Source organism: Hyaena hyaena, unplaced genomic scaffold, assembly GCF_003009895.1.
Source record: "Hyaena hyaena isolate Hyena2069 unplaced genomic scaffold, ASM300989v1 scaffold_74, whole genome shotgun sequence".
Lineage (NCBI taxonomy): Eukaryota > Metazoa > Chordata > Mammalia > Carnivora > Hyaenidae > Hyaena > Hyaena hyaena.
The window spans coordinates 2,940,985-3,082,018 of NW_024080706.1; the positions used below are offsets into that span (position 1 = coordinate 2,940,985).

Consider the following 141,034-nt stretch of genomic DNA (forward strand, 5'->3'; position numbering starts at 1 on the left):
ACGATTACATTCACGTCTGTCATAAATCATGAGATCTTTAATGTTTGTATACAAGACAGAAAAATACCAACAGCATATTGAGCACCTTCACTATTTGAAGAGCTCTGTCATTCTCTGGAAACTCAAAAATAAACAAGACATGACTCCTACTCTCAGGATGCCATCACAGGAAACAAGAATTCGCATTTAAAATGCAAAGTGACAAGTGACATAGTAAAAGAGGACAGAAAACGGAGCCGCCTGGATGGCTCACTCGGTTAGTGTAGGACTCTTGATTTTGGCTCAGATCATGCTCTCATGGCTGTGGGATAGAGCCCCATGTTGGGCTCAATGCTTGGGATGGAGCCTGCTTAAGATAATCACTCTCGGGGCGCCTGAGTGGCTCAGTCGGCTAAGCGTCGGACTTCGGCTCAGGTCATGATGTCATGGTTCGTGGGTTCGAGCCTCATGTCGGGCTCTGTGCTGACTGCCAGCTCAGAGCCTGGAGCCTGTTTCAGTCTGTGACTCCCTCTCTCTCTGACCCTCCCCTGTTCATGCTGTTTCTCTCTCTCTCTCTCTCTCCTAGAAATAAAAAAAAAAAATTTAAAAAAAAATTTCATTTTAGAGGTCTATCACTTTTTGTAAAAAAGAAAACCCACAAAAGACTCAACAAAATTAGATGGCAAAATTTTCATTGTTCATTGTAGCACTATCGGTAATAAAAGAACAAATGTTTGTGTCTCTTTATTGGAAGATCCTTCTCGTATTTTATTTGGAAAGATGAGCAAGGTCTCCTTCCTTCATTTTACTTCCCCTTCTGGTTTTGAAAGGCAGTTTCGCCAAGCCTAATGCAAGAATGTCTGCCTGATTAGCAGAAAACTATCGTCACAATCTCTGGATGGTTTCCAGGGATGTGTTATTATTGAGCTTCATCTTTCCAGAAAGAGCGAAACACTGTCCAGTCTTTGTTATGACTTTATAATAACTGTGTGCTTTTTAAAATTTTTTGGACATACATAAAGGTATGTATGTACATGTCATATATATGACCTCTCTTTTGGAAAACATTGCCCTGCTTGACCCCACTTTTAGGAGGTGTGCCTGGATGCAATACATGAAAATAGGACTTCCTGGCACTGCTGGTCACAAGACTTTGTTGCCCTGTGCACTAAAGGGCCAGATTTTCGGGAGCCAAGGACATCCATGCCAAGTAAATACGACAGGACATAAAGAAGTGAATGGAGACAATTCACTCTGGCTGTTGGAGCAGCAGCAATTCATAGGAAGAGAAAAAAGGATCAATCTTTTATTTTCTGATCACATAAAACTTCTTTTTGTAATAAAAAAGGAAGGTCTCCTCAAAAAAAAATAATTAAAAATAAAGGTCTATCATTTTTGAAAGGTCTGTAAGAAATGTAATATAAACATCACATTCTATCATAGATTTAGCCCACTGGCAATAAATGCCAACCCTCCCAGCCAATGAAGGATCCTTTTTGTTTGATAAAAACAACTTTATTCTATTATGAAGTCCAATCAGATGCATCTTTAGACTAGATAAAACCATATTCCTTTAGAGGCAACATCTGCCATGATAAAAATGTCTTCCATTCTTAAGTACCTGTTATATGCCTGACAGCAGACTCTTTCTTTCTTTTCTTCCTTCCTTCCTTCCTTCCATCCTTCCTTCCTTCCTTCCTTCCTTCCTTCCTTCCTTCCTTCCTTCCTTCCTTCTTTTCCTTCCTTCCTTCCTTTTTTCTTTCTCTCTCTCTCTTTCTTTCTTTCTTTCTTTCTTTCTTTCTTTCTTTCTTTCTTTCTCTTTCTTTCTTTCTTTTTTTCTTTCTTTCTTTCATATTAACCCAATCTGATCTATCATTTCTTCACAATGTCTGGTTTAATCCATTTTAATCTTTACTGTATTCATTCATCATAAACCTCTACTAAGCACCTACTACGTGCCAAAACTGTGGTCACTGAGGCTATGGAGATGAGTAAGACAAAACCCATGTCCTCAAGGCCCTTAGGTTCTAGCAGTTGAGAAATAAAATTATAAAACAATTACTTATGCCATAGGTAAAAATGACATAAGGAAAGAGAGATGAATCTCTTCCTGAGTCCAGGGAGGTTGACAGAGGAGGTGACACTTGAGGTTTGACAGAACAAGCAGATAAGAGGGGGGCAAGAGACAGGGCATTTGAGCCATGCAATAGTGTGGAGTTATAAATCAATAGGTACCTTCTGTAAAGACCAAGTAGTTGATATGGCTGTTTAGCATGAGGAGAAAAGCAATGAGACTACTGGTAAGTCAGAAAACGAATATAGAAAGAATTTAACAATCTCTTGGGAGATTTAGACATTATCCTGAAAGTGATAGTCAAGATTTTAAAGCAGGCAAGCGTCCATTGGCAATTCCAGGGTTTCCACATGAGGAGCTTTGGGGAAACTGGTCAAAGACTTGCCTTGAAACCGAATTTTCTAGGCAGAACTCTATTTTCACTTAGATTATGTGTTTAATTGCCCCAGGCATCTCCTTGTCATCTCCTCTGCTACCATCTTAATTGGAATTGAATTCTGGTAAGACCATCTGGCAAGTAATAAGAAGGTTGGTTGGAGTTGGGAGTGGGGGTGGATGGGAGGCAAGGAAGTCAGACCAGAGCACTAGTTTAGACAAATTCCTAAGCTGAACCAAGACAGCACAGTGGGGCTGGTGAAGAGGAGACAAGAATGACGTTGAAGTGGGTCTGACTGGGGTCACGTGATAGGAGGAGGAAGAATTGAGGACAACTTGCAGTTTGGGGCTTGGGGTGAATGAGGATGCCATTCTCCAAGATCTGGGAATAGAGAAAAGGGGGTTTGAGGGATAAGGCAAACAAAAGCTAGAAAGGGCATCTGGGTAGAGACGTCTATGAGGCCCAAGCTTCGCATAGTATAACGTGTATGTGGATATGTAGTCCTCGTCAAAATGAAGATTCTGATGAAGCCTGAGGTCACCTGACTCTGCTTTTCTAAAAAGCTCCTAAGTGATGCTGATCCTGATGGATAGGCCATACTTGAAGTAACAAGACATTAGGCCAATAAATATAGGGCTTTTTCCTGGGTTTTTCTCATCTCAAGAACTGAATTTTTTAAAAAATCAAATATCTGAGCTTTGGTAGTTTTTGAGAAGCTATTCCTGTCTCCTCACAAGGAGAGACAAAAACTAGGTTTGTGTCTCTTCTTCAGTCCTCTTCAGATTATACCTCCCCACCCATTGCTGTGTGACTTCCAGTATCTTTTTGTCTTGGTTCTTTTTCCCTCGCCATTGATATTGGACATGCCCATGTGACCTTTTGGGCTAATGGAATATGACAGTAGTGACAGGGTACCAGTTCCATTAGTGAACTTTGAGAACCACTGCAAGGTCTAACTCTGCATCTTTCCCTCCTCCATTAGGACATTATGTCCAATATTTATTACCCCTTCAGACCAGATACAAAAATGAAGAAAACCCATGGGCTGTACGTGGGTCATAGCCAGGAGCAAAGCTGCCACCAACCTGGGACCAATATACAATGAGAGCAAGAGATAAGTCTGTGTTGTTTTTAGCTACTGAGATTTGGGGGTCATTTGTTACTGCAGAATAACCTACCAAAAACTCACTAACAGATTATAACCTACCAAAAACTCACTAATAGATTCTCTCAGCTATTAATGAAAGAAAGAAGGCTAGGAAGGAATTAGAAGAACTAAATGTTGCATTCTTTTAAAATTATTAAATACTCTAATGTATCCTCTTTCTGGATATGAAGAAGACGTAGAATGAGGCTGTAGGCTTATAGTAACTCTTGAGATTATTAGAATGAAAGTTATCAGAAGAGTTTAAAGCATATCAGCCCTGGAATGATAGCTCTGGCTATGCCATTCTGCCTGTGAGTTTGAACAAGTCACAGCCCTCTGGTGTTAAGCATACATGAGGGAAGTGGAAGTACTGAATGCCTTCTGGAATTCTGTAGTGATGCGCAGGAGCTGGCTTGCACCAGCTTATTAGAATCAACTGTTAGTGGCACCTGGGTGGCTCAGATGCTTAAGTGTTCAACTTCAGCTCAAGTCATGATCTCAAGGTTTGTGAGTTCAAGCCCCACGTCGGACTCTGTGCTGACAGCTCAGAGCCTGGAGCCTGCTTCTGATTCTGTGTCTCCCTCTCTCTACCCCTCCCCTGCTCACTCTCGCTTTCTCTTTCTCTCTCTCTCCAAAATAAATAAACGTTAAAAAAAATTTTTTTAAAGAACCAATTGTTAAATTTGCAAGAATTTTGTAAACCAGTTGTCTAAACACACTCATTATTAGGGGCGCCTGTGTGGCTCAGTTGGTTAAACGTCTTACTTCAGCTCAGGTCATGATCTCGCGGTTCACGAGTTCGAGCCCTGCGTCAGGCTCTATGCTGACAGCTCAGAGTCTGGAGCCTGCTTCGGATTCTGTGTCTCCCTCTCTCTGCCCTTCCCCCCCCACACACATTTCTCTGCCCCCTCACACACGTGTGTGTCTATCTCTCCCAGGAATAAGTAAGTTAAACACACTCATTATTAAAAATTGAATTGCACATAGCTACAGTTAAACTGTATTAAAAACAAAAGTAATAAATACAAGCAGCCCTTACTTTACATGATTCCAATATGCATGAATTTCAGTTACCACACTTTAGTTAAATAACACCAGTCTGCCACCAACATGGTTCAGATTTTACTAACCACAGTATATTTGCTATGAGTGATTATATAGAGTTTGCACTTTGCTGTTGGCTCTCCAGTCCATAAATCAGCATGTAAATAATGGATGTGCTTCATGATCAGTGACCGGTCACATCATGTCTTTCAAAGACTGTTGGTGATTGATCACTGCTCATCTGTTCATCAGTTCATGCAGCCAACAAAGCGTGTAGTTGTGTGATCTACTTGTCTTCTAGTGACAAACCCATGAGGCCTTTTACAAACATGGATAGTGAAAAGCGGGAACTGCCCAACAAAGATGTTAGTGCAGCAAAGAAATAAAAACTGATAGTGCTGGAAGTCAAGTTTGAATCAAAGGTGAAGGGACTCATAGAAGAAATGGCTGGTTGTGGGAATACAGACAGGCTGCTATTTGAAAGACTGTACAGATAAAGCCAGAGGAAATTAATGAAGGCAAACTCATCGACATAAATGAGCAAAGTGTTCATGACAAAAAGGATGAAGAGGTCCACAGAAGAAGGGATATTGGCGGGGCGCCTGGGTGGCTCAGTCGGTTAAGCGTCCGACTTCAGCTCAGGTCATGATCTCACGGTTCATGGGTTCGAGCCCCGCGTCGGGCTCTGTGCTGACAGCTAGCTCAGAGCCTGGAGCCTGTTTCAGATTCTGTATCTCCCTCTCTCTCTGGCCCTCCCCTGCTCATGCTCTCTCTCTCTCTCTCAGAAATAAATAAAACATTAAAAATAAATACATAAAATTAAAAAAAAAGAAGGGATATTGGCAAAAATAATAAATAAATAAAAATAAAATAATTCACATTAGAAGAATTCTCAGGGATATTTCTTCATGACACTCGGAGCACAAAGGATGAAATGTCAGAAGCTGGTCCAAAGTTAGAAAGGAGCATGACAATTCATCACAGTGTAGAAAAGATGCATTGTGGGGCGCCTGGGTGGCTCAGTCGGTTAAGCGTCCGACTTCGGCTCAGGTCATGATCTCACTGCTCGTGGGCTCCAGCCCTGCGTCGGGCTCTGTGCTGACAGCCAGCTCAGAGCCTGGAGCCTGTTTCGGATTCTGTGTCTCCCTCTCTCTCTGACCCTCCCCTGTTCACGCTGTCTCTCTCTCTCTCAGAAATAAATAAAAAACGTTAAAAAGATAAAGATATACAATGAGAAGAATACAAGCACCATTAAGCCTTAATTCTCAATGTTTCTAATGTCTTAAATTAATGTGCCATATAAATATTAATCTATTTTTTTCATTTCCCCATATACATTTATAACCAATAGTACAAAAGTTTACTTTTATACTATTGAAGTAATTATTGAAGAAAAGATTGAAGGTCATGGAACAATTGTAGTTTTTTCCTATTGATTATTAAGATCAATTAGCAAGGTTTCAGCTTTCACAGTAATCTTTATGGTCCCACACTACTGTGAAGACTGCTTGTTTGCAAAGCTTACCACTTCCTATTTTAATACATTTTATTATTATCTGTGCTCCTAAAGTTGTTTCTGTCTATTGCATCTATATAGTGGAAATACTGCATAATGGTACACAGCTCTTCCCAACTTTATATTCAGTGACATCATGTAAGTAGCTTCAAACTGTCTATGGTGGGAGCATTCACACCATGGGAATTGGAAATACTACAAACCAGAGTTTGGTTTATTGCTTTATTGATTTTCTAGACTTCAGTGATGGAGAAAATGTTAATGCAAGTTAAAAGTGTATCATGTCTGCAGCTGTCCACTGTAAAGAGCACAAAAAATTGAAAAGAGGCATGTTTTCCAATATTTGAAAACTATCATTAAATTGAGCAAAGAATTCACTCATGTCATCGGCAGCAAGTTCCAAGGTCTGTCTTTGCTCTTTCACTTTGGTCTTAAGTGTAACAGAAAATAACAATCAACATTCAGCTCAGAACTACCTTTGTTCACCAATAACATAAGCAACTTCTTTGCTAATTGACATAGTAATCAAGTATTTATTCATAGCCTGATTTTGTCAAGTTGTGATTTAACTAGAACCATAGGTTAGCTATAGATATAAGAACTTGGCAAGAGTCAACGAATGCATTCTGTGAGACTTAATTAGCTATCACTCATAAAATATATTTTATTATCACTTGTGTGCTACATTCTTTATATTAATGTATTATATAAGAAACAAAATTAATGTATTCTTTATAACAAACTTACAAACTTATGTGGGTACATATGCACGCAGCACTCATCTCCTGCCTCCTACCTCAGCTAGTTGTTGAACATTTACCAGTGCTGGGTTTAGAGAATGTGGTCAGGTGGAATTTCCACAATCCTTGGAGTCAACTGGGACCTTGCCTTTCAGCAATGTTTCTTTCTGTGTTACCTGGAGTAAATTATTAAGGCTCACTAAGTCTTTTCTCTCTTCCACAAAAAAAAAAAATAATAATAATTTTGGCACAGGAAGGGGTTATTGTGAGGAAGATGCCATTTCCCTCCCCTACCAATGGTCAAATTCTCTTAAATTTGATCTCCTTTGCTGGAAATGAAAAGAGCCACACATTTTTGGACTACATGGCAGGTCCAAATGGCAGCAAAGGAATGGATGGATGAATGAATGATTCCTTTGATTCCATGATAAACCAACTAGTTTGAGGAATTTAAGGATTCACTAAGGCTTGGAATCCTCTCTCACTTTTTCAAAATCTATCTACAAAAGTTAGAAACTTCTCATATTGTATTATCAATGTTCACAGGACATAGCCAACCCTGCCCCTATTTCTGCTTTGTTATTTTCATTATAGTTATGGGACCAAACTGGAGAGGAAAATTAGAGAACATTTTCTCCCCCTGCTGGCCATACCACAATATAGCAACATTGTAATGGATAGAATTACTCCATAACAGAAAGGAAACTCAAGGAATATTCCAGCAGACTAGTTACACACAAACCTACCTGGCCTACAGACCATTTGTATTTAAAATTTTTTAACTTTTAATTCGTTGCCAGTATTTCATCGACATTCATCCATTTTCTCAAAAAAACGAAGTTGGTACACGTTGGGTCTGCCATCTTGCATGTATTTCCCACTCCCTCTGGACAGAGCTTGACTCACCACTGTGCCACAGTCCCCTCTCTGTCTAATTCACATACTTGGGTCATCCGCCCAACTCTTGCTGTTTTAGTTTACACCCTTGCAACTGGCACAGGAACGGGTTACACTTCACACTCCTGCCCTTTCAGTTTAAACTCATGCAATTTACCAGTGAATAAAATGACGCCCAAGCTTGTTCAAATTCATACCACCTAATGAGTACCAAGGCATATGATAAAATTTGAGCCTCCTAAATTCTATTCAACAAATATTTGTTGATTTCATTCATTCATTTTGCAAATGCTTTAGTGCTTACTATGGCCAGGCACATCATAAGTACCAAAGATACAGAGTATACAAGATAAAAATGGTCTTTGGCATTCAGAGTTTTGTTACAGGGAATAGCAGACAAGAAATTATAAGAAATATGATGACAAAAGCCAAGTATAAGGGACTGTGGTGATGAGGCAGCATCATTCCTGCTTTTGCTTCACCTCCTGGTTCAAGTCAGTCAGCATGGTGAGCACAAGGCAAATATTACTAAGATTTACTAATAATGCCCTCAAACCCTAGGGTCCACACTTATTCCACCTTCATTGGTGCAGGTGCTAACTATTGGGGAAACCCCTATAAACACGGCATTTATTAGATGAATTCTTCTTTCATGCATGCCCTCTAAAATTGTCACTCATTCTTCTCATTCATCCTGGCTCTGAATTACCATCTGCAATCACGGCACAAGGCCAGAAGGAAGTTGCGATCAGGAATAGTCACAAGACAGCTAAAGGAGGTGGGCATCTCTCTGCAGAAAGAAGAGTGTGAAAGCTAAACTACGAATAGAAACTAATCTTGGTCAGCAATACCCATGGTACCATATATGGACAGCACTCCAAAACAGAAAGGAATTACCTATGTGTAGGACATAAACATTATTCAGGCTGGGTCATTTGAAACCCAGGCTTTTTCGAGAAATGGCCAATTCCAGATTCAAGGTAGGAAAAATATAAAGTGACCCTAAGATACCTTATTGGGCCAGAGAACAAAGAAACGTGGAGACTGGTGCAGTGATGTCAAAGGGATTCAGTAAATTAAAGCTTAATTTACTGAATTAAGCAAAATCCATGAATCCATAATGATGGGAGGGGGGCAGGGAGAGTGCAAACAAGCTCATGGAGAAAGCCAGAAAGCCTTTCTTTACAGAATGATGAATAAGGCCAGATAATGAATGTGGAAGGAATGACAGAATTAAAAATCACCATTTGCAACCCTCAATACAATAACTGATTCAGACAACAAACATCAATGGATGCTAAAGCCACTCAGGAAAATGTTGCTATACTGCCACAGTACCACCCCATAGATGACAGTGGAGAGATGTGATACCAACCTCTTGATCCCAGTGTCATTACTGATAGTGGACAAACTGAAATTATGTGCTTCCTGACAAGATGCAATAGGACATATCTCCTATAATTCTTGCAAATGAACAAACATTGAAACTAATCAAGCCATTAGACCGAACTTGTACCTTACAGAAAATATAGAGAGAGGAACCAGTCAGCATGAAGAAACAGTCAGACAAATTTAGAACGTGGGACATTCTAGCCTAAATTCTTCAAAGATGTCATTTAAAACGGGTAAGGGACTGTTCTGAATTAAAAGTAGTCAAAGATACATGTCATAACCAAATGCAACGGGTGAATCTTGATTGGTTCCTGGAGTTGAGGGGAGAGGGGAATAGCTATAAAAGACATTCTTGAAATAAATGGGCAAATCTGAATATGGAATAGAATTAGATGCTATAGAGGTGCCTGGGTGGCTCAGTTGGTTAAGCATCTGACTTCAGCTCAGGTCATGATCTCACAGTTCGCAGGTCTGAGCCCCGCATTGGGCTCTGTGCTGACATCTCAGAGCCTGGAGCCTACTTTGGATTCTGTGTCGTCTTCTCTCTCTGCCCCTCTCCTGCTCATGATCTGTCTCTCAAAAATAAATATTCAAAAAAAATTTTTAAAGAAATTAGATGCTATAAAGTTGTTAATTTTGCTGGATGTTATAAAGCTTGTGATTAGTTGAAAACCTGTTTCTCTGCATTTACCAAGTATAATAATGTATTGATTATTCTTATGATGGAAAAATATGAAACATAACATCTTATTTTTTCTATCTGAAATGACCATACTTCTAATTAGAGAAATACATAGGTTCTCAATAGGATAAAATAAGGCCAATGAAAATAAAAAATCACAAAAATTAACATGAAATGAATTACAGACCTAACAAAACAAAACAATAAAACTTTGGGCAGAAACAAAGAAGAAGAAAGGTCTTTGCAACTTTAGGATAGGTAAAAGTTTCTTAAGACACAAAAGCACAAACCGTGAAAGAATATACTGGTTAAGTGTCACTTTATCAACAGTCGAAAGCTTTGCTCTTTCAAACACCCTGTGAAGAAATTAAAAGACAAGTCACAACATGGGAGAAAACATTTGTAATACAAAGGTCTTGATAAAGGACTGGTATCTATCATCTTTCATCTGAACTATTTCAACAGCCTCCTGCCTGGTCTTCCAGCTTCTACTCTGTCCCTGCAGGTCTGCCTGCTGAAAATCCCTCCAGGGCATCCCATAATGTATGACATTAAATCTAGACTCCTTTGTTTGGCAAAGGCCTTCATGCCCACTCCTCTAGTTAGATCTTTTAGCTTCTGTTCCCAGCCACATACTTATTCTCTAGCCCTGCAGGTCACTGTTTTGTTTTGCCCATAGTAAAAGCTCATTTCTGATTTAGGGCCTTTGCACTTGCCGCTCCCTCCACCAGGTACTTACTCTTCCCCTTCGCAGCTGACTAGCATCCTCCCTTTCACAACCCAAATGTCATCTTCTCACTGAGGCGTTCCGACATTCCCCCTCCACAGTACACCCTGTTTTCTTTATCCCTCTTACCCTATCTGAACTTACTTTAAATCTTTCCCTCGCACAAAAAGGAAAGATTGGGAAGAGCAAAAGAACCTTCTGTCCACGGATATATGCCTAGTACAGTGCTTGAAACATGGTAGATGCTTCATAAATATTATTGAAGGACTCTGATCTGCTACATGTGAAGCACTGACTGTTTTATTCATGTCGCTCAAAGATCTTTTCTCATCTCTTCAGAAAACAATTTTTACATCACTTGATCCATTTTAAATGGCTGAGTACTCCTTACTTCAGGTATCCCCCATTTTTTAAACGTTTACATTATGCCACTGCACTTTTAAGGCTAACCAAATGTGAAGAGGATTTCAATTTTCAGAGGCAAAAAGCAAAAACAGCGTTCAGCAGGGTTTGTTTTGCCGCAAACCATTATAGAGGGCAGGCAGCACACGCCCAGCAAGGAGTGGCCCCACAAAGCTCCTTCCTGCAGAACTACACTCAGCATCTCAGCATCAAGCAGCCAAAGCCTTGGACTAGGTCTGGAATCATTTGTGCTTTAGCTCCATTCATTTTGTATATGTGTGTCCTAAGGTATCAGAAAAAACCTGAGAGGTTATTTTTTGGATCTGGGTAAGCTCAAATTTTTGCATAAAAATGAATGGCAATTGCTTCTTCACACCATTTTGGCTTATGAAAGGTTTCATAGGAATGCTCTACTTTCAGACAGTGGGGAAACTTGTGTTCTCAAGAAGCCCATTTACTCTACTTTCACATTAATTGCAAAATCTGTATCTCAGGATACAGGATCAGTGCTTTGGGCTAAGTGAAAATCTTCACATTACTCTGAACAACTCATACTCACAAGCATGACTAAAATGAAAGAAAAAATGTATGAGGACATAATGTAACTGGACCTCTCATATTACTGCTATTGAGTGTAAATTAACCACTTTGGAATATTGTTTGCAGTATCTAATAATGTGGAACATACATACACCCCATGACTCAGCTCCACACCCACATATATACCAATGAAAATGCAATCATGTGTTTTCCAAAAGACATGAACAAAAACATCAAATTGCTGTATATGCATACAAAAGCATATTATACAGCAATGAGAATACAGGAGCCACTGCTGCCCATATAATATGGATGTATCTTTACAAATAAAATGTTGCACAGGGGCGCCTGGGTGGCTCAATTGGTTAAGTATCTGACTCTTTGGTTCGGCTCAGGTCATGATCTCACAGTTTGTGAGTTTGCATTGGGCTCCACACCATCAGCTTGGGATGCTCTTCCTCCCTCCCCTGCTCGCTTTCTCTCTCAAAATAAATAAACTTAAAAACAATTTTCATTAATGTCAAGACAAAAACAAACAAAAAACCCAGACACCAAATCCATACATGTTCTACTTCAATTAAAAGTTTGTTGAAAGACTGAGAATATGTATTCTCAGAGTGTTCTGGTAGAATGCTCCCCACAAACCTCTCCTACTCATGTTCTTCTGAAGTTTAATCCTTACAGTATAAGACAGTATTTGAGGACATAATGTAAAGTGGCCTACTACAACTATGTTCTTCTGAAGTCTCATGTTCTCCATCTTAGAAATATATGTGAATTCCCTGTTCTTCACCCACACATATTAAACAGAAATATTTACCTCAGAAAATATTCAAAGAAACACTATTCAAGGGAAATGGGTCACGGTTATACTTGTCGGTGCAGTAATTCTGGCACACTGCCTCCGACATCAGTTTAAAAAGAGCTGACAGAAAATAGATTAGTTACGGTTAGACAGCCTGGTTCATGTATCAGCTTCATCACTCAGCAGTGGGGCTCTGGACAACTTACCTAGATATTTTGAACCTATTTCTTCATTTATATAATAGTGAAGATAATAATACCTATCTCACGGTGGTTCTGAGAATTGAAATGAGATGATGTAGGTTAGGTACTAAGCACTACTAACCTTATCCTTACCTCCCCCTGTAAAGCAGTACTGGGGTGGAAAAAAAAAAGTCAACAAGCTGTTTGCTGCAATATATATATTTTAATTCAAAGTGAATCGACAGTAATACACCATAAATTCTTATTTTGACACTCACCAAAATAGTCACCTGGAAAACCCGCTTTTTGTGACAAAGTACAGAAGGCTTGGTCACATTTAAATCACTGAGAACTAGAGAGAAATACTAGCGCAAACCGTAATAGACATTACATCCATAAAAATTTTCCCAGTCCTTATTGTAATATTGCACAGTGCAATTGCTACATGGCAAACTAGTGTAGCATAGAAGTAAAAGCCAAAACAAAACCAAAGAAAGAAAGCCACAAGTCTAAAATTGTTAAACAGTTAACAGTTCAAACTTCGTAATTAAATCTGTATCATTGGATTCATTAAAACAAATCTTCCTACACCTTGCAGTGTATGATTTAACTTTTACTTAAGAAAAACCAAGATAAAAATTAGTAGTAGAGATTAAAGTGAAAAGGCTTTGCTACTACAGTAAAATATTTAAACACCCTGAAGGAAAAGAAAACTAAATTATCAGGGTATTTGGTAAAAAAATAATAATAATTAGCAAATTAAAATAGTATGCAAATATGCAACTTGGAAGTCATGCAGTGTTTTATTTAAGAAAGCAGTAAAACCAAAGAAAACTGGTAAAATGGTTTTAAAGAGGGCATAAATCCAAATTCTTTTGTCGGTTTGTTGAATTTAGACATTGGCAGGATTTTGAAATTTTTAATCTTAAACACTTTAAAAAACCCATGATTAGATTCAGTTAAGAACTGGGGGGTATGCCGTTACCAAACCTTACTATTACATTATGAAAATATTTACTGTTTATTTAACAAGACCATCGGAGTCTTGGAACTGAAAATACAGAAAATCCGACGCTTCAGAGTAGTAAACGTGGCCCTGAATGAAACTAAAACTGCGCCAGTTTTGTACCTATGGTACAAACATAAATTGATCCTTTGCACTCGGGGTTTCTGAAACATACGCTGCCAGCACGGATTCTTTTCCAAGAAGTGAGCAGATACCAGTGACCTGCCGGACCGTATAAATAAAATTAATAAGCTGTGGAGGGCAGCAAGTTTACTTAAATAGTGACTCCATAAATTTGCCATCTGTAAATAATCTTTTAAATTAATCTTAGGCTACTCCTTTTTTTATGCGTAATATATATATGTATATATATTTCTATTTATATAAAATGCATAGAATTGATTACTAAAAACACTGAAACTTGTGGGGAAAATTAAGTCCTTCATTTTCAGTGTGACTAAAAATGTACTGCTGGTTTTTATTTTATGATCTAATACTGTAATTATTAAAATCAATTTTAGGCACATTTACTTCATTGATGATTATTAAATAAAACACTGCTTGTGTTAATGGAGTAAAGAAAAGTTTATCCATTATTAGCTTATTGTCAATGCTGTATTAGAGCTGTACTAGTGGTATGCAATTCATTCATCAAAGAAATGCTGTAAATCCAAAACATTTGGAGAGTTTTACACTCAAATGCTTTGTACTGTTTATTCCAGTAAATGCTGTAAGATTATATTCCAGATTTTTAAGGAAAAAAAGTTAAGTCAAGCCTGCAAGATACAGCTTTCTCAAGTGTCTACAATGCCAGTATGAAAATAAAAAATTAAGTTACACTGATACATCCAAGTTTTTATATGCAGTGATGAGCACAAACATTAATAGAGATAAAATACTGATGCAAATAACACACCCCAAAATAACATATGCAATTATTTTCCATCATTTACAATACAGTAGTTACAATGACACTCCAAACAGAAAAGCAAAGTAAAAAATCAAAACCCCAACTTCTATTTCATGTAATTAGACTTATACAGAAATTAGAAGACTAAGTAACAACTAGTTAATCACCTAATTTCACAGCTATCTGAAGTGGCAATCGTTATATAGCAGCTTATCTATGATACATTCAAGATAAATGATACAATTTATTACTTGCCCATAAGCTAAAACACAGCCTGTTTAATACCTTTCCTTAAATTCCACCTCTATACTACAATATACTTGAGGTCTATGCAAAAAAGTAGCTACCTTTTATATAGGAAATGGATGATTAAGTCTTTGGTGCTGTAAAAGCAACTTCATTTTAACATAACCACCACCACCACCAAAAAAGAAGGAAAAAAAAAAGTAAAGAAAATAATAAGGGAAAAACCCAAGACACACTTCCTAGGGGGGGAAAAAAGCATGTAATTTCTGTCCCTGACGGAATGTATTAAATAAGCAAACACCACCAACAAGCAAAACAAGTACTACAATGTAAAAAAAAAAAAAAAAAAAAACAACCCTCTCACATGCATAAATGAAAGATTGCACACAAAGAACTCACATCTTTTCAAGCTTCAATAGTAAATATTCTGCTACTATGTATTAAATACTGCATGGTTTGCCCAAGCTAAGATGAAACCACATCATGAATCAATAAGCATTTTGCATTTTCTTTCATTATCTACTCAAAGTCATGCCTACTGCACCTCTAAACATTTCATTAAATCCAATTATACAGCAAACACTTCCAAAATAAACTTAGATTGTATTGCAGTTTCACTTAACAGTATATAAAATGCTGTGTTGTGACAGATATCAACTATCCATTAGATACTGAATCAATTTTTCTTAAGCACTACTAACTGCTTGCTTTTCTTGAAGCTAGATCATTCTGAAAAATCAGACAGCAGAATTCAACTATAGCAAACATGCTGCCTTCTTGGTAAGGAAAAAACAGCTACGACCTGAAATCATACCACACAAAACCAAAAATGAACATTACTCTATCAAAAGGAAACTAAAGAGTAGATCTGAATTTAAGTGCTGCAGTCCTCAACATTTATATATAGGTAATAACATCAACAACCTCAAATATTTAAGGCACTATGTGTGGGAACGGTTTACAATGCAGCTGAGATTATTAGAACAACATTTAAGAGCAAAGTCTAGGCAACATTTTGCCCATGCAAAGACACATGCAAATGTAAAGAACAATAGCTCAATTTCTTAGGTAAGTGACCCAACATTTATACACTAAGACACAGATAATACAATTCACTTGTATGCTGTAATTCTGACATATGTGCATCTGTTGCTCTAAGTCTGTACACAGAATGGCTTCCCAAATGTGGATGTGTCTTGCACTAGTTAGAAGGCAATTTTATAAAAAATAGCAGGAGCAAAACTGGACTTCTGCTCCCATAAGTCACCTGTCTAGAGTTACTACATAAGAAGATAACATGACCAAAGACAAGTTATACCAAATGTGCAAAACACATTAAAAGTGAGTTTTTTTTTAAAGCTCAAAGTTGTTTAAATTGCACCCAAGTCTACATGATTCAAAAATAATTTTCTTGTGCCATGGCTAATATTTATTAAATACCATGTTTTTATTTTTAATCAAATGTTTATATCATTGAGCTTCCTCAATATACTCTTTTGGAGTTTTCACATATATGGATACTGGCTGAGTTTTGTTGGACTCAATGGAAATCCAGTATATGCAGGTGATGCTGCAATGTAAGAATGTGGTGGGAAGATTGGTTTGTACTGAGTCTGATGAATGGTTGGGGATGGTAACAGACGGGGATTTATGCCCACTGGGACTTGGTGAACTATGCCACTGGGATGAGAGATATTGTAAGTTGGATGCTGTAACATAGGTCTTGAGGTACATGGAGAGGCTAAAAGGTGGGCCACCGGTGCAGCACTACTGAGGGTTGCTGATGATGGGTATGGAAGTAGAGTAGGCTGTCCTCCAAGATGCGCACTTCCAGCCAGATGGGCATGCACGGCTGTGTGATTGGGACTTCCATGAGAAAGAGTGAATGGATTACTGGTAACGCTAGTAGGGATATAAGCTTGCTGCCTTCGATGTCCAAAGTTTCCATTCCACTCCTGATGCCCAGATCCAAAGTGCTGAACCTATTCAAAAACACAACAAAAAAATACTGAACATGTATTTTTTAAGTTAAAAAGGAAGGAATAAAGGGAAATTACAATATACTCTGTAGCTGATAATCCAGAGGATCCTGCAGATCTCCACTTCTACTAAGCATAGGGAAAGGTAAAATATCAATTTTATATATATTAATATTAAACGTTTTAATATTTGTTACTGCATATTATGATAACATTACAGTGCTATTACCAGTGCAAGCAGCGTCACTATCCCCCCGCATCGCTACTAAGAGCTACCATCTGTGGAGCACTTATTTTATGTAAAGCTAACATCTTGCATACATGACAGTATTTCATTCCAAAACAACCCTACAATATAGCTATTGTGCCCATTAACTCTGTGGTCCAGATTTGTTGAAGAGACCTGGCCAAGGTAATATATGTAGATATTTGGCAAAGCCAGGATTTGAATGCAGGTCTGACTCCAATACCTGTAATGTTATCTTTTCTTTCCAAAAGTGAAACATGACTGCCGAGCACAGTACTGAACAGATGGAAAGGCATCACTATTCCTCAACGACTAACACAACAAATGCAGCCATCAATCCATTAGTGTGCATTCTGAGTTAAAAGGTCTAAGACAACAAATACACTAAAAAATTATTTAAGAGAACCTAAAAGCCTAATCTTTCTGAAAATTCAGGTTCTATGGATAATCTGGTTCATTACCCTATTACTAGGCCTTAGTCACTTGGGATAATGAAAAGGGATACATTTTTCAAGACTGAGAAAGAAAGAATTTTTCTTCTCTCCAAATGAAAAACTGCTGAATTTGAATCCTAAAGACTCTTACAAATTCATAAACATACCTGACTGAAATTCAAATGCTGTTGCTGGAATGCGGATGTCAGTTTCTGCTGGCGATTACCCATTGTGGAAGGCTGGTTCAATCTTCCAGGAGCCGATCGTCCCTTTACTAATGGCTGGCATGTAGAATCTGGCAACGAGCAAAATATTAGACAGTTGATGCTTTTTTCTGCTCATATAAAAATGAGAAAGGTCTTTAGATATTTTACACAGTAGTGATTTCTAAGGTCTGACAACCTTAGAGAAGAGAGAAGTCATCTCAGGATTTCTAGTATTGAATGATATCAGGAAAGATTTCCTTCCTACAAGGATCAAGTTGGAAATTCAGAGATAATTTTTGGCAATGTCGTTCTCTGATGTTCCCAAATTAAGGCTTTTTAAAGGGATAATCAGAGAAATAGGGAAGACTCAGTTTACCTGTGTTTGCCATATGCTCATCAGCATTTAATCCATTCTCTAGTCCCACTGGAGGCACCACAACAGTACAAACAGCTGGTTTGGTTTCTGTGCTGGCAGAGGTTACCAGTTCTGGGTTTTGATGAGCGTCCTCCACAAAGCTCCTCTCTGCAAATGGACTGTCATGTCCCGAAGAGTCTGATGTTGGAGAGCCATCCACAGTATCACAACCACTTTCCTGTTCTTCATCTGACATACTACAAGAAAGTCTTTTTATGAATAATATGTTTTCAACATTAAATCTTAAGTTAAATACTATCCAGGCTCCAGGAAATTGATGGAATCTTATTATTTCATATCTAATTAAACTTTCTTCTTTGTCCAATACCAATTTTTTAAGATTATCTAGACCCTAACATTAATTCTCTCCTCAGACTGTTAACCCTAATTCTATCCATTTTAGGTACATCCTCTCCTTTCCCTTCCCAATTGATTCTTAGTAGTAGTTCAAAAAATTCCACTTTATAAACTCCAGGAAATCTCATCAAAACACTACAAAAGAAGCAATATTCTGGATAATTTAAACGAAATGTAAAAAACATATAATAATATAATCATGTGACCTGGATAGTTCAGAGTAAATTCTGTTAGGAGTCATACCTGTAGTGGTAATCTGGGTCCTTTTAACTAACCAGTATCTGAGAGATCTTCTCCACCTCTCCAAAAGCCTAGCCAGAATCCCATATTTCTCTTCCTGGCCCTGCTGAGCCATGACAATCTCTCTCCCTTTGGAATTACTACAGTATTTATGGTCTATTTTAATCATTCATTTCATATGTAGCAATTTGAAGCATCTTTTTTATACATGCATTTTTAGTTATATATCTTATTTGTACATTGACACATACAATTTTTATATGGATGTATTTACAGATATATATGTATGTATCAACTGCCAAATCATATTATAAGCAATCCATAAGAAGATGTGTTCAAATTACTTTACATCTTCTAAAGTATTCACTATCATACTTCCTGACAAAGGAAAAAAGAGAAAACAGGTGTATAAAATTAAGACCTAAAGAGTTTTCAGAGTTTATTTCCACTAAAAAAAGAATTTCTGCAAGTTGAAATCAAATGTATTTCACTGAGATTTTTATGGTTTCTCTCTTAATGTGTTAGTGTACCATGCTGGCTAGGAGAACCTCACCACTTTAGTGGCAATGCATGTCCCTGGCCAAAAAAAGACTAGGAAAGCAAATATGGGTAAAGCCACACAGATCGATCACCAATGAGCACCGCCCCCCAAAAAAAATCATAATGGATACTCTACTGACAGTGGGTTATTACTTTATTATGCAAAAAATTCCTTTTTCATTTTGCTAAAATGTTTATTTTGCTATATGTTCTTACTCTGAATTTAAGTAATAACTGTTACCAATGGAGCTGAAGTTGAGGACATGGCTTTTTGCTCTTTCAAAAACAAATGATTCTTTAAAAATCACTTACTAGAACTTCAATTTTTCATTTAGATGTGTTCTACAACAATAAAGAAAATTATCACTTAAAACCCAAGTGATCTGGTTAAAAAATTATGTCCAAGAGAGAAGCCACTGTGGTAAATCAATAGGTACGTTATTAACATAAACAACAAAAGAAATCACAGGCGTTTTGGTAGACCCAATATCTATGGTATACGCACCCCCCCGAATTCCTTTACCTGTTCGGTCTCTTGCACGGGGATGGGCTGGACTGCCCCGAGGAGCTGGTGCTCAGAGTACTATCAGGGCTACTTAGTGAACACATCCGATCGATATTCAAAGTGCTCTGGCAAGCTTCACAATCTACACTATCTTTACATCTAGTGAAGAGGGACAGAAAACACATGGGTCAAAAGTGAGAAGTAGCCAAAATTTACATGAATTAAGGATATAAATCAGTCAAGTGTGACCTACATCAACAAAAATCTAAAGCCATAAATACGAGAGAAATGCTATAATAATCCTGTTAGTTACTATTAAGGATGTACACTCCCAAGGACACTGACAGAGAGGGGTGAGGTCCCAGAATGTTTTTTTCTTCCACCACACCAGAGGGCGCCACCGCTATGTAAGGTTGCAGCATAAACACAAGAGACTGCTTTTGGCACTTACTCTCTGAGTGAGTGTCTCTGCGATGTCTCCTCCTCGTCAGTGTCACTGCTAATAGTAATCACACTCACTGCAGGGCTTGGAGAGTCAGCAATGATGATGGTTTGCCGCTGCCTGTCTGAAGCCGATGAATCAGAGTCTTGCCTGACGGATGTGTCACAACAATCTCTTGCCTCTCCTTCTGAGTTATGATTGTCCTGTGTTTCTATACAACGTACTTCCTCAACGTCTTTCCCACTTACTATCTTTGGAGAAATAAATGTTGAATGTGGGACATTCGTATTCTGCAATGAATTACTCCTGCAATCAAAGGAATAATGTGTCATTTCTAGAATCAAAATACGTACATGCCATTTTTCTAGGATATCTTGTTAAACAACATTCAAGATCATGTATATAACATACTAACATATAGACTGTTTTGTAAATATAAAGTATTATCTCTAGAAATATCAGCATAGATTGCATTTACATGTTAAAATGGTCATTTTTTGGTAAATGTGATATCTGAGTGTCTAAAATTGTCTAAAATTATATGCAGGTAATAAATCAAAAGGGCAATAAAGACAATCTTACCAACTGAAAGCATTTATTTCCTCTCTTCCTGGCTCCCATTCCATTAGTTTTACCAAAATACCTCTGAGAAATTGAGAAGGGAGCTGGCTTAGTGTTTGTAACAAAGCTATCAAAGAGGTCATTTTGAATAAAACAGAGTGACCCTTTAGTGTACATGCAAAATTTATTTTAAAGCTTAATTTTCAAAATGCAGAGGAAAGTTAAATATCAGTACCAACCTGTTCTGGCACAGTTTATTTTTCTTTGCAGTGGCAGGCTGAGGCCAGACAACATGTGCAATGCCCACACTAATTGGCTGCGGGGCCGATAAAGTTATCTGATTGGTTAGAAGAGGCTGTGGCATCACTGAGTTATAATGATTACTGTGTGAAATCATTTTCCTAGGGAGAAAGTTTAGAAAACTTGAATCCCTTCTATACCATTACCTATTTTACAAACTTCACAAGAAAAGTATTTTTGTTTTAACTTACCCCCAGTCTCCAAGCCGCTGTGAGCCAGCCACACCCTCAGAAGTTAATGCAGTAGTAGCCGCAGCCATGGGTGTTACCTGCTGCCAGGCAGGTACCAGCATCTGCTGTGTTCTGCCAGACCACGTCTGCTGTGTCGGAAAGTAAGTTACAAGTAATTCATCATTACTACATCTTAAAATCAAAAATATATTAAGGCAACAATTATTAATAATATGTAAAAGCCAGTAACTACAAAAGATCAAATTCCCGTCCGGATCATCTTTAATGTTTCTCAACAGCACAGGCTGACATACTGCAAGTGGATCACTGCCCTTATTTGTGCATAATGAGGACAGCACATATGCAAAAATAATAAATTATTACCGACCTGAGAAAGAACTCCTGGTCGGATCTGTAGTGGCTGTACAGCTGGGGCCTGAGTTACAAGTGGAACTGTATTATCTACTCTTATTGAGTAACTAGTGGGTTTACCATGTGTTGCAGGAATACCTGTGAAATGGAAGGAAAAAAAAAAAAAAAACATTTCTCAAATCAAAAACGGTATCCCTTTAGTTAACTTACAAAACTCTTTTAAATTCAAAGAACTGCTAAAATTCTGATTAGCGTTATAAAATCATCCCTTACATAAAATATTCATAACACTAAACAAAACCATCTATTGGGAAAGTGATAACAAAACCATCTACATTGTGGTACATCATTCCAAAAATTGATATAAAGCTACTCCTTCTACTGCTTTAAAATGCATACAACCAAGTTGAATCATTTTTTTCTTGAAACTTCCCATTCCTTTTAAAGTTTGCTATTATAGCTTTATTTCCTTTTCAAATAGTTCTGCCGCTATGACAAAGGACATGAATTTAACTCAACATCCTGAACCTCTAGCAGGTAAACGTTCATCTTTTCATACAAACTTAGCTCTGCCGAGAATTCTCTTCTTTAAAACCTGTAAAGGATCTCTTTTAGCACCAAAGGGGGAATGTATCACAACCTCACACTGCAAAGGCCATGATGGTTTACACGATTCAAGAAAATTCAGGGATGACACACTCATTCCAACGTCCAAAGGAAAAGCAAAAATAGCCTTTCATGCCTAATATGATGATATAGCTAAGCTTTGACCAATACGGCTTCATCAACTAGTAGCTGCTGGAACTCCAGGACAAACATGTTCGTTCCACTTTGCTTACCCACTAGGAAAATTAGAAAGCAAGATCACCAGCCATGTTAATCCTGTTATGTTAATGTTTGTGTCATATATTGCAAAAGGACCATGCAGATAAATACTGTCTTATATTAAACTTTTAGACAGTGAAGTATTTTATCCCCAATTGAGAGCTTTGACTAAAAAGGTTTTAGGGACATCCCCCAAGCTCAAAAAGCGTGGTTATGATGACGAATTCAGTACTTCACAATTTCCAGCCTCTTGCAGCCATTACTTTCAGTACAGGCTGGCAGAAAAAGCAGCCATCTTGAAGGTGTAAGAGAAAAATACTATAACTGTTTTCTTTTACTACTGAAAAATAACCTCATAATTTTATTGCACAAATGCACTGTAGGTGTTAATACTGTTAATTCTGTTGTGCTTAATTTTTCTTCAAAGGGGCTTTTACCCTCCTCCCACGGTGTTCTAGACCCTGAGCTCCACTGAAAAAACTAGGTAGGGATTAAGTTTAACAAAGATCTACAGGGTTTTGTTTTGTTTTTTTTTTAAACTGACCTTCTTAGCCCTTCCAAAAAGCATGTCTTGATGGCAAATGCTCCAAGAAATGGAATCTAAGCGCACCCAGGCAGTGTAGATGTGTGGCAGCAATAGACAGTCTCATCAGAGAAAAGAGCAGAATTCACTTTGACAAGGGGTAAAGGACAGAGCGAATTCTCATATCCCAACAAAAATCATGTTGCCCTTAAATTCTCCTCATAATTAATTAATGCCTTATGATGAAAGAATTCTATTATCTTCTCTCCTCACGAAATCTGATTCATTTTTTATCAAATTCAACAGTGATTAAGATGCCAATTTTCTACACAGTTCTTAGGTTAGCTAAAACTTTATCTTTGAGTAGATTTCCTTTCACAGCTGCACAGCAAAGCACAAAAGCTTAAAAGATTGTGCTAGTACAGCAAGAGAATTCTGCTGGAATGCATTTGATTCTAAAATAACAGTTCTAGCTTTTCAGATTGCCAAATAATGTTAAATGCTTGTTTAATATATACTAAAATTTGTTAAATAAAAGCTTGGCTAAGTCTTTGTTAACTTGAAAAATGTAATAATAATATTTTGGATATAGTACTTATATATCTCTAACCTACATATATATCTATAACATGGAGAATATATGACAAACCTAGACACTACAGTCCCAAGGTACACAATGTAAAATGAATTGGAACAGACATAAAATGTATTTAAAAATACAAACTACAATGGTGCCAGAACTCCTACCCAACAGCTGCCCAAAAACCATTTAAAACATTCTCCAAAATGGATTGGTGGCACATTATGAGGGAAAGTGGTAAGAAGACCAGTACTGGGATTTTCTACAGAGATACTCAAGTGGATTGGATGGGAAGCTTTCATTTCTAAGTAGCCAATACTCTAAGACAAAAAACAATGAAACAATGTATTTATAGAGCCTGCTTGTCCTGCTACAAATGCACCCATTACATAAGCTAACAAGTATTTTGCTCTCTTACTGGTAATTCTAATTCAAAAATATTGTTCTTGACATTTAAAGGGTTTATGAGTCTGAGGGTATCTCCTTTTCTTTTTATCCTTATTATGAACCATTCATATAGCTGTTAGCATATGTACAGAAAGGTCACTAGTCTTTCATCAATCATAAGGCACATTCAAAATAAAAGATTTATCAGACCTCACTGATTGTTTTAAAAATGACACTCAACTGTGTTTAGAAATGTGTCTCACAAGCTTCTCAAATGTTTGCTACAAACAGAAGGTAGGCTCTGAAAAAAAAAAGCTATTCTAAATCTTGATGAAGTATGACTTTGGTACATGGGGGACGATTGTTAGAACTTAAAAACTTATTTGTTAGTACAGAGTAAAAACTCATCCAGCTGAAAATGCATTTATGGAGATACCACTTACATGATAACTGATTAAAAAACAAAGCGTCAATCTTCCATGCTCGAGTACTTAGAAGGAAAATGTCTACCCACCACTTACTATCAAACGGTATGTGTATGCTGACATAGACTGACGGCAAATATGGCAAAACGTTAACACTTGTTGAATCTAGGGTAAAAGGCATTGTATTATTCTTGGAATTTTTCTGTAGGTTTGAAACTTTAATTAACAATTGAGGAAAAACAAAAGAAATAAACACAACAGCATCTTTAAGAACACTGACATCACGACGATATGGGTATTTTACTACCCTTAGCCATGGGTTGGGTCACTGTCACAGATATTTACAGACCATGTTGGTCCACAATTTCACCTTAAAAAAAATCAACCATCTAAGTAGTTGTTTTTTATCTTTAGTGCTACAAATCTTTCTCTCAATGAAACCTTATATGAAAACCCTATACACATAAAAGATGAAAATAAAGTTCCCCTGGAAGAACAAAAATGGCTAATGAATTGAGATGTTTTCACATCTCTTATTACCAGTCAGTCAAGTCAACAAACATATCTCAGAGCTTTATTAGGCACTGTAGGAGATATTACAACTTCAGAAATATGTTCAAGTCTTTGAATCAAATAAAAAATTCAAATAACCTTCAGAATCCAGAAATATTAGAGCTAGAAGTGACCAAGATAGTATCTGCTCAGTCTGTTTCCTTTGACTAAGGCTGAAAACAGGTTAAACAGACTCATCTAGAATGACAGCAAACAGAACAGGCCTCTAGCCCAGGTGCCTTGACTGAGTACCAACTGCTTTCACAGACACTGTACAGTACTCCCACCACGATTCAAAAGAGTCATTTAGGCCCTCATTTGTAATTAACCTCTTCCTTTAAGACAGAACTAGATGTTAAAGCCTAGCAAGGACAACGTGCTAGCAAAGGACCTAGAAAGTCCTATTTTATTCTGGTTACTCCAGCTGTAACGTTTGCTGCTATTGCCCTCTAAGAACCACAAATTCCCAGTGTGAGAATTTATGGCCTCTTCAAAGGTAATCTGCCACTCATCTCACCTGAGGTTTCATTCTGCTTTTTATCTGAATATGGGGCATAATGTAATTGAGTAAAACCAATCTCTCTTTAAAACAAACAAACAAACAAACAAACAGAAACCTATGGTATGGATAGCAAACAAGACTATAACATTTTGGGATAGAATTCTTTTGAACAAAATTTGAAGAACTGAGTTCTCAGTTACTTTAATGTCTAGTAATGACAGACAGATAAAAGGTACTTACCTAAATATCTGGAGCTGTGATAACCAGTAAAGGGCAACAGAGGGCTTTCCAAGCCCATTAATTTCTCCTAAGGTATTTTATCGTGCTAGACTCTACAGGAAATATAATTATCAGATGACCCATTCTTTCAGCGATGATTACAATGGAGCTCCAGTCAAGAGAGCAGTGGTAGAAAGGCTAAAGTGGTCTAAAGGCTACTGACCAGCTTAAATTAAATTCAAATGTAGCAACGTGGCAAAAACGATGCAATATATTTAATTAACAGATACCTAAATTCGTGAAAAATAACATATGCCTAAATTCAAAGTGTAATATAAATCAGAGTACCTTGAATAGCTGGAGGACAGATAATCAGCGTCTGCTGAAAAGCATCACCACAACCGAAATGAGCAGTTCCGGCCTGCAGAGCAACTCCATGGTGCACAACGGAGTGAGCGGACGTGGTTAACGCCTGAAAGGTCAGCACAGGTGGCGTTGTGAGTAGTCTGCATGCACGCTTTACCAATACAATTCAAATGCACTTCTTAAAGCCATAACTCTATGATAAAAATGGGCCCAGAAACTGATTTTATCCAACTCAACTTTTCATGGAGTTGCTGCACAGAAAGGCGGGTAGGGGGTATGAAGGGGGTGAAAGGTGAAAGGAAATAAAAGAGTTTAGGTAGACAGGTTCTAATTGTTGCCCCAAAATACTAGAGACCTTACAGAATAACCATAGCAAGAGCCTCCCCAGCACTGTGACTTCTAACTGCTGATGTGAGACTTCTATATATACTTCAAAAGCAAAATGAGCAATCATTTAAAAAGGAGTACAAATTATTAAATATTATAAGTTCTTACCTGATTTCTTAACGTGCCAATTTTAGTAAAATTTGCTGTCAGGTTAGCAGTACTGCCTGAAGCAACTGGTCTTAAAAGTGAAGTTTTATTGTGATTATTTGTGTCACACAAATTTGGGTGGGACTTACAAATATCCATAATATGAAAACAGGACTTTACACTGCAAAAAAAAAGGGGGGGGGGAAGTAACTGTAATAGTATTTTAAATGTTAAGGGTAGTTTAACATTTATAAATTATTTCTAAAAGAAAAAAATTATATGGCTTGCGCTTAATCTGCTTATTTCCGTGGCTCAGTCGGTTAAGCGTCCAACTTCGGCTCAGGTCATGATCAGTTTGTGGGTTCAAGCCCCGCGTCGGGCTCTGTGCTGACAACTAGCTCAGAGCCTGGAGACTGTTTCAGATTCTGTCTCCCTCTCTCTCTGACCCTCCCCTGCTCATGCTGTCTCTCTCTCTTTCTATCTCACAGAAATAAATAAAACATTAAATTTTTTAATCTGCTTATTTCCAATACTATTTCTACCAGAAAAACCTACAAAAGATTGAACTTTAAAGCAAGTGAAAATATATCTTATATCTGCAATGTTTTCTAAGACGTCAAAGCAACAGTAAGCATTTTTTGACTAGCACACTAATTTTACGACCCCTGCCCTAATTTTTCTAAAATTTCTAGATCTCTACATCCCTAAACTACTGATAAAAAGTACGTAGTTATGTTATTTTCAACATACTTATATGTGGAAATCATTAGATATTTTTAACTGTTGCAGAGAGTAGATGGGCTTTCTAAAAATACCAATTTTAGGGGGAAACCACAATAATGGATACTGGTTCATCCCTATAACTTCTTCATTTTTTTTTAATGCTTGTTTATTTTTCAGAGAGAGTGCATGTGCCTGTGAGCAGGGGAGGAGCAAAGGGGTGGGACAGAGGCTCCCAAGCCGGCTCCCCACTAACAGCAGAGAGCTTGGTGAGGGGCTCAAATTGCAAGCTGTGAGATCATGACCTGAGCCTAAGTTGGACACTTAACTAACCAAGCCACCCAGACTCTCCCATTCAGTCATTTTAAAAAACAAAAAGTTGTTTTCAGTAGTCATTTACTTTACTCCCTGCAGTCTTATAAAGAAGAGGTGTGGGGTTCAAAGAATTCATAAGCTTTACCTAAGGTAACTCTAATAAGACCTTCTCAATTTGAGCATACGTATATTCTTCTCCACTAACCCATAAAAACCCCCTTTTCCTTCCACAACACAGAAGAGAAGGAGTGCACGAGGAAAGCAAACAATGTGAAAGGAAACTAAGGATGGGGTCTGCAGGACTCAAAAGTGGGAGGAAAACTGTTAATACTTCCTTTTATTACATATACCTGGCTATCAAGTTAAGAATGTCATGTAAAAAAACCACTCAGTCATTTGCAGTATGGTGTTTTGGAAAAAGAACACTGGAATGCAACTCAGATTCATATTCCAGGACTGTGCTGCCACTTACTAGTCTATATGAATTTGGCCAAGTTAGCTTAACCTCTTTTGACTCAGATTATTTACAATTAATAAATCTATTGAATCATTTCTCTAAAACACTAATTTTCTAAGACTTAGTATTATTTCTCCATATCATTTTAACAAGACTTTAAAGTGGGGTGCCGAGACGGCTCAGTCGGTTAGGCATCTGACTCTTGATTTTGGCTCAGGTCATGATCTCATAGTTTGTGGGATCAAGCTCCACCATGGACTCCATGCTAACAGCACAGAGCCTACTTGAGATTCTCTCTTTCCCTCTCTCTTTGTCCCCCCCACCCCTCCCCGGCTCATGCTCAATCAATCAATAAGGGGGAAAAAAGATAAGTGTACTCTTAAAAAATAAAAAATAATAAAAGATTTTAAAGTAACATACTGGTTGCTATGAGGGAAATCTAGAAGATGTTTCATATTAACAAAAGAATGGTTCAAAGTCTCAACTGGAGTAATTCTTAAATCTGCATCAATCAGCAACATTTTCTTCAACAGACTAACAAATTCTCTTCTATCAGCTTTCTCAGCCAAAAGATCACTTCCTTCCAAATCCATCACTGTGTTCACCTACAATAGCAAAATTTCAAGTCATCAAATACAAATAAGCCATAGAAGGTAATATATGTTAAATTTGCAGTTGTAAAAAAATACCACAACAAAAGAAGGAACAGAGAACTACAACTGTTTTTCAAACAAGAATAATTGAGCTTAATAAATTCATAAAATGTTTCAAAGCACCAAATAGTATTCAAAGGAAAAAAATGTTTTTAAGAAATACCCATTTCTAACAAAATACAAAGACAAAAAATTTGTAGAGCTAGGACTTTCCCTTTTAAAGAAATTAATAAAGAACAGGATGGTATTAATAATATTTGATAAAGACAAATGTAATTTAAGTTCCTATAAGGCTGAAACCTTAGAATCAGTTTTGTTGAAAAGTTTAAAATTAGCAGCACTCTTTAATTATTGGAAGATGATTAACATGTGGTGGTATATCCTTGGCATTCAGGTCCTTCATCGTAAGCACAGAAGACTAACAAATGTGACTGTGGTACTCACATGCACTATATCATCCAGACTGTTGAATATGTACTTTCTGGCTTCTTTAGACTTCATTCCTGTCTCTGCCTCATGCTCTTCTAGTGTCTTATTGGATATACAAAAAAGTGAAATAATGTATTATTATCCACCATTTGGAAATTATTTCTTTATTTCTTTATTTCTGGCACATTTAGTCTAAAACACTGAATATTCTAAGGCAAGGAGTTTTATTTATTTTTTTTTTAATTTTTTTTTATGTTTTATTTATTTCTAGGAGAGAGAGAGAGAGAGAGCGCGTGAGCAGGGGAGGGTCAGAGAGAGAGGGAGTCACAGACCGAAACAGGCTCCAGGCTCTGAGCTGGCAGTCAGCACAGAGCCCGACGCGGGGCTAGAAACCACGAACCACGAGATCATGACCAAAGCGAAAGTCGGACGCTTAACCGACTAAGCCACCCAGGTGCCCCAAGGCAAGGAGTTTTAAAGAGTAACTATCAAAAATGTACTTTTTAAAAGTACCAAAAAAAAAAAAATGAGAAGAGCTTGGTTCAGGTCAAAATATATATATATATACATACATACACACACATATATACACACACACACACACACACACACACACACACACACACATAAAGGTAACTGGTTATAAACTTAATCACTGAGGATTTACTAATCCCCCAAAAAGCCTAGGAATAAATTAGGTATTTGGGTTATGGAGTAAATGTTGAAATTCAGTCCCTGTGCTATAAGCTATAAAGCTTAATAACGGGAAACTGAGGAGAGAAGATGAAACACACAACACAAAAGTAATTACATACACAAAATTTTAAAATCCATTTAGAGGAGTTAATAATTATGTTGCCAGGTTAGAAAATGAGCTAAGTTATTCAGGGAAGGCTTCCGCCCCACCCACCCACCAAAAAGGGTGAGTTTGTCAAAAATAAAAATTCAAATGGAGGCAGAAATGCAATAAAATAAAAATAGGAATGTAGGGTATTACCCACATGAAGCACTTTAGAAAAAATTTTTTCCGAGGTGCCTGGGTGGCTCAGTCAGTTAAGCATTCGACTTCGGCTCAGGCCATGATCTCACGGTTCATGGGTTCAAGCTCCGCATCGGGCTCTGTGCTGACAGCTAGCTAAGAGCCTAGAGCCTGTGCTTCAGATTCTGTGCCTCCCTCCCTCTCTGACCCTCCCCTGCTCACGCTGTCTCTCTCTCTCTCTTTCAGAAATAAATAAAACATTAAAAAATTTGTTTTAATTTTTTTTTCCAAATTGTTTTTTAATGAATTACCTTTAATCTCCAACCAGAATGAGAAATATCTGTTTCTCGGCAAAAAAATCTTGTGGATTTCGTGCCCACATTTAACAGCTGCTCTCCTGGTAAACCTTGAGTCTGAGAAATATATCGAATCTGAAAAATAATTTATAAAACAGAAGAGTTTTTCTTTCATGTAACAGATATTAATTGAACATGTATCCTGTATCAGACATTAAACTAGATATTAGGTCAAGAATTAAATGACATAGTCTATTCCCTCAAGAAATTCAGTCTAGTGGGGAACATACAATTAAACAATTATAATACAGGGTTGTAAGTACCACAGTAAATACATGCTTATGGAAAGACAAAGAAGCGACACCTAAAATAACTGAAGTCACATAAAGTTCCAAAAGAGGTGATGCCTGAGTCTTAGAGGACAAATAAGAGTTCTTTAGGAAACCTATGATTTTTGCTAAGGTTATAACATGAATAAATATGGACAATTAGGAGTAAGTACCCACACACTCAGATACTGGAAGTGCAGAGGTTCACTATGTGGAAAATGGCAAGGGGTGAAAGTGAACTAGCAGGCTGAGGGCTTTATCAGTAGGATACAAAGTTTTATCTGTCCTCTTTCCCTCTACAAGCCCCAGTTTTATCTCTAAATCTGTATTTAAATATTTATCTCTAGCTCTGGAGCTGTAGATCCAACTGCTTATGGAAACTCTCTACCTGGCTGGACTTTAAGCACCTCAAAATGAACATATCCTCAAACTGATTTTCCCCCTAAATCTGTTAATCTTTGTGTATTTCCCAGCAACACCAATACCAACCACTCAAATCAGAAATCTGAAATTTATACCAGGCACATCTCTTCTTCATCACTCTCCCACATAACTGTCCCTTCTCTCCATTATTTTAGGCCTTCAATTCTGAGTTATACAATTTCATAATCCTCCTAAGTAGTTTATCTGCTTCCTTAATGATGCCATCCATTCACCCCCCAACTCAGTATTCACACTGCTAACAGCCATTTTGGTAAAATACAAATCTGACTGTTACCCCTTGTATAAAATTACTTTACTGCCTACAAGATCGATCCCAAACTTCCAATCATGGCATTCAGGCTTTGAGCTTGATCTCTTCCCTGCTCTTTACATGGTCCTATAAAAAAGCAGCCCATCTAGCACCACACTAAACTTTGCATGGGCTTGTTTTGTTTCTCCTTCCTAAACTGCTCTCTAATTCCTACTTATCAATGTCCCTATAGCCCTCCACACCCAACTTCACCAAATCTCATGACAAACTTTACCATTCCTTCTTCAAGACCCAGTTCAAGAACTTATCCTCTGTAAAGCTATACATAAACTTCTCAAACAGAAGTACTCCCTTTCCTCTGTATTCCCATCAACCTAAAATATAACCCTTTTAATACATTTATAATACTATAATACAACTATTTTTTCACATGTCTGTTTTTCCTACCAGACTGTTGAGTCTCCGGACAACAAAGATGTTTATCCATATCTGTATCCTCAATTTACCTGGAATGACAACTAAAATATCCACTTTACAAGTGTGGTGCCTTCTCCTCACCCCATATCCCTTGAGTATCTGAGTTCCTTGTTATATGAAAACAGAAAGTGAAAAGTACTAAGAGTCCAGTACCTAGATGTTACATCAAAGTCTCTCAGATGGTGGGAAAGGCTTTCCACAATTCAAAAACATACACAGAACTATATGTCAGATGCTAAAGATATACCGATGAATAAAACATGGTGCCAATCTTCAAAAGCATATAATTCAGTAGAAAAGAGAAATTTTTAAGCACGTAATCTGCAATTAAGCTAGGAAGTGCCATTATGAAGAAGAAAATAAAGTGTTAAAAGAACACAGAGAATAGGGCAATTAAGATGGCACTGAAAAAAAAAATGGCAAGTGATCTTGTGAGTTTATTTTTGGTCATAATGCCTGCTCTGTCTTCTGAAGAAAAAAAAAAGCAAAAAACAAAAAACTGTTCCATCTGTAACTACTAATATATGAAAAGACTCAGACTTTGCCTCCTCTGTCCCCAGTAAATGAAGGGTGAAAACCTGACTCAGAAGCAATTCATTCAGAAATTCATGCTGTGAACTCAACTAGAAATAAGCTAATAAGCAAACTAGACTTATAACGTTAGGAATGTAAACTAAGAAATATCAATCACTGTTGAGGGATGAGCTGAATGGAGCTGGAGTTTGATGGCCATGTTAATCTAACCAAAATTAAGTATGAGCAGAAATTCAGAGTAGCAAATTAAAATCAGAATAGATAAAAGTACTTGAAGAGCACCTAGTTCACACTTATCAAGCCCCAGAGTGAAGGTCTAATGATGGCTATTAATCCCATTAAATGTCACGTTGAATCCAAAAGCACCTCCAACTCCAGACTTCACAAAGTCCAGACATATTATAGCTCCACTCTTGGATTTTTGTGATAGTCTACACACAAATAAAGAGTCAGCTACTTGAGGTCTCTATGCAAACCACACAGCTGGATAAAACAGAATTTTTTTTTTAATTTTTTTAATGTTTTATTTATTTCTTTGAGATAGACAGCATGAGCAGGGGAGGGTCAGAGAGAGAGGGAAATACAGAATCTGAAAGAGGCTCCAGGCTCTGAGCTGGCAGTCAGCACAGAGCCTAACGCGGGGCTCGAACCCACGAACTGTGAGATCATGACCTCAGCCGAAGTCGGACGCCCAACCGACTGAGCCACCCAGGTGCCCCATAAAATAGAATTCGTCAAAGATTCCTACTCCCCCTCAACACTCAGGAGTTGAAAAAGAGAACTTTATTTTTCTTACATAGGATATGACTTGAAATTACCTAGTAAGATAATTTGAATATAAATTCAGACTTTTAGCTGTTCTGGATGAGATTCTATCTAAACAACAAACATTTTCTAAGAAAGCCAACATTTACCAAGCTAGTAATGTCCACCCATCCCTAAAATTTATTTCATTCCCTGGAATGTTTTTGATATTTCCCTGGTAAGTACAGGTTAAAACCAATATACAGAATAGTAATAAGACAGTATACCTACAATTAATACAGGAGGGGATTCAAGCACTAATTCACAGGGCAGCCTTCTCTAAACACACACACCAAAAACAGTGTACAAATAGAAATGAAATGCAGAGATGAGAAAATATGACATGTGAGGCATTCTCAACATGGTCAATGCCCAGCTGTAGAATTCAAAGAGGAAATTGCCTTGGAAAAGCTTTAAGAAATAGATGATAAAGATGATTAAAGAGGTAGAACACAAACCCCATGATGCAGAATTAAAATACCTACGAATTTTTTCTTGGTGACCCAAATATGGCTTTTAAGTATATAATAATTATAGGTCTACTGTTAATTCTTTTTCGCCTCTTTTGGGGGAAAAATTGTTATTGCATTAGAAGATTAATAAGGTTAGACAGAAGTAAGACTGAAGAGTTAAGAGATAACTTTTATCTCATAAAAGTCTTTATTTTTGTAAATGTTCCATGTGCACTTGAAAAGTATGTATTCTGCAGTTTTGTGTGTAGTTTTGGATGTAGTACTCTGTGCCTGTGTCATTAAATCAACTTAGTTGGGCTCAAATCCTCTATATACTTACTATTTTTTTTCTATTTTTGCTCTATCAATTACTAAAAGAAATGTGCTAAAAATGTCTAATTATGACTGTGGGTTTATCTATTTCCTTTTTTAGTTCTGTCAATTTTAGGTTAAAGTTATTACTAGATGTATAAAATATAAAACATGAAAATCTATGCTCATGTTGAATTGAATTTTCCAAACTCACTGGCCAAACTGCCCTTTCTTATAAATAATACTTATGGTTTTGTAATGCAAGAACACTTCTGATATTAAAAGCCATCCTATTATTAAAAGAAAAACACTAAAAAAAGAGTATCTTGTACAACATACATTCTGAGAGATAAACATTTATACAAAATGTTATCAAAGAACAAAATGATAAACTAAGCTCCTGGCTCCATCACTAAAACTCAGTCTGGAGACAGAATGTCAGTGGGGGCTGATGGGTTTGAGAAGCTAACATAAAGACCATGAAAACCCTCTTCAAGTAATAGCAGAGAGACAACTGAGAAGGTGAAAGTGGAGTCTAGACTGGAGCAGGGTTTGGCTGGGTCCTTTAACTCTCCCCCATATGGTCTTGAAGGTATCATTATCCATAAGGTAGTATACTGGTGGTCCACTGCTAACAGTAAAGACTGTGGATTCTGATCGTCTGTCAGGCAAGTTATTTAACTTCCCCACACCTTGGTTTCTTCATCTATAAAACAGAGGCAATAGCAGAATGTACCTCACAGGGTGAGCATTAAATGAATTAATGAAAACTGTTAGAAAAGTTTCTGGCACATACAAGAATTCAATAAATATTAATTAGTAACATTACTATTATCCATTACACTGCCACTGTAAGCAAAAAAATAAGTTAAAAAATGAAACATCAACAACACCCCAATTATGTTCCCAAGTTTATCAGGGCAGCAGATGACTAGAACAGGGAACAGATAACAGACAAAGGCATCACATTCTAATTGATGATTATAATCTAGGAAGCTGGGGAAAACCTACAAAATTCAACCACATTAATAAACAGACTAAAGTAAAATACAACCCCAAAAATATTTATGTGAACATTTTAACAGATGCATAAAAGCACCTGAGGGGCACCTGGGTGGCTCAGTCAGTTGAATGTCTGACTCTGAATTTCGGCTCAAGCCATGATCCCAGGGTCATAGGATCAAGCCCCGTGTTGGGCTCCACGCTGAGTGTTGAGCTTGCTTAAGATTCTCTTTCTTCCTCTACCCCTGTCCTCTGCTTGCATTCTGAATAAATGAATGAATAAATAAATGAAAAATAAAATAAGACAGGCATATGAAAGTCCAAACCAATTTAGGATAAAAGAAAAAAAAATTTTTTTAAATTAGGACTAGAGGCAGCTCTATTTGACATCTGACCTTTATCAAAATCTATACAGCATACACCATATTTGGAAATGCATGTAAAGTCTAAGACTGAAACCAAACAAGAATGCTTATATCATCACTCCTATTCACTTGCATTCATATGTTTTGGAAAATAACTTTTAAAACACCAAAATGATTAATATGCAACTATTGATACTATATGCTAATTGGTTTTTAAATTATTACACTGTTTTGGAATTAAAGTAATATACATTCTGAAAATATTATTAATCTGAATCAGATTAACATCTATTCTTCAGTTTTAAGAGATATCTATTATGAAATTTAGAAAAACCGAGGTTTGATCAGAGCTTTGTTTTAAATTACCACTGTGACTTTTGACAAGTCATTTCATTTTTCTGGACCTCAGTTATCTTCTTTATAAAAGAGGAAAGAGTAAAAGTAGAAAATCTGTAGGGTCCTTCTCAGTACTAACATCAGGTGTCCCAAGACTAGAACTGTACAAGTCCCAATACAAAGTACAGCAGAAAATGGATTTGAAGTTGCCACTAGATGGTGTTCTGCTCCAGAATAACATAAATATTGTAACTCACAAAACCAGAGGTATATTTCTAGCATTTGATTTGTACCTTCGGTCCTTCAGCAGCTAACAGATTACTGGATTTTGCAACCAGATCACCAGCTCTTTCAAAACTAGCCACAATCTAGCATCTACATCAAAGTTAGTGGCTAGGTAAAAAGATAAAGGAAGCCAGGATATATGTATGGAAATGGTTATAGAAACTACCTTCTAAGAGGAATGCTGAACACAGAGGGGGAAAAGCAGAGAATATAAGAAGCCTACCCTAAAAGAGGAGGTAGTAAGTCAAAGGAAGAAGAGATTAAAGTTAATGATAACATCGGATCTCATTATTACTATTAAATGACTTGTAGAAGCACCTCAGCAAGAGTTAAGTCACCATATTCACAACCTCTCAGATCCTTTTTTTTTTTTTAACAATTAGTTTATTGTCAAATTAGTTTCCACATAACACCCAGTACTCATCCCCACAAGTGCCCTCTTCCATGCCCATCCCTCTTCCCCCCCACATCCATCAGTCCTCAGTTTTTGTCAGCATTCAAGAGTCTCTCATGGTTTGCCTCTCTCCCTTTCCCCCATCATTTCCCCCCTTCTTCTCCCCCTTGTTCCTCCGTAAAGTTCCTCCTAAACCTCCTATACGTGCAAACATATGATATTTGTCCTTCTCTGCCTGACTTATTTCACTCAGCATAACACCCTCAAGGTCCATCCAAATTGCTACACATGGCCAGATTTCATTGTTTCTCATTGACATGAAGTATTCCATGGTATAGATAACCACATCTTCTTGATCCATTCATCTGTTGATGGACACTTAGGCCCTTTCCATGTTTTAGCTATTGTGGAGAGTGCTGCTATGAACATTGGGGTACATGTGCTCCTATGCATTTCTGTATCCCTTGGGTAAATGCCTAGCAGTGCTATTGCTGGGTCATCGGGGAGTTCTATTGTTAGTTTCCTTAGGAACCTCCACACTGTTTTCCAGAGGGGCTGTACCAGTTTACATTCCCACCAACAGTGTAGGAACTCAGATCCTTTTTGATATAGAAAGCTAAGCCGTGAAAGTCAGAAATAAGATACCTTTCCTTGTTACAATTAGATTATGTGTGCATTAAAATGTTCTATTATTTCATTAAAAGTTAAACACTATATCGATTAAATAAAAATTACATTGGGGCGCCTGGGTGGCTCAGGCAGTTAAGCGTCCGACTTCAGCTCAGGTCATGATCTCACGGTTCATGGGTTCGAGCCCTGTGTCGAGCTCTGTGCTGATGGCTAGCTCAGAGCCTGGAGCCTGTTTCGGATTTTGTCTGTCTGTCTGTCTCTCTCTCTCTCAGAAATAAATAAAAACATTAAAAAAATAAATTTATAAAAATAAAAAAAAATAAAAACTATATTTATCCCCTATAAACCAATTAAAGACAAATTTGATGTAATCATTTTGTTAGTTTTGACTAATGTTTTCCACTAATATATGAGTTGAGTATATATCTATCTAATAAGGGGGAGCTACAAAACTTTCAAAAAATACTGATTAGGATTATAATTACTCCAAAAATAACCTTGGTATTAAAAACAAATACAAAAAATTAAATAGCAAACAATATGATCTAATAGCTTAGAGAGGTTAATGCACATAACTGAAACTATTATGAAAAGTGTTTCATCAAGTAATTTGCTGAATTCTACTGAGAATCATTTAAATAATGTTAAACCAGATTTTCAGCACCATTCAAAAACAGCTTAAAATACTAAAACGGGTTTAAGTAACTGAAGTTCTTAAACCCAATAATGGTTGTTGATTTAAGACCAATTGTTATGCCTTTTATTCCTTGGAAGTGGCTGACATTTCATCCACCATTGAAGTTTGTCACCCAAGCATAATTCTATTATTTAAATGTATACAGTCCAGCCCTTTATAGGTCTGTAGCATAAAAATGATACAAAAAATTCTCTCACGTGTTTTTGTAGAACTGGTTTTGGGACCTGTGGATTCTAACTTTATGAAAGCTTACTTGAATTGTTATAAAAGAGTTTTTAAAAACAAAATACAGTTTTGAGATCTTGAATTTAAATTCCCTAATAAGGTCTCAGATTTTGTTAAATTTTGTTATTTTTTAAAGATTTTGACAGGTATTATATACCTGGGAAATGCATTCGTATAAGTCTATCATTTTTCTTTACATTCTACCAATTCTACCTAGATGGTCATGACAACTTTGTTACCTGATCATACTCCAAGGCTCCTGGGTAGAGTGGCCATCCAAGGAATAATTCTGCAATCACACATCCCAATGACCACATGTCTATGGCTTCACAAAATGGCAACCCCAATATAATCTCTGGAGCTCTGAAATGGAAAAGAAAAGAAAAAGAGTGATTTCCCTCTAAAATTATCTTCATTCATCTGACATTCTAAGAAAAGATAATAAAATGACAGAGAAATCACCTATTTATAGTAACTCTTCACTTTTCAGAACTCTTTGAAGCCTAGCCATTAAGCTTAAAAGGATACAATGAGTACAACCATTGCTAGTATAAAATCTCTATACTTAACCTCATAGAGAATTTTATTAACATATTAAAAGGAGGAAAAAAGCATATCTTGTCTTTGCAACTGTAACAGATTAGAAATAATATACTAGAAAGAGAACTGGAAAACTATGAAATACATGCACTGTGACATCAACAGAATTGAAAACCAGACACTGAAAGATAAGAGCAAAATAACCCCAAAGGCTAAAAGTGGATCTAGACCTAGATATTACTTCAGAACACAATAATAAATATTCACAAAACCATGACCATTAGTCATCCAAATGAGACAAGACCAAGTGCAATTTTAAGAGGCAGAAAATAAAGGACATCAAAACAGGTAGAAAGCATTTTAGCAGTTGACCAAACTATGATTACTTGGAAAATGTATTCCATGAAAGATATCATGCCCAGAATAAATTATGTGCTACTTCACATGACTTGCCATGATAAAATTAACATTCTGAGAGGCTTCACATACAGTTATGTAATTCCCAAGTAAGTCATAGTTATCCTAAACAGTCTCAAACTTAGAGAGAAGTTGTAAGAACAATATAATGAGTCGGATTTTTCCTGAACCCCTTGAGAGTAATTTGCCAAATAACTCTATACTTTGTATTTCCTACAAACAAGGATATTTTCCCACAGAACCACAATACAATCATCAAAATCAGGAAATGCACACTGATACATCTCTACTATCTAAGCCCCATACTCCCAAGTTTGGCCAATCATACTAATAATGAATGTCTTTCGTGGCAAAAGGATCCAATACAGACCCATGCATTGCATTTAGTTGTAGTATCTCTATTTTAGAATAGTTCAGGTCTTTTTTTTGGTTTCTATGACCTTGGCATAAGACATTATAGGCCAGGTATTTATAGAATGTCTCTCAGGTTTGCCTGATGTCTCCTCATAATTAGATCCAGGTTATAAATCTTTAAGAGGAGTATTACAGAAGTGATGTTTTTTTCTCATTATGTGCTGTCTGGTAGCAATACAATTTTGATTTGTTCCAGTACTAATAATGTTCGCTTTGTTCCACCTTTTTTCTTTGTAATTAAGTATTTTGCAGGATTTCAGTTTGAGACTGTGTTTATAATCCTTTCCTTATCAAAACTGCAATTTATTCACTTATTTGCCTATGGGAGTCTAAATTAATGGAACCCTATTTTATTCAGTAGATTATAATCCATTACAGTAACTGTCTATTTTGATACTCTCATTTTCCCAGACTTCACCAGTCAGAACTCTGTTAATGAAATATGGGTCCTCATTAGTACCAGGATGGCACTGTTCTTAGGTCCTCTCAGCATACATTATATACAGTTAAGCAAAATAAGGTTTCTGCTAATTTCTTTAACTGAGACTGATTGTCATTATCTCCTAAGGCAATGGTTCTCTATCTTGGCTGCACATTACAGTCACTTGGTCCTGGCCACACTCCATATCAATTAAATCAGAAACTCAAGGAGGGGAGGGGAGGAGAGTGGGGGAGACTTAGGAATCAGTATTTTTTTAAAGCTTCCAGGTGATTCCAATACAGTGCCAAAACTGAGAACCAAATTATCAAGTAGATAAACCAATGGGAAGACTGTTCCATCTTCTCCCTACAGCTCTTCTGATCAGAATAAATTGAAGGAATAATATGCAACCTGCCTTCTCCATTGATTTAGAATCTGTCCAATGACTCTCCTGCTCCTGGACACCTCTGCTGTAATTAATACTTAAGGTTCAATAGACTCTTAATCCACAAGCATTTATTAAAATCCGACGCAAAAAGGTCTTTAGAACATAGTTATAAAATACTTTCATTCTTTTGACAAAATGCTTAGTCAATCAGGGTTTGTACAGATGTATACATGTGACCTTATTCAGATATAACCAAATGCTAAATTGTTTAGAAAGAAGGGAAAAAACAAGTTACACTAAGTTATCAATCTTACATATTCACAGTATTGTACAAAATAAGACAGAGAAGATCTTACCCTTTTTTGTTCATTATGATATACACAAAACCTAGCAGAGAATATGCACTCAGTAAACATTTCTCAAATAAATCATTCCTATACAGATTGGGTCACACAAAGGAAAGGATCAGACTGAAATGTGAGTTTGAACTGAGAGCCTTGAGGAATAGAAGCCTAGGCAGAAAGAAAGAGAAATGGCCGGAAGAGTTAATAAAGAGTATGTACTAACCCATACTAAAAAAGATTAAAAGCAAAAAGATAGTTTCAAAAGTATAGAATAAAAAGGGATTCACTAGTGATGCTTAATCATGTACTAATTTGAATTCTGAAGAATTATTAAGACTAACAGAGCTATAGCCATGTAAGACTTTTATAATTATTTTGAAATACTTACTACGAAAAAGTAATGGGATTTGAAATTGGCTATTGGATAGGGGCGCCTGGATGGCTCAGTTGGTTAAGTGAAATTGGCTATTGGAAACTTCAACATCGCTTTTGGCAATGAAAGAAAAGTTAACAGAATGATAGTGCTTAGGATATATAACTTAAAAGAGACTGAAATTATTTGATACCTGGTTAACAATAAGAAAGGAATTTCTGTCAATTAGACAAAGAGCAATGAATTCCTTCTGCTGTGTGCTACCATTTAACGAATGAACCAAATTTGTGATTGATGGTGACAAGAAATGTGGAGGTATCTTTTCAAAATCTTGACCAGGAACTGCATAAAGCCACTTTAAGGATAAAACTTGAGATACAAAAGTTATACTCATGGAAGCAAACTCAAATTTCTCATTTTAAAATATGAAAGAGGGGCACCTGGGTGGCTCAGTAGGTTGAGCATCTGACTCTTGGTTTCAGCTCAGGTCATGATCCCAGGGTCATGGGATAGAGCCCATGTTGGGCTCTGCACTGGCCATGCAGTCTGCTTGGGTTTTCTCCCTCACCCTCTCTCCCCCTCCTTCTCCCTCTGCCTCTCTAAAAAAATAAAGACTTTTAACTGCAAGTTTTATACAAATTGTGTATTTACAGTCTTCTGAAAGCAGATTGGATGTACAAGAAATTTCTTGGGGGAAGGGAGAGAGAGAAGGCAGGAGTAGGTGAAGAGCCCCGGACCTTGAGCAGTCCTGACACCTGTGAAAGGAGAGAGGAAAGAGAGAGTTGATGGAGAGAACCTACCACTGCAGCGCTGTTAAGAGAAAGTCTTGGCTGGGACAATGCAGAGTTCCTAAGCAAAAAATTACCTGCGAGAAAAGCTCCCTACCAAGCAAGAAGAGTCCAGCTCTAGTACCCCTACTATGTTTGGTCACTGGCTAGGAACAACCCAGACAAATATCTGAAAACACAACAGCTGGAGACTTCCAGTCAACTGTGCTCCCCATAGGAGGTTCTCTTAACGTGGAATCTGAGTGACACAATTCCATGGCTGCCAGAATTATCTTCCCAAAAACTTTAGTTATTTTATTTTCTAATACATATATATCATAAAGAACACACAACCAATTTCCTCACCAAGTCCCATTCAAATATGCCCAAATTCTCTCCAGTCTACCCTAGCATGCCATAAAATATTATCACTTTCTATGTGGATCAATGTAAAAGGCTCGGAAGTAATCCCTTAAAAGCCTTTACAATCTAGATGAAATTGCAGAGTTCCATCACCCAGTCTTATAATACATTAAACTTTAAAAAATAAATTATGCAGGGTGCCAGGGTGGCTCAGTCAGTTAAGTATCCGACTTCAGCTTAGGTCATGATCTCGCAGTTAGTAAGTTCAAGCCCCATGTCAGGCTCTGCGTTGACAGCTTGAAGCCTGGAGCCTGGTTTGGACTCTGTGTCTCCCTCTCTCTCTCTCTGCCCCTCCCTCTCCTCTAAAATAAATAAATATTTAAAAAAATTTTAAATTAAATTATGCATGAAAGAACCATATATCCATCTGTCAGTAATGAATAAAGCTTAGTTTTCTGGTTATTTCTTAATTGGCTCTCAAATTCTTCCTCTAGGCTAACTATACTTTTGTATAAAAATAATTATAACAGGGATTCTAATTTGTGGACCACTCTTAAACTTTCTATTCTCCTCCTGCAGGAAATTCTTCCACTCCTTTTTTCATTACCCTAACTCCCTTCTAAGCAGCTATAGTGTGGCAGTGCTAAGGATACAACAGGGAATAGACATCATTTGTACTTTTGGAGACCAGGCAAGGCATATATATTAAACATGTCTAGTGAATGGAGAGTATAACTAAACCTCTTGTTTACTACTCTATAAATAATAATTCACAATTAGAAATGCTGAACCCACAAACTAAAAAAATTAGGTCATATGGTAACAAAGGCAAAATATACCTAAAATGCCATGTTACCTTCTTATTATTTTTTTGTCATGTGTTTTAATCCAATTTATCAACATTCATTAAGAATAAATTTCTTCTGGGGCGCCTGGGTGGCTTAGTCAGTTAAGCGTCCGACTTTCACTTAGGTCATGATCTCACAGTTCGTGGGTTTGAGCCCCGCATCGGGCTCTGTGCTGACTGCCAGCTCAGAGCCTGGAGCCTGTTTCAATCTGTGACTCCTTCTCTCTCTGACCCTCCCCTGCTCACGCTGTCTCTCTCTCTCTCTCTCTCTCTCCCAGAAATAAATAAAAATATTAAAAAAAAAAAAAAAGAATAAATTTCTTCTGGGGTGCCTGGGTGGCTCAGTCAGTTGGGCATCCGCCTTCAGCTCAGGTCATGATCTCACCATTGGGGAGTTCAAGCCCCATGTTGGGCTCTGTGCTGACAGCTCAGATCCTGGAGCCTGCTTTGGATTCTGTATCTCCCTCTTTCTCTGTCCCTCCCCTGCTCATGCTCGCTTGCTCGCTCTCTCTCTCTCTCCTAAAAATAACATTATAAAAATTTTTAAGAAAATAATAAATTCTTTCTACTTTTCTAAAAGCTTGAAACACTAATATAAAATGTAGGGTGAAGTGGAGAAGTTGAAACCAGAAAAAAATTTTAACTATGTAAACCGAACTCTGGGGACTACTGCCAGAGTAGAAGAGAATGTTGGCAGCAGATGCTTCGAATAAGAACATAGTGAAATACTGTCATTCAGAAAAGAAGATGACTATTAATGGAACATTTTATTTGCTTTACTTCATCTTTATTTACTTTTGTAAGTTGAAAATTCAATTACTGGCAGAAGAAACCAGCCCTCTTAGAAAAAGGGGTATCTGAGTATACCCAGCTCTAGGAACAATTACATTCTTATAACAGAGACAGATACCCTGGGTCCTCACTGCAAACACCATTAAACTATGAACTCATATGATGAATTCATGGCCATCCAGAAAATGTTTATCATACTCCTAACATATAGAGAGTATGTTTTCTTTTCTACATTATAAAGAATGGTTAGGCAAGTTAAATATCTAGTCTGCCTAAGAGCTTCACTTCTCATTAAAATTAATAAATTAGCATAATGCTAATATACTTCAGATTCTGGTGAGTCTAATGACAGAACCATCCTGTTCTGGTCAAGTCCAGAACACTAATCAAATAATTTCTGAAATAACAAGCTAAGGGCCAGAAGCTGATGGTAACATCACTCAATGAGACTGAAAGGTACAGTCATCCAGGCTCCTCTTAATGATACTTCTACACAAGTATTTACCTACATGCTAGATAAAAAGATACTAGAGAAATGAAGCACAAACTTAGAAAAGGTAAATAAATGGTAAACTCAATAAGCATGAAAATACTAAAATGAGAACAGTCTTTTCCTGAGGTAGAAGATGCAGTAGGCATTTTTTAAGGTAACAGTTTTATTAAGATATGGTATGATTCAATGGTTTTTTATATATCCACTGAATTGTGTAACCATCACCACAATCAACTTTAGAACATTTTCATCATCCCAAAAAGAAATCCTATATCCATTATCATTTACTCCTTATTCCCCCCCAAACTTCTCCATCCCAAGGCCACCACATATCTACTTTCGGTCTCTTCAGGTCTGCCTATTTTGGACATTTCATTCAAATGGAATCATCTTACATAATCTTTTGTGACTGGCTTCTTTTACTTGCATGATTTCAAGGTCGTAGCATGTGTCAATACTTCACTTACTTTTACTGCTGAAGAGTATTCCATTGCATGGATATACCAGATTTACTTATCTACTCATCAAGTGCTGGACATTTTAATTTTTTCCACCTTTTTTGGATATTATGAAAAATAAGTTGTTAGCCAAGAGAGGCCGTATCAGCTCCCAATGCTGGAGAGCAAGAATACTACAGTGCTGAAGACGGTCAGAGCATAAAGACTACGCACCAAAGACAAGTGCTGCCTCAGAAGAACTAGCCAGTACAGGAAGAAAATGCCTTTGATGGAATAGAAATCCAAAAGGGAAAAAAGTGTTGAAGGAACTACTGATTTTTCTACTTTATTAGATGCAGCAGTCTTCATGATTAACTTAATCTTGTGCTACCCTTTTGCCAAACCTCCAGGGCACTAAAAGAACCTCTTGCCCATATACTGGCAATCCATTTTAAAAGAACATGTATCATGGTGCAATTCCCTTCAGTAAGTTTCATAAGAACTTTATGCAATGGTGGTACTAAAAAACTGAGAATCTATGCACAAAAGCTCTAGGAAGACAAATTTTGGAGCCTGGTAAAGAACCACGGACTTCAAACAATGAAAACCATCTAAAGAGAACTATATTTTAAACACTCAAGAGTAGGCACTTAGCTTTCCCTCCAATAGCAAGTAATTTACCCGAGCCTACATATTTTCATTTTTTTAAAAAACTTTCTTAATGTTTTTAGTTTATTTTTGAGAGTCAGAGATAGACCGTGCAAGCAGGGGAGGGTCAGAGAGAGATGCAGAATCTGAAGACAGGCTCCAGGCTCTGAGCTAGCTGTCAGCACAGAGCCTGACGCAGGGCTCAAACCCACAAACTATGAGATCATGACCTGAGCCGAAGTCTGACGCTTAACCAACTGAGCCACCCAGGTGCCCCCATATTTTCATTTTTAAAGATGCGGTTCTACCAACCCTATATTCTCTGAAGATTATCTAAAGGACTAATCTTATGCTTTTATCTATAAAAGCATAAGCATGTGTGTAAAATGTAAAACAGTATATACATTCCCATAAGTTATACATACTCCCACTGTCCAAATTCACACCTCCTCTCTTCTCAAGCCACCACCTCCTCCCCATCCTCATTCTGGACTGTTGTCCTTGCATTCTACTTTACTGAAAGAAAAAAAAAATAGAACTTGAAAGAAAGTTCCACCTTCTCATCACCACATCAACTAGCCCACTTGCATCTGTCAGTGCTTCTATCTAAGGCATCCAGACTCACTTACTGAAGTGTATCACTCCACCAATTTCCCACTCTCTTCACCCATCCGTCTCCTCATCTCTTTTTCTCTTTCTCTCTCTCTCCCCAGAACCATCCTCTTTATATACTCTCCATCAGTCATCACCCTTTTTAACTTTCCCCTTTATACAAGTCCTTTTTAAAAGCACTGTTTAGAGAAGCTGCCTCCAATTCTGCCCCTGTATTGAACTTACTCTCATCAGGCTTTCATCACCCCACCATTCCACCAAAATAGCTCTTGTCAAGGTCACCATCAGCCACTGCACGGCCATATCCTCAACTTACTGGACTTGCTGATTATGCTCTCCTGCTTTAAACACTGTCTGCATTTGGTTTTCTAGAATACCCCTCTTTGTTCTCCCCCTTACCTCACTAGGACTTCCTTCTCAGATTCCTCTCTAGTTCCATCTCATGTCCACAATCTTTAAATTCCGGAGTATCAAAGGCTGAGTCCTTGGATGTCCATCTTCTCTATCAACATCCACTCCCCTTAGGTGATATCATCTAATCACAGAGTTTTATTTTATTTTATTTTATTTTAAATATTTTATTTATTTCTAGCAGAGAGAGAGATACAGCGTGAGCAGGGGAGGGTCAGAGAGAGGGAGTCACAGACTGAAACAGGCTCCAGGCTCTGAGCTGGCAGTCAGCACAGAGCCCGACGCGGGGCTCGAACCCACGAACCGCGAGATCATGACCTAAGCGAAAGTCGGACGCTTAACCGACTAAGCCACTCAGGCGCCCCCTAATCACAGAGTTTTAAATACCACCTCTACTTTTAACCCTCTCAAATCTCTCCAACCCAGACCTCTCTTCTCTCTACCTCGACGTATGTATCCAACCCACTTCACATCTCTTCTCGAGTGTCTATTAGAGATCTCAAACTAAACATGTTCAAAAAGAACTCCTAATTCCTCCCAAACCTCTCCTTCCCCAACTTTCCCCATCTCAGGAAATGACAACTCTATCCTACTTTCTCAGGTTCATAATCTGGAAGAATCAAATTTGACCTTTCTCCTTCTCTTACTTTCCACATCTATCGTCAGATCCCAGACTCCATCTTCAAAACAGATACAGAATTTGACCGTTTTGCTCCACCTTTACTACCACCACCCTAATCTAAGCCATAATCATCTCTCATCTGGATTATTGCAAAAGCTTCTTAATTGTTCTTCTTACTTCTGCCCCTGTCTTCTACCACCTATTCTCAACTTAGCAGCTCCATTTAAAACATAAGTCAGACCACATCATTCTTCTCTTCAAAACTCCCCAGGAGCTTCCCATCTCGGAGTAAAGTCAATGCCTTACAATGGCCATACGAAGTCATACATGATTCAGCCCTTGGCTACATCTAATATTTCCCATCACTATACCACTTGCTTACTCTGATCCACACTGGCCTCCTTACCTTTTCTAATCAGAGTTCCTGGCTGAAAATCTTACACTTATCAAGGACAAAGGTTCCAGGCAGGGGGAATAGTAGAACGTAATCTCTTTAACTTTGTTTTGTGATTCTGCTCAAAGATCACTTATTATAAAGCCCTTCCCTGGGGCGCCTGGGTGGCTCAGTCAGCTAAGTGTCTGACTTCAGCTCAGGTCATGATCTCATGGTTCGTGGGTTTGAGCCCCACGCTGGGCTCTGTGCTGACAGCTAGCTCAGAGCCTGGAGCCTTTTGATTCTGTTGTATCTTCCTCTCTCTCTCTGATCCTCCCCTGCTCATGCTGTCTCTATCTCTCTCTCAATAATAAGTAAAACATTAAAAAAAAAATTTTTTAAGCCCTTCCCTGACCACTTTAAATATAGAAGGGGAAGCCCCTGCCAACACATAAACTTACCTTTCCTCCTTTATACTGCTTTATAGTTCTCTATAGCACTTCCAACCAACTAATAAATATACTTGTGTACTATCTATTTTTCCCTTCCCCACTAATATATAAATTCCATGAGTACAGGAACTTTTTTTTTTTTTTTAAAGTAATCTCTATACCCAACATGGGGCTCAAACTCATGACCCTGAGATCAAGAGTCACATGCTCTACCATCTCAGCTAGCCAAGCAACCCATGGGCAGGAACTTTAATTTTCTCAATGCTATTCCCAGCATTGAGAAAACTGTGTGGCACATAGTAGGCACTCAGTCATTATTTGTTCAATGAACTGACAATCAAAGTGAGCTTTGTTAGCATATATTCGCTAAATCAAAAATACTAAGAATATTTTTGTTAAATCAAATACATAAACCAAACGGGTATCAACCAAGAGACTTTGACATGCCAGCCACTCTGCATCTGGACAGCTAAACTGTTTTTGACTACATAAAAAACAAAAACTACAACAAAACACCATTTACTGAGCTTTAACAATGGGTCAAGCATCATGGAAATAACTCTTAATGCATTACCTCATTTAAAGAAGTATTCTAAAAAGACAGATTTCTCCACTGTTCTGCTCCAAGATAAAAAATGCTGGTAAACAAAATGTTCCACGTAAAACAGAAGAAGTCCTCAGTTGAGTACAGCCAGCCCACAGAATCATGAGAAATAATATATCATTGTTTTTGAAGCAACTAAGTTTGCAGTTGCTACACAGCAACAGATAACGGATACAATACCCCAAGTTAACCAGAAAGTGATAGTCTTTGAATCAGGCGTTTAGTTCTTTACAACCTCAAATTATTAAATCTTATGACTGAAAGAAACACAAGAAAGTAAAAAAGAAGACCTGGAAATTAACACAAAGGTCATTTTAGCAATGCATTTTAGCAATGCTCCAGTTTTATTTTCCACAGAATAGGAAAATACTAACTGATATGTTCTCTAACAATTCCATAACATGAGAAAACATCTGTAATGTGCCTTTTTTGATTCAATGGTCCTTAATTTCCTAAAATAATTTTTTTTTTAAAGTAAGCTCTATACCCAATGTGGGGCTCAAACTCACAACCCCAAGATTAAGAGTCACATGCTCCACTGGCTGACTCAGCCAGGCGCCCCAGAAGAATTTTTTTTTAATTTATTTATTTGAGAGAGATAGCATGAGCTGGGGAAGAGGAAGAGAGAGGGAGAGAGAGAATCCCAAGCAGGCTCTGCAACACCAGTGCAGAGCCGGACAGGGGGCCTGGACCCATGAACCATGAGATCATGACCTAAGCTGAAGTCAGGACTCTTTACTTACTGAGCGATCAGGTATTCCCTAGGACAATTTTGTTAAAAAAAGATTTTCCTGCCATTTTTTAAACCAACTGTTCATTATGTATAAATCCTTTAGGAAATATATAATAATAGCAATAACATCAGTTACATAATGCTATCAACCAGGCAATGCTCTAAGTGCTTTTTAAGTATCAACCAATTTGATAGCTACACTAATCCTTTTAATAGGTAAAGAAACAGATACAAGGGTAAGTATCTTGCCTAAGGGTCATCTGGGATTCAAAGCCAGGTTTTATGACTTCAAAATCCACACTTTTAACTCCTATACTTTAAAATAAATAATTCCTAGGACTACTGAAACTATCACACTTTTGTCTTACTGAAGTTCTCCCACTCGGATGCTATACTTATCATTAAAAGTGTTCTTCTTTTCTCTTTATAAACATTATCATCTTTGATTTTAAGACTAACGAGAAAATGTGAAACATAAACACACTTATGTAAAAGAACTTAGTTGACATTTTACTCCTTTCTCTGATCTTTAAGCATTTACTCATCATAACCATAAATAATCTTTCACATTAAATACATAGTCATCTGCTAGATACATCTTAGTTAAAATAAGGCTCTTATTTTGGCAGATACCCTGTTCCCAAAGATGACGGTAATATCCTTTTACAGAAACAATTAGGAAATGAGCTCAACAGTGGATCTGACCATTTATACTTATAAGTACCAATTTAACATCACACTCTCAATAAATTCTTACATGTCAAACCCCTGTACCTAGCAAAAGACAACAAAGACCTAAAGTGTTTATAAAACGCAGGCACCAGGAAACGTGCATTTGTACAAGGACAGCCAACCTAGGAAAGGATACACACTCAAGCTTTATCAGTAATTAACTCTACCGAATCAACCTGGCAAAGAGGAAGGGAAAAGTATACATTTCCACAATATTTGTTTCTACAACAAGCATCCTATAATATACCAAAAAATAATGTTAAAAAAATTGTCAGTCACCTGACTTTATAGAAATTTCATGTTTTCTTCTAATATTATCACCATCAAATTAGACCACATAATCAGTGTTAAGTGAATTTTATTTCCTTTTGCTATAAGGAATAGTCTTCCAGTGAGTTTCGGAAGTTATGGAATACACTGCCTCTGAAGAGAAAGGACACTGAAGGTGCATCGTAGCGCCTCTCTCACTACAGAAAGACCGTGAAGGAGACTCTTCTAAGCACAACAGGGAACTAACACTGGAGGACCTCTAACAATCCTGCCAAATCAAAAATGCTACTAAAATTTACGAGGAGATCAAAGACTATTTCTACGGGGCGCCTGGGTGGCTTAGTCAGTTAAGCGTCCGACTTTCGCTTAGGTCATGATCTTGCGGTTCGTGGGTTCGAGCCCCGCGTCAGGCTCTGTGCTGACTGCCAGCTCAGAGCCTGAAGCCTGCTTCAGATTCTGCATCTTCTTCTCTCTCTCTGACCCTCCCTGCTCACGCTGTCTCTCTCTCTCTCCTAGAAATAAATTTAAAAAAAAAAAAAGAATATTTCTACAATGGGAACTTTAACAGAAGGATGACTGTTAAAATGTACAAGTGAGTTAATTTCCAGTTTGATCTCACCCGTTTCAATACTCTACAGTATGGAGACTTAAAAAAAAAGTTTATTTTGAGAGATAGCACACATGCACACAGGTGTAAGTGAGTGTGGCAGAAAGAGAAAGAGGGAAACAAAGAGAATCCCAAGCGTTCTCAGCAGAGTTCAACACAGGGCTCGATCTCACAATTGTGAGATCGTGACCTGAGCTGATATTGAGAGCCAGACACTTAGCCAGCTGAGCCACCCAGGTGCCCCGGTATGGAGCTTTTTAAAAATAACCAACACAATCTCAACATTCTGAGAAAGGCAAATAAGTTTCAAAAGAGACAATCAACCACTTTTATAAATATTTTTCTAAGTTACAAATGTTTTTAATATGGTAAGAAATGTGTTACCAGAGGCAATAATATCCCTACAGAATACTGGATATTCACAAAGACCGTCTGTATGACTATAATTGCAGCTATTCAATAACATGTTGAAATGCAATCAAAGTGCACACACTCTTAGAATAGACACTCATTCAAATGTAGCTTAAGTCGTAGGCTAAAAATATCACAATTAAAAATATCCTTATTGCGAGACCACTTAATCTTTTAAGTATTCAGGACAATGATCCAGATCAAAGCACCAAGTACAAAGAACAGCAATAATGATAAATTAATTCCAAAACCTATAAAACGTTAAACCTGTGAGGTAGAAAAGAGGAGTTGGCAAAGATTTAATATTCAGCACCACCATGCCAAATGTAAGGCTTAGAGCCCAAAGTCCAAAAAGATGGATATATCAATAATCTGAACATCTATGATCAACAGCAAATATTTTGTAGAGACAGGGTCAGAAACACATTTCACTTATAGACAGCACTACTACTTTCATGTTTTATCTACCAAGAACAGTTGCAAGATCACCAAAAATTCTCATATGAAAGAGAAGACTGAGAAAAATTGTTAGTAACATATCAAGAGAGAGAAGCAAATGGGCTGAATTGGTAAAGGAATATAAAAGTATCTGTAAATAATAAAGGAAAAACTGAGTTGAATGTGTCTGTTCTTTATAAGTTTGATTATATACTACTGAATGTAAAAAAAATCAATGTGTAACTAACATATATACAAATTATATTATTAATATCTTACATTTCTATTGCATTTGTATTTTACAACCTGCTCAAATATTTTATTCTATGAGGTAATAAGATAAATGTTGTTATCCCCATTCTACAAGTGATTAGGAGAAAAGAACCAAACAATCCAGAATTTCCTAAATTTAACTATGAGATCTATTCACAATTATAATGTATCAACAGTAGCTCATAATCTATAAGTTGCATTTAAACTTACTTAGTAAGACAACAAAAAACATTTAATTGCAATAAATGATTCAATTTTATAACTTCATAATATACTGAAAATAACAAAAAAAAATGTTTATGAACTCTGAATAAGAGTCAAATTCTGACCTAAATGTTTTACACTCATTATCTCATTAAATCCTATCAAAATCCTCTGGGGGAAGGCACTATACTATCCCATTCTAGAGATAAAGAAACTGAAGCACAGAAGCAACTTTTCAAGGTCTCTGTGGATGGCAGAGCTTGTAAACTCTGCAGTCTGAGCTGACAGTCTAAGCTCAACACCACACAGATAAATCATCTTTATTTTATGAACTATTACAAATGAATTATTTAATCACAGGACCACATACCTATGCATAAAAAGCAGGTAGAAGATTAGGCACTGATTCATCAAGTAATTTTACATAATCTGGTGGTGCTCTGGAGCATACCATTTCTTTTTTTTTTTTTTTTTAATGTTTTATTTATTTCTAGGAGAGAGAGAGAGAGAGACAGCGTGAGCAGGGGAGGGTCAGAGAGAGAGGGAGTCACAGACCGAAACAGGCTGCAGGCTCTGAGCTGGCAGTCAGCACAGAGCCTGATGCGGGGCTCGAACCCACGAACCGCGAGATCATGACCTGAGCCAAAGTTGGACACTTAACCACCTGAGCCACCCAGGCGCTCCATGTAGCATATCAATTCTTTTTTTTTTTTTTTAATGTTTTATTTATTTCTGAGAGAGAGACAGCATGAGCAGGGGAGGGTCAGAGAGAGAGGGAGATACAGAATCTCAAACAGGCTGCAGGCTCTGAGCTGGCAGTCAGCACAGAGCCTGATGCGGGGCTCGAACCCACGAACCGCGAGATCATGACCTAAGCGAAAGTCGGACACTCAACCGACTAAGCCACCCAGGCGCCCCAAATTCTTATAGGCCAATGATCTTAATAGGGAAATAAAGTAGCTCCCCCTTACCCAGGGGGGTTATGTTCTAAGATCCTCAGTGGATGCCTGAAACTATGGATAGTACCAAAACCACACACACACACACACACACACACACACACACGAGTCAACTGCTTAAACCAAAGAAAAAACCTTAAATGCAGCCACATAGGGGGAAAAAAAAAGGATACATCATTCTCAAAAGAGCCAATTTTCTATGGAAATAACAGAAGCCAAAATGTAGAAGAATTAACATCTTTAAAGTGCTTTAAGAAAATAATTCCCAAACATACCTGGGAAAAATATACTTCAAAAATTAAAATATTTGTTGCATAACTCACATATTCTTAAAATTCATCTAGAAATGCAAAGGACAGAAACAGGCCTATGAAGAACAAAGAGGAGGCCTATCAGCTATGGTAATGACACTGTGGTGCTGGTGTGAGAACAGACAAAATAAGGACAGGACAGAATACAGAGTCCAAAAACAGACCCACACATATAAACCCACACCTGGTTTATGACAAAGTTGTCACTACTATGCAATCAAATAATTAATGGTGCTCCATTTAAGGGATATTCATGTGGGAGAAAATGTACCTTAATCACCACCTCACACCATACACAAAAATCAATTCCAGATGGGTGGCAGATCTAACTAAATGTGAAGGTAAACCAATAAAATTTTTAAAAGAAAACATAGAAGGGGCACCTGAGTTACTCAGTCGGTTAAGCGTCCAACTCTGGCTCAGGTCATTATCTCGTGGTTCCCAAGTTCAAGTTCGAGCCCCATATGGGCTCTGTGCTGACAGCTCTGGGGTCTGGAGCCTGCTTCAAACTCTGTGTCTCCCTCTCTCTCTGCCTTTCCACCACTCATGCTATCTCTCCCTCTCTCTCAAAAATAAACACTAAAAAAATTTTTTTAAAGAAAGAAAACACATGAAAACAAATTCCTTAGTGACCCTAGAGTAGATGAAGATTTCTTAAATAGGACAAAAATAGTATTAATCTAAAAGAGAATTTTGAAAAATAAAATAATACAGAGAAGTTTGGGGCACCAACCCCCATGCAGTCAAAATAACTTTTGATTTCCTAAGAACTTAACAACTAATAGTCTGCTGCTCACCAAAAGCCTTAATGATAATATGGCTCATAAATACATATTTTGTATTATATATATATATACATATGTATATATATATATATATACACACATACATACATACACATACATACACACACACACACACACACACACACACACACATTCTCCTAATAAAATAAGCTAGAGAAAAATAAAATGTTATTAAGAAAATCATAAGGAAGATGGGGTGCCTGGCTGGCTCAGTTGGTAGAGCATGCAACTCTTGATCTCAAGACCGTAAATTCAAGCCCCACATTGGGTGTAGAGATTATTTAAAAATAAAATATTTTTAAAAAATCATAAGGAAGAGAAAATACATTTACAGTACTGTACCGTGTTCATAAAAAAAAAAAAATCCACATACGTGGACCCATACACTTCAAACCCCTAGTTGTTCAAGGGCCAACCATATATTAAAATAAGATCGTATGTTAAATTAACTCATGTATTCACCTAAGTCGGCTCTAAGAAAGTGAAAAAGATAGCCACAGAATGGAAGATATTTCTCCAAAAGATTTCATACTGAGAATATATACTTTAAAAACCATGAATGAGGGGTGCCTGGGTGGATCAGCTGGGTAAGCCTACAACTCTTAATTTCAGCTCAGATCATGATCTCACAGTTCGTAGGATCCAGTCCCACTTTGGGCTCTACATGGAACCTGCTTGGGATTCTCTCTCTTGCTCTCTCCCTTCTCCTCCCCCACTCTCTCTCTCAAAATAAATAAACATTTTGAGATGAGACAGTCAAGCAAATAGAAAATCAAGCAAAAGAAACTTCACAAAAATAGAACATCCAAATAGTCAATAATCTTGGCTTGGGTAGTGGTTATAAGGGTTAGTTCACATTGCAATTACAAAACTGTAAGTATAAAATTTATACACTTTATACCATCTTCTACTTTAATAAGTAGACAGATTAGCCATTATTAGCACAAATATAATTACTTCATGTAAGCGTTCAAGGATTCTGCTCTGAAGAGTAACAGCAGGACATATATTCAAAGCAGGCCTCCATGGAACAACGGCCGTACCATCTTGTTACCATTGCATAAGTTTCCTTTAAACCACACACTCTTTTATTTTTAATGGCTTCTACCTATAGGGTGTATACAATCTCCCAAGACTATATAAAGTGCTTTAAGCGCATTGTGGAGTTTACCCTTCACAAGAAGCTTTGAGGTAGCTATTAGCATCATTATTTTACAGATGAGTAAACTGAGGCTCAGAAAAGTTAGACAATTTGCTCTAGTTGACATATTAAGCTGCAGAACTGGAATTATGAACCTGTGAATAAATACAGTAGCATAATTTGTTACTTGGCATTATTTACCACCAACAGACATTAAGTATACTGTTGTTTTAAAATTTCTATACTTTTTGGAAAATACTTTATATTCAGTGCCTGAAATGAACCACAGAAAAGTCTAAGGTTTTCTTGTAAGACCTGAAAAGGAACACCATCATATCAAAATACTATAGTACATAAAGGCTTGTTACTAATTCAATGACATTCTCCTGGAGGAGTCACATGTTAATGAGAAACAATTCAGAGCAAACAAAACCTTTACAAAATTCACACACATACTTCTTTCATGTTACATAGTTCCTCGTCATATTACTCAAAAATTCTCTGAACGAGTTTTTTCCTTCTAAGTACTTCTGAAAGTATCTTGTTTTTAAAAGGTTTTCCTGTTTTCACGTGACTTTTACCAACTGATTGGATTGATTTCACTGCTTGCCAAATTCTACCATTACGTTTTACCATTTACAAAGAAGCTATATCCATAAAGTTTTTTTTAATTTTAATTTTAGAGAGAGTGAGCGAGCAGGAAAGAGGGGGAAGGAACCTCAAACAAGCTCCACACTCACTGCAGAACCCAACATGTGGATTGACCCCACGAGCCTGGGATCATGACCCGCGCCCAAATTAAGAGTTGGTCACTCAACTGACTAAACCACCTAAGTGCCCCAAAGAATAGTTTTATTATTACTTTGCTATTACTAAAAATCAAATATATCCATATTAATACATGTAAAAATTAAGAGTTACTTATAAATGCTGATATACCAATTCTCATTTAGGTATACTGGATTTTAGTTGCCTCTTCTGTAAGTTAGACTAAATGTCTATGTAAATGTTTCCAGCTCTAAAATTATTTGCTCCCATATCACAGTATCTTTAATATAACTATTTTATCTTTAGAGCTGGTGATGATTAATTTAGCTCTGAGGAAGGAAAAAGGGAAAACATACATATTTACAATGCCAAGGAGCATTCTGCTACAATGCGAAACAGTTCCATACCACAGAAATGAGGTGTACAGAGGCTCCTGATACAAGAAAAGAGATAAAGGGCTTGTGTTATCAAGGTGTGTACTACAAAATCTACTGAAAAGTTATCAAATGCTTCCTAAGCATACATTTTTAAAGTATTTGAATCATTGTTTTGATTACTGTCAGCTTTTTCCAGTTGTACAGGACTATTTCAAGGCCAAAGGCAAACCATAATCTTAATACCACTGCAATTAGTTTTCCAAGAGGTTATTAGTTTGTGACATTTGCTCACCAGTACACACTTACGTTAGGAACTAGGGGATAAGAAAGAGCTAAGTAGTAAAAAAGCAAAATAAAAAAATCTTCAGGTACACATGTCTGTGTGCAGTTTTGTCATCTCTTAAATCAATCCATAACACAGGTCCAACAACAGAATAAACTGCAAAGGCAGAGACTATAGGCTAAAAAATTACTTTCTAATCTAGCACAGAAGTCAAGTTCAGACCAGAACAAGGCATGTGAAGTGTGGAAATTTTACATGTGAGGACACTTCAGAAGTAAAATCAATAGGATTTGGTCACACAATGACTAGATACTGAGCAGGGAACCAAAAGCAAACCAAAAAACTCAGTTTCCAACACTGAGTAACAGGGAAAATGGCTCTTATCTGGTGTTGGTAATATGAGAAGATTTTGAGACAAAGAGGAGTCTCTGAACATGAGTTAGTAACATCCAGAGTCTGACCAAGGAAACAACTAAAAACAGAAATCAGGTGTTCAAAGGGGGGTCAGGTACCTACCTGACCTGAAAGGTAGGTATTTACCTTCTACCTTCAAGAAGGTATCTAACAGCTTACCGTATTAGACAAACTGAAGTCATGGAAGAGAGTAAGATCTCCAGGAAGGGGATATATTGAATGAAAAAAAGGTGCAGGACTGAACCCAGGAGGATGTATTCATTTAAAAGGTGAGAAAAAGAACAAGAAAGTGTGTCAGATAAGGGAAAGAAGAATCTGAGGGTACAGTGTTTAGGAACCAACAAAGAAAGTTTCAGTAAAATGAAGCACTAACAACACTGAATGACAGAGGTTCAGCCAGATGTGGACTTAAAAAAAAAAAAAAAAACACTTTAAATTTGGTTATTAACAAACAAGTTACCAGTGTCCTTCAAGAGAGAAGTTTCAGGAATATGAGGAAAAGTCCCTGGAGAAGGAGTATGGTAAAGTAGAAAGGCAGAACTGAGTTCAAATCACGGCTCTGCCACTTCTTAGCTATAACATATCTGAATCTCATATCCCCTCTTTGTAAAATTTAAGTATTACCACTTTTCATGGTTGCTGTAGGGATAAGGGGTAGTTAAGAAAAGTTTCTAGCACAGTGGCTGGTACTAAAGAGCCAATAAATGTTATTATTATATGAAACCTGTTTATTTTTTATATTTCATTGTCTACATAAAAGAGTATCTACCAGTATAATATTATGACAGAAAACCTTTTTTTCTTATAGTGCAGGTGATAAAAAATTAAAACTTGATTTTGGTTTTGCCTATTTAAACCAACAATTTGAAAGACCAGAAATATCCTTGTAATGACTAGAATTTTTTTTAAAAAAGGCATTTTTCACACACTAATGGTGAGATTATAAACTAAAGTAGTATGTTTCTGGAAGAAAATTTGGCAGCACCCATCAGCAAAATGTAACATGCCCTTTGACCCATCAAATCTTCTTCTAGAAATGTGGAAATGTACCTACCAAGCACATACAAGAAAGTTTCCTGTGGCATTATCAGAAAACAAAAATGACATCATAAAGGACTGCTTAAAGGATAAAATATATTATAAAAACTGTAATACAGAAACACAGCATTAAGGAGGGAAATTTTGCTCCTGCTTTGGTTCACAGCCTTCTCGATTACTGAATTCTTTCTGATAGTAAGGATCTATTACTTTTATAATTTAAAAAAATTAAATCAAAAAATTTTTAATTTAGTACACTGGCTTTTAGATCAATATCCAAATTTTTTTTATAATTCAGTGTTTTCCCACAAAAGAAATGTTTGTTGTTTTTAATGTCACAGTTTAGCATAATTAGATCTCTCTCCTAAGTAATACAATCTCACCACACCAGCTGATCCCTAAATTATTCACTGGCTACCAAACTTGCACTCTTCTGTGACAGCAGGTACTCTGTTAATAATATCCACGGTGATGAATTCCATTCATGGGAAAATGCTGAAGACTCAGAAACAAACAAGCAGATACATTCTGAGGTGTGTAAGGTTGGCACTGATACCATTATATTATATTCTATTGGAGTACATTCATGAGACAATATGTTCCTTTAACACAAAGCTATACAGCGCAAGTGGGGAAAAAAGATGTAACCTCTGAAATTAAAGACTTTTCAATATTTAAAAAAATCACAAAAATATAACTACCACATGATCCAGCTGTCCCCACTTCTGGGTCCATAGAAAAAAGAACTGAAAGTAGTCTTGAAGAGATATTTGCACACTCGTGTTGACAGACCTTTTCATGATAGCCAAGAGATGGAGGCAACCCAAACGTCCAGTGATAAAAGAATGAACAAAATGTGGAATATACATATAATGGAATTTTTCAGCCTTAGACAGGAAGGAAATCCTGACACATTTGTTCCAGTGTTCCAGTGTCACAGTGTTCCAGGATGAACACTGAGAACATTATGCTAAGTGAAATATACTAGTCACAAAAAGGCAACTACTATATGATTCTCCTTCTAGGAGATAATTAAAGTAGGCAGTCAAATTCATATGGTGGTGACCAAGGGCTGGAGGGAGGGAGGAAAAGGGAGGTGTTTAATGAGCACAGATTTTCAAAATGTACACGATGAAGAAGTTCTAGAGATCTGTTTTACAACAAGGTGAACATACTTAGTACTAATGAAATACCTGTTTAAAAATGTTTAAGATGAAAAAAATGCTTAAGATGATAAATATTATGTGTTTTTTCACAATAAAAAATTTAAAAATTTCCATTTTAAAAGTAATTTTGGCCACCAAATTGTTAGGTCAAGATGATAGTACATTTTACTGATTGTACAGTTTACAAATTAGTTCAATTTGTTTTTTTAATATAGGGAGTCATACAGACAAATATTTTCAGAGTAAAATATGTAAAGGAAGGGATTAGCTAAGTATAAAAATACTTTATTATACAGCAATTTTTAGAAAGACAATATTCCTTTCTAAATATTAACAAAATAATATTAATATATCTAAAATTATAATTTAATGAGATACTTTCAAAACAAAATGTTAAAGAATATTTTTTTTAATTCTTATAATCAGGATTTCCATTTTTCACTTATCAGAAATAAAAGATTGCCTAAAACTATGTAAAAAACAAAAGAGTTAATTAAAATTTGGAAAGCCTTTTAGCTAGATACCTTGATCTGAAAGTATTTGAGTGACTTAAATCATTCAATCATGAAACTAAAGGAAGTCAATCATGGTTGCAAGTAGATAGTATTAACACCAAAAAGGCTTCATGAAAGCTTAATACATACAAGATCAAATTTTAATTCTACTTAAATATTTTGAATCTTACACTTTGAGGTTTATATACCAAAAAATTCCTTTTGACAAAAGCACACTCTAAAAAACTACCAGCATACTCCTTGGATTTTCAGATTTATAAACATTAAGAACTATAATAACAATTTTTGGCATTTAGTGTTTTGGTTTTTTTGTTTATTTGTTTTGTCAACACTCATCACAATAAGTATACTCTTATTAATCTCCCTCACTTATTCCACCTATCTCCCCACCCACCCTTTGGTATCTAGTTTTAAAGGATTTAAGACCTAACTGTATTTATTTACTTTTACTACAGAAAACATCAAACACAGCTGATATGTAAACCACCATCTACCAATAACCCAGCTCCAAAACTTACGAATGCGTCAACAAAAAGACTATCTAAGATTAATTAATGGTTATCCACTAGGTGGTAGTAAGCAAACCCCAGATATATAATTTCATTTATAAATACTTCAACATATAACTCTAAGGGATACTTAAAAATAATAACCATAATGCTATTATCCCACTTTAAAAAAATCAATAATTCCTTATATCATCTGACATCCAAATTTTCTCTATTACCTTGTAACTGTCTCTTCACAGTTAATCTGTTCAATTAGTATCTAAATGAGTTCACACATGAAGATTCTATTTAACAGTTTCATAGAATAATCTACAGAAACTTACACTGGGGCGGGGGGAAGACAAGTATACAGTTAAACAAAAGCAAACTGCAAAACAGAAAGTAATCTGTGAGCCTATTTTTATAAAAATGTTTATCTTAATACATGATAACAAAAAGTAGTCATTTTAGTAGTCACACTAGCCATGATATGGGGGAATTATAAAACAAATCAGCATGAAATAATTCAACCTTTTTTTTTTTTTTGAGAGAGAGAGAGCACGAGCACAAGCAGGGGAGAGAGAGAGAATCTGGATCTCCACACTTAGCACAGAGCCTGATGTGGGGCTCAATCCCACAACCCCAGGATCATGACCTAGGTCAAAAGCAAGAGTTGGAACACTTAACTGAGCCACCAAGGCACCTCTGAAATCATCCAACTTTAAAGAAAAAATGTGATTTAGCTTAAAAAATTTTCAAAGGCTGTATTTCACTTCCTCTGATTCAGGTAGTCATGTCTAAAATACTTCTAATGGAGAGTTTTCCAGGTTCCACTGCTTTTCTTACTTGTTTTTTGTTTGTTTTTAATGAGGAGGTTTAACATATAGTGTTAAATATACGTGTATATATAGATATCCATAGGAGTCAGGTGCATGTCTAAATTCACACACAAACTCAGTCAACAAATATCATCAACCATAACAAAGCATTTTTCCCCAGATAGGTAGGGGAAGTACCCTACTAAAAGGCAAAATAGCCACACTAATACCAAAAGGCATCTTAAATCTATCCATTTCTTTGCACTGCCACCACATCCTCTCTATAGATTACCTTCGTGCCTCTTTCCTAATGGTTTTCCTACTCCTACTCTCATTCTGGTCCTCTTCTTCCTCCAAATAAAGTTAAAGTAATTACAACATAAACTATAGTGGCTACCCTCCTTCCTCAAATCACCCCCACTTTATCCACTCTACTACACCTAAGTCTCACTGGCAAGCTTTCAGATTCTTTATCAAACTCTTAACAACTCCAAGAGTTTCACACAGGCTCTTTCTTTGCCCACAGCTCTCAATTCCACTCACTTTAGTTGCAGGTCTCTCTTCAGGCCTCAGTTTAATACATCATGTCCTTAGAAATTTTTCCTTGTCCATCCAATCTAAAATCCTTACAACTAATTAGCTGTTTGAAACAAAAACAAAAAACATTAGATCCATACCTCAACAAATTACAAGAATAAACTCAATAGATTAGAGAACTAAATATTTAAAATGTAATTCAGTAAAGACTAGAAGAAAATAGGGTAAATGCCTCTTTTGTTTTTTTTTTTTAAATGTTTGTTTATTTTTGAGAGAGAAAGAGAGATAGCATGAGTGGGGGAAGGGCAGAAAGAGAGGGAGACACAGAATCCAAAGCAGGCTCCAGGCTCTGAGCTGTCAGCACACAGCCTTACGCAGGGCTCAAACCCACAAACTATGAGATCATGACCTGAGCTGAAGTCGATGCTTAACCAACTGAGCCACCTGGTAAATGCCTCCTTGAACTCAGCATGGGAAAAGGCTAACTATGACTTAAAATCCAGAGGCAATGAAAGAGAAGATTGATGAAAGAGACCACACACAAAAATTTTTTTTTACCAGGCAAACAAAGAAACATCAAAAAGTCAAAATGAAAAAAAAATGCAACATATGATAAAGGACTAATATTCCATATATATAAGAGATTTTTTAAAACTGATGGACAAAGGACCATGGTCAACTCTTAATACAAAAATGGACAAAAGACATTAACAGAAAATCCACACTCACACACACAATTTTAAAATGACCCTTAAACACTCATAATGAGGCATGAAAATTAAAACTACATAGATATACCATTAGATTGGAAAAATTGTTAAATAACATTCTACTGGCAATGCTGTAGAGAAACAGGCACTATCATATATTGCTGATGGGAATGCAAACTGGTACAGTTCTTACTGACAGAAATTTGGCAATATTTAACAAAACTATATATGCATTTACCTTTTGACTAAATAATTCTACTTCTGAAAATTTACCTTGAACAATACAAAATTATATATGCACAAAGCTATTCTTTCTAATTGTAATTGGGAAATACCATGTCAATAACTAGGAAAGTGGCTGAAAAAACTATGGTAATCCACATAATGAAGTACTATTCAGCAATAAAACAGAATGAGAAAGATCTCTACGAAATAACATGAAGTGATTTCCAGGAAACACTGTTAAGGGAAAACCGTCAAGTGCAAACAGGTAGCTATAGTATGTTACCTTTCCTGTTAAGAAAGGAAACTGAAAAATCATAGACAATTATCTGTTCATGTAACCCTCTGCCAAACACAAACACAAACACACACACACACACACGAAGAATAAACTGAAAACTTATGATAATGGTTACCAAAAAGGGTTAGGTAGGAATGAGGTAGGAATGAGGTGGGAAGGACACTGAAGAGGGAGTGACACTTCTGATGGCTTTAGCATGATTCTGTGTTTTAGAACCTTAATTAATGTTTCACATAGTCAAATAAACAAAAAAAGTCATGGGTGGATCCAAAATGAAATATAAAGAAATGAACTTAAATATGTTTCAAATAAACAATATATTAATCACACGCTGACAGTGGAGGTTTGAAGAAGAACATAAGTAACTTAAAACACACTATTTTGACTACATGCTCCAAGTCTGTGGCTAAAGAATAAAAGAACTATAAATAAATAAGTGTTGTACTCGGGTTAGTAAATTAGCAATGGTACAGGTAGCAATACCAAAACTATGTTAAATGTATTCAAGAACTGAAACAATATGTCACATATTGTGGATAATGAGATCCAAGTTTCTTGATTATCATAAAAAGTATTATAAATAAAGCAAAAAGGATAGAATGAACTCTGGAGGTATTAGAACTGGACATATCAATATGAATTTATGGTTTTAATATATAAACAGATAGATACAGAATTACACTAACACAGACACACATTTTCTAGCTTCGCCACTCAAAGGGTCTAAAAGCAAGAACACTAATGAGCACACCTGGCACTAGCATACAGATTTTGTTTTCTAAACACTATTCTCCAATAAAAGGAACCACAGCTCCTTAGAGAAATGGCCAATAGCAGGGTTGGGGAAGGAAAGATACAAAGTCAGTCTGGAACACCTTGTGGTACCAGAAAGTAAGCACTCAAAGAAGAATGAGTCCATGGCAAAGAGACACAGAAGCAGGCTTAGTGGCTCCTGCTGGACAGTTTAGGACAATTATCCACTAAAAAAAATAACAGTAAGTAACAGATTATAACCCTTTGAATATGAATCCATGCAGGAACAAATTTAAAAACTTAAGTAAATCTCTTCCTTATAAAAGAATTCCTTACAGAGGAAGGACAGAATCAGAAAATCAACTAAGGCCAAATTCACCAGGGGATAGATGCTAAAACTGGTCTGTGAAAATTAGATGAGAAAACAGTCCAGTTTCAAAGTATTTCTCCCCAAGATACTTATTAATTACAAAGAAAAAAAAACCTTATAGTAGAAAAATCTGGCAGTCACCACCTCAACCAAGTAATCATAGTTAACCTGTAATGGGGAAAACTGACATCATCAATATGTGAGGACACAACATCACTTCTGCAAAGTTAGTCTAAAAATGCATAAATTGAAAACATAAGACAAACCAAAATTAAGAAATAAGTTGTTCTACAAAACAACTATCCAGTACTCTTCAAAAGTGTCAGGGTTATGAAAGACAAAGAAAGAACCAAGGAACAAATCCAGATGAGAGGACATTAAAGGGACATACATGGCAAATGATGCAATGTGTGATCTTGTATTGAATTTGGGCAGGAAAAAGGTCATTAGTGAGGAAATTTGTAAAATCTGAATAAAATATAAAAATAAGCCATAATAGGATTAAATTGATTTTAATTTCCTCAAATCAAATAGTATTTTGAGTGGTTCCAACAGTTCACCAAATCAATAATACTGAATTGATGTTAACTGATGACGATTTTAATCATTGTACTGGGGTCATGCAAGAGAATGTCCTTATGTTTAGGAAATACACATGGAAATATTTAGAGGTTAAGGGGCCTCAGGTCTGAAACTTACTCTCAAACACTGCAAGAAAAAAACGTGCGTGTACACAGAGCAAGAATGAGTGATAAAACTATAGTGGTAAAATTTTTAAATTTGAAACACTTAGAGGATCCAGGTGAAAGGTATACAGGAATACGGTGTACTATTTTTGCAACTCTTTTATATTTCTAAAATTATTTCAAAGGAAAAAGTTAAAAAAGAAAACAAAAAAGTAACTCCATCCTGTTATTCTCTCTCCCTGTTCCTTTCCATTGGAAAGTACTACATTACCTTTTTGGTTCTCTACCCATTAGATTATAAGCACCATAATGGTATGTCAACATTTCTGTTCCTAAATGAATAACCAAAACCCAGCACAACACTTTATATGCACTAAATATCTTGGATTAAAGACTTAATCGTGTACCATTTTACAGTTTTCTACTCCTGTATCTTTCTGCTGATAATTTTAAGAGGGCTCCATCAAATGATGGGCATAAAATATAGGGTATCTATACATAGAATATTATGTAACAACAAAAAGAAACGAATTACTAACAACATGCTACTGCATGGATGAACCTTGAAAACATTATGCTAAGTGGGAAAAAAACGTCAAAAATGACCACATATTACATAAATACATTCTTAAGAAATGCTCAGAATGTGAAAATCTATAGAGATAAAAAGTCGATTTCGGGCACCTGGGTGGCTCAGTCGGTTAAGCATCCAACTCTTTTTTTTTTTTTTTTAATGTTTTATTTATTTCTGAGAGAGAGAGGTAGCGTGAGCACGGAAGGGTGAGAGAGAGAGAGGGAGACACAGAATCTGAAGCAGGCTCCAGGCTCTAAGCTGGCTGTCAGCACAGAGCCCGACACGGGGCTCAAACCCACCAACTGTGAGATCATGACCTGAGACAAAGTCGGCCGCTTAACCAACTGAGTCACCCAGACACCCCTCAACTCTTGATTTCAACTCAGATTATGAACTCTCAGTTTGTGAGATCTAGTCCTGCATAGGAAATCTGTGCTGACCGCGCGGAGCAGGGCCCTCTTGGGATTCTCACTCTCCCTCTCTGCCCCTCCCCTGCACAAGCCCACTCTTTCTCTGTATCCCAAAATAAATGTTTAAAAAAGTAGATCTTTCATTGCCTAGGGCTTAAAGAATAAGGTGATAGGGGAAAGAAGGCTAGAAGGTATGGGAAAGGGGGTTCTGCTGGAGGTAAAGACAATATTCTAAAACTGATCGTGGGGACGATGCACAAGCATGAATATACTAAAAACCACTGAACTGTACACTTCAAATGGGTCAAGTCCATGGTACAAGAATTATATCTCAATAAAGTTGTTTAAAGAAAAAAACCTTTAAGAGTCCTACCAAAATTTCTGGGGTGCCTGGATGGCTCAGACAGTTAAGTGCCCAACTCTTGATTACAGCTCAGGCCATAATCCCATGATTTGTGGGATCAAGCTCCATGTTGGGCTCTGCACTGACAGCGTTGAGCCTGCTTGAGATTCTCTCTCCTCTCTCTGCCCCTCCCCTTCCTATACTCTCTCTCTCAAATAAACATTTAAAAAAAAAAAAAAAGAGCCTTACCAAAATTTTTATTTGGAGAAAGAGAAAGAGAGAGGGAGAGAGAGAAATCTATGTCTATGGCCACCCTGTATGGCAGTGAAAACTACATTATAGTCTTTTGGAAATTTTGATTAAAACTTCTGTTAAAATGAAACCCCACTGACAACCTTTTATTTGGATTTCCAAGTATAAATAACTATTTCATGACACAGAGAAGAAATTGACAGGAATTTTAGCCCAATATTGAGTTTTTTAGATAAGCGTGGTTTAGTGAAAGAGAACACTGTAACACTAGTCAACCTAACTCCTTCTCTACTCTCAAGGCTCATTCAGGGGTCATTTCTCCCTGGAAGTCTCTTTGAATGCTCAAATTAGGTTAAGTGCTCTCTGGGCTCCCACAGCTCCCTGCACACCCCTGTGCCTGAGGACTTCTTGAGACAAACTATTTTTCTCCTCCATCAAGTGATGAAATCATGTATTCCTAGCACACAAAAAGGACTCAACAAAAATGGAGTTAAACTTGGGAGTGTGAATTTGGACCTGTTTGATGTCTATGAGCCTCAGTTTTTACCTATTCAAATAGGAATTCTACCAGTTGTCTTACCTAACTCATCGGGATGAGACATGAGAAACAAACTAGGAAATATACATAAAAGCACTAGAAAAACATGTAATATACATACACAGTCTTCTATTATTGTAAGAGTACTCTACATAACGTATTAGCTATTACTGTATGGGTCACTCTATGTACCTTAATTTTGTTACAGGAACTTAATCTTTGATACTTCTGGGTCTAAAAAGGCATAACGGGATGGGAATACCCTAAACAAAACCTGATAAGCATAAATTAATTGCTTATGATTTATTACATACCATCCTGTCAACTATTACAGGCAAAATAGAAAGCAGTTTGTACAACAACAACAATGAATGCTAAATTACTCAGTAAACTAACAAAGAACACAACTGCTTTTCAGGTTACTTTACAGTACACTTTCCGGTCTGCATGTTCTGAAATGACTCAAACCACAAGCTAGAATTCTATATTTAAAAGAAAAAGATATTCATGACCCGACTGCTGCCACCACACCTCAGAAACACAGCACCTTCTGCTGCTAAAACCTTTTATGTGTTCAAGAGCCCTGCGTGTTCTTGACAGAAACCATACTCACGCAGCTGAATTTAGAACATGCTGACCTTGAGCAAATCAATGCCCTTAGCATGTACTTCTGGCTTATATCACTGCAAGAGGTAGACAGCCTCACCATCTATAGTAGTCAACAATTTCTGGCCACTGCCCCCTGGCTATTTTAAGATATCCCTACTACATTTCTGTGTTGCCCAGTTCAAAGAAACAGAATAACACACAAACCTATGTTTAAACACGAATCGTTTACCTTGGAACTTGGGGTATGTGTGTTCATACTGTGATTAGTTCAAAAATATTTAATTTGGTAAGTTTCCATTTCCTGCTTTCATTTTTTGAACACAACATATTTTTAACAAAGAGTTAAACAAAGAGTTTAAACAAAGAGTTAAAAATCAAGTATAAGACACTTTTGTTTATGGTCTACTCAAATTTATAAGTAACCTTAGTCAAAAACTAAGCCAGAATTGGTGAACAAATATTGAAAAAGATTAATGGTTACCTATTATTTTTGTGCAAAATTACACTAAATATTAAAATAGTACATGATTAAGAACTATGTGACACTTTCACCAGCCTACCTTAATACTAACTCTTCTAACTCTTCAATCTAATTAACATAAAGTCTTTTTAAAAGATTTTTATCCAAGCAACATCAATCAAAACTCTACTAGCAGAGTCCTTGTTTATGAATTAGAACCTCATTTTTTTTTACCCTAAACAAAGAACCTGTAATTTAGCAATTGTATATATATACCTTCTAAACTTTAGGTAAATTATCTACTTGAAATTTATATATAAAAACAAATTAGAAACTTACTAATAGAACTTAGCAATTATTCATAGCTTTTTTTTTTCCTCATTCCCAACAGAGGCTAATATTTGTGCAAAGGCCCAACGCTAGAAATCAACATCATAAAATATTTAGGATTTCAGATTGCTTTTTAAAGGATTTCCTTTACTCCCTTGAAACATTTAATAAATGTTTAATAAATGTTCTGAAGTATAAAAAATAAAGTTTTTTTCTCTCATCCAAAAGATTTCAATAAAGAAAGGAGTATAGGTATCACACAGAGCTAAATCTGATATGCAGTATAATGCAGGACCCAAATAAAATGAAGTCATTTACTAACAAGTGAACTAAATATAGAGCCCAAGCAGCTGGAGCCTAAGGTTTATATAATATGCTAGCTGACAACTAAAAGCTCTTAAGACAGAACCCATAGAGTACAAAGGGAGTGGGAAAAAAAACCCACTATTCTTCTCAGGCTGCTAAATAAGACTTTAAAATAATTTTCCAGCAAAAAAAAATGAACTAAAAGCTACTCCTGTATTCCACTGTATTAAAAAAAAAAATCTGTCAGAAGTACAGAGGATCAAATAAATGTAATTATATATTAAATAGAACCTAATACTCTAATACAACTATAATATCTTTTAAACCATGTAAAAGGTTTTAAGAATAGTATCTAGCACTCTAATACTAAAAATCTTATAACTAGGAATATACTGAATAATTATTAGGCTATAGTCCTAATTTCTAATATACATTTAATAAATTATCACTAAGCGACACATATGGGACTCCTTCTAATAACCTTGTAATGGCATATCTGGAGTTTGTTTTTTGTAGCTAATTAATTTCTCCTATATACTGCCCTAGATACTAACGTACGTATTTGCAAGACACTAAGCAGAATGAAAGATACAGCACAAAGGTAGATACTATACCAGAAAAAAACAATCCTTAAACATAAGGATTATGTTCTAACAATTTTCAACAACAAACTGCATGTATCTGTCTATTCACTAACTTGCAAATGGCCAATATTGAGAGCTCCTGTATTTGCCCACTGTTTGGGGGCTCTAGAGTATACCAAGACCACAAATTCATTCTAGCTGAGATGAAAACAGTATCTCAAAATTATAAAACTATGAATCTAAAACCATTTTACATACTCAAGAAGATATTTTGAATCCTGGTAATTATTAGCCCTTAAGACTACATATAAAACTCCAGGCTAGCATTATATTAATCATGACACTATGGCACTTTATCAAATATTTACATGGAAATTATCTTCTTCTTTAAATTCCACCCATAGCACCAACACCAAAAAAAAAAAAAATTACCCATAACATATAGATGGAAGTATAATCAAACCTGTTATGGAAAAGTCACCTGAACATTCCAGGCAGCCATGGAAATGTGTCTGAATCTTAAAAATCACCAATCAGAAAAACTTTTTGAATTCTTATCTAACTTTTCTACGTAATCAGTCACATCTAATTATCTTTAATAAATTAGTTCTCTTAGGTGCCAAAATACTCAAAGAAATATACAAAAATTACTACGAACCCTTTCCCAACATTTGAAGGCTTCTGTTTGATCATCAGTAATAAACTGTCATTCCTATTAACAATAAAAATAACCAAATGTCTTTGTCATGGAACTGCAGGAGAGATTTCTACTCTGTTTAGGTAGATTTTATGCCTAAATTTAAAAAACCTTTTTAATACCTCAAACCTAAACTGATCTTGTCTGGATTTATTTATTTACCTGAGCCATCTTTTTCACCATGTATACACACAAAATTATTTCATTTAGCCAAAATTCAACATTTATTAAACAGTGGAAAAATAGCTGTCACCTACCTGTAGTACCGAGATTGTAGATATGTTGAACAAACAGTCTTTGAAACATGACTGGCCGACCCGAAGTCTATCACCTTAACCCTGTATGGCTGCCGAACAGGATCCACCAACATAATATTTTCTGGTTTGAGGTCAGCATGAATTAAACCAAGACTTTTCAATTTTTTCAGTGCAGTAGCCACTTGTTGAAGAATGGGCCGGATTACTTTTAGTGGCAGGGGGCTGAACTTATTTTGTTTCAAAAAGTCATACAAGTTTTGTTCCAGCATCTCAAAGACTAAACAAGTATGGTTACGGTGCTGAAAGCATTCAAAAGCTCGTACAAAGTTATATTCATCAGCATTCTCAGTACTGAGCCTTGCTAATATGCTCACTTCTATTTGACCTTGACGTGCATAAGAAGGGTGATTCTTCAAAATTTTGATTGCTACAATTTCATTTGTCCCTCTTTTCCAGCATTTGACTACCTGGCCAAAAGTGCCTCGACCAAGAAAATCAAGGACTTCATAAGTATTTTTCATGGAGCATAAGACTTCATGCTGTACTAACTGATAGTCACCTTCTCCAGTGGTACAATTCTGTTTTGTTCCTGTGGTAGTTGTCACAACTGTCACTGGATTTCCCATGTTGGTTTGCAACATTGCAGGAAGTATGGACAATTCATCAACAATCTGCATTGCGCTGCTATGATTATCCAACTCCTCACTCTTGCGCTTCAATCCACATCGCTGGGTGCCTTCTAGAAAATTTAACCTGTGTCGCCACGCCCCAATCTGAGGTGCCTCCACTTGAGCTTGCTGTGCCTGAGCTGCTATGACCTTTGTAGCACCCGCAGTGTTTTTTAAAACAACAGCACTTGTCTGCAACGAAAAGTTGTGTCCTCGAGGTCTGTTAAATGGTATCTTTGTCTGAAAAACACTACCCTTCGTGGGAGGATGAGAATTTCCAACGTTTTTACCATTCACATAGGTCCGTGGATAGTTTCTTTCCTGGAATACACAACTGCTTGGCTCTACTTTGAGTTTCTTCACACTACAAAAGGCACTTGACTGAGTTTGATAAACATATGGTGGGTAGACCAAGACTTGTGAGGCCATACCTGGGTAGGGGGAAAGGAAGAAAAAGGACATTATTAACTACAAAAAAAATTTTTGTTTTTAATTTAAAATCTCATAAAGAAAACTCTCAAGGGTCAAGCCCATAATTTATAAAAATAATTAAACTCCATTAAGATTTTTTTTCCTTAGAGAAGATAAACATTTCAGTATCTCCATCTTAGTTAATTAGTGCTTCAGCTATTTTGAGTATTGCATACAAGCCTGGGAATAAAGAATTGAGTGCATTCAGTTAACCAAAAAATATTTACCAAGCAGCTCTAACAGCCAAGTTATACCCTAGGAACTATGCCAACCATTTTTCACCCAAAAAGGAAAAAATACAGATCCCTTAACTATACACATTTGCAAATGTAAAGCATTCTGTCACCAAGTTATAATTTATGAACCAATGACAAGGAAAGAAAACACACACTGCATAAATATAGTCACATTCCTTATATCTAAAGTTCAAAGTCTTTTTCCACATCCACCCTTGTACACTTAAGCAGACTTCTTTACATTCAGGTCAAAATGATGCAATACCTTCCTGCTGAAGATTTTCTTGAAACACACACTTGCCACTCACCCTCTAGGCCACAGCTGGGCATTCAGTGCTCTAATAAAAGCTTCTATGTTCTTCTAATTATCACTCATGACATGAATTACACTCTAATTGTAAATGTATCCATCAGTCTTTCACACTAGATCTGAAAATAAGGTGCCTAGGATATAGAGTTGGTGTTCAATAAATATGAGTTGGTCAATTTAATTTTAAAATATTTCCATTCCCCACGATTTAAAAATCTGTATTGTATTAACTGGGCAGTCTCATACTGTTTTAACAAATCAAACATCAATTCCTTAATTCAAAAACAGATTGCCATCCCAATATGTAATATACTTAATATTTAAAATAATAAGAGTCACCACCTATCAAGGGAATTACTATGCAAAGGTTTAATAAATGCTTTATTTACAATATTTTATTTAATCATATTAATATCTTCCCAGTTTGCTGTTAAGAAAACTAAAAATCAAGAGGAATTAGGTAACTGGGCAAGGTAACATAGCCAGGGTGTAGTAAAAGAACAGGAAAATACACTGCTGTTCACACAAAAGGCATAAATTTATGCCTGTTTCAACTTCCTAAACATTTTGTAAGATTTTATTTCCATCAGGCTCTTTGCTGTCACCATGGAACCCGCTTAGGACCCTCTGTCCCACTCTCTCTCTCTGCTCCTCCCCAACTCACTCTCTCTGCCTCTCTCTTTTTTTTTTTTTTTTAAATTTTTTTTAATGTTTTATTTAGTTCTAGGAGAGAGAGAGACAGCGTGAGCAGGGGAGGGTCAGAGAGAGAGGGAGTCACAGAATCCGAAACAGGCTCCAGGCTCCGAGCTGGCAGTCAGCACAGAGCCCGACGCGGGGCTCGAACCCACGAACCGCGAGATCATGACCTAAGCGAAAGTCGGACGCTCAACCGACTAAGCCACCCAGGCGCCCCTCTCTCTGCCTCTCTTAAAATAAATACACTTTAAAAAAAGAATTACATATGTATATATCACATATACATTGAATATCTGCATTCAGATAAACTGTGGGTTTCTTTGCCTTAGAGGAGAGTAACAAGAATTATGGAGGCAAATGATAAAGATTTACTTTTCACTGTATATCCTTTTTACCACGTTAGTTTTTACTATGTATGTGTACTGCCTGTTCAAAATAAATTTTTGAATCATCTGAGAAACCTATTAAAATGTATACATTCTGGGGCACCTGGTATTTCAGTTGGTTGAGCATCCGACTTCGGCCACATCAGGCTCTATGCTGACAGTTCAGAGCCTGAACCTGCTTCCAATTCTGTGTCTGCCTCTCTCTCTCTCTCTCTCTCTCTCTCTCTCTCTCTCTGTCCCTCTCCTGCTCATGCTGTCTCTCTCTCTCTCCTTCAAAAATAGATAAACATTTTAAAAAATTTATAAAATATATACATCTCATATTTAGAGATAAAATATATTTGGATTTGCTTTAAAATAATAATGAAGAGAAAATAGATGAGGATATGAGTAAAATGAAATTACCCATAAATTGTTCATTATAGGATCTTGATGGTCAGTAAAAAGAAGTTTTACTTTTGAATGTTTACATTTTTCCTTAATAAAGAGTTAAGTGAAAATATGTTAAATTCTACCCAGAAAGATTCTGATTCAGTAGATCTATAGTGAGGTCCAGGCATCTGCATATTTACAAACAAGCTCCCAAGGCCATTTAGATTCACACTAACATCGAAGAAAAAATGACCTAGTTTGTACAAAAACCTTAGCAAATTTAAGCCCTACCAATCCCAGGTCCTCAAGTCTGAAAAGATAAGGATGAAGTCCTAGGGAATAGAATGCATACCACTCTTGGCCAATCCACGCCATTTAAAAAAAAAATTAACATTTATTCATTTTTGAGAGACAGAGAAAGACAGAGCATGAGCAGGGGAAGGGCAGAGAGAGAGGGAGACATAGAATCCAAAGCAGGCTCCAGGCTCTGAGCTGTCAGCACAGAGCCCAAGGCAGGGTTTGAACTCAGAAGGCATGAGACCATGACCTGAACTGATGTCAGATGCTTAACCAACTGAGCCACCAATCCATGCCATTTTAAAGCAAGGTGTTATATGGACAACAGCTGAGATCCAGGTAACTGACATACAGATATTTAAGAAACAACTACAATTTCTGAACTCTGCTGTTCCTACCTTTTCTTTCCCAATATGCCAAGCTATAAGGAAAACAAGCCAAGAGCCCCAACCAAAGTCAACTAAAGGAAGCTCAGAAAATTACCCTTCACCAACCACTGTGCTATGTAGGGCCAATCTCAAAGGGGACTTTAGAAAATAAACACAGATAGGAATGTCACATAATATACATAGCACATAAGAAGAGGTGGGGGTGGTGCTGGAGATAGCTCTTATAAAGGACCACAAGCAAAGAACTCTAAATTACTAATTAAGTTGGCCACTGTGACTCACTGCCATATCCAGGTACTAAGTCTTTCCTTCTCCCAATCCTCCATCAGATAAAACTCATGATCTGATAAGAGTATCTTATACTTGGAGTTTATGGATTTTATATAGTACAGTAAGGAGAGTACAGGGGCTGCTTAAGTCCATGGAGTCTAAAACACTGACTCAGTACAATACTATTATTACCGATTATTTTTCATTGCAATTCAAACTACACTATAACTCTGTAGCTTTATAATTTATGACTGTGTCATTTGTTCTTATCAACTGACTAAGAAATGAAGTTTTGAAACACTACCCTTTTGTGAGCTGGGGCTGCCTATAATATATCACTCAGAGGATGGTGAAGGCTCCTGTGAGAGCAACCATTAAGCTTCCATTCCTCAAGCTTAATAATCTCAGGTACTTTAATAGGGCCTTATTTTTCCAATCTTCTAAAAGACTTTAAGACCCATCTGAATTCTATCCAAATTTTTCACATCCTTTTACAATTACCAAAACAGCAATGTAACCAACACTGACACCCGCAAACCTGGGTCTATCTGACCACCACTAACTAGGTTTTCTTCTTTGTTCCCTTTTCAGGCTTTCTGAAAAAGGGAGGAAGCAAAAATAGAAATACTTTACTATCTTACATTCAAGTTATCCAGCCAATATGAAAATTCTGAATAATTCTGCCAAACTTATACAAAGCCCATAGGTAACTGGGTTCTTCTTTAAAATGTACGTGACAGCACAAATAGATTTGAGTAAAGGCAATGGGTGCTTTGCATTCTCCTTACTCAACTTTCTCTTACTTGTTCAAATCTCAATTTTTAAATTTATTTCTTTTTAAAAAATATGATAAAATATGCAAAACATAGAATTTATCATTTTTAAGTGTACAGTTCAGTAGCATTAAATATATTCACACTGTTGTACAAACAAGCACCATAATCCATCTCCAAAACTTTTCTCCTCTTCTGAAACTGAAACTCTGTCCACTGCCCCCTCCCCCAGCCCCTGGCAACCACCATTCTGTGCTCTGTATGAATTTAACTACTCTAGGTACCCATATATATGAAATTATACAGTATTTGCTCTTTTATGACTGACGTATTTCATTTAGTGTATGTATACAAGGTTCATCCATGTAGCAATATGCGTCAGAATTCCCTTCCTTTTTAAGACTAAGTAATATTCCATTATATGTGTATGTCATATTTTGTTTATTCATTCATCCATCAAAAGATATTGGGGGTGGGGGGTGCCTGCCTACCTCAGCCAGTGGAGCATGTGGCACTTGATCTTGGGACTGTGAGTTCAAGTGTAGAGATTACTTAAAAATAAAATCTTACAAAAAAAGATATTTGGGCTGCTTCCACCTTTTGACTCTCATGAGGAACGCTGCTATGAACATGAATGTACAAATTTCTCTTCGAGACCCTACTTTCAAATCTTTTGTGTATATACCCACAAGTGGAATTACTGGATTATACAATAATTCTATTTTTAATGTGAGGAATCACTATATTTTCCAGAGCAGCTGTACCATTTAAATTCCAACCAGGAGTGCACAAAGGCTCCAATTTCTCTACATCTTGAACACTTTTTTTTCTTCTTCTTTGTAATAGCCATTTTAATGGGTGTGAAGTGGTTGTGGTTCTCAAATCTCCATTTTTAAATCTAATTCATCAGTACTGGTTATACTAACATCTAGAGCTTGATGTCATCAACAGCTATAACAAATAAGTTTTCTATTTTGTCATTTGAGTTCTTGACAAATATTAAACAGTTCACTTAAGACTAAACTCTATAGAAACCCACATTATTGGGGCGCCTGGGTAGCTTAGTCGGTAAAGCGTCCGACTTTCGCTTGGGTCATGATCTCACGGTTAGTGGGTTCGAGCCCCGCGTCAGGCTCTGTGCTGACTGCCAGTTCAGAGCCTGGAGCCTGTTTCAGTCTGTGACTCCCTCTCTCTCTGACCCTCCCCTGCTCAAGCTGTCTCTTTCTCTCTCTCTCCTAAAAATAAATAAAACATTAAAAAAAAAAAAAAAGAAAGAAACCCACATTATTAGCTGGGCATTCCCAAATGACTACTGAATAATCCCCAGCTCCTTCAGACCATCAACAGAAAGTACAGAAATTATTACATTACTAAATGCATCAAGATTTAACTTAAAATATAAATATGAAAATGATCAGTATTTCTTAAGATCGACAAGAATAAATGAAAATAACAAATAAAATGAAAGTCTTTTAAGAATTTTTTGTACATAAAGAGAAGCTCAGGGCACTAAAAAATTATCTCCTAATAAACAGGGATAGGAGACCAAAGCATTAAATTTGTACCCACTATTCCACAATCAAAAAAGAAAAAATTACAACAACTAACAAAAAGGTCACCTCAATGCAAGTTACCTTTGGGAATATTTTCACTGAACTGGAAGTAAGCAAAATAGCTACACAAGATCAAAGTAAACCTTTGATTCTGTTAACATACAAACCCTGCTTTCAGAGTTCTTTTCAGAACATACCTATGAATTATTTCCAGAATATATATTAAAATAAGGTAGATACAAGTGCAGTTCACTCTCAAAAGTGAACTTATTACCAAACTCTTTAAAAGGAGACAGATGGAATAGGAAATGAAAAATACAGTTAAGATTGTTTTATCAGTAAAGTGTACCAAAGCACCTTTAATCTAATGGGATCAAAGCTAATAGAGCTAGAGAATTATCCTATGTGCAAACAGTAATGATATGTTCTACACTGTTGGAGTAGTACTAAGTTTACTAAGAGAATGAGGTCTTTAGTCAAATTACCAAACATACATTACAGATTATAATTGTCTTCCAGCATACTAGGATCAGCACCATAGGCAAAAAGACTGAAAAGCACTATGTAAAAATGATTGAGCTAGCTAAAAAACAAAGGAAACACCACCACCATCACCACCCACCCACCGCACACAAGCAGTCCCTACTACACCAAATCCCCATCCTATTCTGGTCTTTAGACATCTCTTCTAGCCCTCTTTCTCTCCTTAATCTCAATTAAACCCCATGATCTGACCTGCACATGAGACACGGCACTTCACATTCTGTCCTCAAAATATTATCGATCTCTTCCTGTGACTTGCCATCTCTTTCTGATTATCTATCTTCCACCACACAAACTCCCAATATCCTTTGCTAAATTGTAGCACTTTTCCTTCTAGTACACTGGATTCAAAATTAACACTTCTCTTATGTAACACAAAAGGTATTTTTAAAGATGCTTAGCAGTAAATGAATCCAAGATTCTAAATCTGAATACAGTAGCTCTCAATCTTTTTCCTGACACACTTCAGGTATGATGAAGTTAGAAGAAGTGAAACTCTTTAGAGGAGGTAGTATTCAAAAGCAAAACTTTTTCAGAGAAGTAAAAGCACTTTAGGGAAGGTGGTCTTTACCAAAACATTTTTATGTGCAAATCAGTAAGTAAGCCATTCCAAGAAAGGAGCTTTGTGCATCAATATGACTTTCAACCCTGCAGAATGCCTTTCTGAAAATAACAGGGCCAACCTAATTCACCCAGCTAGTGGGCCAAAGAGAAGTTATGCTGTTCATAAACAACTTTTGCATTCCTCACAAATTCTAGAACAGAGTTAAATGAATAAAACCTAAAGCTGTGTTAGATCCACACATCTTTTCAAATTTACTTTTTTCTAAGATACTGCAAACATCAGTTGCATTACAACTCAGTTTTGCACAAATGTCTGTGCCTTGATTTCACGAAGTCTGACAAAGAGATCAAAGGAGATAGAATGAAGTCTTCAAGTAACAATATTGTCCATAATCTAGTTTCATGTAAATGATAGATTACTCCAGCTTGGTTTACCCATAAAGATTTTGATTTCATGAATATACCTAGAAAATAGGTATGTCTAGAAAATATGCTTCAACTGAAAACTTGTCAACATTTCATAGAGGACATTTTTCTTAAGAGCTTTAAAACTGAAAGATAAGGTATTAAATACAGAAAAGAATACTAAAAACAAATATTATACTATTTTAATGAAACAGTGATTGATTAAAGAGCCACGAATTAATTTGTCACTGCAATGGTATTTTGAACACTTCATTTTGAAACCTCTCATAAGCACAATATTTTTATTATATTAATATTAATGCCATGTGTACTTACAAAAAAAATCATATAACAGCCCACAAAATACTTATGATAATACCATGAATGGAAACCTTTAGATAAAAGCTGTACTATTTGAGCTGGAGTTTTAAATTCTTGCTAATTGGCCTAATTTCAGCTTATTTTTCAAATGATAAGTGAGTAGTAATCTATGAAAGTTGTACAGAATTCTTTTTTTTTTTAATTTTTTTTTAATGTTTTATTTATTTCTAGGAGAGAGAGAGAGAGACAGCGTGAGCAGGGGAGGGTCAGAGAGAGAGGGAGTCACAGACTGAAACAGGCTCCAGGCTCTGAGCTGGCAGTCAGCACAGAGCCCGACGCGGGGCCCGAACACACGAACCGCGAGATCATGACCCAAGCGAAAGTCGGACGCTTAACCGACTAAGCCACCCAGGCGCCCCTTACAGAATTCATTTTTAAACATCTTATAACTACATCCACTGTGAAGATTATCAAATAATGTTTTAATATTATTTTAATTCTATCTTTACCATACTAGTATCTCAACAATTAGCCTATTCTCAGTTGCAAGTATGAAGTGTAAAGATTCAATTACTTAAAGCAAAAGAAGAAAAGTTTAGTTTCCTTCATTAGTACCTAAACTTTAATTTATGATAATAAAATACAAGTGACTCCATCAGGGTTTTTTTAGGACAACTTCAAAGAAGCAGATCATTATTTTGTGGAAGAAAAAGAAAAAAACTGCTAATTTAATCCAATGGAAAACTCTTCTATAAATTATTTTCACTTGTAAATTCAAATTTTGGGAATTTTTTTTAAAAAAATCAAGTTAATTTACCTGAATTTAATCACTCTCACCTTTTTATTTATTTATTTTTTAAGATTTTTATCTTTAAGTAATCTCTCCACCCAAAGTAGGCCTTGAACTCACAACCCCAAGATCAGGAGTCACATGCTCCACTGACTGAGCAAGCCAGGCACCCCACACTCCGGTCTTTTTTCTTTAATATGTACAAACTTCAAAGGTAAAACAGTTTATAAACTCCTTTATATTTTGTATGGGCTGAACAGGTAACCATATGTTTCATTTTGGAATGGCTACCCTCTTCATCCTACCCCATCCAAAAAGAAAGAGGATATCCACTGCTTTATTATTTTTAAATAAAGTCTCCATTTAGTTATTTCCCAAATTTCTATCATATAATGACCACCTGTGAACTTATTATGAGAAGTTTACATTGCTGTATCTGTCCCTCATTACATTTAAACAGTTTCACATCACATGCTCTAATTATTCTCCAACTGAAGTGCCAGAAGTTTCTTCAAGAGGATAAATATAAAGGGATGAAAACCTTCGCCAATTACAGATATTTCTACCTTTCCATTCCAAAGAACATTAAAGAGGGGGAGAGAACCCTGCATCAACAAATGTCTCACAACACAAAATACACCATGGTCAGCCTAAATAGAGGTTTATATCTTTATACCTTTCAGTTTAAAATTAAAGTTGTTTTTAACAAATCGCAAACCTCTGAAAGTTTTCTTTAAACAAAGAAAGAGAAAGCACAACATGCAATAGATGAGAAAAGCTGACTTTATTAAAATTTAAAATCTGTATGTATTTATCAAATGATACCAGAAACAAAGATAAGCCATAGAAACAGAGAAGATACTGGCAACACATATAACTAAAAAATGACCTGAAGAAATCCTACTGTGTTTGGAAGCGAGGCAAGATGGTGGAGAAGTAGGGAGCTCCACGCATTTCGCTTGTACCCATCTCTCAAACAGAGAAGGCCTGAAGCCATAGGACACTGAGCCACAGGAATTTGGGAAGAGAAAGAGACAGAGTACATTAGGAAGGCAGCCTCATAAGCTACCTCAAGAAACAAGCCAAAATACACATGGCGGAGAGTCCCAAATACCACTATGAGTAGGGAAATAAAATAACCAAAGTTTCAACAAGAGAGACCAAGAGACAGCATTGAAAGAACACTTCCTGAACGAACAGACCATGGACAGTCAAAGAGCCTTTTTTAATACAGCAGTACTCACAGGTGCAGAGTGCATAACAAGCTTTTAAAACTAACAAGAGACAGAAAGCTAGCCAAAATGACAAAACGAAAGAACTCTCCTCTAAAGAAATTCCAGGAAGAAATGACAGCTAAAGGACTGCTCAAAACAGATATAAGCAACATAACTGAACAAGAATTTAGAACAATAATCATAAACTTTTTTTTGAAAAAAGCATGGAGGACATCAGAGAAACTATGGCTACAAACACTATGGAGCTTAAAAATAGTTATGATGAATTTAAAAATGTGATAAATGAGATACATAATAAAATGGAGGTGTCCAGTGCATGGACTGAAGAGGCAGAGAGGAGAATAGGTGAATTAGAAGACACAATTATACAAAAAGAGGAAGCCAAGAAAAAGAGATAAACTGATCCAGGAACCGAGAGCTGAGCGATACAATCAAACAGAACAGTACCAGTATCACAGGAATTCCAGAAGAGGAAGAGAGAGGGAAAGGAGCTGAAGGAGTCCTTGAACAAATTATAGCAGAGAACTTCCCCAATCTGGGGAAGGAAATAGACACTGAAATCCAAGAGGCATAGAGAACTCTCCTCAGAGGTAACTTGAATAGATCTTCTGCACGACATATCATAGTGAAACTGGCAAAATATAAGGACAAGGAGAGAATTCTGAAAGCAGCTAGGGATAAAAGGGCCCTAACATACAAAGGGAAACCTATCAGAGTGGTGACAGACCTATCCACTGAAACTTGACAGGCCAGAGAGGAATGGCAGGAAATCTTCAATGTGATGAACAGAAAAAATATGCTGCCAAGAATCCTCTATCCAGCAAGCCTATCATTCAGAATAGAAGGAGAGATAAAAGTCCTCCCAAATAAACAAAAACTGAAGGAATCTGTCACCACTAAACCAGCCCTACAAGAAATCCTGAGGAGGACTCTATGAGGGAAATGTTGCAAGGAACAAAGATACCAGAGACACCACCACAAGCATGAATCCCACAAAGAACACAATGACTCTAAACCCATATTTTTCAATCACACTGAATGTAAATGGACTAAATGTTACAATCAAAAGAAATTATATTGTGTTTGGCAAAATTCAGTAGAAAAATGGGTAAAAAATATATACATGCAATTCACAGATAAGGAAATGTATGCCAAAACTTATTTAAAAAAATTGTCAGCCTCACTTTAGGGAGAAAGCTGAAAATGGACATAGTCCATAATCTAGCAATTCTACAAAGTATACATCCTGCCTACAGAAACTCATATAAGTACCCCAAAAACACACAGGTAAAATAATGTTCACTGCTCTTCTGTATATTTATAGCAAATTTTTGAAAAAACCTGATAGAAAAGAATAAAGTGTGGCTTTTTCAAACAATGCACACAATACAAAAGTATAGCCTGTACCACAATCACCATATATTCATGTACCACAAAAAAAAGGGAGAAATACCAATTATAAGGGTGTGACATCACTGATTTTAAGATGTATTGATTTCAGAGATGTTAAAATGTGGGAGAAATTGTGTATGTCAGAATTAATGATATGCAAAAATGAATTCACTGAAAACATATATATGAACATGGATAAATCTCAAAGCAACAACACAGAACAAAAACAAGGTGCAGAAGTACATTATCATATATGAAAAAGCTAGTAACAGACAAACCTATACTGTAGTCAGATATATTAATTTCGTGGGGCACCAGGGTGGCTTAGTCAGTTGAGTGTCCAATTTCAGCTCAGGTCATGATCTCCCAGCTTGTGAGTTTGAGCCCCGCATCGAGCTCGCTGCTGTCAGCACAGAGCCTGGTTTGGATCTTCTGTCTCCCTCTCTCTCTGCCCCTTCCCCGCTTGCACTCTCTCTCAAAAATAAATAAATCTTTAGATATATTAATTACGTGGTCAAAGTATAAAAACACACATGGAAATGATAAACATGCCAGGAAGAAAGGAAAAAGGAGAGACTTCAACTATGTGACTTATATTTTGCACCCAGGATGACAACTTCAGAGGAGTTGGTTACATTACTACCTATACTTTCACAGCCTAAATTTAATGTATTGTTCAATGAAGAGGGGAAAAAAATCTACCAGAGAATAGAATAACCTCTTCAACTGATTGTATTCTTTTCAACTGATTTTTTTTTAAATATAAGTATATATACACATATATATAACCATTTTAGACATTTTATTAGCATATTCAAAAGCCATATCCTATTTCAGTCCTTTTTTTTTCCAATTTTTCTCTCAATTCAAATCAAGTAAAGCCATTTAGGAGCAGGAAGACATAGCTCTCCATAAGCTAAATTATGAAATATCACGGGAAGAAGTCTCCTATGTAGAAAAGACTACTCCATGGGATACAAATCAATAGCATATACCAAGTCAGAGACTAATGAAATTATGACATATTAACTATATTTGGCTAGAGAAAACGACCACAAATTATGGTTGGCCAAATCCAACCCAGCCTATTTTTGTACGGTCCACAAAGTAAGAATGGTTTTTACATTTTTAAAAGTTTATTAAAAAAAAAAAAAGTATGCAACAGAGACCATATGTGGCTTGCAAAACTAAACTATTTACCATCTAGCCCTTTAAGAAAGTTTGCTAACCTCCACACTAGAACATAACTTGCCAGGGGAGCAGGCTGCTAGAGAAAATAATGATTCTTGAAAAGAAAGACAACTGTAAAAAGAAAGCAAATATCACAAAGAACCGTGTGTTCCTTGCTAAGGAGATATAGGGGATGGGATGCCTCTGAAGGGTTTTAAATAGGAAGCCAACATAATCATATTTGTATTTTAGAAAGATCACTCAGGCAAAGTTCTAAAGGATAAAGTGGACAGAAACAAATAATAACGGAAACAACAGTTGAAAGACTACTTAATAGTCCAGATAACAGCTGACCACAGCCCGAACAAAGACAGTACCAAAGGAATGAAACTGAGTACGGATTACCAATAGGTAGCCAGGAGTAAGAAACCCAAAACTCTGTGAGGAGTGAGGAGAAACACAACCATGTTTCTGGCTTGAAAACCTGATAGCCGGGGTGCCTCGGTGGCTCAGATGGTTAAGCATCCCACTCTTGATTCTGGCTGTCATGATCTCACGGTTTCATGAGTTCAAGGCCCATGTCAGGCTCTGTACGGGCAGTACAGAGCCTGCTTGGAATTCCCTCTTTCCCTCTCTCTACTCCTTCCTTACTCGCACTGTCTCTCTCAAATAAATAAACTTAAAAAAAAAAAAAAAAACCTGATAGCCAAGTGATAACAGAAAACTAAAATAAAAAACAGGAAAACTGAGAGGAAAAGTTGGATTTTAGACATGACCTTGAGGTGCCCTGTAATGTAGCACAATTCCCCTTAACGCAGATTCTTAAAGAAAGGCCTACAAGTAGGTAGTTGACTTGGTAAGTTCCCACCCAAGGAGACAAGAATGAAGAACATGGGGAATGAGTGAGGAAAGAGGGGAAACTAATTCAGAAAATTCACCATTTGGCAAAAATCATAATAACTGACTGAAACAAGAATCATCTAAAGATGCAAAACTAGTGGGAGAAGGTTTTAAAGATAACAGAGTATTACTGTTGGGAGACAATTCACCATAGGTCTCAGGTTTCTAACCTGGTCTTGCAAGCAACGTCACTGACTGCCAATGTTCCAGAGTATGTTCTCAAAGCATATTGCTATATCCCTGAACATCCCTGAAAGGTAGAGATAGTATAGTGTCTTCCTCTAGGGCAAAGGGCAGGTTGTTTAATGTCCAGTATAATAAAGATAATGACTCTCTCTTGGTCAAATGTCAGGCAGGCTTCCTACACCTTTTGAAAGATTCAAGTTTCCTAAGCCTAGGGTTCCTCTCCTGTAACACAATTGCTTTTGTGCAGGAGTTACCTGGCTGGCCCTGTTCACATCACTCTGCTGGGAATACAGTTGAGGAAGTGGGGCAAATACCGACACAGTGACTACTGCTACTGCTATGAGTAAGGTCCTTTATCTCTGACCCAACTCCTACCTTCTGCCAGCTTCCATGGCTAATTTGTTAGCCTGCAAGACCCGTCACAGCTCTCAACAATTATTTTCAAAATACATTCTAATAAGACACATACTAATCAAAGGAAAGAAATAAGCAGGTGCCACCTTAATTAAGTGATCAGTGTTAAAATCAGTAGTAATGGGACCTAACAACATCATGTGCCTCCTGATATGAATGTACTAAGAGGAATATTTTACTACGATATCTGTAAATACAAAAAAAAAAAACCAAACCCAAACTGAAGGCCATTCTACAAAATAACTGGCAATATTCTACAAAATGTCAAAGTCAGAAAATAACAAAAAGACTGAAACTTTTCAGATTACAGAAAGAAACATAAAAACTGAATAGTTAGGCTGCGTGGATGTCTCAGTCATTTAAGCATCAGTGATCTCACAGTTCGTGAGTTCAAGCCCCATGTCAGGCTCTGTGCTGAGAGCTCAGAGCCTGGAGTCTGCTTCAGATTCTGTGTCTCCCTCTCTCTCTGCCCCTCCCCTATGTATATGTGAGTGCATGCGCGCGCTCACTCTCTCAAAAAATAAACATAAAAAAACTGAAGAGTCTTTGCTTTTAGGAAAAACATTAGGGACAAAAATATACATATATTAGGGGTAAAGGGACATCATGACTGCAACTCACAGAGTTCAGGAAAAAAATACAGATATAGAGAGAGAGAAAAGGTAAATAAAAATGGAATAAAATATTAGTATCTTTAGAAGCCAGGTGAAAGATACATAAGAATTCTTTCTACCATTGTAACTGTTCTGTAGGTCTGAATTTTCTCAAGTGGTAAGTTAAACAGAAGAAAAAAAATATGAATGACAGACATAAAATAATGTTTTTCTTGCACAAGGCTGCTCTTCAGGGGTTACTCATTTGGGAATGTACTGCTGAGTATTTTAGACATGACCCAGATCACCTAAAATCTAGAATCAGATACACAATAAGTCCCTGGGATCATCTGCCAACATCTAAAAAAAAAATAAAATAAAAAGTATTCATAAGCAATGAGAAGAAATCTTTTCATTTAAATGTATTACTTAATTCACAGTAGTTTTTGGAGCTCTTGGTCATTATGTAATTTCTTCAATGGAGGCTAAAAGTAGAATTTCACTATGTGCTCCAATAAATTTGACAAAAAGGCCTTCTTATTCTTGAAAAGACAGAGAATCCTAGTACTGGTCTATACAAGGTTCTACAATAGGAATTAGAAAATAGAACCACATTAACCAGCAATAGTCAGACAATAAAAAGTAGTTTCTAGTCACACGGTTTCATTTCTCAATTACTGTTTAAAGAGTGTATTTATAAAGACAAAATAACATGTCTAATTAGAAAAAAAATAGATAAATACACCAGAAATTAAGTGCTCAATGTGAATAGTAAATGAGTTTAATTCTCTTCACTGGCCATTTAAATATCAGTATTTTAAATACCTGTTTCATTAACAGGTTATTTTACCAGTATTCTGCCCAGGAAATTACTTACACTAAAACATTTCACATAAAAAACATGTTCGCATAAATGAGCTTCCCCTCATATAAAGCTTCACAAAATAAACCTGCTATCTGAGGTGCCTACAAAACATTTATTTGAAAACACTAAAGTCTTGGGTATTTTCCAGCAGTATTGTGAACAAAGCATCTAGAGAATGTGTTGACTATAACACAAATCAGCATGTTAAATAACAAGCTTCATCTGACTTAGCAAAACATTCCAACTTTTGGAACAGAAAATGACCTGTCGGACATTTCAAAGCTGCTGGAAATCACCCTGCAATACACCTCCCAATCTTTACTTTAGAAAAGCTGGAAAAGAGTTAATTAAAAGAGTACTTAAGGGCTATGCTTACTAAAGCATATAATTCTCTAGATTTTTTTTAAGCTATCTAAAATCAAACCCTGGGGGTGCTTGGCTGGTTCAGTCAGGGTAGCAGGGGACACTTGATCTTGGGGTCGTGAGTTCAAGCCCCACAATGGGTATAAAACTTACTTTTAAAAAATGTTACCATTAAATTTTAAGAAATAAAATAAAAACCCAGAAATTAAATACTGATAGAAAAACTGACTGAAGATAAATAGTTCACCTGAAGTACTCTCTTTCTTGAGGAAAACTTAAAGACTAACAATGCAAATCTAGTTTATAAAACTTTAGTACAAAGAAAATTTTATTTATTTTACTTTTTTTAATGTTTATTTTATTTTATTTTATTTTATTAAAGACAGACGGTGTGAGCAGGGGAGAGGCAGAAAGAGAGGGAGAGAATCAGAAGCAGCCTCCGCACTTTCAGCGCACACCCTGATGCAGGGTTCAAACCCACAAACCATGAGATCCTTACCTGAGCCAAAGTCAGACATTCAACCAACTGTGTCACCCAAGTACCCCGAAAATTTTTATTTAAATTGGCCATTCAATATCTATCAATACCGGCATGATGGACTGCTACAAAAAGTAAACAGTTCTGTAACTTTGGGTTATGAACAACTCACTCAATAGAAAACTAAATGAATTATTTTTTTTAATGTTTATTCATTTTTGAGAGACAGATATAACATAAGCCAGGGAGGGGCAGAGAAAGAGGGAGACACAGAATCCCAAGCAAGCTCAAGCCTCCCAGCTGTCAGCACAGAGCCTGAAGCAAGGCTTGAACCCATGAACCATAAGACCATGACCTAAGCTGAAGTCGGATGCTTAACTGACTGAACCACCCAGGCACCCTCTTTCTATTTTACAGGAAATCTGTCCCAAAAGAACCACCACAAAATTTATTTTGTATATTAAAAAAAAAAACAATGTAACTAACTTCTAGGCAAAGAGGAGTATGAAATATTAAAGACTAAAAAAAACAAAAGTCCAATGATCCTTACCAGAATACCTTCTAACCTAATGTATCACTGAAACAACTCAAATGAACAGAGGAAGTTGAATCTTAGATTAATAATTTGATCAAATGTACACTGCTGCCAAAGCATTATAAAGGAAAGCTTCTGCTGATAAAATTCTTCTAAGAATGATGATTCAAAGTTTTAAATGAACATTTATAGAATCAAAGGACCTGTTCTACAAAACTTTTCAAAATTACGGGCTATCCTAAATAAACAACTTTGACGTTGGGGCGCCTGGGTGGCTTAGTCGGTTAAGCATCCGACTTTTGCTTAGGTCATGATCTCGCAGTTCGTGGGTTCGAGCCCCGCGTCGGGCTCTGTGCTGACAGCCAGCTCAGAGCATGGAGCCTGTTTCAGTCTGTGACTCCCTCTCTCTCTGACCCTCCCCTGCTCACACTGTCTCTCTCTCTCTCCTAGAAATAAATAAAAACATTAAAAAAAAATTAAAAAAAAATAAAAAAAAACAACTTTGACGTTTATTTCGTACTCATAACTGAAAGAGTTCTATCACAATCCCTCCTCAGTAATGTATAACAAGAATTAAAAATCTAAACAACAATGAAGTGAGAAAGGTAGCTGCTCCCCCCACCCACACAAATTACAGTTTTGCATTTGTAAAAGCTGAAAAGACAAATATTTACAGCAGCATAAGCTTGATTATAGTACTTTTAGTTTTGAAAAATATTTATGAACATTTTAGGGCCTGAAAAAATAAACTGGAACAAAAAAGTCAGCTACTTGTTCTTTCCAAATTCCTTTAAGATCCTATGGCCCTTAGATGACCTATACTCCTAAATTCAAAGTTGTTAGGTTTTTTCCTACAATTATGTTCTCTTCGTACTCGTATTTTAGTTGCCAGATATGCCACTTTATATAAATGTCCTTTCTTAGAAATTTTGTGAAGTATCTTCAAAAACCTTTGTAATTTGGAGACACTATTTTTTAAGTTTCAAATTTTAACTGTCATATAGATCTTGTGAACTGGGGTCTCTCACAATGGCTTCAGGAAATCCTGTGCTTCAGGAAACTCTCTATGGTATCTAATCAGAAACAATAGAAGGAACAGAAATAAAAATATGTTAAGAAAAATAAAGCCCTCTTCATTCTCATGACAAATGTTGAGGAAGGGGACAAGGCAGAGATTTCTAACAAGCCTCCCTAAGAACCTCAGAAATGAAACTAAAGAACAATGTAAATTCATAAAGGCCTAAGGAGGAAATAAAACATGGAGCTTCTCAAGAGTACTCTCAAAGAAAGGACACTAAATTCTTAGAAATTGCTTATGTTTGGCTCTAACTCTAATCATTAACTTTTTTAAATAACACACTGTTGGGGCACGTGGCTGGCTCAGTTGTTAAAGCATGCGACTCTTGATCTCAGGGTTGTAAATTCAACCTACATTGAGCATAGAGATTACTAAAAAAAAAACTGACCAGGGGAGGAGGGGATCGCCAGGGGCGGGTGCCTGGGTAGCTCAGTTGGCTACGCCTCCAACTCCAGCTCAGGTCATGATCTCATGGTTCCTGGGTTCAAGACCCACGTCGGCTCTACTGATAGTGCAGAGCCTGCTTAGGATCCTCTCTCTCCCTCTCTCTCTTCCTCCAACTCCCTGCTCACACACGTGCATACTCAAAAAAAATTTAATTAAAAAAATTGAAAATTGGGGTGCCGCGGTGGCTCAGTTGGTTAAGCATCCAACTTTGGCTCAGGCCATGATCTTGTGGTTCATGAGTTTGAGCCCCACATGGGGCTCTGTGCTGACAGCTCAGAGCCTAGAGCGTGCTTCAGATTTTGTGTCTCCCTCTCTCTCTGCCTCTCTCGCTCTCTTTCTCTCAAAAATAAATAAAAACATTACCAAAAAATTTTAATTAAAAATAAATGAAATAAAATGACACATTATCAGATTGCTTATAATAAGCTTTGCACTAAAACTGTAGATTTATATGGAATTAGCAAGGGTGACATGAAATATTTGTCTACTACATGCCCCACAGAAACACTGAAAAAAACTTTCTACATTAGTGTGAAAAGCCACACTGCCATGCATGATACCCTAAAGTTATATGTATCAGATTACAATTGTTAAGAAAAATACACTCAGATCTAACTTGAAGAGACTTTTTAAATGCCATCAACATATTAAAAAGATAAAAAGGTGATTACAAAACTTTAATTCCATTTGAAGATGCCTAAGTAAGTGATAGCTAACACATTTTAAGTTCAAAATTAAGGCCAGCTATTGATATCATGGGATAAAATAAAGACAAATTTGTTAAATCGTTTGACTGAAAATGGCCACACAACAGTTAACAGTTTACAATAAGAAATTTATTTTCAGATAATAACTAAAAATCTCTTACTGGCCAAAAGTGACTTTGTGTCATTTTTCAGGCTTTTGCATGAGAAGCTAGATAGAATCTCAGACATAAAAGTAATTGATTACATATCAATTATACATGATGAATCTGCCAAAACAGTTACTTTATAATAATGTTAAAACTTTAGGGGCGTCAAGAGTGGCTCAGTCAGTTAATCAACCGACTTGATTTGGCTCAGGTCATGATCTCAGGGTCACGAGATGGAGTCCCATGTTAGGCTCCATGCTTCTGCGCTGACAGCACTGAGTTTGCTTAGGATTCTCTCTCTCCCTTTCTCTCTCTGCCCCTCCTCAGCCCATGTACGCACACACCTGTGTGGGTGCTCTCTCTCAAAATAAATAAACATTAAAAAAGATAAATGTTATTTGTTCATAGAGACCTTGCAAGTTGAAAGAGGAAAATGACTACTACACCATTACCATTACCTGGAATAAGACTGCTAGAATATGGGTGGACTAGAGTAATACATGAAATTTAACATATTTTGCCATAAAATCATGAAAAGATACATATTATTCACTCCTGGAAGAGGTGAAATTTCTGTATGAAAATCATTTTTTAATTATTCAATTACTACAAATTACAAAATATTCAGTAAAAAGAACCTACTTCTTTCTAGTCATCCCAGAGTACGTTTTATTATAGGTTTCCAATCATAGTACATGTGTAACTTGATATGCCAATTTGTTCTCTCTAGGATACCTTAGATATGTTCTATCTAGGACATTTTGAATAGCAGCATAATATTCTACCATGTGTGCATACTATAATTTCTTGAATTGCTTTTATTTTCAATTTGTTCGCTATATTATGTAAAGTTGTGATGAATATTTTCATATAAATAGCTTTTTTACATTCCTAATTTTCTTAGTATGGATTTCCAAAAAGGAAATCTGATAAATACTACTAAATTTTGCTTTATAATGTGCAGATTTTGCTGGGATTTTTTAAATGTATCCACCAGAAACAAATATTTTAAAATTTAAAGTTTCAAACATAAACCGCAATAGAAATGAGTGAAGATAACAAAGAGGAAATAAAGAAAAAGAAACAAATTTTGAAATAAGATAATTCAATCTGAACTAGCTGTGGGGGAAAATACGGAGCTCACTAGTTCAAAAGATGAGCTGAAAGCACAGAATTAAGTAGGGTACACTATGGATCCAATCATCTGGAGGAATACATAGATCGTGAATAAAAGAAACTAGTGGAGAGCTTAGCAGAAGTAATTTCACTAGAGTGACATGGACAGAACTATACTGCCAAGTGCTAAGACGTGAATACAATTTCAAATAGAGGGTAAAGTACACTTTTATGAAGTTTGGAAGAAATCAAAAGGGAAGACAGGTCCACAGATCTGAGAAGGCACAATTGAAAGATGGCTTGCTTTATGGGGCACCTGGGTGGTTCAGTCAGTTAAGCATCTCACTTTAGCTCAGGTCATGATCTTGCAGTTCAGGAGTTCGAGCCCTTCATCAGGCTCTCTGCTGTCAGTGCAGAACCCACTTCTGATCCTCTGTCCTCCCACTCCCTATGCCACTTCCTACCCATTCTCTCTCTTTCAAAAGAAATAAGTAAACTTAAAAAAAAAAGTGCAAAATAAAAGATTGCTGCTTTATATCTCAGATATCTGAGGGATGCCTGGGTGGCTCAGTCGGTTGAGCATCCAACTCTTGATTTCAGCTCAGATCTTGATCTCAGTTTGTGAGATTAAGTACCCACGTCAGGCTCTGCATTGACAGCTCAGAGACTGCTTAGGATTCTCTCTCTCTCTCTCTCTCTCTCTCTCTCTCTGCCTCTCCCCCATCCACCTTCTCCCTCTCTTTCTCTCTCCTCCCCCCTTCAGCCTTTAAAAATGTTCAGATATTTGAGATAAACATAAAAAGATCTCAAATATCTGAACATTTTTAAAGGCTGAAGGGCCCCCCAAAAGGGGGGGGGGGCTTGAAGTTACTGGAAAGGCTCAAGATGCTGAAAAAAACATTTCAAGATGAAATCCACAATAGAGAACAGACAGTAAACTTGGATGATCTGGAGGTTTGTGGGTTGGAGCCCCATGTCAGGCTCTGTGCTGACAGCTTGGAGCCTGGAACCCGCTTCAGATTCTGTGTATCCCTCTCTCTCTCTGCCCCTCCCCCATTCTCTCTCTCTCTCTCAAAAATAACATTTTTTTTAATTTAAAAAAAAAGGGAGGGGTAGAGTAGGGTTTTGAGAAGTAAAATGTGTGTATGCCACATTCACAAGTGCTTAGGCAGGAACCTGTGAAGCTGTCCAGTAAACACCCTATACTTTGATTAAAGGATACAGGTAAACAGCACATACCTGTATTTGATTACTTTTATAATAATTATATATTTGATTTGCCAACGTCTATTATGCAGTTTAGGGAATATAAAAATCTTTAAGACATGGTCTCTGACCCAAAGGAACAGTTCAGATACTATTTCATATTTTGAAATGTAAAAATTTCCCAAAATGTCATGTATTAGGTTACCTCCTAAATTATAAATTGAGCATTTCATTTTCTTCGAGGAACAATTTCAAGCTAGATATACCCTCAGATGCGAAATACTTAAGAGAGATTTTACAAGTAACAGAGCAGCCACTAGAAATACTTTCAGAAATGCCACACTGGGCTTAAAGCAACTCACAAGGCAAACATTCCAACTATTTTCTACTCAAAAGTATCGGCAAACCAATTATCTTACAGTCCGTAACATCCTGAGTTTCTGCACAGAATTCAATTTTAAATTCACAGGTATAAAGTATCAAAATGTCACAAAATTGTCAGTCAAACTTCATTAAGACTATATATATCACATACAATTATAACAGGACAATGTAATATAATACTTGTCCTTTTTGCATGACTTGGCTTCAAGGACCCCAAGTTAAACACACTTTTGATTTACATAAATTAAGCACACAAGTAATACCCCTTCTGTATAGTGGTTTCAAATAAGCTACAGCATACAATTTCAATATTCAATACCATAAAATGGAATTCTATCTATACCCTGGTTTTCACCTTCTATTTTCTTTCCAATTGGCATAGGAATGAGGTTTGGAGAGCTCTGCATTCAAATTTGGAAGGTAATAATACAGTTAGCAAAGGCAGACCTATTAGAATTTTTTCAAGCAATGCAAGAACTGTATATGTCCAAAAGGAAAAACCATGAGAATAAGAGAACTGGATTATTGGGGCGCCTGGGTGGCTTAGTCGGTTAAGCGTCCAACTTTCGCTTGGGTCATGATCTCGCGGTTTGTGGGTTCGAGCCCCGCGTCAGGCTCTGTGCTGACTGCAAGCTCGGAGCCTGGAGCCTATTTCAGAGTCTGTGTCTCCCTCTCTCTCTGACCCTCCCCTGCTCACGCTGTCTCTCTCTCTCCTAGAAATAAATAAAAATATTTAAAAAAATAAAGAGAGAACTGGATTATTAACCACATCTAAGAAATAGGAACTTCCACTTGATTTAAATTAATGTACAACCTGTTTCTATAAAACCATGAAACTATTAAACTTGTTAGACTTGATGGAAAGCTTATAACAAAAATTAAATTCATAGAATCTTTTTCATATTTTTAAAGGATTTTTTTGGCTTTTATTACATAAACAGTCTTAAAAAAACCTGAACATGCTATATGTGTATCATTATATTTTGCAGGCAGTGTTTTCCAGCTCACAAACACATGCACAAATATAAAAGAAAATGTATAGTACAAGGCTAATTTCACTTATTACTTGCTCAAAGCAGGCACCATGTCTTACTGTCTTCATTCACAGCACAATATCCTGCACTTTGTAGACACTCAAATATGTAACAGATAAAATAGTTTTCATTCACATATTTTATCATTGTTTTATCTAACATAATAAAATTTCATTTATTTGTGATGTCTGTGATCCAGCTACAAAAAAAAATATTTTAAGCATAATAACCAGAATAAAAGCCTAATATTTTTGAAACCAATACTATTCTTATCTAACTTAAAACACAAAACTATAATTAATATACTGCAGAGATACTTATATTGTCTCCACTGAAACTGATTACAAATTGGCCCAAAACATGGTTTTGAGAATGTAGTGAAGTATAATATCATAGCTATAAACTATATAGCACGTAACAATTTTCATTATGATTTTCATTTCACCCTACTTAATCTCAATATAAGTCATCACAAATTACATATTTAAAGCCCTCCAAAGTATTAATTTAAATCATACCTTAGAAGAAATGTCTCTAGAAAGTCGGGCTCAATTTTCAATATGTTATCACTCTATCTAACTTATTAACTATTTAAGAATGTACATTATATATCTAAAGTCGTATAGTTTACCAAACCTACAAAAGTCTTGTATTATTAAACAGCACACAGTTAAAATACATGCAAATGATATCTTTAGGCCCTTTAATAAATAACTGCTTTACAGGGTATGAAACATTTTCTAAGCAACTTTTTTCTGCAAATGTTTCTAAGTTTACTATTTCATATTTTTAAATTTTTTTTTTAATGTTTTTTTTATTATTTATTTCTAGGAGAGAGAGAAACAGCGTGAGCAGGGGAGGGTCAGAGAGAGAGGGAGTCACAGACTGAAACAGGCTCCAGGCTCCGAGCTGGCAGTCAGCACAGAGCCCGACGCGGGGCAAAAACCCACGAACCGAGAGATCATGACCTAAGCGAAAGTCGGACGCTTAACCGACTAAGCCACCCAGGCGCCCCTACTATTTCATATTTTTAAAATGTTAAGAGATTGCATTTAATTTATGAATACACAGCAAGACAGAGGGAAGCTAAAGAACTGGACATTAACATAAACATTTTTAATAAGTCATATGCTTATTTTAATTTCTAAAACGGAATACAGGTCTTCAATTTACAATGGGATCACATCCCGATAAACCTATCATAAGTTGAAAATACCAAGTAGAAAATGCATTTACTTCACCTAACCTACCAAACATCATAGCTTAGCCTAGCCCATCTTAAATACGCTCAAACACATTAGCTTACAGTTGGGCAAAATCATCTAACACGAAGTCTATTTTATAATAAAGTGTTGAATATCTCAAGTAATGTACTGAATAGTGAAAGTGAAAAACAGAATTTTTTGTGGGGGTACAGAATGGTTTTACGTATATCACTGTTGACCCTCATGATCATGAGGCTGTCTGGGAGCTGAGGTAGCCTCTGCCCATCGTAGGAAGAGTATGACTCCACAATGCTAGCTTGGGAAAAGCTCAAAATTCAAAATTCCAAGTACCAAATGGGTATAGCTTTTACACCATGGAAAGGCAAGAAATCGTAAGTCAAACCATGGTAAATAACAACTGGCTAGTCATATGCAGCCAAGTTTTATAGTTTCTATCAAATTTTAAAGGCAACGTTTTCGGTAAGCCATATGCAATCAAATATAATTTATAATGACTACACAATTCTAAAGGGGGCAGAGGATGACTCATTCTGTTCATCTAATTATTGCCATATCTATCAAATCTAAACAATTTTTTTCCAATTAAAAGAGATGCTCCAGGGGCGCCTGGGTGGCTCAGTCGGTTAGGCCTCCGACTTCAGCTCAGGTCATGATCTCACAGTTCATGAGTTGGAGCCCTGCACTGGCTCTGTGCTGACAGCATGGAGCCTGGAGCCCACTTCCAGTTCTGTGTCTCACCCTCTCTCTGCTCCTCCCCTGTTCACGCTCTCTCTCTCAAAAATAAATAAACATTTAAAAAAAATGTTTTTTAAAGATGCTCCAGCATTAACAGTTATGTAAAATTTTAAAAAAATAATTACCTGACCACCTCTGGCAATCCTTTATTTTCAATGTGACCAAGAACTGGCTGGCCTTTCACAATTCTGAACCTTACCTAAAGTATAGCTGAAAGGTACAAACTACTATATTTCACTTTTTTATTTTTCTCTAAATCTACATTTCTTTTAGCTATGATCTTTTTAAGGGGAAAAAAAGAGAATGCAACAAAAACAATGAAAAGTACATCTGGAAATCTAATCTTTAAAAGAAGAGATGTTAATCTCAGAAGTAAAAATGGACAGAGTCACAGACTGCAGAGAAATCAGGTTTTAATTCAGCTTGAAAAACCTCCCTGCATTTATTATATGCACCTTGGTTTTATTTACGTATCTCTTTAAAATAGTTTTATTTTCAAGTATCTCTAAAAACTAAAAAAAAATTATTCCTACAAATTACATTCATTTTAATAGCAATTAATATGTTCTATGCTCTTCATACTTCTGATTTCAAATTAGGCATATAACGTAAGATTTTTGTAACTACACAAAGTCTGTCTTCCTTAAATGCTACAAAAGCAAAGTCTCTTGGACTGAAAAAACAAGACATAAAAAGGAAGGGAGGCAAGGGCAGGGGACGGTCAAGGATGATAAACAGGTATTATTTCATAAATCCACTTTTAACAGGTGCCACTGTGTATTCCTAATCTTTCCCCCAAACTACCACATATTTCACTGATTTCATAACTATGTGAACTCTGGCTCAGCAACTCGAACATTTAAGTCAAAACAGATTTCTAAGTTTCACAAATTCAATTAAATGAACTTCTTCCTCCAACTAGGGCCCAGCTTCCCCTAACTTACCTGCCCACCACCTTCCCTCCCATTCAGTCATCCCCAGCAAGGAAAAATTCTTAGAAAACTGAAGATATTGGGGCGCCTGGGTGGCTCAGCTGGTTGGGCATCCAACTTCGGCTCAGGTCACGGTCTCACGGTTCGTGGGTTCAAGCCCCGCGAAGGGTTCTGTGCTGACAGCTCAGAGCTTGGAACCTGCTTCAGATTCTGTGTCTCCCTCTCTCTCTGACCTTCCTCTGCTCATTCTCTCTCGGTCTCTCAGAAATAAATAAAACATTAAAAAATTTTTTATGGCAAAAAATAAAATTGAAGATATTGTTTGGGTCAAAGTGACAAAATACGTTGTAGGTAAGACATAGTGTCCTTGGCTTGCTTCAGTTCAAAGATTTTCTGTTGGAAAAAAGATAGCTTTCTAAAGTACAGAGTTGGCATTCACTACAAAATACAAAAGATAAATCAGTTTACTGACTTAACTATCGTCAAACCACAAATACCACCCTAAAAATACAGTATTTCCAATACTCGTGTTTTTTTTTTTTTTTATTTCCACACAAATCTAAGTCCTAAGAACCTCCAGGTGCCCAGCATAACAGTGTATGCCTCAGAATCCAGGCAATATATTGCCTTTTGTGTAGGGACATATGGCCCAAGTATCAACAGAGGAGAGCAGCCTGATCTGCCAAATAGGTCAAGGTCTGATATGACAAACATTTAGGTAAAATGTGTAACATATACCTTCCAAATATCTACTCTAGCTTCGTCCTAACAGTGATTAAGATCCAAAAGAACAACTGTGACAAAGCTACAGAAGCAGCTTACTAATATTGTTTCTCCCTAAATCACTTTGTTTTCTTTCTTCCCCAAATCACTCTTAATTCAACCAAAAGAACGAGGCTGTATTTCCTTAGGTCAGCAGGTACTCTGGCTACCCTGAAAATCGACACTGATTCAAAACTTCAACCCAAATATGTATCACTATTCAACTTCTGTTAAGTGCTCAAAGATACTAGTCAAGTTATTTTTTAAGCGGCTGGATCCTAAACTAGAAAGGACATTTAAAAGAATTCCTTTAGACTTATATTTGTATCATATAGAAAGGATTACTGTAACAATGCTTTCAGCAAGTTGTGGGGGGATGGGGACATCTTTAAAAAGTAATAAAATATACTGATAGATTCCTCCATGTTAACAAAATTCTAGTAGTTTGTGTCACAAGTAACTTCCAGGTTAAACATACCACACTGGAAGTCTCAACTTCAGACGTTAGAAAATTAGGACAGTGGCAAACCCAGAAATTTTATATGAACGTTTCTTTTGGCAGCAACAATATAATCATATAGCAAGTTATTTTCTGTCCTCTAACAGTTGAGAGACAAGAATAACTCTGGAAAGATACTTTAAATACCGAAAACTTCAAAGTTCCTTAGAACGCACTTAAATCTAAATATTGCCATGATATCTTTATCTCTAAACTCAAGCATAAATGGAACGCAATGGAAACTACATTATTCATGCCTTTTAATTAACTACCAACGACACAATTCGAACGTACCATATGACCACCTTCAGTGAACTGCTGCAGAGAACAACACAGAAAACTGACTTCGAAAGTAACCAAAATAAGTCATTCTAACACTCAAATGGAAAATAACATGCAACCCAGTATTCCATTCAATGGATGGGAAACAGTTTTTCAGCATTCTGAAAATACCTTCAGTGTTCATTTGCCAAATATTTAAAACAAAACGCTCAATCAAAAAGCTCAATTGACAGCTGTTGCTATTTTAAATTGCAAGGGTAAAAAAAGGCTTTCAAAATTTTGCCATAAACAAATACTTATGTGCCCTGCCATACTAGCTACAACAGCCTACCTCTGTAATTTGCACCTTATTTTATGGTACTCCATGACAGGACATCCAAAAAATTAAAATAGTATGATCTGAAGCTTCTTTTCAAGCATGTTTACAAGAAGAATTATCTCATAAAAACCATCCACTTTTATGTGACTTTAAAACTCCATGCCCAGAAGCCAATGACTGGTTTAGAAGCAAGATAATGACTGGTTCAATGGGAAAGGTATTATGACAATAAACTAAGACTGGCTCACCATGTTATGATCTGCTTGCCTAATATGTGTTTAGCTACTGTAGTCAGCAATGTCCAAATATAAATTTGAAACATTTAATGACTGGTTCTGTTCTAGATTTCAAGCTCATCTTACCTCTTTAAAACAAAGCTTTAATCTAAGCTCTCCACAAAATTTTAAGAAAATACATTCCCTAGAGCAGGAAAAAAAATTCAGGTACAAATTAAATTGTTATTTAATTTTACGATAAGTACAAAAAAATTTATTTCACAATAAAATGTCCAAAGTCTCAAATATTTCAGCACACCTCTACCTTAACACAAATTAAAAACAAGTAGTTTCAAAAAGAAAAGAAAAATAAACCTCAAACAGGTTGAGCATTATATTTTGTAAATAAGAGTTGTCTATGCTTTATGAATGGGCCCATAAACATAACCAAGAAAATCTTATCTAACAAAGGACTTTATTTGGTTGGTTACATTTCAATTACTGTTAAGTGGCATGTAACCAATAAAACTATAAAAACTATTTTTTAAAGCTCGGTCTTATTTTGTTTACTTAAATACTAAGTTTAATCATGACCTATCAAAACCTTATCATGGCTGACTGTATAAAATTAGCACTGCACTTGCAAACATAAGCAGAATCTAGACTTATCAAACATATGGTGAGGCTTGCCCAGCTCCTGAAAACTTAAATGAGAAAGTAGGATTCAAATGTTTTAGCTGGGTAACAAAGCACCGATCCTGCTCAAAAGTTTTCATCAAAAATTTTATCAAAAGGGGTACCTCTTAAAATTTTAAGGCACCAAGAAATTAAAACTGAAATAAACTGAAATGGTGTGAACATAAATTAATTCCACGCCACGCCACATAAGTAATTCCAAGCAAATACCTAAGATGGGGGGGAGGGGGGGCGGGGAGAGAATAGACCGATCTCCAAACTACTAGAAGGTACACAAAAGCACAAACCCAGACTGGTTTACCAGCTAACTTTCCCAGCCCAGTACCAGGGAGCCATCTAACAAAGTCGACAACAGAACCAACCCTGAGCTTTCCCTGTAAACTGGACCGATAATCTGGAAAACTTCACTGTTGCTAACAGAAGCTCCTTATAATTAGAAGCAGCGACCTGACAGGTGGAAAAATAAATTCTAACAGGGCAGCAAGAGGTTGTGAAAACACAGTTCAAGGACTGAACATGTTATGACTCCTCTGTAACAGGTCCAAGGTAATTTATGCACACACCCTTTCGCGCAATCCCTCGGGCCGAGATAAGATTGGGAAACAGGCTTCGCGGAGAGCCACATACCATTTTAAAACAGCCGTCTCTCTTCCGACAGGAAAACAGACATTCCCATCCGAAGTCTTTCCGCGAGTTCTCCGCGAAGGGAAGCGGGCGGCCGCCGCCACCGTAACGAGAGAAGCCGGCAACAGCCCAGCCGCGCGGCCGCCACGCCTTCCTCAGGCCGCGGCAGGGGACGCGGAGCGGCGGGTCACATTTCTCCTCCCCAACAATCACACGCACTCACGTCTCCAGAGTTGACACCCTCCTAACCGGCCGCTCGGCGACGCTGGTGACTGGGCCACAAAGCCAGGGACGCGGCCATCGGCTGGGGCGCTCAAGTTGCGTGCGTGCGCGCGCGTGTTTGTGTTTGTTCCCCTTAATGAAAGACAAGAGGTCTCCGTAGTTACGGCCTAGGGTTGCGGTGGGGAGAGAGGCCCCCTGGGGGACTAAACAAAACTTCGGTTGCTGGGAAGAGCCGTTGCGCAACCCTGGCAGAGGAAAGGCCGGGGCCGCCCAGCCCGGCCCCAGCGCCGCTTCCCGGAGGCTGCGCCACCGCGCGCACCAAGCACGCGCGGCCCCCGCGTCCGGCGGCGTCCGGCGGCCTCCGGCCCGAGGCAGCCCCGGGGCTCGCCGCTCGGCGGGGGCCGGGGCGGAAACGGGGAGCACCGGGGCGCAGGGGATGCAGGACACGCGACGGGTGCGGGCCGCTCCAGCGGTGCAGGGCCCGATCGGGGTCCAGCTGACGGGCCCGGAGGGCCCACGAGAGAAGCTAGTCCCCCCACCCTGGGGTGGAGGCGCCCCTCGCCCTATTCCCTTACCTTCCTAGAGGCCTGCGCTCTCCCCTCTTCGGGCGGCCGCAGCCCTGAGCATGTCCGGGGTGGGGTGCGGGGCCGTGCCGGGGACAGGGAGCCAGGCGCTTCAGCAGGCGGCACCACCCAGCCCGGGCTCAGCCCCTCTCCGCGGCCGCTGCCATCTTGTCCTGGCGGCTGAGAGGAAACGGCGAAACACCCTCCCCCGACCGCTGCTGCTGCTGCTACTGCTGCTCTGGCTGCTGAGCGCCGGGCCCGTCTCCCACATCTTCCTTCCCGGGGATTTGGGGTGGGGACGGCAGGGCTGGGGCGAGGGGTGGCGAGAGGCCGGCCGGCCGGCCTCCGACTGCTGGGGCCTACGGGCGGCGCAGGGTGCGGGGCCCGCGGCGGCTGGGGCCCATTCCTGACGCCCCGGCCGCAAGAGGAGGAGAAGGAAACAGCCCGGAGAGGCGGCGACGCCGGGGCCCGCGGCTCGGTCTCCTCAGGCAGCCGCGCTGCCGGCAGTCGTCACGGAGGCAGCTGCCGCTGGCCGCCCCAGTCTCCGGCCCCTCCTCCGCGCCCGCCGGCCTCGGCCGCCGCCTCCGCAGCGCCACCGCCCGCCGGGCCGCGCTGCGCGCCGAGCCCGGGCGGCCCCGCTAGCCTCCGGCCCCGGCGCCTCCGCGAAGCCCCTCCCCGGGGCCCGCCCGCAGCCGCGCCCTTGTAGCTCCGAGCCCGCCTGGCGGCCGGCGTGGACCGGACCCGGAGCTGCCTCCCGCCAGCCCGCCCGCCGAAGCAGCATTCGTCAGCGCCCCCTCTGCAGCTCTGAACCTCACGCTAGGCCCACTCTGACAAAAATACACATTTAAAAAAAGATCCTTACCCCCTCCACCCACCCAAAGAAAGGATTAAAATGAGGAAGCAGGATTGTACAGGCCTTTCGAGATGCCGTGATCGCAATTTCCCCTTCTACCCCTTTAGGATCTGTCTCTTGGCTGCTTGTTTGTTTTTTTTGTTTTGTTTTTTGCTTTTTTTAAGGGTTCCAAAAATAAGGAAAGGGGAAATGCTTGGTCAAGTGAACAGTCCCAATCTAAAATAGGTCCTTTCCTCTCCCCCATCCCTAAGAGTCAAGAGAAGTGTAAAATCTGATTAAAGTAAAGGCCTTCCTGCAAATGTTCCAAGAGCATCTCTAAGGCCCCAGACACCGCCATTGCGAAGCATACCCACCTCTGCTGTTGATAACTCTGCAAGTTAGTTCCACTCCTAGAGACTAGTTACCTCTCTCCTGGAAACTAGGAAATCAACAGAATGGCCCACTTCAAACAACGTAATCATAGAACATTCGAATTTTAGAGATGAAAGAAACTTAGAGATCCTCGGGCCAAACTCTTAAGCTAGGACAGGGCTTCAAAGAAGCTGAAGTGACCTGCCCAAGGTTATACAGCAAAGCCTCTGCACACCGCCTCTCCCCTTCTTTTCCCAAAGAAACAACCGACCTAGTGCCTACCTATCATTCAGAGTTAATTTTTTAATACTTCTTTCCTTTTGTTCTTAATTTTTAATTTTTTGGAAACTGAACACCATTCTCCAAGGAAGCATCCTTTGTTTCTTTCATAATCTTCACTAGGAGATTTGACTCTACCATATATGTATTTTTACCCATTTTCTATTGCAGTAACTGGGGCAGGGCAAAGGAAGTGGCAAACTGCTGCATATGTAATACTACACATTTATTCCCTGCTGCTTTTCAAACTGGGAGAGGAGTATTTTGGGGGATTCCTTTTGAAAAGAGAAAGGGATAGTATGCCCTGAAGCAATTGGAAGTATTTTTCAATGAGGGCTGTTTTCTTCAAGTTAGGGAGGGTAACTAGTGAGAAGTCTTCCCAAAGAGAAAAACAAAACAATGACTGTCTCTCAGAGAGATAGCAGCATATTAGCCATTCCTTTTTTACTTAGTATTTAGTTACTTTTGACTTTTTAAAAAAGCAATAGTCAAAAGAACCAAAAAAGGAAAAAAACACTGCTCACAGGAGAAAGTTACAATAATAAAATCTCAGTGAAAGAAGAGAACTATTCCACTAGAACTTCAAATTTCCAGAATTTTTGTGAAACATTTCTCTGGATCATTCTAATACGAGGTTTCAATCCTCCCTATTCGTGGCATTGCTACATTTATGGACAAGCTGAAAAGGAGGAGGTTCCCCCTTCCCCTTTCTATCACTGACATTGGTATTCACTACCCTGCAAGTTCCAGGAGAGGGTTCTGTCTTTTTTCTTTCTTTTTAACAATTGCATTGCCAGTGCTTACAGTGCCTGATTTATAGTTGTCTTTAGTAAATGCTGCTAAATAAGTCAATGAACACTGTTCATTCAAGTCCTCCTCCACTTTATACCTATTGTGTCCTAACTTAATCTCTTTACTTGCAATCTCTTCCCTCTCCAATCCATTCTGAACACCAACATCAAGATAATTTTTCAAAGCCCTGATTTAGCCACTTTATCAAGTTTGTAAGAAAAAAATGGAAAATTTCCAGTGTTCTTTTTAAAAATGCAGAGTCCTAGGGCGCCTGGGTGGTTCAGTGGTAAGCATCTGACTTTGGCTTAGGTCACGATCTCATAGTTTGTGGGTTCGAGCTCCATGTTGGGCTCTGCAATGGGGAGCCTTCTTGGAATTCTCTCTCTTCCTCTCTGCCCCTGTCTAGCTTATGCTCTCTCTCAAAATAAATATACTTTTTAAAAAAATGCAAACTACTAAATTGTATGTGAAAAAGTTAATTATGTGTAAAAAGATGATACCAAAACATTCAATAATCTCTGCATTCAAAAATACTACTTGAATACTACGTACCAGGCACTGTGCTGTCATCTGAGGATATAATGAAAAGGGAGACACCCTGTGAGTTTATACTCTCTCCAGAAAGTTGGCTATTATACAAATAACCAATTTAATATTAATAAGCATTATAAAAAAGACTATACAGCCTGCAATGAGAGGATAGTCCCTAATCAAATTTTTTATGTTTATTTTTGAGAGAGAGAGAGAGAGAGAATGAGCATGAGCAGGGGAGGAGCAGGGGGAGACACAGAATCAGAAACAAGCTCCAGGCTCTGAGCCATCAGCGTAGAGCTCATCTTGGGGCTCAATGATGAGATCATGACCTAAGCCAAAGTCAGACATTTAATCCACTGAACCACCTAGGTGCCTCATGCCTCTAGTCCCTAATCAATAAGAGGGTGGGGAAGGCATAAAAACAAAACAAAATAAAAACCTCATTCATTTCTCACTCTCCAGGAACCCAACTAAACACTTAATTCCTAAGGAAGAATCTCCTGACCTCTCTAAGCCAAATCCGCATACATCTTTCATGTGTAGCATTTTTCTCAGTTGCCATTTTATGTTTATTTTCTGTTTGTTTGATTGCTGTCTACCTCTTCCACCAATCCAAAGACTCTGCAAAAGTAGAAGGCCCATCTTTCTGTACACCATTGTTTCCCCAGCTCCAACACAGTGGTGCATGGCAGATGGTCCACAGGACCAGCCAGATTCAGCGCTGAAAACAGGAAAAGGTGGGGTACCTTGTTCAAAATCATGAAGGATTTCAACATGGTAACAGCAGAGCACTGAACCCATCATGGGGACCCCTGAAGCACTGGACTGTATGCAGGCTGAATGAGTGAATGAAAGCTGAGATCTGACAGATGTGGTGAAAGTAGCCCAGAGCACACTTGAGTCCAGAGAAGAAACATACGCAAAAGCCATGTAGAAAAAAAACAATTGAGAGTGGAAATTTTGAGAAAATGTTTTTAGTCAGAATAAGAGGATAAATCCAAGCTGATGAGGGTAGAGGAAGAAACAAACCTTACCCTACCTGCAAAGGAATAAGAATAAAAGGAAAATATAGAATATAAATAAAAAATCAGAGTAAAAAGAATAAGAGGACCTTATTCTAGCTGCAAAGGAAGCTATTGAAGGATTTAAGGATGGTCACAACATGATTTAAAAAAAAAAAAAAAGCTATTGGCTTCGGGTGTGGGAACCATCTATTTTTCTTCTCTACACTTTTCTGTATTTTTAAAATTTCCCTTCTAATAACTTCAAGTGTCACTCAGAGTAAAAGCTAAAAACCCGACAACAGACCTAAACTGGTCTCTAAGACTCTACATAGAACAAGGAACACATCTTCTACTTTTTGTGTCCTTACTGTACATTCTTCCTCAAAGACTCCAGTCATTCTTCCTCCTCAGGTCCTTATTCAAACATTACCTTCTCAGTGAAGACTTTCTCAGTGATAAACACCTATACATACACAAACTCCCAGGGTTTGTTTGTTTGTTTGTTTGTTTAAGCTTTTTAATTTATTTTTTGTAATCTCTACACCCAATGTGAGGCTTAAACTCACGACCCTGAGATCAAGAGTCATGTGCTCTTCTGACTGAGCCAGCCACATGCCAACTCCCTGTTTTTATTTTTACCCTTAGGACTTACCGCCATCTAAGGTACTATGGTGAAGATTTTTCTTTCCCCTTCCCACCACCCCTTCCCCAAAGGTAAGCTCCCTGGCAGCAGAATTTTTGGTCTATTTTGTTGGCTGCTCTATACCTAGAGGGTAGATCACTGGTATACAAAGGAACTCAATAAATACCTTGAACAACCTGGAGGTTAGGGGTGCTGACCCCACAATCCATGCAGTCAAAAATATGCATATAACTTTTGACTTCCCCAAAACTAATTACTAGTAGCTTACTGCTGACCAGAAGACTTGTTGATACCATACTCAACACATATTTTGTATGTTATATGCATTATGTAGTATGTTCCTACAATAAAGTAAGCTAGAGAAAAGAAAATGTTATTAAGAAAGTCAGAGGCATGCTTGGGGTGACTGGGTGGCTCAGTTAAGTGTCTGACTTTAGCTCAGGTCATGATCTCACGGTTGGTGGGTTCAAGCCCATGGGGTTCTGTGCTGACAGCTCAGAACCTGGACCCTGCATCAGATTCTGCTTCTCCCCCTCTCTCTCTGATCCTCCCCCACTCACAGTCTGTCTCTTTCTCTCTCTCAAAAATAAATAACATTTTAAAATTTTTAATAAAGAAAGAAAGAAAATCACAGGGTGCTTGACTGGCTCAGCTGGTAGAGCATACAACTCTTGACCTCAGAGTCATGAATTCGAACCCCACATTGAGTACAGAGATTACTTTAAAATAAGTAAATAGAAAATGTTTAAAAATTTTTAATAAATAAATAGAAATCCAAAAAAGAGAAATATATTTACAGTACTGTACTGTATTTACTGAAAAAAATCTACATATAAGTAGACCTGTGCAGTTCAAAACCATGTTGTTCAAGGATCAACTCTTATTTGTAAAATAAAAGAATGAATTTTCTGTGTAAGCAGAAACTCATACTGCAATCACAATTGCTTGAGGTCACCCAGACATGAAATCTAAGGTCTCTCTCTCCCTTAGGTCTTTCCTCAAACCCTAAACCCAACAATTACTCCCTCCAAAGGCCAGTCCTCCTTGCACTTACCTCGTGTTCATCACTGCCCTTCTCACAGTACCATATCTAGGTGTCAATATAGAGAAATGGCCCTTCCACAGCCTTAGCGGAGGATGGGGATACTTCTCCAAAGAAAAATCTTGGAATTTGACACAAAGCCTGGGTCGTCCACATGCACTTTCCTTCCTCAGGAAGTTAGGGCTTTTTTCGCATTGTTTTGTTTTTTTCTCCAGACGGTAGGTATCCTTTCCTACCACTGGGGATTTGGGAGAGTGTGGGGTTGACCAAGTCAACCAAAAAGAGCTCCCTAACTACAGATCTGAGGCGGGAGGTTCAGCAGGGGGCGTCTGCTGTTTCCTCCCCTCCCAAAGGTCAAGGCCTACTTATGCAAATAATTTACCTCCTGCTGGAGATCAGTTTTGTATACCTGGGCCTCAGGGAGGGGCAGCTGGAAAAAAAGTTAGAGTGTCTCCCTCCTACCCATATTTGCATAGCTGAGTGGCTCACACAAGTAACTCTTTGCAGCCCAAAGATCTGTTTTCTCTTCCTTGAAAAAAAAGAAGAAAGAAAGAAAGAAAAAGAGAAGGAAGAAAGAAACTATTTCCACTGAATTCAAACAGATAAAAATAATCTCATCATAATTTGGAAGTTCACAAATCTTATCTGAATCTGAGAGTTCAGAGTTACAATCAGCAGAAAGTAAAAATGTCACATAGTGAAATTCATCCTTGAGAATTATTCAAATTGCCCATAAAGTGCATATACATTGTTTTGTGTAGATTACCTCGTACAAATAATATGTACATCTAAATGGTCTGCAACTTGTAATTAGTCATAAAGTCGATTTTTCACATGTTCCACCTCTTAGAGCACTTCAAAAATTTTATGAAGATTATAACTTGTTGGCTTTTACAGTTTCAGTCAGTCAAGCGTCAACTTCAGCTCAGGTCATGATATCACAGTTCGTGGTTTTGTGCCCCACGTCAGGCTCTCTGCTGACAGCACAGAGCCTGCTTGGGATTCTCTCTCTCCCTCTGCCTCTTCCCCACTTGTATTCTTTCTGACAGCACAGAGCCTGTTTGTATTCTTTCCCTCAAAAATAAAAACATAAACATTAAAAAAAAAAAAGATAGAATCTACCAACCACTCCCTTTAGTTAAGTTTTTCTAAAGCCTTCAGTTGAATCTTTAATTTCTTGCTCCAATATCGTGAAAACACTAACACATCCACTCATCTGCAGCCCAAATGATGCCTCCGTGGTTGGAGAATCCTTATCATTCTTGACACATTATCTCCCTAGGTTTTGCCCAAATGTAAAGGTCTCTTTTAGGACTGATTGAATCCATTGTCCACAGGCACCAGCTCATGGAGTGAAAAGCCCTGCCCATACCACGCTGTTTACCTTGTTCTCTCTCTACAGAGCATATGGACTTTCATTCTTGGAAGTTAAATGTACTTATAATGCAATATAATAGACTAGTATAGGTTTTATATTAGAAAGAAATGTTTAAACCAAGGAAATGCAAAATGGGCAAATAAAATAAATCATACACCTTGTTTTTTTCTTCTCTTTTTCTTAACTTTTTTTAAAAATTGAAGTATAGTTGATATACAGTATTATATTCGTGTCAGGTGTAACACATAATGATTCAACATTTATAGACATTTCTAAGTGATAAATCTAGCTACCATCTGTTACCATGTAAAGTTGTTACTCCATTATTAACTATATTCCCTGTGCTACACATTGTATCCTGGTGTCTTACTCCATCCATCTTGTTTTGATCTTTACATTTCCCTACTCACAAACATTCAGACTATTTTAACTACTAAAAATGTCCATATTTCTTAGTTTGGCTATTGAGTCATATTATACTTGAACTCTGTAAAACCTTTATAGCCATTTTCCTACAGGCTCAATGACCCCACAAAAGTTTGCTTATCTCTCTTCCCAATAATACCTTTTATTTCTCCATGCTCATGACATTTCTGTCATGAATATTGCTCTCTGTCATTGAAATCCCACCTGTTCTTGAAAGTCAAGTCAAATGCTCACTCCTTTAAAAAGCTTTGAGTGAACATACCATTCCCAAGTGATATTCTTGTACCACACAAATACTTTGAAGGTCCTACCATATGCCAGGCACTGTTATGAAAGTTTTTGTTTAAGATCTCAAGGATGGGGTGCCTGGGTGGCTCAGTCGGTTAAGCATCCGACTTCAGCTCAGGTCATGATCTCACAGTTAGTGGGTTTGAGCTCCACATCGGGCTCTGTGCTGACAGCTAGCTCAGGGCCTGGAGCCTATTTCAGATTCTGTGTCTTTGTCTCTCTCTGACCCTCCCCTGCTCACACTGTCTGTCTCTCTTTCTCTCAGAAATAAATAAAACATTAAAAAAATAAAAAATAAAAAAGAACTCAAGGATAACTATTACTATTCTCATTTTATAGATGAGGGAATGGAAGCACAGAGATTAAGAAACTTGTCCAAGGTTACACAGTAAATAATGGAGCTGGATTTGTGCCTAAGCTGTGTGACCTTAAGCATCTACCCCAAATCAAAGGTTTTCACTAAAAGCATCCCTAAAAATATTTTTATAAAACATGTAGTCATAAAGCAGATTATAATTCTCCTTGAGGGGAGTTTAAATTACAGAATGTTTTCCTGGGGCACCTGGGTAGCTTAGTTGGTTAAGCGTCAGACTCTTGGTTTCTGCTCGGGTCATGATCTCATGGTTTGTGAGATCGAGCCCTGAGTCGGGCTCCATGGTGACATCTCAGAGCCTGCTTAGGATTCTCTTTCTCCCTCTCTCTACCCCTCACCCACTTGCATGCATGCACAGTCTCTCTTCTCTCTCTCAAAATACATAAATATTTAAAAAAGAAAAGAAAAAGATGTGTTCCTATGGCTCCAGGCTGTCTTAGTTGGTAGACCATGTGACTCTTGATCTTGAGTTCTTGAGTTCAAGCCCCAGGTTATGCATGGAGCCTACTGAAAAAAAAAAAAAAAAAAAAAAAAAAAGATTGTATTCCTGACAGTTCTTAGCATAAAATCATGGATATAACAAACATTTAGGCTTTAAAAGGAAAGTAGAAATTTACAATAATCTAAAATGGTACATGGAGAAAAGTCATCCAAGCTCGTCAGATCCCACCCTCTCCTTTTACAGATAAGGGAACAGAGATTCCGGTAAGTGAGAACAAAGACTCAGGCAGGTCTCATTCCTTACCCATGACCATACACACCCAGTCCTCCTGCCTCAGTCATCCCACCTGATTCATCAGAATAACTATCCCAAAATTGGAACTCACTGATTTGTCCCCAAATTCCTTCCTTCCTCCCTGTATACCTGAACTAGGGAAACAGCCAGTCGCTCCGTGTTCAACATTGACTGCCTGACTCCAGGTAGTAAATTGCCCTTCCCTATTTTCTGAGGTCATGTGCCATAATGGAATATATGAGAAAGTATGCAAGGATCATCCAGAAAAAAACTGTGCCCACCTAACAAAAGTGGAGTGTTGGGCCAGGCATTGTAAGAACTATGGCAAGTTATAACTACCACAAACAAAAAAATCCTGCCTGCTAATACAGTTCCCCTGGGTTAGTGAAATTTCAGGCATTTAAGGAGCAATTGTCTGAGTGGAGGTCTGTCCTCACATCACCACAACCTACTCTGCAGCTGTGTCAAAACTGCTCTTCTGGGGGACAGGACATAGGGAGCTGCTCCTAGATTTGCTCGTGTCTGTGAGGTGGGGGTGGGGGGGTAGGGCTGGGTGGGGGAATCAACCTGAGGATAAGTATGCCTTTAAGACTTTTAGAACGACAGTGAGTGGGTCTACGTAAAGTTGTGAGGTTTGGATTGGTAGTTTCCTTTCTCTTCTCTGGGGCTTTTTCCTATCTGCTTTTGATGCCCTTTATATTACATTCCCTCTACGTACCTGGTTTTCTTCCTTCTCCAATCAAAGACACTCTCTTCCAACTACTTCAGATTATTCCCTGGAAGCCCAAAGTGCCCCCGCATGAGACTCCTATCCTTACCTCACATCCAGATATCCTTAACACCAAAATTACTTCTTTCTTTGATCAAAATATGATTCCTCAAGTAAATTCAAGTTTCATATTAAGAAAAGTGCAGCAGTTCCCTCATCCACCATCTTGCTTTCCATGGTTTCTGTTACCCAGTCAACTGGATCTGGAAGCAGATGGTCTTCCTTCTGAGGTACTGTCAGAAGGTCAGGGGTAACCTAATGCTACGTCACGCTTACATCATGCTTACATCACTCATCTCAAGTCATCTCTCCAAGTAGGTATTTTTACCATCTCACATCATCACACGAAGAAGAAGGGTGAGTACAGTACACTAAAATATTTTGAGAGAAAGACTACATTCATATAACTTTTATTACAGTGTATTGTTATAACTTTTTTATTTTATCATTAGTTATTATCATTAATCTTTTTACTGTGCTTCATTTATAAATTAAACTTTATCAAGGGGTGTGTGTGTATAGGAAAAAACATAATGTGTATAGGGTTCAGTACTATCTGCCATTTCAGACATCCACTGGGAGTCTTGGAATGCATCCTTGTGGATAAGAGAGAACTATTGTGTGCTATTTAAAACATACTTTAAAATTTTTATGTTTAAAAATAGCCAAAGCAGCCAATAGCCCAAACAAAGCCTTTGCTGGGACTGGAAAAGGCACTTTTCATGTTTTGCTTCCATCTGTCAGAAAATTGTCCTAATGTATCAATTTTGCTAAGGCAACACACTTTCCTGCCATATGTCCGAAAAGTGTCATAATAAAAACACAAATCTGTGATGTCTGCAGTGTGAATCATACCCTCCCATCCCCCACTCATCATAGCAGCCCTGCTGATACAAGCTTCCTCTTTTGTCCTTTGACCCTGCCCGGAAGTGGTGGGAGGAGACTGGACAAAGAGGAATCAGGAGACTGAGTCTTCAGTCAATGTGTGATGTTGAGCACATTTCATACCTTCCTTGGTCTTTTTCCTTATCTTTGAATTCCATTAACATCTATCTTGCAAAGAAGCTGAGGATTAAATGAGACCACTTATGCCAACCTGATGTGTGTAGGCTCAATGTAAAGGTTAGCTGAATTGAAATGTTTAAGAATGCCTGATTAGTAAAAGTTCAGGCTAATTGGAGAAGGTATTCAGGGTCACCCCTTTGAGGGGCCCATGTCTCCTTTGAGATCAGCTTCAGAAGTCAGAGAGAGAAGGGGAAGGTTTGAGCTACAAAATGAAACATTTGGGGGCGCCTGGGTGGCTCAGTCAGTTGAGCGTCCAACTTCAGCTCAGGTCATGATCTCGAGGTTTGTGGATTCAACCCCTGCGTTGGGCTCTGTGCTGACAGCTAGCTCAGAGCCTGGAGCCTGCTTCAGATTCTGTCTCTCCCTCTCTCTCTATCCCTTCCCTGCTTGCACTGTCTCTCTCAAAAAATAAATAAAACATTAAAAAAGATTAAAAAAAAACCCAAAAGGTAACATTTGACTTTCCTCATGATTTCCTTCTCTACTTTTCTTCCTTCTCTCCCCCTTAAAGTAAGAATCAGTCAGTCTCAAGCTTAAGCCTCTCTTCTTACCTTTATTACATTCAACTTTATGTCTGGACCACCTTTTTAGCTTTTGTCACACTCTGAGAGGGGCAATTTGTCTTGAGAGAAGAGAATTAATCATCTTGCCATAAATTCCAAAGTCTATCCTGTGGCTATGCCCCAGCCATAAAATTTAGAGTCCCAACTGTCTGGAGTTCTCTCGGTTAATAACCAATTATCTACTGAAATTTCTGCTCAGACTAAGTTCACATTTCCGCTATCTCCAACTGATCCCCAAAATGCCTGATTTTCCTTCAATAAATAGAAGTATAGTTATCTGTGTCACCTACTTATTACTCATATGTCTAAATTACTATGGAGCACAATAATTATGTATGTTATTTGATATACATGAGATTAATGCTGTGGTGCATCTTGTTTCTTAAAACACTGAACCTTGTTCAAGCATTGTCAGTCTTCATAGTTCATTTTTTGGAGAGCACAGAAAACTCCTCTATTATTATTTGAAATAATAGAGGAAACATGATTTATTAAATTGCTATTGGGATTAATGCAGCAATACGTTTTTCTTTTCTAGTAGGGGAAAAGCATATTTGCAGGAAAAAATGCAAAGAAAAAAAGAATGAGGGGCTATCATTAAAGAGCCTATTAGATTATGGAAGAAGCAATCAAATAGGAAAACAAAAATAAAAATGACATATTTTCCTGTGTACAGAATAATTAGTTCACATTACAGTAAAACAAAATGAAATGTGTAGGGGTGCCTGGATGGCTTAGTCAGATAAGTGTAGGACTTTGGCTCAGGTCATATATCACAGTTTGTGGGTTCAAGCCCAGCATTGGCCTCTCGACAGCTCAGAGCCTGAAGGCTGCTTCAGATTGTGTGTCTCCCTCTGTCTCTGTCCCTCCCTACTCATGCTCTGTCTTTCTCTCTCTCTCTCAAAAGTAAATAAACATTAAAAAATAAAAATTAAAAAAAGATCATTTTTGATCTGCAGACTACAGAATTTCATTTAAAATGAGGAAGACCATTTATTCTCTGCATGACAAGCAGTAGAGTATTTAAAAACTGTGTGAAAGTAAATTTAATTTGTTTACATATAGCTTTTTAAATTTTATTCTTTTAATGTTTATTTATTTATTTTTGGGAGAGAGAGATTTGAAGCAGGGAAGGGAGAGAGAGAGAGAGAGAGAGAGAGAGAGAGAATCTGATGCAGGCTCCAGGCTCTGAGATGTCAGCACAGAGCCCCATACAGTGCTCAAACCCATAACATGTGAGATCATGACCCGTGCTGAAGTTGGACACTTAGCTGGCTGAGCCACCCAGGTGCTCCTGCTTATTTTATTTAAAATATAAACTATACAATGAACTAAAGTATTGGTATATTAATGTAGTTAAAGTATAACAGATATAATAGTATTTCTTCTATACACCATCTAGATTCAGAAAAAACAATTCTGTTGCTTGACAATTATAGATTAAGTTCTGAGGCTGAAGATAGACTTATTTAAATATTTGAAAACACAAAATAAATTTGTTTTATAAAAACTGCAAAAGGATAAACTCATGACTGTCATTGTATTTGTAAACTTTTTTATTTACTGCCCAGAACATATAAAATAAAAATTTTAAGCCCCACAGTTTTACTTTTATCTTAACTATGTACTTCTATCACTGAAGAAAAGAGATAGATCATGGACTACTCCGGAATCACTGGCAGAAACTTAAAATCTATGGTACATATTTATGAGTATATTACCTTGTATAGTTGTGGTATTATCTTCAATCTATTTAGAGATTCCTGTAATACCTTATTAAGGGGTTTGATGAATTGAGATCATAAATTAGAGAACACACAGGCATTTGAAATATTCCTAGTCTGAGCTATCGTATCAGATCATCTTTCACCTATACTGCTGTTTTTTTAATGTCTCTGTGCCTCTATATCCTCGTCTATAAAATGCAGACAATAAAATGATACATACCTCATAAGGTTGTTCTGAGGATTAAGTGAGTTAATAGCCATCAAGAGCTTTGACTGGTTCCTGGCACAGAAAATGAATTAATAAATGTTGGCTACCATCCTCCTCCTCCTCCTCAGTCTCATTGTTTCTGTTCTGCCCTCCATAAACCTTTTTCCGCATAGTAGCCAGCATGATTGTTTAAAGATATAACCCAACTTACACATGCCTGTGATTGTTTTTAAAATATGTCCACAAATTCTGTAATAGTCATCTCATTAAGAAATGGACCTTAGTTCCCCTCCCTTTTAGTGTGGGCTGCTTGGGGACTTGGTGTTAGCAAATACAATGATGCAGAAATGATAGTGTATAACTTCAGACACTAGGTCATAATAATGGACTGTGGCTTTCACCTTGATCAATTGCTCCCTCTCTTTCTCTCTCTCTCACTCTCTCGTCACTTTCTAACTGGCTATGTTGAGAGCAGTCCCATGGAGAAACCAAGAAACTGAGGCCTCTGGCCAACAACCACATGAAGGAGCTTAGAAGCAGACCCTCCAACCTAAGTCATCTTTTAGATGACTACAGCCTGGGCCAACACTGACATAGCCCCTTAAGACCCTGAGCCACAACCACCCAGCTTAGCCCCTCCTGATCCATAGAAACTGTGAGATAAATGCTTATTGTTTTAAGTCACTCAGTTTTGAATAGTATGTTCCACAGAATAGATAACTGATACTATCACTCACTCTATGCCAGACAATGTTCCAGACACCGGGGATACAATGATATATAGAGCAGACAGAATCCATGCCCTTATGTGGCATTTACATTTTAGTAGAGCTGACAGGGTTTAAACAAGAAAGTTACGTAGCAGCAAATGCTCCAAAGAAAAATTAGCAAGAGAAAGATATAGAGAGTGCCCACGAATTTGAACGCAGACATCATGGTGGGGGTGGAAGTGAAGCATTTTTAGATAAGATGTACAAGGATAGAGCTTCAAGCAGAGACCTAAGTGGTATGAATGAGGGAGCCTCATCATTATGTGAAGGAATAGCAGTTTGTTGTTGTTTTTCTAGGCTGATCACATAAATGTTAAGATCCCAAAGCAGAAAAGAGCTTGACATATTTCAGGAAGAGTCAGAAGTCCAGTGTGGCTAGGGAGGAGGGACCAGGGAAAGAGTAGTATGAGAAGGCAGATGAGTAACCAGGGAGACCATGACACTTTCCCTGCGGAACCCTCCCAAAGCCAACCATTGAAATGTAAATGATACTCATGACTCTTCTCCTGGACCACCAGCAATACCTGACTTCCTCCCATCAATTACTGCATCCTAGTCACATCAGCCTCTGGCTAGCATTTATCTTCCCATAAAAAAAATCTCGTTCATTTGTTTACATGCTTGTGTATTTTGTCTCTCCCTATTAGAGTGTAAGCCCCACTGAAGCAGTAGACTCTCATAAAACTTTGTTGAATGGATGAAAGAAGTGTTTCCTTGAAGACATTGGCAACAAAATTGCAGCTTGATATACTCTATCACAACTCTCACAGGAGATCTGGGTAAATAACTGTGGGTACAGCCATATAATGGAGTACATTGCAGGATTAAAAAATATAAAATCTAAAAATAAAAAAGCATAAAACCTATTTCTAAAAAAATTCCAGTATAGTTAACATACAGTGTTACATTAGTTTCAGGAACACAATATAGTAATTCAACAATTCTATATGTTATTCAATGTGCATCATGATAAGTATATTCTTTTTTTTTTAAATATTTTTATCTATTTCTAGGAGAGAGAGAGAGAGAGACAGCGTGAGCAGGGGACGGTCAGAGAGAGAGGGAGATACAGACTCCAAAATAGGCTCCAGGCTCTGAGCTGGCAGTCAGCACAGAGCCCGAAGCGGGGCTCGAACCCACGAACCGTGAGATCATGACCTAAGCAAAAGTCGGACGCTTAACCGACTAAGCCACACAGGCGCCCCCATGATAAGTATATTCTTAATCCCCTTTACCTGTTTCACCCCAAATCTATTTTTATTTACAGACAAAGATATCTAAGATACATTGTTTAAACATTTAAGTTACATGATTTATTTCTGTAAATAAAAATATATTAATGTTTATATATGCTCAAATACACGTATATGCTTAATTATAATATACGTATACCCCCACACACCTACTTGTTAATAGTGGCTATTACTGAGAAGTGGGATTATAGTTCACTTGAACTTTGTTTTGTTTGGATACATAAAAATAAACATCTTTTACTCACATAATCAGTAAAATATATAATCAGAAAAAAAAAGAACCTTATGGTAAATCTTTGAATAAAGTTAATGATTATCCACTGACAAAATTTCTCCATTTAAAAAATGTTTGTAAGCAAAGAAGTGAATTGTACCTAGGAACAATTCTAGATGCTTCTATACATTCCCTTAACTAAAAACAACAACAACAAAAAGCTGATTAACCATTTATCACAGATATCATAAGAGAAATTTCCACACAGAATAGAATTTTGAACTAGATCTATATAATTATTTTTAGTACAGTTATATAAGTGAGGATAGGCAACTATTCGTTTCTAAAAGGCTGTACTAATGTCTAGCTCTTCTTAAAACATTTTAGAAGGGGCTCCTGGGTGGCTCAGTAGGTTAAGCATCCAACTTCAGCTCAGGTCATGATCTCATGGTCTGTGAGTTCAACACGCTTAACCGACTGAGCCACCCAGGCGTCCCAAGGTTAATGTTCTTTAAAAGAGCTCACCCAAACTGGCATCATAGGAAGATGGCACCGTTTAATGTGCTATCCCTTTCTTGTCAAAATGAAAAGTATTCTCTAAAGGAAATTCATTGGTGAACACTGAGTGTAGAGGGTTTAAAAATTTTTTTTAATCCTGAGTCACAGAATCAAAAATAAACGAACTTTAAAAAAACTAAAAATAAAAAGAAATGAACTCCTCAGATGTTATTTAGTTTGATACAACAAAAGTAGGCTTCAAGATTTTGCAGATAACAACTGCTGAATGCCAACAAAAGTATCTACAGTTCAGTAAGGCTTAACTTCTTATCAAATGTTACAGAATAGTTCTATTTCCTCCTGAAATACAAGGTTGTATTATAGCTGTGCATCTGTCTCTAGGAATTATGTTACAAAAAGCCCAACTTTACTTAGGTTTCACTTTCTTGATAGGTCTTCAAGTTCATACTGTAACAGGCTGTTAAGACTGGCATTCAGAAAAATGACAAAGTAACAAATAGAAAAGAAGTTTGCTGGTATGATGGACAAATATTAAAAGAATTATTTCATAGGATCATTACTATAAAAAGTTTAATATGTCCTTACAGATAATAATTTATTCTACTGTAAGGTAAAATATCCTATTAAATAAGGAAACTTTGATGGATAATCCTCACCTGAGATCTCCACAATCTCTTTCCCTTGTGTTATGTACATTCCTAAGAAATTGAAAACTTAATATAGAAAGATTGTGACCCACATTTAACATGAAATTTTAAAAACTAAGGACTTATACATCAAAGCTAACTTCCTTTATATGAATATATAGCTCTACAAATCATTAGGAGAAAGACTAATTTGATATAAAAAAAACAAAGGAATATATCATATAGATACACTGTGAAATGCTGTATATATAAATATATTCTTTGCACCATTGTTTATAGTAGTGAAAGATTAGGAACAACCTAAATGTTCACCAATAGGAACCCAGTTAGGTAAATTGTGGCATATCCATACAATGGAATACTTTACAGCTATTAAAATTAAAATAAAGCAGGAGCGCTCAGTCAGTTAAGCTTCTGACTCTAGGTTTTAGTTCAGGTCATGATCTCATGGTTCCTGAGATAGAGCCCCATGTTCGGCTCTGTGATGACAGAGGACTGCCCCGCATTCTCTCCCCCCTACCCCTCCCCTGCTCACACTCTCTATGTCCCTCAAAAATAAATAAATAAACTGAAAAATAAACAAAAGTAAAAATGAAGCAGATTTCTATGTGCTAATATGGAACAACCACTAAGCTATATTGTGCTAAAAGCAAGGCCTAGAACGCAGTGGAAAACATGCTCCCATTTGTGTGGCAGATAAAGAGTTACAGATAAATGCATATATGCAAATACATAGAACATCTCTGAAAGAATAAGCAAGAAACTATAACTGTGCTCTCTCCAGGAAATGACCTGGGTAAGTAGAGACTAAGGGAAGAAGGGGAACTTACTTTTCACTATATATTCTTTTCCATCTTTTGAAGAAATTGCTAAGAAGTATATGCCTTTGATTTCCCAAAGGTTTGGTGGTATTGATCTGAGGATTGTGGGACTGCCAGCCACAATTCTCACTCACATGAGAGTTCCAATTCCACTGAGTTACAAAGATGGGGTGTGGCAGCAGCTGATGGCTTGGCAATAACTGGTAAAGTCTTCAAGAAACCAGTCAGTTTACATTTCACATTTGTGGAATTTTATTTTTCAGTATCTTTTATTTCCTTAAAGAAGCTCCTACCTTCTATCATATTCCAAGAAATGCATTCTTTTTATCTCTGGTGTAAAAGAGGGGTTCTCCAAATTTTAAAATTGCAAAATCCACTTTAAGTCAACATTGTATGCAGAATAAGTTTAATCTTGACATATATCTATTTTTAAGTTCTTCTTATTTATATTTACATTTACCAAGTCAATCAAAAAGAATAATGAAGCCATTTTGATGAATGTGAAAAATAGAAATCAGAAGTTAGGTAAAATCATTTGTCTTATATCAACCTCTGCCTCCAATTCACTTTTATACTTTGTCTAGGTTGTATACTATCATTAATACTCTTCATCACACAAATATATAGTATTACGAGGAGTAATAGTTATTTTTTATTTTAAACATTGTGCCTTGGAATTTTGAGTTGCTCTCTAATTAAACTCATTCAGAAATGCAAAGATTTGTGATAAGATATTTGTTTCAGAATTTATCACTCAGGGCACCTGGGTGGCTCAGTGGGTTAAGGGTCTAACTCTTGAACTCAGCTCAGGTCATGATCTCATGGTTTGTGAGTTCAAGCCCCCTGTTGGGCTTTGTGCTGACAGCACAGAGCCTGTTTGGGATTCTGTCTCTGCATCTCCCCTGCTACTCTCTCTCTTACTCTCTCTCTCAAAATAAATACCTTTTAAAAAATTGCATCACTAAGAACATCTAACGATTGCCCAACAATAATCATGGAATCTATCTATAGTAAAGTATTATTATGAGATGACAAATCATACTCTGCATTACCAATTAATTTGTATCCAAAGCAAATGCAAACCCAAAATTGACTTCAGAAAGGGTAAAGCAAGACATCTGAATCCAAGGGTAGTGTATTGGCTTATAAGCCACACATCTTTTCACAGAGAAAAATAGCAAATTTATCAAAATAATATTAGTGTCTTACAAATCAAGGCAAAAAATTTTGACTCCGCTGGAATTCTATTTTCTTCATCATAAACATGATGGAGCTATGCATGATATAATGCATATTGTCATCACTGATGGAGTTGCACTGCTCAGAACCCCATGGAGAGAGAACTTGCTGAAGAGTGGGATCAGCTTGTAGTCTTCAGCGGCAGTATAGTTAGGATTGTTGCAGGATCCAAGCCAAGGGCACTCTCCCTAGGCAGCTCTAAGCCAATGAGTGAGCAGTGTTTGGGGCCTATGGTCTGGCCATTTCTGCCAACAGAGAACTCTGCTATTGGCATTCTGCATCACAGCTCTCTTTAGGAAGGGCCAAGACTCTCAAAGCCACAATATAGCCCAAAGCTCTTCCTGTTCAATTCTCAGTTCCGCCCTTGCTCCTCCCACAGGTGCCAGACTTTCATCACAGACTGACTTCTGCTCTCTCCCCTTTATCTTTCACAGGCCTTCCTTAACTCTAATAAGTCTCTTGCTCTTCTAATTCCATCTTGATGTCTGATTCCCAGAGGACATGAAATGATATGTGTATATTAAAAACATATTCACCATCTTTACAATACATGTTAATTCACCGATAGCAGACATGTACTCATCATTCACCTCTTTTTTATCTTCTTGTTTGGCCCTTAAATATGCATTATAAAATGCAACTTATACAGCTGTGGTGATACATTTGTTCTCCTTTCAGCTTAATTTATTAAACATGCTACCTTTAAGCATTTGTAGTTTGAAAAATCATTTCCCAAATAGCCCATTCCAATCTTAGCTTTACTCTGTAGTTGTTTTCTTGGCAAAGGATACCAAAAACACTATACCATTTTTCATCATAAAAGTGATAAAGCCAAGACATCCAATTAGCAAAAAGCTTCTTCCCATTTGAGACAACAGCCCAATTTGTTGAAACAAGTGCTTTCTGTAAATTCAAAACATTCATTACTGTTTTTTTAAATGGTGAGGAAATTTGCAAAGATAGCTTTTATTTGTTGCTTGTGAAACCCATGCGCTAAAACTGTCAAATATTGAAGATTCAACTCAAAAGCAAAATGTGAAGACCAGCAGTAATTAAACCAATTTAGTAAACATGTATCAGGACTGCTTACCATGCCTCCATTTAGGATAGACATTTCCAGCTCTTATCGGAAACTGCAAATTTTCAGACATTGAAGCGTCTCCATGAGATTTATCCACCTGCCATGTTTATTATAACCAAAGGAAATAACTCCAAAAAAAATCCTTGTAGAGCTTTAAAAACCCAAAAAAGGGAAAGTGACACCATCCCTTCAGCTTTACCCTACCAAAAACTCAGAGATAAGTTTTATTTGAGTTTGTTTTCCTGACTGTTGAAAATAGGCTGATTGCAACAGAGGTGTCAGATTGCTTCTCTTTATGTCAAGTTCAAATTTAGGAAGTCATTCTGCCATCAGAACATGTTGTGCAAATTAACAATAGATTTCTAAGCCACAAATACATTTGAACAGATCGAAATTTTGCCGAGGTTGTTCTCTTTTCCATCTCATTATACGTGTGTTGTAAGAGATTGTTACTCCCATGATGCACTGAAGGTGAAATGCCTCATCAGAGTCGACATTTGGAAGAGAGTTTCTTAAGAACAGCATAGTATTCTTGGTTTTCAATGTTCTGAATACTCCAAGCAATAGATAGTCTTTTCAGTAAAATACTTGAAGGGAGGCAGGGAGGCAATTAAAGTTTCCCTAGTACAATAATTTTATTGAAGTAAGTAACTATTGTGTAGCAAGCCCCTAAAAAAAATGGGACCAAGGGTTTTGATGAGCTAAAAGAGTGAAGCATGGAGCACTGCTTGCAGAGGCCTGGAGGCAGAAGAGTGAGTAGTACCCACAGTGGTAGAAAGGTTGAGTAATGGGATGGTTCTGGAACCCGTATGAACTCACTGGGGACCTTAAATACAGCAAAATGTGTTTTTAAAAAGTTAAGTTTTTTGATAGAAGAGTGGCAATATGAGAGCACCTTGGTAGCTCAGTTGGTTAAGTGTCCAACTTCAGCTCGGATCATGATTTCATGGTTTGTAAGTTCGAGCCCTGCGTCTGGCTTTGTGCTGACAGCTTGGAGCCTGGAGCCTGGAGCCTGCTTCCAATTCTCTGTCTCCTTCCCTCTCTGCCCCTCCCCTGTTCACACTCTGTCTCATTCTCAAAAATAAATAAACATTAAAAGATTAAAAAAAAAAAAGTGTGGCAATATGCTTTCCCTGTTTCTCAACTTGCATAAGCCTAATCCTGAGAATCACATTTGGGGACACATGTTATTTTCCCACTTTGTAGGCAATTTGGTGATTAAGAAGTCATCAAGTGGTACCCCAGAGGCACCTGGAAGAATTAATGCACTTCCTTAATTATTTAAGTCCTTGGGAAAATCTGATTTAGTTTCCTAATGTAAACACAGAGAAGGGATGCCTGGTTGGCTAAGTCAGTGGAATATGTGACTCTTGATCTCACAGTTGAGTTCGAGCCCCATGATTACTTAAAAAAATTTTTTAAATCTTAAAATACACACACACACACACATACACAAAAGGCTGAAGTTAGCCTAAGTGGTTGTACAGGATCTTTTTCAGCTTTGGGTTCCTACATCTCTTTTTTAAATTACAGTATATGATGAAGGTTCATAGTACGTTACTACCTACTGAACACTAAACGTAACTCTCTAACAATATCTTCATGGACTGTGAACACCTGTAATCCCAATGTGAAGCCCGGTACTAGTGGATCAATTACACTTTCTTAGAGTGTATAACAGATACAAGCAGCTAGTAAATTAGTTTGTTCTTTAGATCTGAATGAACTGTAATTAAGTACTTACTATTTAATTGGGTTGTCTCTAATTAGATTATTAATGTTATCACTTATATAGAAATTGAGCATTTTAAACAAATATAAATATTTCATAAAAACAAAATAATCAAAATGGTTATGTATGAATGATTACCAAGAAATCTTCAAATACAAAAATGTTTGATCAAAGTTGCTTCTATTTTACAAAAAGTTCTAAGTTCTTATTATTTCTTATTCTTCAAAGCTCAGTACAGATTCTACTCCCCCATAAAATCCCCTCCAAAGACTTCAGTCACAAAAATTTCCTCCTACTGTGAATTCATTCTGGACACAGAGATGTTAGCTCTTAGCTTAGCACTTACTTACCCTAATGCAAGTTGGTTTGTTTAAGATTTCAAACTCTTAGAAATCTGAGTCCTTTTTTTTTTTTTTATTTCTAGGAGAGAGAGAGAGAGACAGCGTGAGCAGGGGAGGGTCAGAGAGAGGGAGTCACAGACTGAAACAGGCTCCAGGCTCTGAGCTGGCAGTCAGCACAGAGCCCGACGCGGGGCTCGAACCCACAAACCGCGAGATCATGACCCAAGGGAAAGTCGGACGCTTAACCGACTAAGCCACCCAGGCACCCCTGAGTCCATTTTTTCTTGCATTGTAGTAAAAGTTTACCACAATGATAAGCGTATTTTTATAGGATTAATTTGTGTCAGAGATGCTGTGCTAAGCATTGTATGATAGGATCCTCACAATCCCTTCATAAGAATAGATCTAACTATCTATCACTTTTCTAGAAATACGGAAACTGAGGAGGCTAAATTCACAAGTGAATGAGCAGTGAGGCAAGGCCCTCAAGGCAGTCAGAAGGCAAAGCCCAGTCTCAACCAACATGCTATGGAAATATAAACACTGGTGGCTTAGAAACAAAAAATAATAATAACAAATGGTGTTTTGGTCTGTTCTGAAGAAAATGATGTCTAACTCAAACTTTTAAAGAATCACAGCTTTGAATAATAAATATAAATAAAAGTCTCTAAATTAGTGCATGACTATGACATAGGATTTTACTAGAAAGAATGTAGAAAACTATGCTTTAAAGTCTTTTGAAAACTTGTATTTACTAATATTAGTAGAAGCTAAAGTCAAATCATAGACTCTGCAGTTGTTATTTTTTTTGTTTTTTTTTTTGCGTGAGAAAGCACTACTAACTGAAAGAGAAGTACTCTTACACTCAAATGCTGTAAAACCAAGTGCCTACACTGATCTTTGTTTCTAGGATGTTAGTAAAACTCAAATGAGGTAAAATTGCAATTCCATGTACGTAGTTGTACTGTGGTTACTGGTAGAAAGGGTAAAAAAGCATGACCCAGTATTGCATATTTCCAGAAGTTTGTTTCTGCAACACATTTTGGTCATGTTCTATTTTTACACCAGCCTCAGGGAATCAAGACAGGGAAATAAGTCTCTAAGGACACATATCAGAGTAAGTTTTTCTAAAGTCAGCAAGTACTTTTGTGAGCCAAACGCTGTACTAGGTACTTTGAGCATTGCAAAAGAAGCCTAAAACCTAATTTTGTGTTAAAAAAAACAACTCTGAAACTTAATGGTTCTTAAAACCCAAGTTCCCTTTGTCCTCAGGTGCCTCCCATGTTGTAGAGTTTCCCTAAACATATATATTTGTTTCTGGGTTTATTAATGTTGAATGTTATGTTGCAGTCACTGCAGTCCAGTGAAAAACCAGGGCCAGAAGTGAGGTCCTGAGATGGTTTCTAGTACTATATTCTAACTAGTTGGTGAGTCATCTAAAATTCACATATATGCAGCATGTGACTTTAAAACACTTCTGAGGGGCACCTGGGTGGCTCAGTGGGTTAAGTGGCTGTCTTCAGGTCAGGTCATGATCTCCCCACTTGTGAGTCTGAGCGCCATGTGGGGCTCAGAGCCTGGAGCCTGCTTCAGATTCTGTGTCTCTGACTCTCTCTGCCCCTCTCCTACTTGTGCTCTGTCTCTGTCTCAAAAATAAAAATTTAAAAAATCTTTTTATTTAATTAATTTTTAAAATTTACATCCAAGTTAGTTATCATATAGAGCAACAATGATTTCAGGAGTAGATTCCTTAATGCCCCTTACCCCCCTCCCCCCAATTTTTTAATTAAAAAAAAAACCAAATAAAACACTTCTGAGAACAAATTTCTCTACAAATGTTATCTAAAAACTTTAACTGGCCCTGCCTACACACTTATCTTTGAGTTCTCAACACTTCTTTAAAAAAAAAAAACAGAACAAATGGTAATTGCACAACTTGTGATTTGATAGAAAACACTGCAGTACGGCTTAAAAATTCCCTCTTCCTCTTCTCGTCATTTTCTTCTTCAAGTAAAACACAAGGCAACTTAAATTCTAGTCTAGCGTTAATGTAAAGTTCAGTGTAGAACTCCTCCCTCAAATAGTTATTAAATTCTTGTGAATCCATCAGAAGTTATGAAAAGAGTTCAGGCTTTTATTTAAACTTAGTATATAAACCCCTCCCAACACCGTACTCATTCATTTTTGTTTCTTTGTTAATTATGTACTGATTGCTTTACACCTCTGGTCATATGAACGTAATACAAGCAAGTTCTGTTGAATCAAGTACTGAAAATTTCCCAAACATCTATGAAGGACTGGTTAGAGAAAGTAAACAAAACAAAACAAAAACGAAAACAAAAAACCAAAGTGTAGCTGCCAAAGCTGCTGTCTCTTTCAAAACAGACTCTATACATAGAAGCAATATTGCACTATAGTTGATCTTTGAGCAATGCAGGGGTTACACTCCCCCATGCAGTCAAAAATCTACATACAACTTTGAATCCCCCCAAACTTGACTACTAATAGCCCACTGTTGACCAAAATCCTTACCAATAACATGAATAGATTAACACATACTTTTGTCTGTTATATGTATTATATACTGTATTCTCACAATAAAGTAAGCTAGAGAAAAGAAAAGGCTATTAAGAAAATTGTAAAAAGGAGAAAATAGAAGGGTGCCTGAGTAGCTCAGGTCTGTTAAGTATCCAACTTCGGCTCAGGTCACAATCTCATGGTCCGTGAGTTCCAGCCCTGAGTCAGACTCTGTGCTGACAGCTCAGAACCTGGAACCTGCTTTGGATTCTGTGTCTCCCTTTCTCTATGCCCCTCCCCCGCTCGTGCTCTGTTTCTCTCTGTTTCTCTCTCTCTCAAAAAATAAACATTAAAAAAATTTTTAAGGAGAAAATAGATTTACAGTACCATACTGTGTTTATTGAAAAAAATCCATGTTTAAGAGGACCCAGACAGTTCAAACCCAAGGTGTTCGAGGGTCCAATGTATCTAGTTTTACAGTGGGTGCTAATATATAAAATTATCTTTAAAAATCTTTTAAAACCATCAGTCAGGTTGCCTCAGAGTACCAGAAGTATTGTTTATGACTCGTAGCTCTTCAAAGTTCAGTCATTTCAAGTGAGGTCCTTTTTCTTTAGAAGTACAGCTTGGCTTTTTATTGTTGTTGAAAGTTTCAAATACAGAAAATTATAACATCTTATAACAAGAAAGAGTAACATCTTACGGTCCCTCTTCACTCTTATTTCCCTCCCAAAATTGACCACAGTTAATAGCTTAATGTGTATCTTTACGTTCTTTCTCTACTTACAAATATAGATAAATATAAAATTTTACTTGCTTTTTTTCTCCACACAGATTATTTTATTTTTAAACAATTTGAAACTTGAACTTGAAAGTACAGTACAAAGAATTTCGTCCCGGAATCATTAGAGTAAGATACTAACATAATGCCCCATCGTTGGCTCCCTAATACTTAGGTGTGTATTTCTTACAGACAAGGATATTCTGCATACCACAATACAGCTATCATCATGAGGAAATTACATGAATACATTACTACCATCTAATCCTTAGACACCTTCAAGTGTATCAGTTGTCCTTTTCATTCTTTTTATTGTCAAAGGATCCATTCTACAGTGTTTTCATACAGTTGTTGTGTTACTTTAGTCTCCTTTAGCCTGAATCAGTCCCTTACTCTTTCTTGGATTTTCATAATTGTGACACTTTTGAAAACTACAGGACAGTTATTTTTTAAGTCTATTTATTTATTTTGAGAGAGAGAGAGAGAGAGTGAGCACATGCAGAGGGACAGCAGAGAGAGGGAGCCTCTGTTACCGAAGAGCCTGACATGGGGCTTGATCCCACGAACCATGAGTTCATTACCTGAGCCCAAATCAAGAGTTGGACGCCTAACTAACTGAGCCACCCAGGCACCCCCAGGACAGTCATTTTGTAGAATGTCTCTCATTCTCTGTTTTTCTGATGTTTCCTCGAATAGGTTCAGATTATGCATCTTTGGCAGGAATATGTCTGAAGTAATGCCGTATTCCTATGAGGTGGCACACAGTTTTCTCATTATTGATAATATTTGCTTTGGTCATTGACAAAAAGCAGTGGCCACTAGATTTCTCCACTGTGAAGTTTCTCTTTCCTTCCTTTGTAATAATCACTTCGCAGGAGTTTTTTGAAACCATGTAAATTTCCCATTTCTTATTAAATTATCTATTTATTTATTTATAATACAAACTCATGGTTCCCATTTTATTCAAGGGCTTCTAACCTGTCGCTATTATTATTTTGTACAAATGTTTAACTTTTCCCATTTGGCCTGTGGGATTCCATTCATGCTGGCCTCTGTATCTTTTCAACATGACCCCATTCTTTGAACACTTCCTTGCATTGTAATATAATATAGTCCAGGCTCATCTTTTATTTCTGTTGCACCAACCATTCAATCAGCCATTTCTGCAAGGAGCTCTCTGGTTCTTTTAGCAGAGAGGTATTTAAAACCCATATCTGAGCACTAGGTATGCTCATTACTTGTGGGTCCTCTCAGCAAAACTGAAGGAGGGAATATACAGATCTCTCTCTCTCTCTCTCTATCTATCTATCTTTATATCTACAAACTTAGAGCTACATACATTTACATCTATATGCATTTAGATATTTATACTTATTGAAATCCATGAATTCATACTGCCAATTCTAGAAATTTCATCTTAGTTTTCTCCCTTTCCATATTTGTAATTTCCTTTCTGACACTGAGAAATCTGGCTCACATTATCCTTAATATAGTTACTTATCTGATAAAGTTTCTCTTTGCATAGCTAATTTTCCATCACTGTTGCTAGTCCTTTCCCTGTGTCGATACCCTCCATACCCTATTTTACCTCCAAAACCCCGTTCTGAGCCACTCTCATGCCTGGATGTCCTCTTCACTTGGCTTAATCTCTGACACCTGGACAGATGTTCTGTTCCTCTTATGTTATCGTTTTCTATTTGCTGCATTTGTTTTTTTCTTTTTCTGCTTTCTATGGTTCTAATGGAACATTTTATATGATTTCATTTTATCTTCCGTCATCGTCTATCAATTTAATCTTCAAAAAAAAAAAAAATGTTAGTGGTTGCCCTAAAGTTTACAATGTACATTTTTAACTAACGTAAGTACACTTCCAAATCACACTACTTGGTTTCACATGTAGTACAGATGTCTTATAGCAGAATATTCCCAAATCTTCCTTCTTGTCTCTTGTGGTATTTCTGTCATTCATGTCCATGTGCTCTAACCACTCAATACATGGTTACTATCATTGTATTAAACAAGTAGTTATCTTTTAAAATCAATTGAGACTAAGAAAAATAAACGTTTTATTTTACCATCATTTATTCCTTCTCCAGTGCTCTTCTCTTCTTTATGAAAATCTAAATTTTTGATCTATATAATTTTTCTTTTGCCTGAAAATTTTCTTTTAACATTTCTTGTAGGGTAGTTCTTTTGCAGTAAATTCCCTGCATTTTTGTTTGTGGAAATCTTCACGTCTCCATCACTTTTCAAGTATAATTTCACTGGAAACTATCACTATATTATTCACTCTATTCACTAGGTTGGTGGAGTTTTTTCCCCAACATATAAATATTTCATTCTACTCTAATCTTGCTTACATGGTTTTTGATGAATTTTATTTCTACAATGTTATTGGTAAGGTGATTTTTTTGCCCTCTGGGTTCTTCAAGATATTTTCGTTGTCTTTGGTTTTCTGCAGTTTGAATATAAAATGCCCAGGCATAATTGTTGCCCCTCCTGTTTAGTTCTGATGCCCCACACCAGGCCTTCTCTCCATGTAGACACTTTGCTTGGGCTCTGACACCTTGGTCAAGGTCACTCCTTTCTTTTTTTTTAATTTTTTAATGTTTTATTTATTTCTAGGAGAGAGAGAAGGAGAGAGACAGCGTGAGCAGGGGAGGGTCAGAGAGAGAGGAGTCACAGACTGAAACAGGCTCCAGGCTCTGAGCTGGCTGTCAGCACAGAGCCCGATGCGGGGCTTGAACCCACAAACCGCGAGATCATGACCTAAGCGAAAGTCGGACGCTTAACCGACTAAGCCACCCAGGCGCCCCGGTCAAGGTCACTCCTAAATGTAGAAGTCCTCCTCACCCATTCGGGCCATGTTTCCCTGCATGGACAATCACCTCCGCCCACTTGGACTCCAACATCCCCTTTCAAGCCACTTCTCTGTACCTTTCTTGGGCTCTGATGCCCCAAACCAGGCCACCCCCATAAGTGGATGCTCTCCTTGCTTAGTTGGGGCATCAGGGCTTCCTTTGTGGAGATGCATTCTTCACCACACTTGGGTTTTCACACTCCCTACTAGGTCCGCTTCCTTACGTCTGCTTTCCTCCCCTTCTGGAAGGGACATCACAGAAGTGATGCTGTTTTTTTCCTGCCTCATCTTGTCCAGTGGCACCTGATTTCAATTTGTGTCAATTGATGCTCACTTAACAGTTGATTAAAGTGGTGTCTGCCGGGCTTCTCCACTATAAACTTTTCTCCAAATAATCAATAAATATTTTGTGGATGCTATGTAAATGTCCTATTCCTCATCAAACTTTTAGTTTAATCAATGATTTATATCAGTGTAGACTTATGGTTTTGTATTTTATTCAAAGGTCTGTGATCTGTTACTTTCATTATTTATACTGATGCTCAAATTCCTCCAAATTTGGTCAACGGGGGCCCCTTCAAGCTGTTTTCTGCATCTTCTGACACGTCCCTAGCATTCTTTGGCTATTTCCCTACTTCCTGAAACAATAAGGTATCCTAAGATCATCTTGTCTTTTTCCTGTGTCAGACCTAGAAACCCCCATTCTTTTAAACAGTCCTGATTCTTCTTATTTTTCTAGGATTTATTCTTTGAAAAATTATGTATTTATTTTGAGAGACAGAGAGTGTGTGTGTACCCATGCATGAGTGAGGGAGGGACAGAAAGAGAGGGAAAGAGAGAATCCCAAGCAGGCTCTGCACCAACAGCACAGGAGCCCAATGTGGGGCTTCATCTCATGAACCATGAGGTCATGACCTGAGCCGAAATCACGAGTCAGATGCTTGAGCCACCCAGGCGCCCCTAGACAGTTCTGATTCTTTCTAATAGAGCATGATATTTAAAAATCAGAATCTTGTCACTGGGCATGCTCGTTGGTATTGGGGTGTCACGGCTTAAGTTCTTTCAGTGGAGAGAGCTGGGAAACAGGCACGCATCTATGTATATATGTACACACATACATACATACTTCTGTCTCTCATGTATCTAATAATTTATACACATACATTTTTTATTGAGATGTAATACATATAACATGAAATTCACCATTTTGAAGTATACTGTTCAGTGGCTTTTAGTATATTCATATGTTGTGTAACCATTACTGCTATCTAATTCTAGAATATATGTGTATATAATAGAATTATTCAATATAATACATATGACATGTAACTGAATATAATTCATTGCAATATATATAGTATACTAGTAACCATGAGTTCCACTTGATACTTCCTACTACAATCCAGTAGCACAGGAATAATTCTAGTTTTCTTCCTTTCTATATTCTGTGCCCCTTATTTCCAACAGCAACAAACTATTCTCCCATTCTCCTCCATATAATTATTTTATGAACCCCTCTACATGTAGCCAATCCCCCATCTCTGCCACTCCACCTTCCCCATCCAGATGTCCTTTTACCCTACTCAGGCTTTGGCTCCTCAATAAGGCCACACCCCAAGCAGACACCTTCTTTACCCTATTCAGGCTCCAGCACTTACTTTTTTCAGAGCCTCCTTTGGTCACCATAGCTCCCCCCTACTCAACCAGGCATAGATGATACCTTGCTCGGCCTGACCCAATAGCTTCAGGACCAAATTGTTCAGGGAAGGACGAAAAGGGAAAATAAGAGAAGGGAAGAGGAATAACAATGACTGGAGATTTAACCACTGAGTTTTGGGGCCTGAATAAAGTGATATACTAGCTTTTGCTGCTCCCGCCCTTATGGTGTTACCTTGAAGGCATAACCAACCCAGTCTGAACCAGCTTGCCTGGTTTTTACTTCAGTATCCCCCACCTGCTTCTCTTCACCCTTGAAGAGGAAGGGCATTAGCTATTCAGCTAATCACCAAGACCAGTTAATTCTGCCTCTTAAACGTCTTTGAATAGCTAACCTAAACCAGGGCAGTGGGGGTGGGGCCAGATTAAATCACTGATTATCCCCTGGTGCATTAAAAGAGCCGGAGTCAGACATAAAACTAGAACATTCGAATACGAGAGTAAGGATATAAAAGGGGAAATGTGAGTCCTTAATTATAAAATGATTTTTAAAGTCAATTCTCAGTATAAGGAACAAAAAGATTATATCAGATCATTCCCCATACCAAGTCCTAACTCAGGCTACAATTTAAGTGTAACGTAGAAATCAAGTATACTAGAAAAATGAGCTGAGGCTGTGTGGCCTACCTGAAACATACATGGGTAGATTTTCATTAAAATGCAATTAGGAAATCTGTTTTATAAATGTCTCTAGTTTCATGTGTTTGATTTTAGGTTTTTCTTTTTTTCTCATGAAAAAACTCCAACCCTTGCCATTGTAAATTGGTACAACCCTTTCATAATTTGGCATTATATATTGAGAATTATAAAAATGTTCATACCCTTTGACCCAGTAATTCTGCTCTTGGCAATATATCCTAGGAGGAAAAAAATTGTAAATGCATAAGAATTCAGCTCTAGTTATAAGACTGCTAGATTGATAAATGGTCTAATAAACAATAATAGCAAAAGGCACAAGTAAATATAGATTATTTTGCAAGCACTAAAGACTGTAGATATGGAAACTATGTAGCAACTTGAAAAATAACTTGTGGGATAATATTACTGGAAGTAACCAGGATATATATGTACATACATACTATGATTCAACTATTTTTTTAAATTTTTTAAAAAATTTTTATAGTTTATTTTTATTTTTGAGACAGAGAGAGACAGAGCATGAGCGGGGGAGGGGCAGAGAGAGAGGGGCACACAGAATCTGAAACAGGCTCCAGGCTCTGAGCTGCCAGCATAGAACCGATGCGGGGCTCAAACCCACCAACTGCGAGATCATGACCTGAGCTGAAGTTGGACGCTCAACCGACTGAGCCACCCAGGCGCCCCTGATTCAACTATTTTAAATTGTTTTCAAAACGAGACAAAAGAGAAACACATAGAAAAATAAAACAGTATAGTTACTAAGATTATGAGACTTTTCTTTTTAAATTTTGCTCTAATGTTGGACTATATTGTTTGTGCTATAAATAGAAATCCAGATGGAGCAGTGGAAAGTTCAACTTTATTTTAGCTGAATTAAAGGGATAAGATGGCTAAATTGGGAGTCAGAGTGCCTTAAGATGTGAGTGATGAAAATTATCATCATCATTGTAGTTAACATTATTGAGCACTTACCACTTTATAGGCATTGAATTAAAGACTTTGACATACAGTGATCTGAGTGCCTGGGTGGTTTAGCTGGTTGAACATCCAACTCTTGATTAACTCATAATTCAAGGTCAGGTCATGATCTCATGGTTCATGGAATCGAGCCCTGTGTAGGGCTCTGTGCTCTCTGTGCTGACAGCATGGAGCCTGCTTGGGATTCTCTCTCTCTCTCTCTCTCTCTCTCCCCCTCTCTCTGCCCCTGACCCCCTCTCAAAATAAATAAATAAGCACTTTCAAAAATGAAAACAATAAAAATATAAGATCATATAGCAAAAAACCTAGTTGACATCTCTTCCTGAATGTCTTATAAGCATTTCAAACTCAACATATCCAAAATAAAAATTTCTGACATTCTTTCCCAAACCTGCTCTACCCACAGTCTGCCTGTCTCACTCAGTTGATGGCAACTTCAAACCCTGAGTCATATATCTAGTCTATCATTACACTCTGCCAATTCTACCTTCAAAATATGTCCATATTTTTGCCATTTCTTACTTCCTCCACTGCTAGCATACTAGTTCAAAACCCCTTGTGATGCCGAGATGCCTATAGCAGCTACCTAACTGACTTGCCTACTTCCACCCTTACCCTTCCTCCATTCTCAACACATGAAAAACAATAAGGGGGGTGTCTTTTAAAAATCCATCAGAGAATGTCTCACTTCTATTCAAAACCCTCCATGTCTCCCCATTATACTCAGAGTAAGGTCCTAACAATGACCAACAAGGTTCTATATCCTCTGTGCTCTCCTCCTCATTTCCATGACCCTATCTCTTTCTGTTCTCTCTTTCAATCACTTCACCCAGCCACCATTAACATCCTTGATTTTCATATAAATACTGGTCATTCTCTTGTCTTAGTACTTTCACCTTAGGACCTAGCTCTTCCTCTGTTCACCCTTACTCTTCCACTGTACACCCACATGGCTCATTTTTTCACTTCCTTCAAGTCTTTTCTCACATGTCACCTTCTCAGTAAGACTACACCTGACCATCCTGCAGCCTGCCCTCATCATCCCAATATACCAGGTCTCCCTTACTCTATTTTTTTCTAGAGCAATCATCTTCTAACATCCTACATACTTCGAATCTGTTGTATAGTATTATTTGTGTCCCTATGTTAAAATGTAAGCTCCATGAGGGCCAAGATTTTTTTCAGTGCCTATAGATGAAGAAACTTAATCATATTGTTGCCATTTGTCAGAGCTGAGAATATTCCAGAAGGCATAATCGAGGACTACTGTGCTATACTATGACACCTACTCCAGTTCAGCCCCCTGAGAGAAAAGGTAAAGCTAGAGTAGATACAATAAGCATGAGTTACAGACATTAAAACTTCTTGCCTTCTAGAGCCCCCATGATTTAGTTTCCATGCTGTCTCCTCCTGAAGTTCTTTTTGAATCTAGTTGATTATAAAAAACACAAAAAAATTGAAATGGAGCATGACGAAGTAAGAGTATAAATAGCACTAAGTCATTGGAACGTTTGTCTTTTCCAGAACAAAATGCAGTACAATGCCTTCATTGGAACATTAGTCTTTTCTTGACTAGAAGGCAAGCTTTCACTTCAGTCAAATCTGAAGACATTAGAATATCAACAGCCATTCATTAAGACCACCAATCCTATCCCCGCCCCTTATAAAAGCTGCAGGTACCAGATATCGCTCTCTCCATCTCCTCTCTAGGTAGGGAGAGCATAGCCAAGTATCCAATCCTGGTTATGGGACTAGCTGGGAAGTCTATTGAGGGATCTCTGAAAAAGATTTATTCTCCTTTTAAAATGGGGCCCATGGGAGTGCCTAGGTGGCTCAGTCAGTTAAGCATCCAACTCTTGATTTTGGCTCAGGTCATGATCTCAAGGTTAGTGGGATCAAGCCCCCAGTGGGGCTCTGTACTAACAGCATGGAGCCTGCTTGTGATTCTCTCTCTCTCTCTCTCTCTCTCTCTCCCTCTCTGCCCCTCCCCTGCTCCTATGTGCATGTGCTCTCTCTCTCTCAAAATAAATAAACATTTAAAAAACAAAATTAAAATAAAATCAGAGTTCTGATTCCAAAACCAGACAAAGACTCCACTAAGAAGGAGAAGTATAGACCAATTTCCTGATGAACATGGATGCAAAAATCCCCAACAAGATATTAGCCAACCAGATCCAACAATACATTAAAAAAATTATTCACCACAACCAAGTGGGATTTATATCTGGGATGCAGGGCTGATTCAATATCTGCAAAACAATCAGTGTGATTCATCACATCAGTAAAGGAAAGGACAAGAACCACATGATCCTCTCAATAAGTGCAGAGAAAGTACTTGGGAAGATATGCTGCTCTAGTTTTCATCCCTATAATAGAGAAGTGAATGTATAGCTCTGATAGTCTGAGGGTGAGGTGGAGAAGGGAAGGGGAAAGGGAAAAGATGGAGAGCATAAAGAATATCCAGGAGCTAAGAATATTTCTATGTTGCAAACTTCATCCCAAATAGTCATGAATATTTTGTATTCTATTACACATGAGGCTAGTATGAAGTCTCTTCAAGGAGCTGCTGAATAATGGCTCCCTTTTTAAGTTCCCATACAAACAGTTGGAACAAAGGCTCTCTTGGAGGGGAAAAAGACACAGAGTATACTAGCATGATTGGAATATGCAAGGAAAGGACACTATTCACTGGGGTTGACAAAGGCCTTCCAGGCCAGCCTCAGCCACCCACATCAGACTCCCTGGGAGAGTGGGCCGGAATAAAGACTCAATCAAATAAAATGGTTGTTCCCCCCTTAAAACACTTCAGCAAACTGGAAGTAGAGTCCACCCTGCTTTATGACCTAGTAACAGAGCGTGGGGAAGGGGTGGACACTTCTGCCACCCCAGCCAGGCTACCCTAGGGAAAGCCAGAGGCTATGGAAATGAGGCAGAAAAGGTGGCAGGGGAAGATGCCTTCAGGGAGGGGTTGAGGAAAGGCAAATACCACCAGCAAGGCGGCTCAGTAGAGTTCCTGGAACCAGAATTTAGGGGATTTCCAGGGGATGGAGGTACAAGTAGGGGCTGAAGTTCAAGTATATGCAATGCATTCCCAGTCAAGTATATGCAATGTAGTGAACAGGGAGCAGTAAGACCAAGAGTTGGAACTGTTTACACCTCCCACTCGGTGGCTGCATGACCAGGGACAAGTGGCTTAAACTCTAAGAGCTTGTTTCCTCATTTGTCAAACAGTGATAGATGTTGTAAAATAATCATTATATGGCAGAAAAAATTTCTGGGAGGTTTTGAGTGCCACTGTTTGATATAATAAAACCAAAATTAGGGGGCGCCTGAGTGGTTCAGTCAGTTAAGCTTGAACTCTTGATTTCAGCTAAGGTCATGATCTCACGGTTGTGAGACAGCCCCACATTGGGCTCTGCACTGAGCATGGAGCCTGCTTGGGATTCTCTCTCTTTCTCTGCCCCTCCCCCACTTGTGCTCACTCTCTCTCAAAATAAATAAATATATTTAAAATTTTTTTGAATGTTTATTTATATTTAAGAGAGAGACAGTGTGCAAATGTGGGAGGAGCAGAGAGAGAGGGAGACACAGAATCCAAAGCAGGGTCCAGGCTCTGAGCCCAATGCAGGACTTGAGCTCACGAGTTGTGAGATCATGACTTGAGCCAAAGTCAGATGCTCAACTGACTGAGCCACACAAGCAGCCCTAAATAAATATTTTTCAACTAACTAACTAAATAAATAAATAAATAAAACCATACATAGTAATAACATTTTCTTTAAAGCTGTGGTTCTCAAAGCAGGTGAAACTTCATCAGGGGCATTTCGGCTTCTGAGGGAGAATCTTCAGATGTCATAATGATTAGAAGCACTGCTGGGATTTAATCGACAGTTGTCACTCCAAAGAATTAGTCTGGGTCCCTCACAATTTTGATGTCTCTCCAGATGTATCAGTGAAAAAACTGTTCATAATTACCTGAGCCTACAACCTACCTTCATTTTTTCATGTAAATACTGCCTCCCCCATTCCAATGCACAGTGAATTTTCTAGAAATACACCTTGTATTTCCTTGTAAAGGAAAGCTGTATGTTGGTTCATTTGGAATTTTGCAGAGAATTTTTCATCATTTCGGAAAAAAAACCCACTGATAGTCACAGTTCTCTCAATATTCAAGTCATCAGTTCAACACACTAGAAATTTGCATTTATAGCTATTACTACATGCAAGATTCTAGGCAGAGGTGCAAACATCCAACTGCCTCTGCAACCCATAATGTAGCCAAGCCTGAGTACTGATATATTAAAATACATCTTTTATTATAAAATGCATTTCCTTCATTTCACTTTTATATTAAAGTTAGCACCTTCATTGTTTATTATATGTGTGAATGATTTATTGTATTAATGCATTTTATTTCAGGATAATAAAGGAGATGTTATAGAAGTATTTATTTTTGTAAAAGAAGGATAACACTATTAGAACTACTACCTTCAAAGAAAAACTGTTTCTTCCTGGTTACATGGTGATAATGATACTTGAGGCACAAAAGAATGATCCTCCATTTTATGTAATCATGTATACAATTGCTGTGTATACATATTAAGTAACTATGAGACTCAAGGAAATCCCTATGTGGTATCAATACCAATGCAAATCACAGTACTCCTTCAGTTTGCTACTCAATGTTTTGAGCTTAAGTAATCAGATTAAATTGAACTTCTCAGGAATCAATTTCCCCACTCTGAATGAAAAACCGAAACAGAGGATAAAGTGAGGCAAAAAAGAGGGAAACTCCTTAGATCTCCAGAAGCCAGGCAGAAATAATGATGACAGTTAACATTATTGAAGCTTATGTCCTAGGGTTTTATCTTCCATATTAAATATTATATCATTTAATCTTTACATCATCTCCATGAAATGGATACTATTGTTATTATTCCTATTTACATGCATAGAAACCAAAACTCAAAGAATGTGAGTAATACCCTCAATGACACACTGCTAAGAAGTGGCAGAGACTCAAGTCTGTCTGACACCATAGCCTAAGCTCTTAACAGCTACATCAGATGGAGAACACAACCTTAACTGGAGAATAGGAAAAACTTTACCCACCACTAGAGAGATGGAGAGAGGATGAATGAAAAGAGCACTAACTTGGCATTCAGGAAATCCAAGACTCAGGCTCAGTTTTTGCCACGGACTTGACCTTGGATATGCAGAGACAATATCACATAATGATTTAAGAGTGTGAGTTCTAGAAAGCAGAATGTCAGGGTTCAAAGCCCAGCTCTGTCATTTGCTGGGTAACATCAGAAAAGTTATTAACCATTTTGTACCTTAGTGTCCTCCTTTGCAGTATAGGGATTATAGGAAAAGAACTATAAAAAAGTAAGCATTCTGGGGCACCTGGGTGGCTACTTGGACCTAGAACCTGGGTGGCTCAGTCTGTTGAGGGTCTGACTGGCTCAGGTCACAATCTCACGGTTTGTGAGTTCAAGCCCTGTGTCGGGCTCTGTGTTGACAGCTTGAAGCCTGGAGCCTGCCTGCTTCAGATTCTGTGTCTGCCCCTCCCATGATCATGCTCACAATCATAAATGATAAATAAGTGTTAAATAAATGTTTTTTAAAAAAATTTTTAGGGGCGCCTGGGTGGCTTAGTCGGTTAAGCGTCCGACTTTCGCTTAGACCATGATCTCGCGGTTCGTGGGTTCGTGGGTTCAAGCCCCGCGTCGGGCTCTGTGCTGACTGCCAGCTCAGAGCCTGGAGCCTGTTTCAGTCTGTGACTCTCTCTCTCTCTGACCCTCCCCTGCTCACACTGTCTCTCTCTCTCTCTCTCCTAGAAATAAATAAAACATTAAAAAAAATTATTTTTTAAATTTTTTAAAGTAACCATTCAATGAGTATTACCTACAATATTACTTAGAGTTCACTAACTTGCTACAACAAGAGGGAGGCCCCCATATCATTTGTCGAGTAACTTGAAATCAGGTTCTCAAATGGAGTCCTGTCTTTTACTCTGGAGGGGTTGTTTCAGCATAACCAAGTGGCTAGGCTACTTGGACCTAGAACAGTTTATACGGCCAGACCTTGAATCTTTGTAGGCTTTATTTCCCATACCCTAGAGGGCATGTGTCTTACCAAAACCCCCAATGTCCTTGCCACTTCTTCCTCTTCCAGTTGAATTAATATGATGTCATAAGTAAAATGGACTAATGTGATATTCTAATGACCGCTTCAGAATATACTGTGACAGTATGGGAAGGAGTTAACATAACCCTGGGGCAAGGCTAAAAATATATGCAAGCTTATTCTGATAAACTTGGAAAAGAAATTATTCTTCAGACCAATGGCTACCATATATCTGAAGTCATTTAATTTGCTTTAGCAAACATACTATATCCTGCACAGCAATTGTAGTTGAGACCACTATTTGTTTGCATTTGTGGTAGTCTGGTGTTCTCCAGAATATATCTGGTTTTTGATGAGACTAGACTGAAGAATTAAATGGATATATATTTAACATTGGATTGGAAGCACTAGCTAGTACATTAAGACAAAGAAACAAAATAAAAGTGATACAGATTGGGAAAAGAGAAATAAAACAGTCTTTGTTCACAGATGACATGATCATTTATATAGATTATCCCAAGGAATCAACTCAAAAAGTGCTGGAAGCAAGTACCATATCAAGTGCAAAGGACATGACGTTAACATACAAAAGTCAATTGCTTTCCTATATACAAGCAGTGCACATGGGTATTTGCAATTCAAAAAACCAATATCATTAACAATAACATGAAAATTAAAATACTTACGTATAAATCTAACAAAATACATGTAGTACCTATACCAAAAACTACAAATATTTTGAAATATCTATATCAAAAAAACTATAAAACTTTAGGGGAAGAAATAAAAATGACCTAAAATGTGTGGAGAGATATCCTATGTTTGAGATTGGAAGATGTAATATTGTTAAGATTCAATTCTTCCTAACTTGATCCATAGATTCAAAATTATCCCAGTAGGGTCGCCTGGGTGGCTTAGTCGGTTAAGCATCCGACTTTCGCTTAGGTCATGATCTCGCGGTTCGTGGGTTCGAGCCCTGTGTCGGGCTCTGTGCTGACTGTCAGCTCAGAGCCTGGAGCCTATTTCAGAGTCTGTATCTCCCTCTCTCTCTGACCCTCCCCTGCTCACGCTGTCTCTCTCTCTCTCTCCTAGAAATAAATAAAAATATTTAAAAAAAAAATTATCCCAGTCAAAATCCCAATAAGCTATTTTGTAGATATTGACAAAGTGATTCTAAAGTTTATATGGAAAGGCAAAAAAAGGGCACCTGGCTGGCTCAGTTGGGAGAGTACGTGACTCTTGACCTTAAGGTTGTGAGTTCGAGCCCCATGTCAAACGTAGAAATTACTAAAAATTTAAAAAAAATTTTAAAATAGCAAAGAAAGGCAAAAGACCTAAAATAGCCAACACAATACTGAAAATGAAAAACAAAATTGGACGACTCACATTATCTAATATCGAGATCTACTATAAAGCTATAGTAGTCAAGACAGTATGATATTGATGCAAGAATAGACATTTAGATCAACAGAACAGAATACAGAGCAAACAAATAGGTTTACGCAAACATACACAATTGATCATTGGCAAAGGAGTAAAAGCAATTAGATAGAGAAAGAAAAGTCTTTTCAACAAGTTGTGTTATGACAATTACGTGTTCATATATTCAAAAAAATGAATGTAGGGGTGCCTGGGTGTCTCAGTCAGTTAAAGGTCTAACTCTTGATTTCGGCTCAGGTCATGATCTCACAGTTATGAGATTGAGCCCTGCATCAGGCTCCATGCTGAGTGTAGAGCCTGCTTGGGATTCTCTCTCCCTCTTTCTCTCTCTCTCTCTCTTTCTCTCTCTCTCTCTCTCTCTCTCCTCTCTCTCTTTCTCTCTCTCTGCCTCTCTCCCACTTGCACTCTTACTCTCTCTCAAAATAAATAAATAAACCTAAAATAAAATTTAAAAATGGATATAGACACAGACCTTACATTTTTCATAAAAATTAATCATAGACCTAAATGTAAAATGCAAAAATATAAAACTCCTGGAAGAAAACACTCCTGTTTTCTAGGTGACCTTGGGTTTGGCAATGTGTCTTTAGATAAAACACCAAAACCATGATCCAGGAAAGAAAAAATTGTTAAGTTGGATTTTATTCAGATTGAAAAATTCTGCACTGCAAAAGATACTGTTAAAGAATGAAAAGACAGGCCATAGATTTGGAGAAAACATTTGCAAAACATATATCTGATAAAGGACTTGTACCCTAAATACACAAAGGACTCTTAAAACTTAACAATAAGAGAAACAAACAATCCAATTTAAAGATAGGCAGAAGAGTTGAACAGACACTTTATCAAACAAGATATACAGATGAAAAATAAGCATCTAGGGCCAGATGGCTTCACAGGCAAATTCTACCAAACATTTAAAGAAGAGTTAATACCTATTCTTCTCAAACTATTCCAAAAAATAGAAAAGAAAGGAAAACTTCCAAATTCATTCTAAAATTCAGGCTTGCATTACCCTGATACCTAAATCAGATAAAGACTCCACTAAAAAAGAGAACTACAGGCCAAATCCCTGATGAACATGTATACAAAAATTCTCAATAAAAGAATAGCAAACTGAATCCAACAATGCATTAAAAGAATCATTGACCGTAGTCAAATAGGATTTATTCCTGGGTTGCAAAGGTGATTCAATATTTGCAAATCAACCAGAGTGATATACCACATTAATTAAAGAAAGGATAAGAACCATATGATCATGTCAATAGATGCAGAAAAAGCATTTGACAAAGTACAACATCGATTCATGATTTAAAAAAAAAAAAACCTTCAACAAAGTAGGTTTAGAGGGAACATATCTCAAAATATCAAGGCCATATACAAAACCCCACAGCCAGTATCATCCTCAAAGGGGAAAAAGTGAGATCTTGTTTCTCCATGGTCAGGAACAAGACAGGAATATCCACCCTCAACAATCAGACGACAAAAAGAAATAAGAGACACCCAAATGTGCAAGGAAGTGGTGAACACTTTTTGCAGAACACATGATACTCTATACAGAAAACTCAAAGACTCAAAAAAATTGCTAGAACTGATACACAAACTCAACAAAGTCACAAGATATAAAATCAACATACAGAAATCTGTTGCATTTCTATACATCAATAATGAAGCAGCAGAAAGAGAAATCAAGGAACCAACTTCATTTACAATTGCACCAAAAGCCACAAGATACCTAGGAATACATCTAACCAAAGAGGTAAAAGATCTGTACTCTGAAAACTATAAAACACCGATGAAAGAAATTCAAGAGGACACAGAGAAATGGAAAGGCATTCCATGCTCATGGATCAGAAGAACAAGTATTATTAAAATGTCTATACCACCCAAAACAATCTACACATTTAAGGCAATCCCTATCAAAAAACCGGCAGCATTTATCACAGAGCTAAAAGAAACAATCCTACAATTTGTATGGAACCACAAAAGACCCTAAATAGCCAAAGCAACCTTGAAAAACAAAGCAAAGCTGGAGGCATCATAATTCTATGATTACAAATTCTATATTACAAAGCTGTAGTGATCAGGGTGCCTGGGTGGCTCAAGTGGTTGTCTGTGCTGACAGCTGAGAGCCTGGAGCCTGCTTCGGATTCTTTCTCCCTCTCTGCCCCACTCCCGCTCTGCCTCTGTCTCTCTCTCTCTCAAAAACAAAATTGAAAACTTTTTTTTTAAGCTGTAGTGATCAAAACTGTATGGTACTGGCACAAAAATAGACACA

At 37.4% G+C, this 141,034-nt stretch overlaps 1 protein-coding gene across 4 annotated transcripts; it reads right to left on the bottom strand.

The window, feature by feature from the left end:
- Positions 1-12,706: 12,706 nt before the first annotated feature.
- On the bottom strand, positions 12,707-100,620 carry HIPK3 (homeodomain interacting protein kinase 3). 4 transcript variants are annotated; one of them, XM_039233332.1, is made up of 17 exons: positions 100,061-100,620; positions 69,681-70,779; positions 37,911-38,034; positions 30,151-30,270; positions 28,876-28,962; positions 28,199-28,383; positions 26,308-26,467; positions 25,795-25,918; positions 21,450-21,571; positions 21,083-21,207; positions 20,831-20,992; positions 20,613-20,675; positions 20,040-20,336; positions 19,607-19,747; positions 17,908-18,143; positions 17,493-17,620; positions 12,707-16,647 (listed from the first exon to the last, which is right to left on the bottom strand). In XM_039233332.1, the coding sequence occupies exons 2-17, from the start codon at positions 70,775-70,777 to the stop codon at positions 16,171-16,173; spliced, it is 3,648 nt and encodes a 1,215-aa protein (XP_039089263.1). In that variant the 5' UTR covers positions 70,778-70,779; positions 100,061-100,620; the 3' UTR covers positions 12,707-16,170. The 4 variants fall into 4 exon arrangements, with proteins under 4 accessions (XP_039089263.1, XP_039089262.1, XP_039089264.1 ...); XM_039233331.1 differs by having other exon boundaries at positions 21,083-21,210; XM_039233333.1 differs by lacking the exon at positions 20,613-20,675 and having other exon boundaries at positions 21,083-21,210.
- Between the last annotated feature and the right edge of the window lie 40,414 nt (positions 100,621-141,034).

What these genes read in the sequence shown, in the direction of transcription:
- HIPK3 (XM_039233331.1), bottom strand. Translation starts at nt 70,777, where the DNA reads ATGGCCTCACAAGTCTTGGTCTACCCACCATATGTTTATCAAACTCAG. An exon ending in GACCAGGAGTTCTTTCTCAG is followed by an intron (nt 21,211 to 21,449) that starts GTCGGTAATAAT and finishes TTTCCGACACAG; the next exon opens with CAGACGTGGTCTGGCAGAAC. An exon ending in CAGAGACACTCACTCAGAGA is followed by an intron (nt 19,748 to 20,039) that starts GTAAGTGCCAAA and finishes CCTCTTCACTAG; the next exon opens with ATGTAAAGATAGTGTAGATT.